Raw genomic sequence first — 144,179 nt, forward strand, 5'->3', positions numbered from 1 at the left:
CTCCCAAACTCTATATTGTGCAGACTCCCAAACTCTGTATTGCGCAGACTCCTATAATTTTTATTGTGCAGACTCCCATACTTTATATTGTGCAGACTCCTATACTCTATATTGTCCAGACTTCTATACTTTATATTGTGCAGACTCCCATACTCTATATTGTGCAGACTCCCAAACATTATGTTATGCAGACTCCCAAACTCTATATTGTGCAGACTCCCATACTCTATATTGTGCAGATTCCCATACTTTATAGTTATACAATGTTAATATATATTTATACATGCAAGGCTCATTGTCTTTTTTATTTATATGTGTATTTTTTTTCTCACATACTTTTTGTCATAAAATTTTCAACTATTTCATAATCAGAGCACTGAGGAATTCTGGTGGGTACAATAGTGAGGTGGTACAGTGAGTTACAATAAAGAGATGGTACAGTGAGGTACTATAGTGAGGTGGTATAGTGTGGTACTATTGTCAATCTCTACTGTACTGGTGGAAGAGACTCAGTCAGTGCTAATGGGTTAGAGGACGCAATACTTGCCTTGCCCTGGGTGCTGACAACCCACGCTATGCCACTGCTTCCAACTTGCAGTACAGTTTTAGAATGACCAGAAAGTATTGCCTACAAATAAGGGGTAAATCTTCTCATCAAGTTAAAATAGTGTTATACTTACCATTCATTTTTTTATTGGTAAGACAATTTAAATAATTTTTAATAGAGTATACCCAAAATAAAAGACGATGAAGTACTGTTATTAGACAAGCCAGGAAGGTGTCATAGGCAGTTTAAAGGACCAGTAAACATAGTAGATTTGCATAAACACCACATGCATGATAATCCAAGGAACTTTATAGTTCCATAAGGCTAGATTACGAGTTGTGCGTTAGGGTAAAAAAGCAGCGTTAAGAGGTCCTAACGCTGCTTTTTTACGCCCACTGGTATTACGAGTCTTGCAGGTTTAGGGGCACCACACACTTCTTTGGCCTTACCGCAAAACGACTTACGTAAACTTTGTAAACCCTTTTTTCTATGGGACTTCCATAGCGCCGGTATTACGAGTCTGTCCTGGGAGGCCAAAAACTGAGCGGTACACCCTCTACCTCCAAGACTCCTAACGCATTTAAAAGTCAGTAGTTATGAGTTTTATGGTACAACGCCGTAGCATAAAACTCATAACTAAAGTGTTAAAAAGTACACTAACACCCATAAACTACCTATTAACCCCTAAACAGAGGCCCTCCCGCATCACAAACACTATAATAACATTTTTAACCCCTAATCTGCCGCTCTGGACACCGCCGCCAACTACATTATATTTATTAACCCCTAATCTGCTGCCCCCAACATCGTCAACACCTACATTATATTTATTAACCTCTAATCTGCCGCCCCCAATGTCGCCACAACCTACCTACACTTATTGACCCCTAATCTGCCACCCCCAACGTTGCCGCCACTATAATAAACATATTAACCCCTAAACCGCCGCACTCCCACCTCGCAAACATTAGTTAAATATTATTAACCCCTAATCTGCCACCGCCACTCTACTAAATGTATTAATCCCTAAACCTAAGTCTAACCCTAACACCCCGTAACTTAAATATAATTAAAATAAATCTAAATAAAATTACTATAATTAACTACATTATTCCTATTTAAAACTAAATACTTACCTATAAAATAAACCCTAAGATAGCTACAATATAACTAATAGTTACATTGTATCTATCTTAGGGTTTATTTTTATTTTACAGGCAAGTTTGTATTTATTTTAACTAGGTAGAATAGTTATTAAATAGTTATTAACTATTTAATAACTACCTAGCTAAAATAAATACAAAAGTACCTGTAAAATAAAACCGAACCTAAGTTACACTAACACCTAACACTACACTATAATTAAATAAATTAACTACATTAAATACAATTACCTAAATTAAATTAAATTAGCGAAAGTATAACCCCCCCACTAAATTATAGAAAATAATAAACAAATTACAAAATATTTAAACTAATTACACCTAATCTAATAGCCCTATAAAAATAAAAATAGCCCCCCCAAAAATAAAAAACCCTAGCCTAAACTAAACTACCAATAGCCCTTAAAAGGGCCTTTTGCGGGGCATTGCCCCAAAGTAATCAACTCTTTTACCTGAAAAACAAAACAAACAACCCCCCCAACAGTAAAACCTACCACCCACACAACCAACCCCCCCAAATAAAATACTATCTAAAAAAACCTAAGCTCCCCATTGCCCTGAAAAGGGCATTAGGATGGGCATTGCCCTTAAAAGGGCAATTAGCTCTTTTGCAAGCCCAGCCGGGCCGAAGTCCTCAATGAAGCCGGGAGAAGTCTTCATCCAAGCCGGGCGAAGTGGTCCTCCAGACGGGCAGAAGTCTTCATCCAGACAGCATCTTCTATCTTCATCCATCTGGCACGGAGCAGGTCCATCTTCAAGACATCCGACACAGAGCATCCTCTTCATCCGACGACTAAAGATGAATGAAGGTATCTTTAAGTGACGTCATCCAAGATGGCGTCCCTTAGATTCTGATTGGCTGAATTCTATCAGGTAATCTGAATTAAGGTAGAAAAAATCCTAATGGCTGATCCAATCAGCCAATAGGATTGAGCTCGCATTCTATTGGCTGTTCCATCAGAATTCTATCAGCCAAATGGAATCTAAGGGACGCCGTCTTGGATGACGTCACTTAAAGGTACCTTCATTCATCTTAGTCGTTGGATGAAGAGGATGCTCCGCGTCGGATGTCTTGAAGATGGACCCGCTCCGCGCCGGATGGATGAAGATAGAAGATGCCGTCTGGATGAAGATTTCTGCCCGTCTGGAGGACCACTTCTCCCGGCTTTGTTGAGGACCACTTCTCCCGGCTTTGTTGAGGACTTCTGCCTGGCTTGGATGAAGACTTCTCCCAGTAAGTCGATCTTCAGGGGATTTTTTTAAGGGTGTATTGGGTGGGTTTTATTTTTAGGTTAGGGACTTTGGGCCTGCAAAATAGCTAACTGTCCTTTTAAGGGAAATGCCCATCCAAATGCCCTTTTTAGGGCAATGTGGAGCTTAGGTTTTTTTAGATAGTATTTTATTTGGGAGGTTGGTTGTGTAGGTGGTGAGTTTTACTGTTGGGGGGTTGTTTGTATTTTTATTTTACAGGTAAAAGAGCTGATTACTTTGGGGCAATGCCCCGCAAAAGGCACTTTTGAGGGCTATTGGTAGTTTAGTTTAGGCTAGGGTTTTTTATTTATTTTGGGGGCTTTTTTATTTTGATAGGGCTATTAGATTAGGTGTAATTAGTTTAAATATCTTGTAATTTGTTTATTATTTTCTGTAATTTAGTGGGGGGGGTTTGTACTTTAGCTAATTTAATTTAATTTAGGTAATTGTATATAATGTAGTTAATTTATTTAATTATAGTGTAGTGTTAGGTGTTAGTGTAACTTAGGTTCGGTTTTATTTTGCAGGTACTTTTGTATTTATTTTAGCTAGGTAGTTATTAAATAGTTAAAAACTATTTAATAACTATTCTACCTAGTTAAAATAAATACAAACTTGCCTGTAAAATAAAAATAAATCTTAAGATAGACACAATGTAACTATTAAATAATAATAAATATTGTAGCTATCTTAGGGTTTATTTTATAGGTAAGTATTTAGTTTTAAATAGGAATAATGTAGTTAATTATAGTAATTTTATTTAGATTTATTTTAATTATATTTGTTAGGGGGTGTTAGGGTTAAGGTTAGACTTAGATTTAGGTTTTAATACATTAATATAGTGGCGGCGACGATGGGGGCGGCAGATTAGGGGTTAATAAATGTAGGTAGGTGGCGTCGATGTTAGGGACGGCAGATTAGTGGTTAATAAATATAATGCAGGTGTCGGTGATGTTGGGGGCAGCAGATTAGGGGTTCATAAGTATAATATAGGTGGTGGCGGTGTCCGGAGCGGTAGATTAGGTGTTAATAAATATAATGTAGGTTTCGGCGATGTTGGGGGCAGCAGATTAGGGGTTCATAAGTATAATGTAGGTGGCGGCGGTGTCCGGAGCGGCAGATTAGGGGTTAATAAATATAATGTAGGTGTCGGCGATGTCGGAGGCGGCAGATTAGGGGTTAATAAGTGTAAGAATAGGGGAGTTTAGACTCGGGTTCATGTTAGGGTGTTAGGTGTAGACATAAATTTTATTTCCCCATAGGAATCAATGGGGCTGCGTTAAGGAGTTTTACACTGCTTTTTTGCAGGTGTTAGACTTTTTCTCAGCCAGCTCTCCCCGTTGATTCCTATGGGGAAATCGTGCACGAGCATGTATAACCAGCTCACCGTTGATTTAAGCAGCGCTGGTATTGGAGTGCGGTAATGAGCAAAATTTTGCTCAACGCTCACTTCTTGTCTTTTAACGACGGGTTTCTGAAAACTCATAATACCAGCGCTGTAGGTAATTGAGCCGGGAGGCAAAACTGCTCGTTAGCACCGCACAGCCTTTAACGCAAAACTCGTAATCTGGGCCATAGTAAGGAGAATTTTTTATTGCTTTTAGAATTACCCCCCAGTAACTTTAATTAATTTAGAGTTGGAGGAGGCACCATTATTGTATCAGCTGAACGGTATCATTTGTAAGCCATATGACCTTTTTTTCTTTTAACTGGTTTTGAATATACCAATTACACAATTATTGATTTTTTTTTTACCAGCACTGGTTTTAGCGTTTTAGAATATTTTTGAAAAGAGATTCCTGTCATGATCGCTTCCGTTCATCGCCGTGTCGCCGCGGCTCCCGGAACTTCTCTGTGTCTCTGACGTCATGTTGCTTAGCAACATGACGCTTCCTCTCACACCCCTCTGATGACGGTTACGCTCCTGCCCTTTAAATCTCGGCGGGAGATCTGAATCTGGGCCCGTTTGTTTGTTTCCCTGGATTGTGAGTACCATATCAGTTTTGTTCTTCTGTGTACCGACTTCTGCCTGCCTGACCAAGCCTCTTGTCTAATCCCTACTTGCTGATATTTGGACTTTGACTTCTGCCTGCCTGACCTTGCCTGTAGCTTTTACCCTTTTGCTGATACTTGGATGCCGACTTCTGCTTGCCTGACCTTGCTTTGCCTTTACCTTTAAAACTATTCTTTGATAAACAAGACCTGCTTAAAGGGACATTTTACTTTTACAAGCTGCAAAAGAGAACTTTGCCTTTCTGTTTGTTATACACCTGCTTAAAAGGGACATTTACTTTTACAAGCTGCAAAAGAGAACCTTGCCTTTCTGTTTGTTATACACCTGCTTAAAAGGGACATTTACTTTTACAAGCTGCAAAAGAGAACTTTGCCTTTCTGTTTGTTATACACCTGCTTAAAAGGGACATTTACTTTTACTAACTGCAAAAGAGAACTTTGCCTTTCTGTTTGTTATACACCTGCTTAAAAGGGACATTTACTTTTACAAGCTGCAAAAGAGAACTTTGCCTTTCTGTTTGTTATAAACCTGCTTAAAGGGACATTATACTTTTACAAGCTGCAAAAGAGAACTTTTCCTTTGTTTTACAAGCCTGCTAAAGAGGACCTTTTTCAGAAGCTTCAAGTAAGAGCATTTCCTTTTTGTTCTTTGTACTACTTAAAGGGACGTTTTATCCTTTGTGGCTTTCCTGCATTCTGGAACAATATTCATTTTTGTTATCTTCTAATCTGCTTCCTGAGTGGGTCACGTCCTGGATATTTCTCAGTGTGCTAGCGTGTGCTTTCAATTCACGCTAGCAGTTGGGTTACATCCCGGATTGATTCCAGAGCGGCTGACATTACAAACGGGCCATAAAAATGGACCCCACTGAATTATCTATGGCCGTGGCTCACCAGGGACAGCTCTTGGGTTCTCATGCCACTCACTTGCAGTCTCTGGACACTAAACTTGATCAAATTACTGCTCTATTACAAAATTTGGTTGCTACCGCACCTCCCAATCCTAATCCCAATCCAAATCCGATTGAGGCATTACCTTCTCCGATTCCTAACAATCAGTCTCAGGTACAACTAAGTCCCAGGATTCCTCTTCCGGATAAATATGATGGGAATCCTGAAGAATGTAGAGGCTTTTTGAATCAATGCCGTCTTCATTTCCGAAATAGCCCTACTCTCTTTGCTACTGCCTCTTCTAGAATCACGTTTCTTATTTCCTTAATGAAAGGAAAAGCCTTGGCTTGGGTGTCACCTTTGCTAGAAAAGAATGATCCTATACTGTTGGATGTTGATACATTTCTATCTACATTCTCAAACGTATTCGATAAACCTGGAAGGTCTTCCGCTGCTGAAGCTACTCTCCTGGATTTACGTCAAGGAAATCAACCAGTCTCTCAATATGCAATTGAGTTCCGCACCCTTGCCTCTGAAACCACTTGGAATCAGGGAGCACTCAGAGCCGCTTTCCGTAAAGGACTTTCTGAGCGTCTCAAGGATGAATTGGTGTATCGTGAACTTCCAGAGTCCTTAGAAGCCTTAATAAATCTCTGTATCAGTCTCGACGCCAGGTTTCGTGAACGCCAACAAGAAAAGGATAGAACACAGAGGACTTCCACTCGAACTCCTTTTCGTTTAGCTCCTCGTTTTTCTAATCCAGTCACTCCAGCCTCTCCTACTACTGATCAGGCTGAACCCATGGAAGTAGGAAGTATAAAATTAACTGAGACTGAACGCTTGAGAAGACGGACTCTTGGCTTATGTCTGTACTGTGGCCTTAAAGGACATTTATTAAGGGATTGTCCTACTAGGCCAGTAAAAGCCAGGGCTTAACTCTAGTCCAGGGAACTGAGTTAAGCCAAAATAGTGGTCATTCCCTATACAAGAAACTCTTTGTTCCAGTAACTCTTCTAATTGGACATAAGAAGATCTATACCCAAGCTCTAATCGATTCTGGTGCTGGAGGTGTGTTCATTGACTCTACATTTGTTTCTACTCATTCTATACCCTTACTAAAGAAGGAGTATTCCATTTCAGTCTCTACGGTCAGTGGAGATCCTTTGGGTTCTGGATACATTCAGTTTTCTACTCAACCCTTAATCCTCACCGTAGGAATACTTCATTCTGAGACAATTTGTTTCGATGTCATTCCCACTCCGCAATTTCCCATTATCTTGGGATTACCCTGGCTCCAGATTCACAATCCCATTTTTTCTTGGACTTTCGGTGAACTCACTTCCTGGGGATCTACATGCCAGACTAAATGTCTTCAAAAGATTACTAAGTTACCACTCACTCTTGCTCTCACAGTTGAAACTCCAGAATCCTTACCTATGCATTACCATGACTTTGTGGATGTCTTCTCCAAAAAAGAAGCTGAACGTCTTCCTCCTCATCGCCCTTTTGATTGTCCCATTGACCTCCTTCCTGGGGCTGCCTATCCTCGAGGCAAGACATATCCACTTTCTAAACCAGAAAACATGGCTCTGGAAGAATATATAAAAGACAATCTGGCTAGAGGATTTATTCGACCCTCCTCTTCCCCTGTAGGGGCTGGTTTCTTTTTTGTGGGAAAAAAGGATGGCGGATTAAGACCCTGTATTGATTATCGTGGATTGAATCAGATTACCATCAAGAACAGTTATCCTCTGCCCCTTATTCCTGAACTTTTTACTTATCTTCAGGGAGCCACCATTTTCACCAAACTCGACCTACGTGGTGCATACAACTTGATCCGTATACGCAAAGGAGATGAGTGGAAGACTGCCTTTAACACTCGATTTGGGCATTATGAATATTTGGTCATGCCCTTTGGGCTATGCAATGCTCCGGCGGTTTTCCAGCATTTTGTAAATGAGATCTTTCGTGATTTTTTGAATATTTTTGTTATCATATACCTGGACGACATCTTAATTTTTTCTCAGAACCACCAAGATCATGTACACCACGTCAAGAAAGTACTTCAACGTCTAAGAGAATTCCATCTGTTTGCTAAACTGGAGAAATGTTCTTTCCATCAAAAATCCATACCCTTTCTGGGTTATGTAATATCGGCAGCTGGATTCGAAATGGACCCTACTAAACTTTCTGCCATTTTGGATTGGCCTAGACCTGATTCTTTGAAGGCTTTACAACGTTTCCTAGGCTTCGCCAATTATTACAGAAAGTTCATCAAGAATTTTGCTACTATTACTTCTCCTCTTACTTCTCTCACAAGAAAAGGACAAAACTGTAAAGTATGGCCGTCTGAGGCTATAGAAGCTTTTGAATCTCTCAAAGAAGCTTTTTCCTCAGCTCCTATCCTTCGTCATCCAAATCCTGAGTTTCAATTTATTCTGGAGGTGGATGCTTCCTCTGTTGCTGCTGGAGCTGTTCTGTCTCAACGAATACCAGAGACTGGAAGGATTCATCCTGTTGCTTTTTTCTCTAAAAAATTCACTCCTTCCGAATTTAACTATGACGTAGGGAATAAAGAGTTGCTTGCCATCAAGATGGCATTGGATGAATGGAGACATTGGCTGGAGGGTACTTCTTTACCATTTACTATACTTACTGATCATAAGAACCTTCTGTATCTCCAAACAGCCAAACGACTAAATTCCAGGCAAGCACGCTGGTCATTATTCTTCTCTCGGTTTCACTATAATTTGTCTTACATACCTGGTTCAAAAAATATTAAAGCAGACGCACTTTCCAGACAATTTCAAGATACCCCAGTTCCTGAGTCTGGTACCATTCTCCAACCTCATGAAGTCATTGCCCAGTTAACAACTTCTTGGTTACAAGAATTACAGTCCGCTCAAGAGCATCTTCCTTTGTCCTGTAAACCTCCCGATGGTTTACTCTTTGTTCCTGAACGCCTTCGTTCCAAGATTTTATTTTGGGCTCATGATAGTCCCCTTTCTGGACATCCTGGCATCAGTATTACCACTCGAAACCTCAAACAACATGTCTGGTGGCCTACACTCTCTCAAGATGTGAAGGATTACGTCTCAGTATGCACACAATGTGCCATGAACAAAACTCCACGCCAACTTCCTTCAGGATTACTCCAACCATTGCCTATACCTCACCAGCCTTGGACTCATGTATCCATGGACTTTATTACCGATCTTCCTTTGTCCACTGGGAACAATACTATCTGGGTGGTGGTCGACAGGTTCACTAAGACGGCTCATTTTGTACCCTTGCCAGGATTACCATCTGCCAAAAGACTCTCTGAACTTTTTATTCTTCATATTGTAAGAATCCATGGATTTCCTCTAGATATTGTTTCAGATAGAGGGGTACAATTCGTTTCTCGATTTTGGAGGTCACTTTGTAAACATTTTGGTACTACTATATCTCTCTCTACTTCTCACCACCCACAATCGAATGGTCAGACTGAAAGAGTAAACCAGTGTCTTGAAACATATCTTAGACATTATGTGGATCATTATCATTCTAACTGGACTTCTTACCTTCCTTTGGCTGAATTGGCCCATAATGCCCGGTACAATTCCTCCCTTCAGACTTCTCCTTTTCATGCAGCTTACGGATATCAGCCTAGGACATTCCCTTTGCATACTTCCTCCACAGTGAATCCTGCTTCTGATCTTACAGCCCGAAGATTAACTCGACATTGGCAGAAGATACATCGTATTCTTTCTGTCACTTCTAGACGTTACAAGTTCTTTTCGGATCTTCGACGGAAGAAGGCTCCCAAATATCGCCCTGGTGATAAAGTTTGGATTTCCTCTCGATTTCTTCGCCTGAAACAACCTTCTAACAAATTGGGACCACGATATGTGGGTCCTTTCCGAATACTGGGTCAGGTATGTTCCACTGCTTATCGGGTAGCTTTACCCAAGTCTCTCAAAGTCCATCCGGTATTCCATGTTTCTCTTTTAAAACCTGTGATGAATAACAGGTATTCTAAGCCTTTTTCTAAACCTCCACCGTTATTGGTGCATGGACATCCTGAGTTTGAGATCAGCCATATTCTAGATTCCAAATTGCGGGGCAAGAAATTGTATTATCTCATTCATTGGAAGGGTTATCCAGTCACGGAACGTTCTTGGGAACCTGCTCATCAAGTAAATGCTCCTATATTGGTCAAGACCTTCCACAAGACTCATCCTGATAGACCTGGTCCTGTCCCCCGGAGGGGTCCTTGAGGAGGGGGTGCTGTCATGATCGCTTCCGTTCATCGCCGTGTCGCCGCGGCTCCCGGAACTTCTCTGTGTCTCTGACGTCATGTTGCTTAGCAACATGACGCTTCCTCTCACACCCCTCTGATGACGGTTACGCTCCTGCCCTTTAAATCTCGGCGGGAGATCTGAATCTGGGCCCGTTTGTTTGTTTCCCTGGATTGTGAGTACCATATCAGTTTTGTTCTTCTGTGTACCGACTTCTGCCTGCCTGACCAAGCCTCTTGTCTAATCCCTACTTGCTGATATTTGGACTTTGACTTCTGCCTGCCTGACCTTGCCTGTAGCTTTTACCCTTTTGCTGATACTTGGATGCCGACTTCTGCTTGCCTGACCTTGCTTTGCCTTTACCTTTAAAACTATTCTTTGATAAACAAGACCTGCTTAAAGGGACATTTTACTTTTACAAGCTGCAAAAGAGAACTTTGCCTTTCTGTTTGTTATACACCTGCTTAAAAGGGACATTTACTTTTACAAGCTGCAAAAGAGAACCTTGCCTTTCTGTTTGTTATACACCTGCTTAAAAGGGACATTTACTTTTACAAGCTGCAAAAGAGAACTTTGCCTTTCTGTTTGTTATACACCTGCTTAAAAGGGACATTTACTTTTACAAGCTGCAAAAGAGAACTTTGCCTTTCTGTTTGTTATACACCTGCTTAAAAGGGACATTTACTTTTACAAGCTGCAAAAGAGAACTTTGCCTTTCTGTTTGTTATAAACCTGCTTAAAGGGACATTATACTTTTACAAGCTGCAAAAGAGAACTTTTCCTTTGTTTTACAAGCCTGCTAAAGAGGACCTTTTTCAGAAGCTTCAAGTAAGAGCATTTCCTTTTTGTTCTTTGTACTACTTAAAGGGACGTTTTATCCTTTGTGGCTTTCCTGCATTCTGGAACAATATTCATTTTTGTTATCTTCTAATCTGCTTCCTGAGTGGGTCACGTCCTGGATATTTCTCAGTGTGCTAGCGTGTGCTTTCAATTCACGCTAGCAGTTGGGTTACATCCCGGATTGATTCCAGAGCGGCTAACAATTCCCTTCATCATTTTAATCATTTTGAATAGAGATTCACTTAATCATTTCATTATTTCATGTGTAACTAAATTTATATATTTTTCTATCATAGTTGGTTAGTGCCATTATTGCTTTTTAGTGCTACTTCTGATATGTTACATTGTCTGTTTTCACCCTTGGGAGAAAGGGTTTTGAGAAGTTTTAGCCTCATTTAAGGCCTCAAATTATATTAATATAACTTTTATTTTTTATTTTTATATATTCAAATGAAAGTTTAATTTTGATTTGAGTCTCCCTTTAATGAAAATCTATAGATTCACCTGAGGAAACATTGATTTGTACACAGAGAAACAAGTTGTGAATTTTTATACATATTTTATTATATCCTGCTTCTGATTTTGAGCGACTTTGTTTTAAAGTTATTCGAACCACCCAGGAGGCTTTTTGGTTTCTCTCTATGTAGTACAGAGGTGTACTAGCCACAGAGACAAGCACGGATGCGTGACCGGCTGTGTCATTACCGGAGGCTGAGCTAACTGAACGGTACCAAAGGTTTCAGGAGGTAGTGCATTTTTAATCTATAAGTATACGGTGTTTATGGTGGATTTTGGATGTATGTTGTGAAGATATTTTACCATTTGGGTGCCTTCCTCTTTATATTTATATAGATTGTGGACACAGAATACAAGAAGCGGTTGCTACCCCTCCATAGATTGGAACTATCTAGTGGTGGGCTCTCATGACCAATGAGATTTAAAAATGACCCATATAGGGGTCTGTTAGCTAAATAGAGAGTGTAAAGTTGTGCTATTAAAGGGACATGAAACCCAATTTTTTTCTTTTGTGATTTAGAAAGAGCATGTCATTTTAAACAACTTTCTAATTTACTTCTATTATCAAATTTGCTTCATTCTCTTGATATCACTTGCTGAAAATCATATCTAGATATGCTCAGTAGCTGCTGATTGGTTGCTGCACATAGAGGCCTTGTGTGATTGGCTCACACATGTGCATTGCTATTTCTTCAACAAAGAATATCTAAAGAATTGAGCGAATTAGATAATAGAAGTAAATTGGAAAGTGGTTTAAAATTGCATGCCCTATCTGAATCATGAAAGTTTAATTTTGACTAGACTGTCCCTTTAATAGTGCGGCATCCCGGTTGGAGCTTTGGCTCTTTTAATAAGTTTAATAAAAACGTATTCCTGTCAATAATTATATGAAAAGTAGAACATTGTGCTCAAACATTTCATTTAATTAATCTAAAATAGAGTTTATTAATAAATCTTACACTGTTTTTCTTTTTTTTAAATGGATGTTCTTGTGCTAGAAAATAAAAAGATTCTGCTAGAGTTGTCTAAGCCTATCAGAGAGCAGCAAATATATAGGGCTAGATTATGAGTGGAGCGCTAACTGTTTCACACAAGTGAAAAAAGGGCTTATCACGGCTCTTTGAGCGTGTCGGAAGTAGCGTGTGTATTACATGTTGAAAGTAAACGCGTTTGTCTGAACGCAATTTAATTTAACGCGTGTTGTGATCACATGACTTCAGAGCTCTGGTTAACTGTTTTACGAGACAAAGAAGTTGCACAAAACACATAAAAAAACATTTAATAACACTGTCTAATGAAAATGATTTATAAAAAAATGCATAAAAAGTTTTACGTTCTCAAAGATATAAAGGTCTCAGGGGGGTTTGGGTTAGAGTAGGGGTATGTGGGTGGTGGGTTTTAATGTTGGGGGGGTTGTATTTTTATTTTACAGGCAAAACAGCTGTTTTCTTTGGGGCATGCCCCGCAAAAGGCCCTTTTAAGGGCTGGTAAGGTAATAGAGCTGGTAACTTTTTAATGTAGAATAGGGTAGGGCATTTTTTTATTTTGGGGGGCTTTGTTATTTTATTAGGGGGCTTAGATTAGGTGTAAGTAGCTTAAAATTGTTGTAATATTTTTTAAATGTTTGTAACTTATTCTGTTTTATTTTTTGTAACAGCTTTTTTTATTTTTTTGTACTTTAGTTAGTTTATTTAATTGAATTTAATTGTAGTTATTTTTAGCTAATTTGTTTAATTAATTTAATGATAGTGTAGTGTTAGGTTTAATTGTAACTTAGGTTAGGATTTATTTTACAGGTAATTTTGTATTTCTTTTAGCTAGGTAGTTCTTAAATAGTTAATAACTATTTAATAACTGTTCTAACTAGCTAAAATAAATACAAAGTTACCTGTAAAATAAATATAAATCCTAAAATAGCTACAATGTAATTATTAATTACATTGTATCTATCTTAGGGTTTATTTTTACAGGTAAGTATTTAGTTCATAAAGATCCTAACTACTATGCTCTAAAGTACACTAACACCCATAAACTACCTATGTACCCCTAAACCGAGGCCCCCCACATCGCCACCACTCTATTACATTTTTTTAACCCCTAATCTGCCGACCGCACACCGCCGCAACCTACATTATCCCTATGTACCCCTAATCTGCTGCCCCTAACATCGCTGACCCCTACATAATATTTATTACCCCCTAATCTGCCCCCCCCAACGTTGCCGCTACCTACCTACACTTATTAACCCCTAATCTGCCGACCGGACCTCACCGCTACTATAATAAATGTATTAACCCCTAATCCGCCTCACTCCCGACTCAAAAACCCTATAATAAATAGTATTAACCCCTAATCTGCCCTCCCTAACATCGCCGACACCTAACTTCAAGTATTAACCCTTAATCTGCCGACCGGACCTCGCCGCTACTCTAATAAATGTATTAACCCCTAAAGCTAAGTCTAACCCTAACACTAACACCCCCCTAAGTTAAATATAATTTAAATCTAACGAAATAAATTAACTCTTATTAAATAAATTATTCCTATTTAAAGCTAAATACTTACCTGTAAAATAAATCCTAATATAGCTACAATATAAATTATAATTATATTGTAGCTATTTTAGGATTAATATTTATTTTAAAGTGAAGGTAAAGTTTTGCGTTTTTGAAAGCAGTATTATGTTACCCATGCACTACAATGTAAGATCGCTTATTTTTTTCACATATTGGTATATAAATAAATGTATAACCCACTGGTTTTATCAACGTTCTTGACCAGTCTTTGCTCCTCCCTCCATGTATTTCCTGGTTTCTGACTGTATCGCGTATAGAGCAGTCCCACCCGCTCTATACGTATTTGAAAAGGGCGTTCACGATTGACATCGCATGCGCACATCTCGTCCTACATTCCAATTGCCTGCGTGACTCAAATAATTTTTGACTGCAAGCGCAGGCGTCAATGTTCATTGCAAAATAGTATTGAATGAATACCTAATCATTCATTACTATTTTGTTACAGCAATGTAAACGCTGGAAGCTTTTTTTCTCCACTGTTTGCTTTATAAAGCAGAGTATTACGCTATTTCCCCTTGTCTTCTCTAATAATAAATCTCGGTAAGTGTGATGAATTGCGCATGCTCTAAACAGGAACGAGCAGGACTTGGAAGGGACAGGAAGTATAGCCGACGTATGCAAAGACCGTCCAGAAATGTAGTGACGTCAAATGACGGCCGCCTAACGGTCAGACCTGTTATTGGCTACTAGAAGAACGTGACCGGACTGACAAAAAAAAAAAAAACGGGCTGTTTATACAACGAATAGAATTAGAGAGAAAAACGGCGATAACTAGGTAAATATTTTACAATACAAAAACTGATGACTTAAAGTACCATTAATTTGCTATGTATTTGCATGTAACATTATCGAACCTTGCTAAGTTTACCTTCACTTTGACTAGGTACAATAGCTATTAAATAGTTAATAACTATTTAATAGCTACCTAGTTAAAATAAGTACAAATATACCTGTAAAATAAATCCTAACCTAAGTTACAATTAAACCTAACACTACACTATCAATAAATTAATTAAATAAACGACCTACAATTACCTACAATTAAATCAACTAAACTAAATTACAAAAAAAAACACTAAATTACAAAAACAAACAAACACTAAATTACAAAAAATAAAAAAAGATTACAAGAATTTTAAACTAATTACACCTACTCTAAGCCCCCTAAAAAAATAACAAAGCCCCCCAAAATAAAAAAATGCCCCCCTATTCTAAAATAAAAATTAAACAGCTCTTTTACCTTACCATCCCTTAAAAGGGCCTTTTTTTGCATTTAAATAAACATACAATACCCCCCCAACATTAAAACCCACCACCCACATACCCCTAATCTAACCAAACCCCCTTAAAAACCTAACACTAAGCCCCTGAAGATCTTCCTACCTTGTCTTCACCACTCCGGGTATCACCGATCCGTCCAGAAGAGGGTCCGAAGTCTTCATCCTATCGGGCAAGAAGAGGTCCAGAAGAGGGTCCGAAGTCTTCATCCTATCCAGCAAGAAGAGGAGATCCGGACCGGCAAACATCTTCATCCAAGCGGCATCTTCTATCTTCTTCCATCCGGCGCAGAGCGGGACCGTCTTGAAGCAGCCGACGCAGATCCATCCTCTTCTAATGACGTCCTAAATCCGAATGAAGGTTCCTTTAAATGACGTCATCCAAGATGGCGTCCCTCGAATTCCGATTGGCTGATAGGATTCAATCAGCCAATCGGAATTAAGGTAGGAAAAATCTGATTGGCTGATTGAATCAGCCTATCAGATTCAAGTTGAATCGGATTGGCTGATCGGAATAGCCAATAGAATGCAAGCTCAATCTGATATTCCTTTTTTGTGCTCCATTGAAGTCTATGGGGGAATATATTAATAATGTCGCAATATTCCAAGTTCATCATTTTGTGCGTGTCAGTTTAGCGCAAGAATGAAAACTTTTTACGTTCTACTTGTAATATGCACTCTACCCGACGCACAAAAACCTTACTTCTAGCGTATTTAACACGTGAGCAGCAGTGCTAAATAGCGCTCCACTCGCTATCTAGACCATTGTTATCAACTGCTCTTACTGTTAATTTTATATTTTTTTACAGCTTTTAAAAAACATTGTCCAATGGAAACATATACTAAACAGAGCTCTTTTACATCTATATCTGTCTATCTATCTATCTATCTATCTATCTATCTACTTCCTGCTTCATTCACTCCCTCACTTGAATATCTCCTCTTTGGCCCAGGTGTCTTCTCTAGTAATATTCATATATTCAAATGTAGAATGAAGGGCACTGTTTAGGAATGGCGGTCTGAAACGCCAAAAGATATATAAGATTGTCTTGAGCAAGGCTCACTGTATGAGCCGAAACGTCGACTAAGATTTGTGTGATACCACTTTTTTAATAAAAATATCACTTCAATACAACAAAGTCCTATGAGTGCCCCCCATTCTACATTTGAATATATATATATATATATATATATATATATATATATATATATATATATATATATATATATGTAGGATTAAGTAAAATGTGTCTCCTTAGAGACCTGAGTTGACACAAGTGTTACTCTGAAGTGGGCGCTGGTCAGAAAGGTTATAGGAGATAATGGCTGCTATATAAGACAAATACTGGGAGGATTGTAAAGCCCTAGACAGTAAGAGTAAATATATATTCAAAAGGTGGATACAGCGCCTATATGTCCAGTATACTGTAGGGGTATGTGAGGAGTATATGTTATAACAAAAAGAAGAAAAGTAAAAAGTACAATAATGTATGAAGTACAATTTTAAAAGAAAGTAAAAAAAAATAAAAAAATATTATAATAAAAAATATATTGACATAAAACAATAAATAATGAATGAAAGTCCAGCTAAAGATGGCATATAAAATATATGAACTTAGAAATAGTGTTCATAGAAGTCCTGGAGATGATATAATTCGTAATAAGTCTCCAGATGTAGTAGTTATATAGATTATAGTTGGTATATACTACCCTTACCAGATATTACCTCAATCGAATGAGGTAAGTGTGCCGCACTGGGGGTATATATAGATGATTGGATTTCCTCCTTGTATTCTGCTGTGGTGCCTCTTGTGATGTTCGTTAACCTCTTGGAGTATGCAGGGATATGTTTCTGAAGGTGAGTTGATCCCTTGCACTTCCTATGGGTTAGTGGTTGGCCTCTTGGAGTGCTCTTTCTGTTCTGGTAATGACTTTCTCCAGCATAGAGATACCAGTTCTGCGACCAACACGCTCATATCCAACGGGAAGATATATATATATATATATATATCTTTTGCAACAAATATTCGGGGGAAATGTGTTTCCCCAAAAATTAATTGGCTGCATTATTCTGTATTTGTTTAATTTTAAACAAAACAAATACTGAAACATAGAAACATAGGTTATGACGGTTGATAAGACTTAGGGGTCAATTTATTTAAGACCAGGCGGACATGATTCGCTGTAGTGAATCATGTTCGCCTGGCATAGCTAACGAAATGCTTGTGCAATGCCGCCTCCTGCACATTTGCAGCCAGGGGTGTTAATCCACCTAAAAGGTGGATGGACAAGTTAAAGAGCAGCGTTCTTATGACCGCTGCTTCTTAACTTAGGTTTCAGGCAGACCTGAAACCTCGGGCGGAGCAAGCAGCATTGGCTGCTTGATAAATCTCCCCCAAAGTCCGAACACGTCTGCCCAATATTTCATAAAAGTATAAACGTATCTAGTTCGTAGGATAGCTTTATTCCCAGGCATTCCTAAAGTTCCCCACAGTGATAATTGCCATTACCACCTCTTGTGAAAGTTTATTCCATGGATCAACCACCCTTTCTGTAAACAAGTGCTTCCACAAATTACTCCTGAATCTACTACCCTTCAGCTTGAGATCATGAACCCTTGTTATTGATGTTTTTCTTCTTATGAAAAATACTCACAGCCTCATCTTTACTAAGCCCCTTAATATACTTGAAAGTTACTATTATATCACCTCTTTCCGTTCTCTCCTCTAAGCTTTAAATATTTATGTCATTGAGCCTTTCCTGGGGAGTTTTATTTTTTAGACCATGTACCATTTTAGTAGCCCTCCTTTGAAAAGATTCCAGATTGTTTATATCTTTCTGGCAGTATGGCCTCCAGAACTGCACACAATACTCAAGATGAGGCTTAACTATTGATTGTAAAGTGGCATAAGAACCTTACTATTTCTGCTGTAAATACCTCTTCCAATACAACCAAGCATTCTACTGAACTTACTTGCTGAATTTCTACATTGTTTGCTAAATTTTAAATCCTCTAAAATAATAATTCCCTAGTCCAGTTCCTCATTTGTAACAGTCAGTACAGTTTAATTGAGTATGTAATTAACATTTGGATTTTCCTTTCCTAAATGCATAATTTTGCACTTTACAGTGTTAAACTTATGATCCACCCTCCCCCCAGAACATTTACTCTATTACAATTTTTTATATAATCTGCAAACAGTCACACTTTCCCCTGTCGCCCTTTGCTGATATCGCTGATAAATACGCTAAACAAAACAGGCTCTAGGACTGACCCCTGAGGAACACCACTAGTAACTGCTCCTTCTGCTGAATGTGTTTAATTTACTAAGACACTCTATTTTCTATCCTTAAAGGGCCATGATACCCAAATGTTGGAGCACCTGAAAGTGATTATGCATAGTTCTAGAAAATATCACCTGAACATCTCCTATATAAAAAAGGAAGATATTTTACCTCATAATGTCCTAAGTATTCACACCCCACTGTAAAGGACTTTAAGCAGCAAATTAGTATGCCTGTCCCAGGACAAGTAAGGGAGTGAGCCTCATGCACACTCATGTTATTTCCCTATTCAGTTTAAGGAAGTTTACTATGAAATCTCATGTGGCTTAAGTGAAATCTCATGAGATCACAGTAAAAGAGTTCATGACCTCAGCACTGATGATGCTGATTGGCTGCTGTCCATTTCTTCCTTCTTTTTTTTACCTGCAGCTGGACAGCAGCTTAAGTATAATTTTTTACACAGCACTTACTCTGCTGAGCTGAGGAGATTGTGAGGTAAAATATCTTCCTTTTTTACATAGCTTTTTACAATTATGCTTCATCACTTTCAAGTGATTTAGCATATGAATATTATGTCCCTTTAAGCCAGCATTCTACCCAGTTTACAATGTTTGAGTCTAGGGCTAGGCCAAGGAGTTAATTTGTTTGTTGTGTGGGGCGGTGTCAAATGCTTTGCTGAAATCTAGATATGCTACATCAACTGCTCCACCCTGGTCTAATTATTGTGTTACATAATCAAATATGTCAATTAGATTAGTCTGACATGATCTCCCTGAAGTAAAACCATGCTGATTTTGGCCTCTAAATTGTTTGTCTTTATGTAAGTCATAATTCTTTCTTTTAAGAGACTTTCCATTAGTGTCCCTTCTATTGAAGTCAAACTAACTGGCCTGATACTTCCCTACTGCCCTTTTTATGAAGAGGTACTACATTCGCTATTCTTCAATAATCTGAAATAGCTCCTGATCGAAGTTCTTGTAAAACCCTTGGATGAATATTATCAGGACCCACTGCCTTTTTTTACATTTGTTTTTGATAATGCAACAAAACCTCATACCTCATAACAAAACCTCTTACTCTGTAAAAAGATTAGTGTTAAAGGGACACTGAACCCAAAAAAAAAATATCTCATGATTCAGATAGATCATGCAATTTTAAACAACTTTCTAATTTACTCCTATTATCAATTTTTCTTCGTTCTTTTGCTATCTTTATTTGAAAAAAGTCATCTAAGCATTTTTTTGGTTCAAGACAATGGATCGCACTTGTTTATTGGTGGGTGAATTTATCCACCAATCAGTAAGAACAACCCAGGTGGTTCACCAAAAATGGGCCGGCATCTAAACTTACATTCTTGCTTTTCAAATAAAGATAGCAAGAGAATGAAGAAAATGTGATAATAGGAGTAAATTAGAAAGTTGCTTAAAATTGCCTGCTCTATCTGAATCACGAAAGAAAACATTTGGGTTCAGTGTCCCTTTAAGCTCATTTCCATTTTTTCTAGCATCCCTTAATGTAGACATTCTATCTTCACAGAACAGAAGTAATCATTGAGACAGTCGGTAATTTGCTTATCTCCTTCTACTATTCTACCCTCAACTGTTTTCAATGTTACTATTCCAACCTTAGTTTTTCTCCTTTTGCTGATATATCTAAAAAAGGTTTTGTCCCAACGTTTTAATGAATGTACTATCTTCGATTCCACATGAGCTTTAGCCTTCCTAATTAACTGCATAGTGTGAGATCACAAGTCGCGTGGCAAATCTAAATTTATCGCTAGCGAATACACAGCTAGCGAAATGCTTTTTGCTTTTCTCGGGATCCGCTCATATTACAAGTTACAAAAAAATATGTTTTTCCTCTCGCTGTAGCCCGAGAAGCTCAAACATCGATATCTGAGTTTTCTCGTGCTCATGCATGCGTTCTCCCATAGAAAGCAAAGGAGAAAAAAAAGTGGAAAAAACCCTACTCGCTAAAACCACAATTAAAAAAAAAAAAAACTAACACCCTAACATAAGCCTCTAGACTAATAACCCCTAATCCGCCATCCCCCCCCATCGCAAACACTAAATAAAAATATTAATCCCTAGACTGCCATCCCCCACATCACAAACTATCTAATGAAACTATTAACGCCTAAACTGCCATCCCCCCACATTGCAAACTATCTAAATAAACTATTAACCCCTAAACTACCATCTCCCACATCACAAACTATCTTAATAAACTATTAACCCTTAAACCGCCACCCCCCCCACAATGCAGTTATAAACTAATAATTAAACCCTCTAACCAAACACCCCCTAACTTAGCCCCAATTAAAATACCCATAAATTAAATAAAAACTATACTTACCACCTTAAAAAAAAAAAAATTACCTGTAAAATTAAATTAAAACCTAAGTTTACCCCAAAAAAACCTAACATTACTTAAAAAAAACTTACATTACCAAAAAAAAAACCTTCATTACAAAAAATTAAAAAAAATAACATTTAACAAACATAAAAAAATCTAACATTTACAAAAAAACACCTAACATTACAAAAAACAGCAAAACATACCCTTACAAAAAATAAATTAAATTACCAAAAAATTAATATAATTCATATTCTAATACTCATCATAAATTAAAAAAAAAACACCCCAAAATTAAAAAATTAAAAAATCTAAAAAATAAACTACCAAAAGCCCTTAAAAGCCCATTAGTATTTGTATGGCATTGCCCTAATGCAAACAGCTCTTTTGCATAAAAAAATTAAATTACAGCATAACATTACAACCCCACCCCCCCAAAAAAAAACACCACATAAAATTAAAAAAAAACTCCCTGAGCTCCCTTTCAAATTAATTAAAAGTAGAGGGTGAACTATTTAAAAAAGTTTGCTGGGCTAAAGGGAAATAAAAACACAAGATATTTATTTCATGATTCAGATAGAACATGCAGCTTTAAAAATAAAAATCTAGTGTACTTCTATTATCAAATTTGCTTTATTCTATGTGTATCCTTTGTTTGAGGAGATGCTACTGGGAACTCGCTGAACAAATTTGGTGACCGAATGAAATGAAACATATTTTTGCAGTCACCAATCAGCAGTTAGCTTCAAATAGTACATTGCTGCTCCTTCAACAAAGGATATCAAGAAAATGAAGCAAATCTAATGATAGAAGTAAATTGGAAAGTTGATTAAAATGACTGCTCTATCTGAATTATGAAAGTTTAATTTTGACTTTACTGTCTCTTTAAAGGACTAGTCAACACAGTAGATTTGCATAATCTAACAAATGCAAGATAACAAGACAATGCAATAGCACTTAGTCTGAACTTCAAATAATTAGTAGATTTTTTTTTCTAACAATTTTAAAAGTTATGTCTTTTTCCACTCCCCCTGTACCATGTGACAGCCATCAGCCAATCACAAATGCATACACGTACCATGTGACAGCCATCAGCCATTTACAAATGCATACACACTTACTCTTGCACATGCTCAGTAGGAGCTGGTGACTGAAAAAGTTTAAATATAAAAAGACTGTGCACAGTTAGTTAATGGAAGTAAATTGGAAAGTTGTTTAAAATGGCATGCTCTATCTGAATAATGAAAGATTAATTTTGATTGAGCGTCCCTTTAAGATTCTCTGTTAAATCTTCTTTTTTTTTACAGTCAAAATCCTTTTTCTGTGGCTTTGCTGGGTTTAGCCTGCGATGCACCTTTAAATTCTGCCATTCAATCTCAACATGTTTTAACATTCCCTAAATTAGCTACTAAATGGAAATATAACTATGCAAGAAAAAAAAAAAAAAAAAACCTGGCAGCTAATGATATCTCATACAAACAACAGATCCTAAATTGTAATGTGTCTGAACTCTCCAGAAAGGAAATTCATCAATCAGGGGAAGCAGCATTTTATCTCTACTGTCAATAGGAGATTATGTTGAAAACGAACAGATTGTTGTTTTTAGCAATATCCTGAGTTCTCCATAGATATTGTTGTATTTTGTTTGATTGTTCACTTATGTGTCTATACTTGGCTTTCAAGTGATAGATAATTAACCAATTGGCTTCCAGTAAGGGCTGCTCAAGTTAAATCAATATTGCTCCTATTATTACTCTCAAATTACAAGTTGAGAGTAATAAGTTCTCTCTCAACCACAAGCCACAGGCACGATAACATCTGATGGTCAGAGCCCCTCTTCCCGTACACTTTTATGGAGAGCGCTACAAAACCCTGTTCTGACTCTTGCTGGAGCGCTAACCCCAAGGCGCTTAAAATGAAGGTGCATTAAGAAATAGTTTAAATAGCACTGTTCTTCACTCAAAAGAAAATATATATTTGTACTGTTTTTAACATTTCAGTGACATGTTTATTTCAGTGATATTTCGGGGATACAGCTCAAATTCCTCTGACAATGTAAAAGTGCTCAAACAAACATTTTATATTCATACAAACCCCTCCCCATGTACAATATGCCACAGTAGTTGCTCAGGCAACCAAACAGTGTTTACATACTCATGACAACAATCAGAGTGAGTACATTCATATGAAATAAGTTAAAGGGACACTGAACCCAAATTTTTTCTTTTGTGATTCAGATAGAGCATGACAATTTAAGCAACTTTCTAATTTACTCCTATTACCACATTTTCTTCATTCTCTTGGTATCTTTATTTAAATTGCAAGAATGTAAGTTTAGATGCCGGCCCATTTTTGGTGAACAACCTGGGTTGTCCTTGCTGATTGGTGGATAAATTCATCCACCAATAAAAAACTGCTGTCCAGAGTACTGAATAAAAAAAAGCTTAGATGCCTTCTTTTTCAAATAAAGATAGCAAGAGAACGAAGAAAAATTGATAATAGGAGTAAATTAGAAAGTTGCATAAAATTGCATGCTCTAGGTGGTTCTGGTGGAGGAGGAGTCGACAGGTGTTGCTGCGCTCACACCTCCAGTCCTGCAATTCTTGGCGGTGATCATTCCCGCACCTTGCCCCAGATTTTGGGGCTGCTTTATGGCGCAGTTAGTAAAATCGCCTCTGGAACCTTTCCGGTGGACCACCAACCCACTGGCAATTGCACTGAGCCTACTATTTAGACTAACAGTTTTATCTGGTCTCTGATAAGGGTTTGCTATACCATATATGCCCTAGCCCTGTGTTATCCTTCCTTTTTTTCCCCTCTCCCAGAGGAACTTTGTTGTCTGCACGAGTAGTGACCCCCCTCCCAGCCTGCCCACCCCCCCCCCCCTGCTGGGCTAACTCCGGGGACTAAGTATATACCCCACTCCCTTAAACCTCACCAGCTGTGCTGCCGAGGTCGCTTTTTCGTTGCTGGACTGCCGCTCCCGCTGCCGGTTAACTTAGAGGTCTATTAAAAAAGGGGCACTTACATACCAGAAAGCAAACATCTTTTATCTATCCAAAGGAGGATTTTTGAAGCACGGGAGAGAGGTGAAGGGGAAAGAGGAAGGGGATTATACACTATCTCTAATGGACTGACAGTCTCATCTGGGTCTAAGAGTCTATAAAAAATCATTGGCTCTGGAACAAAGGGCGAGGGGAGAGGAGTTAAGAAGGAAGGAAAAAAAAAGTCAATATACAGCCTTTTGGTTGCCATATCTCCCCCTAGAGACTCTGAATTTTGCTGCTGTTCTAGCAAAGAACTCTATATTGTTAAATCAGATACAATGTTGTAATTTTTCAACTAGTTTGATTGCTCTCTTTGAAACCTGTACATTTTTGATAGAACAAATGTAAACTTGATACTGTTATTTACTCTAACTCTTTTTAACTCTATATAGTGTTACTTATAAGTTAAAAGGTGATATTTAACTGGGGTTTAGGCAATAATTTATTTGCCCTTTATTTAACTCTAAAAGTTACACCTGCAAAAAGGGCAAGAATTGAATGTGACAAAGATAGAGAGGAAGGAAAAAAAGAGTATTTTGGGAAAAAAGTGGCAAAAGCTGGTTTTGTTACATCTAAGTATATAACTTGACATCCTCTGTAGTTTTTTTTTTTCTTTTTCTCGCTTGTTTAAAATAGCTTAAAGCAAGGGGTTTCCCCCCCCCCCTTTTCTGAGAATTTAAAATCAACTGCGTAATTGCTTGGGTTCAGCTTTGTATGATCCAATGCCCAATGTTATTTAACAACTGTTACAAAGGTTGTAAGTCCTAGTCCATGGTTAGTTTAGGACAAAAATCGCCTCTCTTAGCTCATTTTGCAATCCTAGGGTATATTATTTTTGTATGTGCTGGATATGAGACCATAAAACCTGCAATACGTTTGTAGGGAACTCGTGTTCCCTGCATTTAGGAGAAGCTTTATTGGACTAGAGTTCTCATTATCTTTCCAATCATTTCAGCTCAGTGAGTGAAAATAGTACGGCCATTTAAAGTTAAACTGACAACTGAACAATTGAATAATCTATAAGGCTGATTTAAGCATAAAAACCCCTCTTAATCTTTCTGGAACTGCTCTCAAAATCAGTCACTTGTCTATATGCATAGTGCCGAAATCACTTTGGGAATTTCATTTGATGGTCACTTCACCCACCCAAGTATTATAGGGCACCACAACACTCAGCACATCACAACCAGAATTGGTGCAGCTCCAGCACCCATCCATTGTAAATACACTTAGGGGCCACTAACTTCCCCCTTTTTTCTCTCTTTCCTTTTCAATGTGTGTTTTTTTTTTTTCACTTCACAATCCTTCACTTGTTCGTGTAATTCATTAATCCACCTAGGCACTATAATATTATCACTCTAGATTTGGAGCCGCACTAGCATTAACACATCACAAGCACACTCACTGGGGTCATCCATCTTCCCCTCCTCTCTCCTTTTTTCCCTTTTTTTTTTTTTCCCCCTGTAATCACTAGTATATGGACAAGTTTCTTGGTACCTCTGCCAAAACATCCTCACCAGTAATGGCAGGCAGACAAAGGGACAAAAACTTAAGAGTACACAAGATCCTGTACCTGATGTTCAATCAGTTTTTTCAAATACAACCATACCTGAAGTATTAAATATCCAAAGTCTAGTTGCCAGAATTTCTGAGGCCCTCTCTCCTAAATTTGATGCTCTAAGGCTTGAAATTAAACAGGATATTTCCTCCCTTTCGCAAAAAATCAGACAATTCTCCTCCAGAATGCAGGAGGTTGAGCAGAGAGTATCTGATTTAGAAGATCTGACTTTGTCACAAAGCTCTAAGCTTGATAACTTTAGCAGCAGTACTCAAAAAATCCTCTCGAGGCTAGAAGACCTAGAAAATCGAAGCAGGAGAAATAACATCAGAATAATAGGCCTCCCAGAGGAGAAGCAATACGAAGATCTAGCCTTATTTATCTCTGACACTCTAAAGACAGCTCTTAAATTTCCATCCTCATATAACAGTATTTTGGTAGAGAGGGAGCACAGACTGGGCCCACCGCACACAGTTAATAAAAATGTCAGTAGGCCGAGACCAGTCATTGCAAAATTACTCAATTACCAAGATAAAGTTTTACTCTTACAACATTTCCGCAAAACTCAACCTCTTATTATTAACGGGGCTAAGATTCTTATTTTCCAGGATTTCTCGGCTGACACAGCCTCCAGGAGGAGGGTCCTGGCACCTATATGTACTAAATTTATAAACTCTGGATTTAGCACGACAATAATCTATCCAGCTAAACTTAAAGTAACAGTGAATGATGCAGTACATCTCTTTTTGGAGGCACATGCAGCCGAGGAATTCTTTTCATCTTTAGATCCACCAGCACTAGATAGATCAGCCCTTAGTTAGTCAGAGTAGGCTCAATAGTTGGGACGACCCCTTAGGTAGGGATAGATGGGGCAATCAGGGAAAATGTTATGGTTCCCCCCTCCCCCCTTTTTTTTTTTTTTTTTTCTCTCTCTCTCTCTCCAGCTCTCTCTCTCTCACTCCCCCAGATAAGTTCTAAAGTCACAGTAAAATAGATAAACTTAGGATAATATCCTGGAATGTGGGAGGGATCTCCACTCCTATTAAACGGAAAACCATATTGACACAATTAAGGAAATATCAGACGGATATAGGGCTAATTCAGGAAACACACCTTAACTCAGATGAATCTCTTAAACTTAGAGCCTCGTGGGTCAGAGAAGTGTTCTATGCGCCAAGTGTCGGTAAGAAAAGGGGAGTGGCTATTTTAATTCGGAAAAAAATTCAGCTCGAGGTTGTGCACTGTGAGCCCGATCCGGAGGGAAGGTTTGTTCTGTTAAAAGTAAGAATCGCTCAGGAAATATACACGATATGTAATATCTATGGTCCTAACGTATTTGATCCTGAATTTTGGAATAGAATACAATCTAAACTTCTTTTGTATAGTCAGGGGCACCTAATTATCGGAGGGGATTTTAATATGGCGCCGCAATGCCCGCTTGATAGGTTTCGAGAATCTACGAAACAGAAAAAACACAAAAAAGATAACCTAGAATTTAAAATGTTTAAGAAAATAGAGCAAAATTTAGCATTACAGGATATCTGGCGAATTCAGAACCCGGATACTCAGGAATTCACTTGTCTTTCAAAAGCATACAAGACACTTTCACGTATAGATTTATTTCTTATAGATGAGCGCCTAGGATCTTTAATGGTGCAATCAAGAATCACTCCTATATTATTATCAGATCATGCCCCAAATACTTTGAATATCCAGCTTAAACACCCACGACCCAAATCTCTGCGTTTTTTCTTTCCATACTATCTAGCGACAGATATGAAATTTAAAACCCGTCTTAGGTCTAAGTTCGAGGAATTTTTACGGTTTAACTCTGAGTATGTTGAACGCCCAGAACTACTCTGGGATACTGCTAAAAATCTTAGCCTATAATATAGCTCTAACCAAGAAACTGAAGTTAAGAGAAAAATAAATAAATAAGGCATTATCCAATTCATATAACAAATTTCTGCTGCATAAAAACGCCCTAAACTGGGCTAAGTATGTCCAAGCTAAAGAAGCCAGAGATACATTTGTTTTGTCCCAGCAAGCCCAAAAAGAATTAAAAATTCAGGCTAAGCTTTACAGATTTGGGACTAAATCTGGAAAGATGATGTCTAGATTGGTCAATAATGAAAAAAAACAATCCTATATTGAAGAACTTCTAGATAAGGATGAGCTAATCTCAAATCCCGATAAAATCGTATCTGCATTGGTGGAATATTATCAAGGTATATACTCTTGTTAAGGTTATGATCAGGATAATTCTGCAGAGTTTTGGAGCAAGATTGTTAGTCCCTCACTAACTGAGGACTGTATTAGTACTCTCAATTCTTCTATATCTCTACAAGAAGTAATTGAGGCAATTTCTAAACTACCTATCAATTAAGCAGCTGGGCCGGATGGACTACCTAGTGAATTTATTAAATATTATCTGCAGAGATCTCTCTGTATCTAACAAATTTATATAATGACTTCTATATTAATGGTAAACCAGTCTCTGCTTCATTTTCTTCTTCCCATACGACCTTAATTCTTAAGGTAGGGAAGGACCCAAGGCTTAAAGAATCATATAGACCAATAGCCTTACTTAATTCAGATTATAAGATTCTAACGTCTATCTTAGCATCCAGATTACAATTAATTCTACCAAAAGTAATCCATCCGGACCAAGATGGCTTCCTAAACAGACGAAACTCCTCTGCCAAAATTAGAGAGGTATTAGCCACATTGGAATATTTTGAAAAAATTCCTCTGAACGGAGGGGGGAGAGAGGAGGAACCTGGGGTGCCGGACATGGCGATTCTTTCCATTGACGCAGAAAAAGCATTAGATTCTGTTACATTTAAACATCTTAACACATCTTTGTTGAAGTTTGGAATTAAGGGCAAATTCCCTAATTTTGTAGAGAGTCTTTATAAAAGCTCAGCCACAAGCTTGATAATCAATGGAACTGTGTCTCTGCCAATAACTCTGGAAAGAGGAACACGCCAGGGTTGCCCTCTCTCCCCTCTTCTGTTTGATGTTGCTATCAAGCCTTTGGCAATTATGATAAGACAAAGCTTGGAGGGAACAAAGATCTCAAATCATGAGATGAAAATAGGTCTATATGCAGACGATGTTTTATTATATTTATCAAATACTAAAATTAATATCCCAAAACTGATACAGATAATCAATCAGTTTGGTACCTTTTCAGGTTATAAAATAAACGCAGCCAAATCAGAAATTTTCTGGATTCGTAGGAAAAGTGACTCATGTTTAGAAAATCCATTCAAAAGAGTAACAGACTCATTTAAATATCTAGGGATAATTATCCCAGCGAATTCGGACAATCTATATGAATTTAATATCCCCCCAATAGTTAGACAATTTAAGGAAAAGCTTAGAACATGGCAAAGCTTACCACTTTCAATTTCGGGATGAGTAGCGTTGGTTAAAATGATTCTCCTTCCGAAAACTGCTATACATACTTCAGAATATTCCAGTAATTCTTTTTGAAAAAGATGTACGGATGATTAATGGTTTAATCAGACAATTTCTCTGGCAGGGGAAAAGAGCATGAATATCTTTTAATAAACTCTCCCTCCCACAAGAGTTTGGAGGCCTAGCACTCCCAGACATTAGAGCATACAACCTCAGTTTCCTGGCACGAATAGCGGCTGGTTGGATTGTGTTGAAAGATTATATCCTAAATAACCATCTTGAGACCAACATATGTAGTCCCTACCTCCCCTTAGCACTTTTACACTCCCCCCCTAAAGAATTACCTCCAGAAATTAAAAGATTAAAAGTAATTTACAAAAGTAATTTACAATCCTATCAGGGCATGGTTAAAATAATTACAAAATTACCTGTAAAATAAATACTAACCTAAGTTACAATTAAACCTAACACTACACTATCAATAAATTAATTAAATAAACTACCTACAATTATCTACAATTAACCTAACACTACACTATCAATAAATTAATTAAATACAATTCCTACAAATAAATACAATTAAATAAACTAGCTAAAGTACAAAAAATAAAAAAGAACTAAGTTACAAAAAGTAAAAAAATATTTACAAACATAAGAAAAATATTACAACAATTTTAAACTAATTACACCTACTCTAAGCCCCCTAATAAAATAACAAAGCCCCCCAAAATAAAAAAATGCCCTACCCTATTCTAAATTATTAAAGTTCAAAGCTCTTTAACCTTACCAGCCCTGAACAGGGCCCTTTGCGGGGCATGCCCCAAGAAGTTCAGCTCTTTTGCCTGTAAAAAAAAACATACAATACCCCCCCCCCAACATTACAACCCACCACCCACATACCCCTAATCTAACCCAAACCCCCCTTAAATAAACCTAACACTAAGCCCCTGAAGATCTTCCTACCTTATCTTCACCCTGCCAGGTTCACCGATCCGTCCTGAAGAGCTGAAGAGGTCCATGATCTGGCTGAAGTCTTCATCCAAGCGGGAGCTGAAGAGGTCCATGATCCGGCTGAAGTCGTCATCCAAGCGGGAGCTGAAGAGGTCCATGATCCGGATGAAGTCTTCTATCAACTGCATCTTCAATCTTCTTTCTTCCGGATCCATCTTGCAGACCTCCAACGCGGAACATCCTCTTCTCCCGATGCCTACTAGCTGAATGACGGTTCCTTTAAGGGACGTCATCCAAGATGGCGTCCCTCAAATTCCGATTGGCTGATAGGATTCTATCAGCCAATCGGAATTAAGGTAGGAATATTCTGATTGGCTGATGGAATCAGCCAATCAGAATCAAGTTCAATCCGATTGGCTGATCCAATCAGCCAATCAGATTGAGCTCGCATTCTATTGGCTGTTCCGATCAGCCAATAGAATGCAAGCTCAATTTGATTGGCTGATTGGATCAGCCAATCGGATTGAACTTGATTCTGATTAGCTGATTCCATCAGCCAATCAGAATATTCCTACCTTAATTCCGATTGGCTGATAGAATCCTATCAGCCAATCAGAATTCGAGGGACGCCATCTTGGATGATGTCCCTTAAAGGAACCGTCATTCGGCTAGTAGGCGTCGGGAGAAGAGGATGTTCCGCGTCGGAGGTCTGCAAGATGGATCCGGAAGAAAGAAGATTGAAGATGCAGTTGATAGAAGACTTCATCCGGATCATGGACCTCTTCAGCTCCCGCTTGGATGAAGACTTCAGCCGGATCATGGACCTCTTCAGCTCCCGCTTGGATGAAGACTTCAGCCGGATCATGGACCTCTTCAGCCCCCCTGCTTGGGCTTGGATCAGGACATCAGAGGAGCTCTTCAGGATGGATCGGTGAACCTGGCAGGGTGAAGATAAGGTAGGAAGATCTTCAGGGGCTTAGTGTTAGGTTTATTTAAGGGAGGTTTGGGTTAGATTAGGGGTATGTGGGTGGTGGGTTGTAATGTTGGGGGGGGGTATTGTATGTTTTTTTTTACAGGCAAAAGAGCTGAACTTCTTGGGGCATGCCCCGCAAAGGGCCCTGTTCAGGGCTGGTAAGGTTAAAGAGCTTTGAACTTTAATAATTTAGAATAGGGTAGGGATTTTTTTTTATTTTGGGGGGTTTTGTTATTTTATTAGGGGGCTTAGAGTAGGTGTAATTAGTTTAAAATTGTTGTAATATTTTTCTTATGTTTGTAAATATTTTTTTATTTTTTGTAACTTAGTTCTTTTTTATTTTTTGTACTTTAGCTAGTTTATTTAATTGTATTTATTTGTAGGAATTGTATTTAATTAATTTATTGATAGTGTAGTGTTAGGTTAATTGTAGATAATTATAGGTAGTTTATTTAATTAATTTATTGATAGTGTAGTGTTAGGTTTAATTGTAACTTAGGTTAGTATTTATTTTACAGGTAATTTTGTAATTATTTTAACTATTTTAGCTATTAAATAGTTCTTAACTATTTAATAGCTATTGTACCTGGTTAAAATAAATACAAAGTTACCTGTAAAATAAATATTAATCCTAAAATAGCTATAATATAATTATAATTTATATTGTAGCTATATTAGGATTTATTTTACAGGTAAGTATTTATCTTTAAATAGGAATAATTTATTTAATAAGAGTTAATTAATTTTGTTAGATGTAAATTATATTTAACTTAGGGGGGTGTTAGTGTTAGGGTTAGACTTAGCTTTAGGGGTTAATACATTTATTAGAGTAGCGGTGAGCTCCAGTCGGCAGATTAGAGGTTAATAATTGAAGTTAGGTGTCGGCGATGTTAGGGAGGGCAGATTAGGGGTTAATAAATATAATATAGGGGTCGGCGGTGTTAGGGGCAGCAGATTAAGGGTACATAAGGATAACGTAGGTGGCGGCGCTTTGCGGTCGGCAGATTAGGGGTTAATAAGTGTAGGCAGATGGAGGCGACATTGAGGGGGGCAGATTAGGGGTTAATAAATATAATATAGGGGTCGGCGGTTTTAGGGGGAGCAGATTAGGGGTACATAAGGATAACGTAGGTGGCGGTCGGCAGATTAGGGGTTAAAAAAAATTATTCGAGTGTCGGCGATGTGGGGGGACCTCGGTTTAGGGGTACATAGGTAGTTTATGGGTGTTAGTGTACTTTAGAGTACAGTAGTTAAGAGCTTTAGAAACCGGCGTTAGCCCAGAAAGCTCTTAACTACTGACTTTTTTCCTGCGGCTGGAGTTTTGTCGTTAGATGTCTAACGCTCACTTCAGAAACGACTCTAAATACCGGAGTTAGAAAAATCCCATTGAAAAGATAGGATACGCAATTGACGTAAGGGGATCTGCGGTATGGAAAAGTTGCGGCTGAAAAGTGAGCGTTAGACCCTATTTTGAGTGACTCCAAATACCGGCGGTAGCCTAAAACCAGCGTTAGGAGCCTCTAACGCTGGTTTTCACGGCTAACGCCAAACTCCAAATCTAGGTCTTTGTGTTGCTAATTACTGCAGTTGAGATAAACTACATATTTAGTAGTGCAGGTAAGGTCTGGTGGTAAATTTCTTTTTCCTATGTATGTGACTGAAGGTTGGACCTTGAATCATTACAATAAATGTTGCGCAGCCTGCATATCTGAATGACCCTGTTTTCAGGATTTCTTGTGGTAGCAATCACCTGGGTCAGGTAGCATAAGCATATGTCTAAGACTGCTGTTTCTCTTAAAACCCCTTTGGGTTGCTTGCCAGTCTGTAACCCTTGTGGTAGATTTTATGTAAGGCGCGTTATTGAAATATTATATGCCAAATATTACAAGAAATACTACAAATTAAAAAGAGTAAACATACTGTAAAATATTCTAAATAATCCATAGAATATATCTATTTACAGTGTTTTCAATAATTTATATTTATTTTAACAAATATTTTATATGTAATATTTCAATAATGCACCTTAAAGTGATGGTAAACTCTCCCCTTTATAAAATCAAATTTGGAATGTTAGTGATGTTTTAGATGGTGTTTAAGTCATCAGGTGTAATGAAGTTTCACTATAAATTACTTTTTAACATAAAGATGAAATTCAAATTCTCCGTGCTCCACCACCCACTCAAAAGTAAATTTTTCTATGAGCTTAAGGTCTGAACTGTTCTCCAATCAGCGCTCTCCCCATATGGCACTTTTGTTGCAGCTAGAGCGCTGATTGGAGAACAATTTTAAAATCTAATTTTAAAAAGGGGAGAGTTTACCATCACATTAAGAATACAACGTTTTCATGTATCGTAATCATCTATAAATATAGGTATAAATATATTTTTTACCTAAAAACCATAATATTTTTATAAGTATTTAAGAATAAATAGAAAATATTCTGCGATGCAAACAACATTAGAATGTGGAGCACACTTGAAAAAAAACAATGAGTTTGCCAGCTAGTAAGGATGTTAGTTTTTTTGCCATTTTTTTCACTTTATTGAAGTTTTTTACTTTTAAAACATGCAGTAACCATTGCATGCAAAAATGCAAAGTCGAGCGCAGTTATTGCACGAGTGTGAGCGATAATTAGCGCCCCACTGGTAAGCTAGCCCTTAGATGGAGAGGAATAGAAATAAAAGACTATTACAGTTGGAAGCTAGGTGGATTCACCGATTACTGGCATTGATTCTCGTAAGTAGACATAAGCCTTTTGGATACAAGTATTGAGTGCAAGCAACTATTAAATCTATGCTATATTTTACATGTAGTATATAAAATGAGTTAAGAACATCATTATAGTCCAATCTTAAAAACATTGGTATATAGTTGCTTATATCCATAGAGCTGCATGATTTTAATTATACAAACCTAGCTACTCATATGTTCAATTGTAGGTCAAGTCACAATCAGTTAAACTTTAATAGTTGCTATGGTCCCATGCTGAGTCACCATTAACAAGCCATTATCAGTAAGGTTTACCATTACAATTCTAAATACACACATGTCATTCACATATTCATGTGTGGAGTTAGCTAGTCAATATTAGTTAAAGCCTATATCCGTTAAAACCACTATTAGGATTAGCAAGTTCTGGCCATTATGGTCATGAAACTTTGTTTAATATCTAGATAGATCTATATTGCATATTCTTTTATATAATCTATAGCACCTAATATACCTACAGCAATCCACAGGATCCCATATAACTGTAAAAATCTACAAAGTAAACTGTTACTTGATATTGTGCAACAGTTGATATAATGAGGTAGATTTATGAAGCAGCGTATGCTGCTGTTTCTGCGCGAGCCACCTCTGAGGTGCCGGAATGCAATCACACTAATCAGATACAATCGGGATGATTGACACCCCTGCAAGCGTACGATTAGCTGCAAATGTGCAGCATTGCACAAGCATTTCACCACAAATGCATGTGCAATGTTAAATGCCGACAGCATATGCTGTCAGCATTTAGTGATGTCGGGCGACATGATCCACTACAGCGGATCATGTCCGCCCTACATTTGATAAATCTACCCCATGATGTCAATACATTATTGGTATGTACAGAGAATCATCATGCACATGCTTTGCATATGACATATTTTGTTTACATTCCTAAGGTCACATGTCCAGCGTCCCTCACAAGGTTCATGAGAGGCGCACACCCAGGAAGTTACCTTCGGCATTGGGAGTAGTTAGCAACACACAGTTTGTAATGTTTGAAGAAAAGAGGTACATGAATAATGTTATTTAGTATTTTTTATGGTCTGGGTCTACATTAAAGGGACAGTTCACCCAAAAACTTTCTCCCCTTTAAATTATTCCCAATGATCCTTTTTACCTGCTAGAGTGTATTAAATTGGTTGCAAGTAGCTCCTTTGCTCATATTTCAGCATTTGAAATAGCTGATTTAGCTTGTGGTTTCCCAACCTATACTGAAAGTTTTGATACTGGCGTATACGCTATTGACAAGCCTAAGTAAACACAGCCAGCAGAAGAGATTACACCCTCAGTGGGGGGCATGATAGTTAAGTAATAAAATTATAATTTTCCATTGTTCTCTATATGTATTGAGCTTTGGTGTTCCAGACAAATATAAGATAAGGAAGCAAGTCTGTGTACATAAAAGTGATAACATAATGAGATCTGATATTACCTGAAGCTCAACCCATTGTAATAGGCTGTGGTTTCAAAGCACAACACCAGCTACTTCCTATACACAAATAAACCCGAAAATGCAATTTCTCAAATATTTTATACTCTGCAGTTGGTATAACAAGTCATTTAAAATACATTTATGGAAAAACAATTTTACAGTGTACTGTCCCTTTAAGGTGATTCTAATAGATTTACAGTATAAGTATAGATTAGAATTAGAAGTAGGATATTGGCCATACTAACCATGGCTGGCTTTATATTGAGGGAGAAACATTTGATCTGGGTTGTTGCATTGGAGCAGTGAATATTATGAGGTTTACTCAGTAAAGCTACATTGGTTAGAGATGATATATAATTTGTGTTTACTTATTAGAAAATGTTTTCTTTAGATTGTAAATCAAGGTATGTGTGCCCACATTTATACACCAGTTCTTTGATCAGCGCAACTGATACACATTTACTTAACTTATTTCATATGAATATATAGCACACATGGATTATGCACTACTACATAGTCTGAAGAAGGGGAACTGTATTTTCGAAATGTCATCGAAATAAACACACCTGTGATTACAAAAGACCAGAGAGTGTTGCTGTACAATGATGTTTTCTCACACCCTGGCAATTTTTGCAATAGGTAAGAGTACACTTTATTTGAGATTTTGATATTTATATATATATATAGTGCTCAAAATTTCAGGTCCTAAGCTGCTAGCCAGGGCAAAATGTCACTCGCCACTTCTGATCCTACCCACTACCTGCCCACACCACACCCACTACTCCACCTCTCTTTGCATATGTTCAGCCATTGTGAAAAACCTTATTGTGCAGGAATTTTTAATATTGTTTTTTTGTTCTATCATAACATATTAAATAATGTTATGTACAGTAATAAATTAACAAAAATAAGTGCATAGTAGTTAGCAACATCAACTAGGGGTTTTGGGGAATACAACAACTGCATGGATAAATTTGTTTTTGTTGACAAATAAGAGTCATCACTGTTGCGCATATCCTTATGTATCGAATGATCTATCCTGAATGTTCATCAAATGAAGAAAGTTTTGCCTTCTTCTTTCAACTTTATTTATACCATTCCATTCCTGTCCATGTACAAGCACATTATTCTAAAGATAATCTTTTATTTTATATCTATTAATGTTCTTGAAATAGCTATATTAATACCTTAAGAAACAATAAATCTCATAGAAATGTACCTGTGTATATATATTTGTTTGCAAAAAGCTTCTATATTACTTTTTATACTCAATTTCATATGATTCTTAATGCTCAAATATTTACCTATCTCTTTGCACATACTTTTGCATATATATATATATATATATATATATATATATATATATATATATATATATATATATACAGTGAGGCCTCGGTTTACAAATTTAATTCGTTCTCCGAGTCGTTTCGTATTGCGAAAAATTCGTAAACCGAAACACGATTTCCCATAGGAATGCATTGAAAATCAATTAATGCGTTCCGGAGGTCCGAAAAAATTCAAATAAAGTGTCCAAAAATGCTCCAAAAGGCTCCAATAGGGTTAACAACTTGCTGCAAATGGCTCCAATGTCTCCAAAAGGCTCCACAACTTGCTGCAAATGGCTCCAAAAGGCTTAACAACTTGCTGCAAATGGCTCCAAAAGGCTCAACAACTTGCTGCAAAATGGCTCCAAAACCTCTCCAACACCTCCACACTGGTACCCAAACTTCAGTAATTCAATCATACTTGAGTATGCAGGGGGCACAGGGGCCACTGGTTTCGTATTGCGAAAAATATTCGTAAACCGAGGGGGGCAAACCGGCATTTTGTTTCGTATTGCGAAAAAAATTCGTAAACCGAGTCAAATTTTCTTCAAATTTCGATTTCGTAAACCGAAATTTCGTATACCGAGTCGTGCGTAAACCGGGGCCTCACTGTATATATATATATATATATATATATATATATTATTTCTGATATTTTTTGCAAACATATTTACATGTCTTATTCATCTTTTAATTTATTTTTATTCACAAATGATGCAATTTCAAGTGCTGGCCCCGTTTTTGTGCTACACCTGTGTGTATTGTTTCCTGATTGGAGCCTCTATTTCAAGACCAATACTACACAGGTTTTAAAATCATGGGCTGGCCTTCTAGCTCAAACCTTTATATTCTAAAACAGTTTAAGAGAAGGAATCAATGATAATCAGAAAACATTATAGAGGTGATTATAATTGCTGCTTTATCTGAATCATGCCAGTTTAATGTTATGTAGACTATGCCGTACTGCTTTAGATTATATTGAATCAAACATCATTTGCATATTTCTTGTGATTATACTCTTACAAATGTTGACTAATTATGCATTTTCTGATTATTAAATGGTTCTTGTTATTTTCATGTGACAACCAATTGTTGATGATGTGAAAGCGACAGCAATTGTATGTCCTAGCAATCATACACAATCTAAAAAATGTCACTTACAATTTTCGACAATTGATTTGATATCCTTATAACAATCTTTGTTGCATCGTAGACGGTCACTATATCACTCACCTTATACATATTCCCTGCGTCTTATTTATCCCTTATATGCAGTACGTGCATCACACCATCTCATGAATGTTGTAATCCTTTTTTGTCATCTCTAACAGTAACTACTACTGCAACACCAATTCCACCAGTATTGGCCAATTTGATTTGTTATAGAGAGTAGAAAATGTATATTAACTTTTGATTAGTTTATTTAATTAATTACGTGATTATGCATTTCCCAATAAAACATGGTTGATAATTGACTAATTTGTTGGTTATTAGAAGTTGGAGTATTGCGTGGTAGAAGGAGCACAAATGTTATTAGAATTCTTTCAATTATGGAGTAGTTGTTCCATGCGTTAAACATGACGCAAAACAATGTATTAACAAATGAACTTATAGGCCTCGATTTATAAAAGCTTCAACAGATAATACGATTGAATTCCACGTAGAATATGATGCGAGATTGATTCGCTGTAGTTAACAAAGCATCAAGATTGTCAAATGTTGAAATTTGTGGCGTAAAATACGATCCTGCAATCTCGATCCGATGCAGATTGATGCTTGCGTCATTACAGATGTTTCGAATTCACATTCAACTCTATTTGACCCTTTTCTCAATTTATCAAAACATTTAACAGGTACGCACGCGTCTATTCCGATGCAGCGTACCTAGTTTTCAATCCGCCACCCTTGAGGTCGCGTATGCCATAGAACTCAATGGGAGTCTGAAAACACAGAAAGCTTATATTCGATGCTGCAAGAAAATGAAGTATATTACATAATAAAAGTAAACTAGAAACTCTATTAAAATTGTTTAACCTTTCTAAATCAAACAATATTATTGATACACATTTGGTGCATTAGTAGATATGGGGATACAAATGAAAAATACATTACTACTTATGGATTATGCTACAAATTTGTCTCTCATTACAAAGCAAGGGGACAATATTATTTCTACAAATTTGTTGAAAAGTTTTGCACTAAACTTGTCGTACTAATAGATATAGAGATACAAATGAAATACACAACATAATATAGCTAACTTCCTTTTTATTTTTTGTGAAAAATCTATGTGCACTATGTTTAAGCCATGTAATACAAGTCCCACTCTCCACCTTGCACCAAATTTGGCACAACACTTTTCGCACCAATTATGACGCAAACTCCTAAACAACCACTTTCGATTGGACTATGCATAATCACATGATTTATGAAATTAGCCAATCTGATTCAAATATACATTTTAAACTATAACTAATTAATCAAATTGCTCGATACTTCTGTCTTTGATCACTCATCAGAACTTGTAAGTGCCATTTGTTACATTGTGTATTATTTGTTGTTTTTTTTTCACAGATAAGTTTTTATTTATTTTAAGATAGTTATATTGTAACTTTTAATTTTAAAGTTAGGGGTGGTATTAGGTTTAGGGGTTAATAGTTTAATTTAGTGTTTTGCAATGTGGGGGGCCGGCGTTTTAGGGGTAAATTTTGTGTTGGCAATGTCGGGGGTGGCAGATTAGGGGTTAATCATTTTATTTAGTGTTGGCGATGTCGGGGAGTGGCGGATTAGGGGTTACTAGATTTATTTAGTGTTGGCAATGTGGGTGGGTGGTGGATTAGGGGTTAATAGGATTAATATAGTATTTGAGATGCGGGAGGGTGGTGGTTTAGTGGTTTAGGGTTTAATAGGTAGTTTATGGGTGTTAGTGTACTTCGTAACATTTTAGTTATGAGTTTTGTGAAACATTTTTGTTTCGCAAAATCCATAACTACTGGTCTAAGATAGCGGAATGGATTGTGTCGGTATAGGCAGTAATGCAAGCATTTTAGTCGGACCGCACAACCTGTAATACGGTTCTATGGAAAATCCCACACTCAAACGTCATTTTTTGAGTGTGCAATGGACGTTGTGTTACAGGCTAAAATGCTAAAATGCTTGCGGTATAGCTATACCACCACTACTTATAATATGCGTTACCAGCCATTCCACGGGCAATTGGCAATTTTTCAGTGGCATAGCGGAACCGCTCCATAAAGCAAAACTTGGCCTTTGTTACTTACAACACCCCACAGTGAGTGAATGTTGATTTAACTTCACTCACTAACTTTCACTCGCCACAGTTAAATTTCCACTCGCCAATGGCTAGTAGGCGAGTGGAAATTTTAAGCCCTGCATAGAGTTAAGAACAATGCTATTTAAAATATTTGTATTTAAAAAATTGCTGTAATTGTTTTAAACCTTTAACTGCTGAGCCATTTTCATCCCTGTGCTGAGCTGTTTTGCAGTTTTTCCATGCTGCTTACATTTAGGCCCTACCGTAGGTAATTTTTTCAGTGAGAAACCCACCCATAATATATATCCATTTTTCAGGAGACCCAGCAGATTCAAACAATACCATTATTTTATGTATATATCATGATGTGTAAAAAAACTTGCAACAAAAAGTGTGAAACAATGCTTTTTTGAAATTAAAATTTTAATAAATAAAGTTATAAACAATAGTCTGTGTGATTCCCCCCCCCTAAACTTTATAGTAAAAAGAAGGGGTTATCCAATTATAAAAAAGGGCTTTTTAGTATCTACTCCCATGATCCAAATAAATGCACATTTATTCATGCAAGCTAATCACTATTAACACAGTAATCACCTAGCTACTAAAACTTACAAAAGGACTTTACTTTTAAGAGGGGCTTTAATCTTAAGGGGTTAAACTCTGGCAGTTTACCACTAACTTTTGTAACATTTGAGGCTATTCACTGGACTTCAACTGCTTACATTTCAACAAAAATTGGAACAGTTGAGGTGTTTTAAAACTTTTGACCTCTAGTGTGTGCTCTTTAACAAAGTATACCAGCAGAACAAAGTATAATTGATCATAGATATAAATTGGAATTTTTATTTATTTATATTTATTTATCAAAATCATGAAATAAAAACATTCGCCTAGATATAGAGTTCTGCGTTAGCTGTCAAAAGCAGCGTTAAGGGGTCCTAACGCTGCTTTTGGCCGCCCGCTGGTATTTAGAGTCAGGCAGGAAAGGGTCTAACGCTCACTTTCAAGCCGCAACTTTTCCATACCGCAGATCCCCTTACGCCAATTGCGTATCCTATCTTTTCAATGGGATCTTCCTAACGCTGGTATTTAGAGTCTTGGCTGAAGTGAGCGGTAGACCCTCTACCGACAAGACTCCTAACACCAAAAAAAGTCAGTAGTTAAGAGCTTTCTGGGCTAACGCCGGTTTATAAAGCTCTTAACTACTGTGCTATAATGTACACTAACACCCATAAACTACCTATGTACCCCTAAACCGAGGTCCCCCCACATCGCCGCCACTATAATAAATATTATTAACCCCTAATCTGCCCCCCCCATGTCGCCACCACCTAACTACAAGTATTAACCCCTAATCTGCCGACCGGACCTCGCCACCACTATAAGAAATCTAGGAGGATAGAAAAACAAGGGGCGCCAACATAGTGTGAATCAGTTTGGAAAACTGGAAAACAGTAGTTATAATAAAATCTACTCACAAGTGGAGTGGCACCTAGAACCAACTAGGTGCATAAAGGCAGGCTGACATTCAGGACCAGCAGTCAGTACGCTGGGGGTCTCACCCGGGAGACCTGTGGGTAGGTCAGATGAGGTAGATGGAGTCGGCTGTGTATCGTCTAGTGAGCCGGATCGCCACTGTGGAAGTCCAAAGGGCTGTGTTGTTTATCCCAAAAGGGTGGTTTGAGGTGACAACATGTTTATCTATAAGATAGGATACATACACAGGTTTAGCCTTTTTTTTTTTTTTTTTTTCTTTTTCAGAAACACTATCACAGGTGTTACTCATCAATGCAAATACATGCTGTTTTTATGTTTGTTCTTTTTGTTTTTTGTTTTTTCATGATATGAATATATTATCTGATTGCTGCTCAAACACAATTTTGATACATGTTCCATTTTTTATTGTATTTTTGTTTTTTAACATTTTATTGTCAATTCTTTGGAGATGACCTGCACATTTTGATTCCGGGTCACTGTCAGGTATAAATGGTAGCCTGTTGAACACCTTTGTATATGCCTGAGGAAACGGTCCTTTACGGACTGAGAAACGCATAGCAATTAAATACTTGTTTTTAGACAGACCCGGTTTTCTGTGCCTTTTTAATATTACCACAGTTTGCAGTGGTTATACCCAGTTTGGTTTTTATCCCTTTGTTCCATACACTGACATTGGAAACTCGTTTGGAAACAAGGCTAATCATGTGAGCAGCTACCCTTTTGGGATAAACAACACAGCCCTTTGGACTTCCACAGTGGCGATCCGGCTCACTAGACGATACACAGCCGACTCCATCTACCTCATCTGACCTACCCACAGGTCTCCCGGGTGAGACCCCCAGCGTACTGACTGCTGGTCCTGAATGTCAGCCTGCCTTTATGCACCCAGTTGGTTCTAGGTGCCACTCCACTTGTGAGTAGATTTTATTATAACTACTGTTTTCCAGTTTTCCAAACTGATTCACACTATGTTGGCGCCCCTTGTTTTTCTATCCTCCTAGATTTCCTGATTCATCACACCTTGGATTCAAGCGGAGCAAGCCATTTGTTTTGATCCTTTGAACTTTTGTTCTTTATATATCCTTTACATTGAATTTGGACTTTTTATCTCTGAACACTTATCACATATTGGACTTTTCAGTTTTTTGAGTTTAATCAAATTCAACTGTTCACATATTTTGTTGCAAGTCTTTAGTTCTTTGCAATATTCCAACTGATTTTTTGTTTAGGTATCACAATTGTTTCATGATTTTTTTGCTTATGTATCACAATTGCTTCAAGTCTTACAGTTTGTAACAAGTCACACATTCTCCTTTGATTAATAAGATTTCACTCAATCATATACACATATACACCTCTACTTTCACATACTTATCTGTCACGGTTCAACTCACACGATACCAGAGGAATTTCATTCACATCAACACAATTTCTATCAACACTACAGCGCGTCCCCTTAGTTTTTTTTTATAGAAAATACTTCTACACTATAAGAAATGTATTAACCCCTAAACCGCCGCACTCCTGCCTCGCAATCCCTATAATAAATAGTATTAACCCCTAATCTGCCTTCCCAACGTCGCTGCCACCTAACTTCAAGTATTAACCCCTAATCTGCCGACCGGACCTCGCCGCTACTCTAATAAATGTATTAACCCCTAAAGCTAAGTCTAACCCTAACACCCCCCTAAGTTAAATATAATTGTAATCTAACGAAATAAATTAAATCTTATTAACTAAAGTATTCCTATTTAAAACTAAATACTTACCTGTAAAATAAACCCGAATATAGCTACAATATAACGAATAATTATATTGTAGCTATTTTAGGATTTATATTTATTTTACAGGCAACTTTGTATTTATTTGAACTAGGTACAATAGCTATTAAATAGTTATTTACTATTTAATAGCTACCTAGTTAAAATAATTACAAAATTACCTGTAAAATAAATCCTAACCTAAGTTACAATTAAACCTAACACTACACTATCAATAAATTAATTAAATAAATTACCTACAATTACATACAATTAAATAAACTAAACTAAATTGCAAAAAAAAAAAAAACACTAATAAAATAAAAAAAGATTACAAGAATATTAGGCTAATTACACCTACTCTAAGCCCCCTAATAAAATAATAATGATGTTAGGGAGGGCAGATTAGGGGTTAATACTATGTATTATAGTGTTTGCGAAGCGGGAGTACGGCGGTTTAGGGGTTAATACATTTATTATAGTGGCGACGAGGTCTGGTTGGCAGATTAGCGGTTAGTAAGTGTAGGTAGGTGGCGGCGACGTTGGGGGGGGGGCAGATTAGGGGATAATAAATATAATATAGGTGTCAGCGATGTTAGGGGCAGTAGATTAGGGGTTCATAGCTATAATGTAGGTTGCGGCGGTGTCCTGAGCGGCAGATTAGATGTTAATAATATAATGCAGGTGTCAGCGATAGCGGGGGCAGCAGATTAGGGGTTAATAAGTGTAAGTTTAGGGGTGTTTAGACTCGGGGTTCATGTTAGGGTGTTAGGTGCAGACTTAGAAAGTGTTTCCCCATAGGAAACAATGGGGCTGTGTTAGGAGCTGAACACTGCTTTTTTGCAGGTGTTAGTTTTTTTTTTAGCCAGCTCAGCCCCATTGTTTCCTATGGGGATATTGTGCACAAGCACGTTTTTCCAGCTTACCGCTACCATAGGCAACGCTGGTATTGAGGGTTGCTCAACGCTCCCTTTTCTGAGGCTAACGCAGCCATTCAGACAACTCTAAATACCAGCGTTGTCTTAAGGGTGCGCTGGAAAAAAAAGCATTGTTAGCACTGCGGGTCTTTACCGACAAAACTCTAAATCTAGGCCATAGATTGGGATTGATAACAAGAACCATTAGTCCAACTGAGACTGCAATTTTAAAGTCTTTAATTGTTTTTGACAGGTTGATGGTTGTTAAAATTTCCATTGAAAATTATCATGAGTTCACAAATGTGCCAAATTTTTGTTGGTGAATTACGGTAGCTAAGGGTCACTTTTTGCTACACTTAATTCAACAGGAGACATGAAATGATCATTTTTGTTCAAAGCACAACGAAGCTACTAACAACACAAAATACATATTTTGTATGAAAGCAAACCCATATCTTTACAAGTATAGAATGCAGGACACAAATGTATGATGACAATATCTGATAGAAAATGCCCAATGTAGCTAATTTGCTTAATCACAAATACAGATTTGATTTAGTTATATGAAGATGCTGGTTATTTCAGTAAGCAGAGTCTGTTGAGTGTACACGGGAATAGGGCCCTCAGAAGTGCTACCCTCCTTAAACTCACATGGACTATTTTGCCCAGCGACAGAGAATCAGGATTATTAAAAAGAAACAGACAATTCTTAAAAAAAATGCAATTGTTTTTACTTTACCCTGTGTTCCAGTTTTTGCCTTATAAAAACCCCGGTCCTGGACTTATAACGGTTAGTCTGTACACTCTTCCTATACAGATTTTTTACACCAATTTAACAGAACAAGATGTATGTGTTTTTGTTATAGCCTATAAGACATATTTCCCTTTTCTTCACTTAAATTTAGGCAGATGTTTTAGTAATATATTCTCAATGCTCTCTGCATTCTGCTTGCTACACAGAAAAATTATTTTTGTTCTTGATAATAGAGAATACAATTTTCAGCAAAATGAACGCAATTGATCTAAGTTACCACACATAACCAAACTGTTTTCATGTCAAATCCCAATGTCACAACTAAGATATTAAAAATAAAATTCACATGATGAAAATATAATCTTGCTTCCTTATAAATCATTGGTAAGACCTAACCTTGAACATGTAATGAAATATTTGTTGCCGGTTTTCAAGAAGCACTGGCGAAAGCTCAGAGGGTGACAAAAAAAAGGGTAACGAAGTTAGGCTGAAAAGGTTGCTATTATTTATACAGGAAAATAGGCATCTGAAAAGATATACAGGGCACGTATAAGCTGTCATAAGCTGACCTGTTCATATTATATATAATATATATTATATAAGGATTAGATACGTTTGGCAAAGCAGCATATACAGTAATGTAGAGTGTTGATCCAAGGACAAATCTGACTGCGACCTTGGAGTCAAGAATATTTGCATTCTTTTAAATCAACATTACTAATTAATGGAACTTGATGGAATCTTTTTTTTTTTTCATTTCAAACTATATTATATTAAGTAACCTATGAGCACAGTAATGTAAATGGAGACAATGGAGATTGAAAGCTCTGGAAGTGAGGCTAAACTACTCAGAAAAACTGTAATCAGTGTTAAGGTAGTTTGGGGTGGAGTCTGGTTTTAAGCGCAAGATTTTGGAGGTTCTTAGGGTATATAAAGGGGTCGATTTATCAAGGGCTTTGCAGCCCTACAACTGCAGGTTCTCACAATTGAACCTGCAGTCCGTATTCATGAAGTAGCAGTCATCATTCCCTAACCTCTTCACCAAGGTGCTGAATTTCAATCTCCCCGGTCTTGTTCGTTTGACAGCTCCTGCCCACGCGTGATTGGCTCTATATGGGCAGGGGGCAGCGTTGCATAAGAGTGAAAAATTGCATTCTTGTGCAATGCTGAATTCCGGCAGCAGAATTCAGCTCGCCAGAGGTGATCTGCGGAGGACTGGGGTGCATATGTACGTCCCTGTCCATCACAGTTTGATAAATTGACTCCATAGGATACGTAATTCATCAGTAGATAAAACCATGACAATCCCACAAAATATGGGATGGTTCTGAGATCTGCTCTCTCAGTTGAATTTGGTAATATACACTATACATCTATTATCAATAAAAGAGGAGGATACATGTTTGATGAACATATTTAAATCTTTTAAAAATACCTGAATTTTGAATAAATTACAAAGGTTTGAAGAAAATACACAAATTTACTTGTGGTATTACAGATTTGAGATAGTTTGCTGAAAAATATTACATAAAGAAGCTACTTGTACCTCCTTTAGAAGAGAGGAATGCATGCGCTCTAGCTGCACAAGCCCATTTCCTGGTTGCACACTTGAGGCCTAGCTGTATATGTGTGTGTATTTATGAATAAATAGAACATATTCTGCTATGTGAGACTACATTGTACCTTTAAGTCTCCTGTGAAAGGTAAAATAATAGACTATAATATATATATTATTTCTAGAACATGCTCAACAAACTAATCAGCGATTGGAAGCTAGAGGTTATAATATTGACCTCTTAAACAAAACAAAGGCAAAAGTAGGTCTTATAAGTAGAGAGGATTTGATACATAAAGATACTACAAAAAGACAAAGAAAACATATGAAACCTACCTTTATCACTACTTATAGCAGAGATTTTAACAAAATCTGTAACATTGTACGAGGCTGCCTACCCATTCTAGAAAGTGACCCAAAACTAAAGAAAATTGTTGCTGAAGGATGTCTTTTTTCGGCACGGAGAGCGAAAACTTTAGGAAGCATTTTGGCCCCCTCTATGTTACCTAGTAACAACAAAGAGACATGGCTTACAAAAAGATTAGGGTGTAACAAATGTAACGGCAATATTTGTAAAACCTGTTTTCATATAAAACAGGGAACAAAATTCACATCGAGTGTAACAAATAAAGAATTTGATATACGTTACAGAATTACATGCAACACTACACATGTTATTTATCTTTTAACATGTCAGGGATGCAAAAAGCAGTACGTAGGGCACACAAAACATGCCCTACGTGATAGAGTACTACAACAAATAAGAGATATAGGGAATCCAGACAGTACCACCCCCATAGCGAAGCACTTTAGACAGGAACACAATGCTGATGAATCCCTGTTAACTGTACAAGGTATAGATCATATACCAAGACATAGGAGGGGGGGTGATAGGGAGAGACGTTTAGACCAGAGGGAAGTGTTTTGGATTTTCAATCTTCAAACAAAGCACCCCTCTGGTCTAAATTCAATCATGGATGTAGATTTATTCTATTGAAATTATACATTTTAAGAAACTATTTTCTTAGATACTAATCATGATGTTTAGAATTTAATTGTTTATTGTAAATAACATCCTTAAAGACCATTAGAGTTATAGGTATTGTATTAATAAAAGCAGTAGTATTCTTCTTACTAACTTTATTACAGTTATATTTCAATGTTTAAGTATTTGCTCTTTTTTTTTAAAGAGTTAATGAGGTACAGGTGCCTGCAATTACTTTAATATTTCATTGTTAAATAGCACTAGCAGGTGTGAACACAAACTATGCCAGTGAACAAGGGCTGAGACTTGGCCCGAAACATGTTTGGCGTTTGGTTCTAAACACCTTGTTGCAGGCCTGCGACTAGCTTATGCAGCATACATGTTTTTACATGATTTTTAAACTGTTTTGACAAATAAAATTGGATTTGTTTTTAAGAAAATATTTCTACAGTCTTTTTCTCTGGAGTTGCGGGATGACAAAGTGTTTCTACTATATATATATATATATATATATATATATATATATATATATTGCATTATATATTTTAAAAATAAAAAAAAATTTCTGTGAAGAACATTGGAATGTAAAATATGTGTAACTCACTTTCGGGTTGCGTGCTGTAGGGCTAACGCGGTGTCAGGTTAGTGCACAAACACCTAGATTACGAGTTTTGCGCTAAACAGGGTGCGAAACTAACGCCAAAACAGTCGCGTTATTTCACTCTCCATAGCACTGCCATTACGAGTTACTGAAATGCCTCCTTGTGCGTGTGATATAGTGGCGTTAAGCTCCATACCGCACAAAATCCAATGGCTGCTTTGACGTGCTTGTGTACGCTTTCCCCTATCATCAATGGGGAGAGAGTGTTAGAAAAAAAACTAACACCTGAAGTGCGGAATGAAAAATCTCCGTAACGCGACCCAATTGATGTCTATGGGAAAAAAAAGTTACGTTGAAACCTAACACGCTAACATAAACCCCAAATCTAAACACCCCTAATCTGCCGCCCCCAACATCACCGACACCTAAATAAAGTTATTAACCCCTATTCCGCCCATCCCCGACATCGCTGACACTATAATAAAGTTATTAACCCCTAAACCTCCGGCCTCCCACATCGCCGCCACTAAATAAATCTATTAACCCCTAAACCTTTGCCTCCCACAACGCCGCCACTAAATAAACCTATTAACCCTTAAACCTCTGGCCTCCCACATCTCCGCAACTAAATAAACCTATTAAACCCTAAACCGCCGGCCCCCCACTTTGCAAAACACTGAATTAAACACCCCCTAACTTTAAATTAAAATTACAATATAACTATCTTTAAATAAATAAAAACTTACCTGTGAAATAAAAATAAACCTACCATTAAACTTTAAATTAACCTAACCTTACTATTCTAATAAAATAAAAAATACTACCAATTAAAAAATCTAAATAACCAATTTAAAGAAACCTAACACTACAAGAAAAATTAAAAAAATCTAAAATTTCAAAAAATAATAAACACTAAGCTTACAAAAATAATAAACGAAATTATCTAAAATAAAAACAATTACACCTAATCTAATAGCCCTATAAAAATAAAAAAGCCCCCCCCGAAAAAAAACACCCCCTAGCCTACAATAAACTACCAATATCCCTTAAATGGGCCTTTTGTAGGGCATTGCCCTAAGTTAAACAGCTCTTTTACCTGCAAAAAAATACAAAGTCCCCCAACAGTAAAACCCACCACGCAACCAACCCCCAAAATAAAAAAACTAACTCTAAAAAAAAACCTAAGCTACGCATTGCCCCTAAAGGGGCATTTGTATGTGCATTACCCTTAAAAGGGCATTCGGCTCTTTGTCATTGCCCTTAAAAAGGCATTTAGCTCTTTTTCAAATTGCCCAAACCCTAATCTGAAAAAAAAACACCCCAAAAAATAAAAAAAAATCTAACACTAACCCCAGAATATCTACTCATGGTTCCTGAAGTCCAGACATCCATCTCCATCCAGGCGACGAGAAGCCTTCATCCATCCATCGCGGGGGCGTCTTCTATCTTCATCCGAGCGGCACAGAGCAGCAAACACATCCAGCGCAGAGCGTCCTCTTCATATGGTCCCCACGGTACACTGAAGCTTTAATGCAAGGTAGCCATTTTAAAATGGTGCATCTTACATTCCAATTGGCTGATTTGATTCTTCAAATTCAAATCAGTCAATAGGATGAGAGCTACTGAAATCCTATTGGCTGTTCAAATCAGCCAATAGGATGAGAGCTACAGAAATCTTATTGGCTGTTCAAAACCTTGCATTGAAGCTTCAGTATGGATATGAAGCGCTGGATGTCATCGCCGCTTCGCGCCACCGGGATGAAGATAGAAGATGCCCCCGCGATGGATGAAGATGTCGCGCCTGGATGAAGACTTCTCGCCGCCTGGATGGAGATTAATGTCCGGACTTCAGGAACCATGAGTAAATATTCTGGGCTTAGTGTTAGTTTTTTTTTTGGGGGGGGTGTTTTTTTCAGATTAGGGTTTGGGCAATTTGAAAAAGAACTAAATGCCCTTTTAAGGGCAATAAAAAAGAGGTGAATGCCCTTACAAATGCCCCTTTAGGGGAAATGGGTAGCTTAGTTTTTTTCATAGTTAGGTTTGTTTTATTTTGGAGTTGATTAGGTGATGGGTTTTACTGAATAGAAAGAAATAAGGGGAAGCACATAAAAGAAGCTGCTGGATAAATGAGTCAATATTATATGAATGTATCATATAAAACAAAAAAAGGTTAATAGAAACACCTTGTAAAATGATGTTGTAATATTGCAATGTTTATTAAACCGACAATATAATTAGTTATAGCATCAACACATAAAAACAGGTTCAAAATCAATAAAACAATATATTACTATAGAACATATTGCTATAGAATATATTACTATAGAATTTATTAGCATAGGTGTTAGATGTAAAGTGATCGATAGTCTAATATTTAGAACAATGGGAATACTATAAACTAAAATAGTTATATACCAAAAATAAATGCACAATAAATCTAACAGATGGATGTATTATTGTAGAACGAGTTCTTAAAAATCTCAGGCTCAAACAATTCTTTCAATACTTAAAATCATAAAAATTCTTAGTGAACAAGGGTCCTTAGACTTTAGGAGACACTAATAAATAGCTGTCAGTTTAAGAAGCTGTCAGTTTAAGAATCACTCTGTATCCAAACTGTTTCACAATTGTCAAGTGCATCAGGGATTTGCATGAAGTGTCAGGTGCATCAGATGAGTCTATATATATCTGCTTCATGGGTTAAAATACATGTATACAGGGGATTATTCTGTAGGTCATATGATCCAAATACAAACGTGCAAAAAGCTGAAATATAATTCTTTATAAACAGGACTCACCGAAATATGAAAGTAATACCTTCTCTTTATAGCCTTGATCTTAGCAGGCCAGAAGTCAGCAATCTCCTTGTTGTACACCTTTAGTGTTCCGCTTGAGGTTCGCATAACTGGGGGCGAACTTGGCGCCCATCGCCGTTCCCTAAGTCTGTAAATAAAATTGGTCATTAAAAAAAAAAATAGTTATTAGTAAGAAGAAATTCGATACATTTCAAAATAAAATCAACCTGTTCAATTCTAATAATTGATGCGAACCTCACAATGGGATACCTAGAAGATAAACTGGTTCATGGCTCCATATGGGAAGAGAACGTGGTGCTCTATCGCAGTTTTATCGATGATATTTTTTTTATTTGGAAGGGAGACAGAGAATTGGTATATTATTTCATTGAAGATTTAAAAGACAACAAATTTAGTCTTGACTTCACATATGAGATTAATAAAACTAATATGAACTTTCTGGATTTAGCCATAGAAGCTAGAGAATCAATTCTAGTCACTAAAACTCATTTTAAAAAAGTAGACTCCAACAATTTAATTCATAATACAAGCTGTCACTATAAAAATTGGGTAGACAACATTCCTCACAACCAAATTCGGAGAATTAGAAAAAAACGGTTTAAATATAGAAGATTGTGATGAACAAGCTTTAAACCTCGAAAGCAAATTTGAACAGCGAAAATATGATGAGGATATAATTGTGAAAGCCAAGTCTTCAGCAAGGAGTTTAGATAGAAATACATTACTTAAAAATAAACAAAAAGAATCTGTAATCAAAAACTAAACACAAATAGATGTATCGTTCATAACAGATTTTAATATCCATCATGGAAAAGTCAACTCCATTATGAACAAACATTGGCATATACTGCAGAGAGACCCCATAATTGCAGAACATTTAAGAGAGAGACCAAAAATAGTGTTCAGGAAAGCACAACATTTTAAAACTATTTTAGCCCCCAGTGTTTTAAACACAAATATTAAGAATAGCTGGGATGTAGATCTAACAGGTAAAAAAATTGCAGGTTTTTTTTTCCATTGTATTAGCTGCTAAGCTTGTAAACACAAAACATAAAAAGTGTCTTTTCTACAACTTCAAAAAAATAATTTTTTATCAAGGACACCATAAGATGTAATGACAAAAATGTAATTTACCTCATACAATGTCCTTGTAATTTACAATATTTGGGAGAGACCGCAAGTTTACTTAGAGATAGGATACATGAACACCTTTTAAACATTGAACATGGTTTTGATGGACACCTCCTATCTAGGCATTTCAAGGAAATGCATAATCAGAACACCAAAGGGATGAAATATTGGGGTATAAAGAAAGTTACAAATAACTGGTGAGGAGGAAATATTAATAAAAGACTATTAAAAACTGAAGCAGAGCTGATTTTTAATTTTAAAACTCTAGAACCATTGGGCCTGAAAGATGCCTGCCTTGGATCTTAATTCAGTTATTTAATTTTTAAGCACAACACTTTATCTAGTACACTTGACACTTTATATGATAAGATGGTATAACATTGTACCAATTAACACTTTTATGATTAGCACTTTTAGCCAATGGAATAATATTACATTGATTAACTATCACTCGCTCATTTTTAGATTTTCATGTTTAGATGTTTTTTCACTAATTTTGTAAATTTATACTATACAAATCATATATAACGACTTTTAAAGATATATATATATGAATAGTATATTACAGTGATTATTAAACTTCCTCTATAATACAACTTTAGATTAGGTATATACATTAGATAACTCAATCGATATATTCCTGTAAAAATATGTTGGTTAGTTTCTGGTCTAAATTAGGTCCATCTAGCAGTTTATACTTTGGTATATATTTTTCATCCGTTATTTGTATCTATTATTAATTAATAATTTGATTAATGTTTTCCATTAAATGGGTCTTAGCCAACCTATTAGCTATCAAGCCCCCATCAGACCCCCCCCCACCCCTGTTATTTTACTTACTTTTATATTATAGTCACATTTTTAAGTAATTTTAAATAATGTAGTATTTTATAATAATTTGATACAGAGGGATGTTGAGATTTATTATCTTGTAAGACCTGTTAAACTGAAGACAACAGTGAACTATACGCAAGGGTTAATTACAAAAGTCTCAGATAACAGACTAACCAATCAGAATGAAGGGGAGTTGGAGACACCTGTATAAATGCCGGAGCAGACTGTAAGAACTTAATCTTGAAAAAAGCTGCATACACAATGATTTTTAACTAAGTGTTCTACAGTCTACAGTCTCCACGTAATTTGAACGTCAAGTGGAACACCACATGCGTACAATGAGGAGATTGCTGACTTCTGGCGTGCTAAGATCAAGGCAATAAAGCGGAGACGGTATTACTTTCGGATTTCGGTGAGTCCTATTTATAAATAAGTATATTTCAGATTTTTGAACGTTTATGTTTGGATCACATGACCTACGGAACAATCCCCTGTATACATGTATATTAACCCGTGAAGCGGATATATATAGACGTATCTGATGCACTTGACACTTTATGCAATTCCCTGCTAAACAGATACTATCATATGTGTTGATGCCATAACTAATTCTATTGTCGGTTTAATAAACATTGCAATATTGCAACATAATTTTACAAAGTGCTTCTATTAACCTTTTTTATTTTATATGATACATTCATATAATATTGACTCATTTATCCAGCAGCTTCTTTTATGTGCTTCTCCTTATTTCTTTCTATTCATTAACACTTTGAGAGGTTTGGATATCACCTCTTTTTTAGGAGATAGCTAGGCTGACCATAGGGTCACACACTGTATTTTCTAATATATCTGGTGGGTTTTACTGTTGGGGGGAACTTTGTTAATAGCTTTATTATAGTGTCAGCGATGTCAGGGGCGGCAGATTAGGGGTTAATACATTTCTTTAATAGTCGCGATGTGGGTGGGTGGCAGATTAGGGGTTAAAATATAGTGTTTGTGATGAGTGGTTAGTGTACTTTGTAACATTTTAGTTATGAGTTTTGTGAAAACATTTTTGTTACACAAAACTCATAACTACTGATCTCAGATTGCTGTATGTATTGTGTCAGTATAGGCTGTAATGCAAGCATTTTAGCCGGACCGCACAACCTGTAATACCGGTGCTATGGAAATCCCACACAGAAATGTAATTTTTTTGGAGTGTGGAATAGACGTTGCGTTACAGGCTAAAATGCTTGTGGTATAGCAATACCGACAGAACTTGTAATAGTGCGGTACTGCCATTACACTGAAATTGCCATTTTTTCAGCGTTAAAAGCCGTAACGCAAAACTCGTAATCTACCTGATAAAGAATTAGTTATCTTAAGGTGCGTTATGTAAATATTAAATATAAATATTAAATAAATTATTAATAATAAAAAGTAATAATTATTACAGTTACTGTAATATATATATACAATATATATATATATATATAAATATTTTAGTAGATATATAATAATTATTTACATTATTTATTAATATACATAACACACCTTAATAGAACTCATGTCAGGTTAGCGCATATGAAGAATTAGTGCACTTCTGTTGGGCTTCTGTGCACATATTTTATGCTCTTCACATAGAAAAAAAAATATTTTTATTTTTAAATGTATATATACACACATATATATATATATGTATATATATATATATATGCCGCCCCCTCCAGAATTGTGGCAGGGGTTGTCAATCAACACAATCATATAGGATCAGGTTTATTGCTGTCTGCCGCTTACAGCAGGTGGACGAGATAAGGAGCAGCGGTGAGCCTGAAGGGAGATCAAGGGCCATTAAGCCCTTGATAATTCAACCCCCTATTATCAATTTTTCTTTCTTCTCTTGAATTTTTTTTATTTTTAAATGCAGGAATGTAAGTTTAGGAGCCAGCGCATTTTAGATTCAGCACCCTGGGTAGCGCTTGTTGATTGGTGGCTACATTTAGTTGCTTAAAATTGCATGCCCTATCTGAATCATGAAATAAACAATTTGGGTTTCATTTCCCTTAAAGAACCTTTATCACAGTGTTTGATTTACATGCACTAAAATTCACTTCTTTCCCTTTGAAATTAAGAATGTTGTTAATGTTAATGCAGTCACTCTTCAACTACCTTCTTCCATGAGAATTCATCCAACATTTCATGTCTCACTCCTTAAACCCTATGCTTCAATCAGGGCTACATCTTCGATGGATACTCTAACTCATGTGACAGATGAGATGGAGTATGAGATTGATTCTATTCAAGATTCTCGATACTTTCGAAACCACCTTCAGTATTTGGTCAGTTGGAAGGGTTATGGACCTGAAGAAGATTCTTGGGAGCCTGCTACTAATGTTATGGCTCCGCGCTTGGTTTCCTTGTTCCATAGGAGGAATCCTCACCGTCCAGGTCCTTGATCCGCTGAGCGGCTCCTTGAGGGGGGTGTCCTGTCAGGGTATTCACTATTACAATCCTGTCCCTTTAATTCTGAATCCTCTCTCCCTATTTAAGGCCCCTCCTCTCTATGCTCCTCGCTTGGTAATTTGAATCAGTTACTTAATGTGACTCCTCTCTGAAGACACCTAGCCCTTTCCTCAAGCTGTGGGGATTTCATACCTGTTGCTTTGAATCTTGGCAGCCTACATTAATCCTTCATTGCTGTGTGCCGGTCTGCCTCTTTTTTTACTTGCAGTTTCTTAGGAACCAAAGGAGCTGTTTTCAATTCCCTAACTGTTACACCGGGTGGCTGTGACGTCACACCCGGCATCTCAGCGTGTCTGCAGCGCGTGTACCGCGCTGTGTCCTTTCAACAAACAAGCATTCAGGATACCGTAAGGCTTTCATCTGGCTCTGACTTAGCCTTCCAAATAACCATCAGGAATTGGTCTGTATATTTTATTTCTCTTTTTGGATATCATTATGTCTCTCAAGTAAGCAAACTATCTAAGCACTGTATTCAATGACTGTTACTATCACTAAACTGCAGGATTAACTTCAACTGCCTGTTACATTGCCTAATCTGCTTGAACCGCTGCTTGCTTAACATCATTTGCTGTGACCACCCTGAACTTGATTAAGTGACTTATCGTTTGTTACTAACTTATCCTTGCATAAACAATATCTGTTTACATAATCTGTATATCATTCTATCTACATATGATATACCCTGAAGTGCTGAATTCCTAACAAATACATTCTGGCATTATAACGATATCTCTTTGTACTACATCTGTTTGTATTACATTCCATTTCACTATCTATCTTCTTTGTATATGTGTCAGCTATATCACATTTAATCACTAGTTAATTAGTTGATTAACTTCCTATCCAATCTATAGATACTCCTCCTATCTGTTGAGATACAGACATCCTGTAACCTGGTTGCGTGACAGCTCCGTATTCACTCTGTACCCTGCAGTAGTGACCCTCAGTTCAATGAGCAAAACCGGATTCCTGTAAGTTAAATCTGTGTGAATCCAAGGTTTGGTGTGAGGCTGAGTGGTCCTGCTATAGCGGATACTAGGTACCTGAACTCATTTACCACCTGTTCTAACACATAACTTAACAGAACATAACAATCAGGGATTTGCATGAAGTGTCAGGTGCATCAGATGAGTCTATATATATCTGGTTCATGGGTTAAAATACATGTATACAGGGGATTATTCTGTAGGTCATATGATCCAAATACAAACGTGCAAAAAGCTGAAATATAATTCTTTATAAACAGGACTCACCGAAATATGAAAGTAATACCTTCTCTTTATAGCCTTGATCTTAGCAGGCCAGAAGTCAGCAATCTCCTTGTTGTACACCTTTAGTGTTCCGCTTGAGGTTCGCATAACTGGGGGCGAACTTGGCGCCCATCGCCGTTCCCTAAGTCTGTAAATAAAATTGGTCATTAAAAAAAAAAATAGTTATTAGTAAGAAGAAATTCGATACATTTCAAAATAAAATCAACCTGTTCAATTCTAAAAATTGATGCGAACCTCACAATGGGATACCTAGAAGATAAACTGGTTCATGGCTCCATATGGGAGGAGAACGTGGTGCTCTATCGCAGTTTTATCGATGATATTTTTTTTATTTGGAAGGGAGACAGAGAATTGGTATATTATTTCATTGAAGATTTAAAAGACAACAAATTTAGTCTTGACTTCACATATGAGATTAATAAAACTAATATGAACTTTCTGGATTTAGCCATAGAAGCTAGAGAATCAATTCTAGTCACTAAAACTCATTTTAAAAAAGTAGACTCCAGCAATTTAATTCATAATACAAGCTGTCACTATAGAAATTGGGTAGACATTCCTCACAACCAAATTCAGAGAATTAGAAAAAATGGTTTAAATATAGAAGATTGTGATGAACAAGCTTTAAACCTCCAAAGCAAATTTGAACAGCGAAAATATGATGAGGATATAATTGTGAAAGCCAAGTCTTCAGCAAGGAGTTTTTAATAGAAATACATTACTTAAAAATAAACAAAAAGAATCTGTAATCAAAAACTATACACAAATAGATGTATCGTTCATAACAGATTTTAATATCCATCATGGAAAAGTCAACTCCATTATGAACAAACATTGTCATATACTGCAGAGAGACCACATAATAGGAGAACATTTAAGAGAGAAACCAAAAATAGTGTTCAGGAAAGCACAACATTTTAAAACTATTTTAGCCCCCAGTGTTTTAAACACAAATATTAAGAATAGCTGGGATGTAGATCTAACAGGTAAAAAAATTGCAGGTTTTTTTTCCATTGTATTAGCTGCTAAGCTTGTAAACACAAAACATAAAAAGTGTCTTTTCTACAACTACAAAAAAATATTTTTTTATCAAGGACACCATAAGATGTAATGACAAAAATGTAATTTACCTCATACAATGTCCTTGTAATTTACAATATTTGGGAGAGACCTCACATTTAGTTAGAGATAGGATACATGAACACCTTTTAAACATTGAACATGGTTTTGATGGACACCTCCTATCTAGGCATTTCAAGGAAATGCATAATCAGAACCAAAGGGATGAAATATTGGGGTATAAAGAAAGTTACAAATAACTGGTGAGGAGGAAATATTAATAAAAGACTATTAAAAACTGAGCCAGAGCTGATTTTTAATTTTAAAACTTTAGAACCATTGGGCCTGAAAGTGGCCTGCCTTGGATCTTAATTCAATTATTTAATTTTTAAGCACATGACACTTTATCTAGTACACTTGACACTTTATATGATAAGATGGTATAACATTGTACCAATGAACACTTTTATGATTAGCACTTTTAGCCAATGGAATAATATTACATGGATTAACTATCACTCACTCATTTTTAGATTTTCATGTTTAGATGTTTTTTCACTAATTTTGTAAATTTATACTATACAAATCATATATAACGACTTTTAAAGATATATATATCTGAATAGTATATTACAGTGATTATTAAACTTCCTCTATAATACAACTTTAGATTAGGTATATACATTAGATAACTCAATCGATATATTCCTGTAAAAATATGTTGGTTTGTTCTAATCTAAATTAGGTCCATCTAGCAGTTTATACTTTGGTATGTATTTTTCATTCGTTATTTGTATCTATTATTAATTAATAATTTGATTAATGTTTTCCATTAAATGGGTCTTAGCCAACCTATTAGCTATCAAGCCCCCATCAGACCCCCCCCCCACCCCTGTTATTTTACTTACTTTTATATTATAGTCACATTTTTAAGTAATTTTAAATAATGTAGTATTTTATAATAATTTGATACAGAGGGATGTTGAGATTTATTATCTTGTAAGACCTGTTAAACTGAAGACAACAGCGAACTATACGCAAGGGTTAATTACAAAAGTCTCAGATAACAGACTAACCAATCAGAATGAAGGGGAGTTGGAGACACCTGTATAAATGCCGGAGCAGACTGTAAGAACTTAATCTTGAAAAAAGCTGCATACACGATGATTTTTAACTAAGTGTTCTACAGTCTACAGTCTCCACGTAATTTGAACGTCAAGTGGAACACCACATGTGTACAATGAGGAGATTGCTGACTTCTGGCGTGCTAAGATCAAGGCAATAAAGCGGAGACGGTATTACTTTCGGATTTCGGTGAGTCCTATTTATAAATAAGTATATTTCAGATTTTTGAACGTTTATGTTTGGATCACATGACCTACGGAACAATCCCCTGCATACATGTATATTAACCCGTGAAGCGGATATATATAGACTTATCTGATGCACTTGACACTTTATGCAATTCCCTGCTAAACAGATACTATCATATGTGTTGATGCTATAACTAATTCTATTGTCGGTTTAATAAACATTGCAATATTGCAACATAATTTTACAAAGTGTTTCTATTAACCTTTTCTATTGTATATGATACATTCACATAATATTGACTCATTTATCCAGCAGCTTCTTTTATGTGCTTCTCCTTATTTCTTTCTATTCATTAACACTTTGAGAGGTTTGGATATCACCTCTTTTTTAGGAGATAGCTAGGCTGACCATAGGGTCACACATTGTATTTTCTAATATATCTGGTGGGTTTTACTGTTGGGGGGAACTTTGTTAATAGCTTTATTATAGTGTCAGCGATGTCAGGGGCGGCAGATTAGGGGTTAATACATTTCTTTAATAGTCGCAATGTGGGTGGGTGGCAGATTAGGGGTTAAAATATAGTGTTTGTGATGAGTGGTTAGTGTACTTTGTAACATTTTAGTTATGAGTTTTGTGAAAACATTTTTGTTACACAAAACTCATAACTACTGATCACAGATTGCGGTATGTATCGTGTCGGTATCGGTTGTAATGCAAGCATTTTAGCCCGACCGCACAACCTGTAATACCGGTGCTATGGAAATCCCACACAGAAATGTAATTTTTTTGGAGTGTGGAATAGATGTTGCGTTACAGGCTAAAATGCTTGTGGTATAGCAATACCGACAGAACTTGTAATAGTGCGGTACTGCCATTAGACTGAAATTGCCATTTTTTCAGCGTTAAAAGCCGTAACGCAAAACTCGTAATCTACCTGATAAAGAATTAGTTATCTTAAGGTATGTTATGTAAATATTAAATATAAATATAAAATAAATTATTAATAATAAAAAGTAATAATTATTACAGTTACTGTAATATATATATACAATATATATATATATATATATATTTTAGTAGATATATAATAATTATTTACATTATTTATTAATATATTTTATATTTAATAAATACATAACACACCTTAATAGAACTCATGTCAGGTTAGCACATATGAAGAATTAGTGCACTTCTGTTGGGCTTATGTGCACATATTTTATGCTCTTCACATAGAAAAAAAAATATTTTTATTTTTAAATGTAAATATACACACACACATATATATATATATATATATATATATATATATATATATATATATATATATATATATATATATATATATATATATATATATATATATATATATATATATATATATATATATAGGGAGTGCAGAATTATTAGCCAAGTTGTATTTTTGAGGATTAATTTTTTTATTGAACAACAACCATGTTCTCAATGAACCCAAAAAACTCATTAATATCAAAGCTGAATAGTTTTGGAAGTAGTTTTTAGTTTGTTTTTAGTTATAGCTATTTTAGGGGGATATCTGTGTGTGCAGGTGACTATTACTGTGCATAATTATTAGGCAACTTAACAAAAAACAAATATATACCCATTTCAATTATTTATTTTTACCAGTGAAACCAATATAACATCTCAACATTCACAAATATACATTTCTGACATTCAAAAACAAAACAAAAACAAATCAGTGACCAATATAGCCACCTTTCTTTGCAAGGACACTCAAAAGCCTGCCATCCATGGATTCTGTCAGTGTTTTGATCTGTTCACCATCAACATTGCGTGCAGCAGCAACCACAGCCTCCCAGACACTGTTCAGAGAGGTGTACTGTTTTCCCTCCTTGTAAATCTCACATTTGATGATGGACCACAGGTTCTCAATGGGGTTCAGATCAGGTGAACAAGGAGGCCATGTCATTAGATTTTCTTCTTTTATACCCTTTCTTGCCAGCCACGCTGTGGAGTACTTGGACGCGTGTGATGGAGCATTGTCCTGCATGAAAATCATGTTTTTCTTGAAGGATGCAGACTTCTTCCTGTACCACTGCTTGAAGAAGGTGTCTTCCAGAAACTGGCAGTAGGACTGGGAGTTGAGCTTGACTCCATCCTCAACCCGAAAAGGCCCCACAAGCTCATCTTTGATGATACCAGCCAAAACCAGTACTCCACCTCCACCTTGCTGGCGTCTGAGTCGGACTGGAGCTCTCTGCCCTTTACCAATCCAGCCACGGGCCCATCCATCTGGCCCATCAAGACTCACTCTCATTTCATCAGTCCATAAAACCTTAGAAAAATCAGTCTTGAGATATTTCTTGGCCCAGTCTTGACGTTTCAGCTTGTGTGTCTTGTTCAGTGGTGGTCGTCTTTCAGCCTTTCTTACCTTGGCCATGTCTCTGAGTATTGCACACCTTGTGCTTTTGGGCACTCCAGTGATGTTGCAGCTCTGAAATATGGTCAAACTGGTGGCAAGTGGCATCTTGGCAGCTGCACGCTTGACTTTTCTCAGTTCATGGGCAGTTATTTTGCGCCTTGGTTTTTCCACACGCTTCTTGCGACCCTGTTGACTATTTTGAATGAAACGCTTGATTGTTCGATGATCACGCTTCAGAAGCTTTGCAATTTTAAGAGTGCTGCATCCCTCTGCAAGATATCTCACTATTTTTGACTTTTCTGAGCCTGTCAAGTCCTTCTTTTGACCCATTTTGCCAAAGGAAAGGAAGTTGCCTAATAATTATGCACACCTGATATAGGGTGTTGATGTCATTAGACCACACCCCTTCTCATTACAGAGATGCACATCACCTAATATGCTTAATTGGTAGTAGGCTTTCGAGCCTATACAGCTTGGAGTAAGACAACATGCATAAAGAGGATGATGTGGTCAAAATACTCATTTGCCTAATAATTCTGCACTCCCTGTATATATATATATATATATATATATATAATGTTAATGTAAAATAGATACCTCTGTCTCTCTATCAATATATATATATATATATATATATATATATATATATATATATATATATATATATATATATATATATATATATATATATATATAATCCCATAGATGAGCACTCTCACTTCCAGGTCAGCCTGCCAGGGTGCTAGTGAATAATGCATAAAAGTAACAAGAACTTGCACTCACTGGTCTTTCCTTCAGAAACACACATTTATTGTAACGTTTCGGAGACAGAGTATCTGAGGTCTGAGGAAGGGGATACTCTGTCTCCGAAACATTATATATATATATATATATATATATATATATATATACACAAGTTATATATATACACAAGTATAGATATATACATATATACATTAATATAAACTAGTTGGTCCTAGGTTGACTTACACACAATTTAGGAGTATGTCCTGTTAGGTACATACAAAAATATGCCATTCATAAATATCTGGTGCAGACCCATAAATGAATATATATTTTTTACGTTAAAAAAGATACCTAGTGAGTCATTATATGCTCACTTCAAAAGACAGGGAACTCAGCATAAATATGGCACAAAAAAAGTGGAAATGCAAAATGTATCATTTATTCCAAAAATATGTTAATAGAGTACACTCTATAAGAATCCCGGCATATGAATGCCTCCAATAAGGAAAAGGTTCATACAAAAGAAAATCAAGAAAAAAAGAATAAAGAAAGAAAAAGAAAATAAAGTGCAATGATAAAACATAGGGGGAAAAGAACTGGTCACATATGGGTAGTTTAAATCTGCAGTATGGTTATTAAGCATATATCAAATTCCAAACATGAGTAGTCAAAATCTCTTGACCAACTACACCCCTACTGTACACAGAACCCCCCAGCATAAGCAGGAAGGTATAGCCTGGACAGTATATACATGGGGATCCAAGTTGTCACAGATTATATGCCACACTTATACAGTTAAATACACTTTAGGTTAACCATGCATGGTGAGTTTTAACTCTTGGATATCACAGTCCTTTTGTGCTTCCTGTATATCCGAGGTAAATGGAAAGGTCCCCCTATTGCCTTAAGGGTAGGCAGTATTAACTCTTATCCGATTATGATGTACAGCATTTAGCTGTTTTCAACATGCATCCCAGCATAACAGCACATATGTGGAGAGTTACACACAGTTTCTTGTCTCCTCAAGACCCAGGAATGAGACTTTCAGTCGGCTGTAATACTCACACCTTTTTAGTCGTCAGATCCTCTATAACCTCAGTGTCCTCATACTTCAGGTACCGAGTGAATTATTGGATCTGTGGTAGCTTGCCTTTAAGCAGCCGGCTATAGACTGGAGCTTGGGACATTGGCGTCTATCACGGGACTTGTCACATACATGAGGAACCAGCTTGCTAACAGCTTGCTAATTGGTGTCTATAGAGAGGTATAAATAGACCGGGGTCAATCACAGCAGACCAGCTTGAAAAAGACCGGATTACTCGGCTGAAATGCATAGCTTATCTGCTGTTCACACTTGGAGGAGGAGATACAGAAACTTTCTGACCGCATCGAAGACCTGTAGGACCGCAGAGCCGAAAGAACGCTGTAGGAGAACTCTATTCGCATTCTAATATAGATCCATCCGCGGCATACAAGGAAAAAAGGGACTTCAGGACCGGCCTACGAGGTAAAATACTCACGGCAGAAAGTAAGTACAGACAAAGAAGATTTCTTTATAAGACAAATGGAAAATCCACGGACCGCAGATGGATTACAAAAACTAGCAAAAAGAATTTCCCCTAAACAGACTGGATACAAACTTCTTAACCAAGTCACTATTTTGAAATAGACAGGTTAACATTTGATTAGGTCAGCCGAACTCTATAGGTTTTAGGCGGTTTTCACTAAACTGTTGTTTATAATAAGTACAAGTGCACTTAATCTTTTAATACTTTTGTAATAGCACCTGCCATTTTTGTATCAAAATTTGCCATTTTATAGAAAACGCTACTTTAAGCATACTCTTTTTTTTTTTTACAGCCAAACACTTTTTTTTTTTTTTTTTAAATATATTTTTATTGAGGAAATATACATACATGAGTAACAAGTACATAAAAGGGGAAAACCAAAGTATAACAGATGTTAATGCATGCACAAGTACCGTGCAGTACTGAAGCAGTCCTCATTTTTGTCCCATATAACAGATTTCTAGGTCACTCTTGGACCTTTAAGGAATATGTTCCAAATTGAAAATGGGATTGTTTAAACTAGATACTAAACAGTTATAAAATAAGCAGAAACAGGGCTGAGCCAGGTCCGAACCTTCAAGGGCCAACTCTAGAAGATAGACCGATTGCGTCCCTCACATGTAACGTTAGCAATTGGCATGAGAGCTTGTTAGTAAATAAAAATGAAGTGTATGAAGGTATATTTTCCCGACTTATTATGTGTTTTTGGAATTGCTAGTGGGCCAGCAACATGCAGTGCTCTACATGGGAAATGTGAGGTGTAGCAATACTTTACATCCTCTAAGGGAAGTTAGACTAGGCGCTAACTCTATTGCCCTCTCTATAACCCTGGCCGAAGGTCACAGAATAAGGGCCGGCGACTTCCCATAAGGGTGATAATGATAGTGTGGGATTAACACTCTCAGGAACATTGGGCTGTAAAAGGCATAGGGCTGTGTATAAGCTATTAAGAAGCAAGGCATTCCTTTACAAGATATAGGTGGCAGCAATCTAAACAGGATCTGTGCATTGGAGTGCCGTTTATATGGTGCTAAGTGTTAATTAGTGTTAACAAACGTCTCGCCGTTAGTTACATAGTTATCTGTCTTGTGTTCTTAAGTATTGCATTAGAGCCCAGAAAATTAGCAACTGATGCAAGTTATATCTCTACTTGCAGGGTATACTATGGGAATAGACTTTTTGCTGGATTATCAGTGGTATGCCAACAGCCACCGCTTCGCTAGAAATACATACAACATAAAAACATTTTGGGAGCCCATAATATACTTAGAAAAACATAATACAACAGTTCAAAACAACAGATAATTTCTAAGGAACCTTAACGTGGGTTTCAATGAACAGGTAAATGCACAGACGCCTTTATTATAACTCTGTTTGTTATTGTCCAGCCCCCTGAGTCCACTTGCATTCTGAACAGTGTCTTTTTATTATTACACAGTTTGCATGGCCATATAATAATGCAATCTTTCCCATACGCAGCTCTTTCCTCTAAATATAAAGAGGGGCAGAAGTTCTCGTGCACAATCTCCCTGGTCTCAGAGTCAAGGGTAAGAATCCCACATATTATTATCTGGTGCATAAGACCCATTGTGTGACACATCTGATTAGGTTTAATCTTTATGTATGTCCCAGTGTCACCAAATGTCGCCACTGCCTGTGCAAGGGAGGTCTTTAGCGTCTGCATTCCCTCTCCAGTATCAGAGGCAGTTGTTTTCTGTGTACTTGGACTGATCAGAGCCAGCCCGCCGGCATCTGGAGGGGTAACAATGCTCTTACCGGACAGCCGAAGAGTGTATACTAATCCTGCAGCCGCGCCAGGGCCCTTCTGCGCGGGCTGCAAGTTGAAGGTATGCATGACTGTCTCCTTACTGCTAGAAATAAGCTTGTCGGCCTGTGCTGTTGAATAAAGTCCCTGTTGCTGTAGCTGTATCAGAGGGTTTTCTGCGGGCTGAGAAGCTCTCTCTGCTGTTATTTCTCTCCAGTCGCCATCCTTGTTTGGGTGAGGTGTAGAGGTCTGTGTTGGTTCTGCCGTAGGTTTGTTGGTTATCGGAGGTAGAGTGCTCTGAGTACGGTCTAAGGGGAATGATCGATGATAGATTCTGAGGAGTAGATTCTCCAATTTAGCAAAGTGCTGATCTAGCTCCTGCTCCCGGCTCATCTCCCATGCGGTCGCCATCTTGAAAGCAATTTTGTGTGCGGCAACTTAAGGACCCGGTCTTTTGCAAGATTATTAATTGTAAATTATTTTTTTCTGCTTAGCGATATTGTAGAGAACAGTAAGGCAGAAACCTGCTGCCAGCACTGGTAACCCGGAGGAGCCGGGGGGGTCGCTACCTATTAATAGGCCACCGCCTTAGGTCTTAGTCGTCCGGTCTGTAACTCTTGGGTCATGTAAACAGCTAGCTAAAATAGAAACATAGCCACCATATAATTGGCCACCATGTGTCATAGAGATATTTGTGTATTTTGGCTGTTAAAGTCTCTAAAATCGGTGGATTGAAGAAGTTTCACCTAGAGCCTGCAGTAGATACGTCCTATCCAGAACGTGGTTCGGACACGCCCCCAGCCAAACACTTTTTTATATGTTTTTTTATGTTTTCATAGGTCATGTATTAGGGATTTAGATTGCTATATTGCAAATATTGTTCTAGCAGATATTAAACTAGTGGTATATAGCATTTTAAAATATTCAATAAATATTTTAAACTAATAGTCAGGATCTTATTTTTAGTATCTAATCTGGGTTTCAGCTTTAGAGCGCTTGATCTCCATACTTCTTTTTCTTTTGTATGAACCTTTTCCTTATTGGAGGCAATCATATGCCGGGATTTTTACAGTTTGTACTCTATTAAAATATTTTTGATATAAATGATAAATTTGCATTTCCGCTTTTTTGTGCCATATTTATTATGAGTGCTGATTTCCCTTTCTTTTGATGTGAGCATATTGTGACTCACTAGGTATCTGTTTTTCTCTTTTTTACCTTAAAAAAATAATTAAATAAATTATTTATATATATATATATATATATATATATATAATCAAAACAGAACCATCACCCTTTGAAAAATGAACGAGCATGTTAAAACATTAGAGAAGGAGCCGAAGGAGGAGGGGGAGGAGTTTGGTGGCCATATCTTCAAGGAATAAACCTATGTATTTTCGTTGATTACTCCAATACCGTTAGAGCTCATCGCCATGCGATGCGGTGTAGCTGCATCTTCGATTCCTCATCTAAGGTATGGCCTTAAGTTACATTGGGTGTTGACTGTCCCTTTAAATGGAGTCTAAGTTCTCAAGACATCTACGATAAAAACTGGGAAACAGTAATTAAAATAAAAGAAGTACAATGTTTAAAAAGACTAGAAATTCTAACTTGAAAGAGTAATCTGTTTGAGTTCATTAGAGCGCTAGTAGATTAAACTGAGGAGTAGGAAAGGGTAGTGGTGTTTTGTTTTTTTGTGTTCAATTAAGAACCTTTATTACAGTGTTTTCTTTTTTTTGTTTGTTTTTTACACAGGTTCAATTAAAGGGATATGAAACCCAAAATTTTTCTTTTATGTTTCAGACAGAGCATGCAGTTTTAAGCAACTTTCTAATTTAATCCTAGGGGCCGATTTATTAATGTCTGCCAGACATCGCTGAATGCCATCAGCATATGCTGTCTGCATTTAGCATTGCACAAGCAGTTCTAGTGAACTGCTTGTGCAATGTCTCCCCCTCCAGAATCGTGGCAGGGGGTGTCAATCAACACGATCGTATAGGATCAGGTTGATTGCTGTCTGACGCTTACAGCAGGCGGACGAGTTAAGGAGCAGCGGTCTTAAGACCTCTGCTTCTTAACTGCTGTTTCCGGCGAGCCTGAAGGGAGATCAAGGGCCATTCAGCCCTTGATAATTCGACCCCCTATTATCAATTTTTCTTCTCTTGAAATTTTTTTATTTTTAAATGCAGGAATGTAAGCTTAGGAGCCAGCGCATTTTAGATTCAGCACCCTGGGTAGCGCTTGTTGATTGGTGGCTACATTTAGTTGCTTAAAATTGCATGCCCTATCTGAATCATGAAATAAACAATTTGGGTTTCATTTCCCTATAAGAACCTTTATCACAGTGTTTTATTTACATGCACTAAAATTCACTTCTTTCTCCTTTATTTCTTTGAACACAGGTTCAATCAAAAACCCTTATCATATGCTTTGATATATAGGCATTATGTCTTTTTTGTTTTTAACACATATTCCATTAATCACCCTTATCACAGTTTTGATGTATATCCACTATTTTTTTACTTCTAGTTTTCCTCTCTTCCCTTCCCTTATAACATGATCTCAGAAATGAGTGAGTTAAAACCTTTTATCTTTATAAATGTCAAAGTCAAATTGTTTTTGTTTCAATTGTTATTTCTATGTTGTTGTTTTTTTATTTCAAAATTTTTTATTTTGACAAAAAATAGAAGTCTGACACAAAAAGAAAATTCAACAAAGTCAGTAATGAAAGAGGCCCACATGCCTCTACAATCTAACAGATAAACTGTACAAAAAAAATGGGTAAATATCTCACATATGTCTCATATACATACAGTAACATTCGATATTCTTAATTAGTGAGTGAAGATAAGGAAGGGGAGGGGGAAGGAGGTGGGGGAAAAAAGGAGGGGGAGGAAGGGGTAGATGAAATACTTGTGTACTAGTAGTCCAATTTTAGGAGTTGGCTACAACATTGGGTACCCAGTTGGTGTCATAGCATGCTCCCCAGTCCGCCCAAATAAGTTCGAATAGGTCTGACCTGTCTAGCGCTTGGAATATACTTTTCTCCTGTTAAGTGTAGTCAGTCCACGGGTCATCATTACTTATGGGATATTAACTCCTCCCCAACAGGAAGTGCAAGAGGATCACCCAAGCAGAGCTGCTATATAGCTCCTCCCCTCTACGTCACACCCAGTCATTCTCTTGCACCCAACTAATAGATAGGATGTGTGAGAGGACTGTGGTGATTAAACTTAGTTTTTTATATCTTCAATCAAAAGTTTGTTATTTTAAAACGACACCGGAGTGTGTTGTTTCCTTCTCAGGCAGAATTTGAAGAAGAATCTACCTGAGTTTTTTGCATATGATCTTAGCGGACGTAACTAAGATCCGTTTGCTGTTCTCGGCCATTCTGAGGAGTAAGGTAACTTCAGATCAGGGGACAGCGGGCAGGTTCACCTGCAAAGAGGTATGTTGCAGTATATTATTTTCTAAGGAATGGAATTGACTTTGAAAATACTGCTAATACCGATATAATGTAAGTACAGCCTTAAATGCAGTAGTAGCAACTGGTATCAGGCTGACATGTATATATGTTAACACTTAAGTATTTCTGGGGAATGGCACTTCACTGGGAAAATACTGTATACATATAACTTTTAGCCTAACTTGCAGTGGGGGCGACTAGCAGCAGGCTTTTTAATGACATTTCATATATTAGATTTTAAACGTTTACTGGCATGTTAAATCGTTTAATTATCTGAGGTACTTGGTGAAAATTGTTTTGGGCTTTATTTTCCACATGGCTGTCGTTGTTTTAAATTAAAACAGTTTACTGAGCTTCCCTCACTGTTGTAGTGTGAGTGGGAGGGGCCTATTTTGGTGCTTTTACTACGCATCAGAAATTCAGTCACAGTCTGTCTTTTTCTCCCTGCATGATCCAGGACGTCTCCACAGAGCTCAGGGGTCTTCAAAACTAGTTTTGAGGGAGGTAATCACTCCCAAGACCAGTGAGACTGTGCTTGACTGTGATAAAAACGCTTATATTGTCAATTGCTATACGTTTTTTTCTGATATTAAGGGTTAATCATCCATTGCTAATGTGTGCAATCCTTTGCTAAATTTGGGTTATATAACTAATCCGGTTCATTGTTATTCAACTGTGACAGTTTTTGTGTGCTTCTTAAAGGCACAGTAACGTTTTTACATATTGCTTGTAAATTTAGTTGAAAAGTATTTCCAAACTTGCTAGTCTAATTGCTAGTTTGTTTAAACATGTCTGACACAGAGGAAACTCTTTGTGCAATATGTTCAAAAGCCGAGGTGGAGCCCAATAGAAATTTATGTACTAATTGCATTGATGCTACTTTAAATAAATGTCAATCTGTACATGTTAAGCAACATTCACCAGACAACGAGAGGGAAGTTATGCCGACTAACTTGCCTCACGTGTCAGTACCTGCATCTCCCGCTCAGGAGGTGCGTGATATTGTAACGCCAAGTACATCAGGGCGGCCATTACAAATCACTTTACAAGACATGGCTAATGTTATGACTGAAGTTTTGTCTAAATTGCCAGAACTTAGAGGTAAACGAGATCACTCTGGGATGAGAACAGAGTATACTGATAATGCTAGGGCCATGTCTGATAGCTTCATTCTGCGGGTGACGGATCTGATCCAAATAAATTGGATTCAGACATTTCAAATTTTAAGTTTAAGCTGGAAAACCTCCGTGTATTGCTAGGGGAGGTGTTAGCGGCTCTGAATGATTGTAACACAGTTGCAATCCCAGAGAAAAATGTGTAGGTTGGATAAATATTTTGCGGTACCGACGAGTATTGACGTTTTTCCTATACCTAAGAGACTTACTGAAATTATTACTAAGGAGTGGGACAGACCCGGTGTGTCTTTCTCACCCCCTCCTATATTCAGAAAGATGTTTCCAATAGATGCCACCACACGGGACTTATGGCAAACGGTCCCTAAGGTGGAGGGAGCAGTTTCTACTTTAGCTAAGCGTACCACTATCCCGGTGGAGGATAGCTGTGCTTTTTCAGATCCAATGGATAAAAAGTTAGAGGGTTACCTTAAGAAAATGTTTGTTCAACAAGGTTTTATATTACAACCCCTTGCATGCATTGCGCCTGTCACGGCTGCGGCAGCATTTTGGTTTGAGTCTCTGGAAGACACCCTTGACTCAGCGACATTAGATGAGATTTCACTTAAGCTTAAAACCCTTAAGCTAGCTAATTCATTTATTTCTGATGCCGTAGTACATTTAACTAAACTTACGGCTAAGAATTACGGATTCGCCATTCAGGCACGCAGAGCGCTGTGGCTAAAATCCTGGTCAGCTGATGTAACTTCTAAATCGAAACTACTTAACATACCTTTCAAGGGGCAGAATTTATTCGGGCCCGGTTTGAAAGAAATTATCGCTGATATTACGGGAGGTAAAGGCCATGCCCTGCCTCAAGACAGAGCCAAACCCAGGGCTAGACAGTCTAATTTTCGTGCCTTTCGTAATTTCAAGGCAGGAGCAGCTTCAACTTCCTCTGCTCCAAAACAGGAAGGAGCTGTTGCTCGCTACAGACAAGGCTGGAAACCTAACCAGGCCTGGAACAAGGGCAAGCAGACCAGAAAGCCTGCTGCTGCCCCTAAGACAGCATGAAGTGAGGGCCCCCGATCCGGTAACGGATCTAGTGGGGGGCAGACTCTCTCTCTTCGCCCAGGCTTGGGCAAGAGATGTCCAGGATCCCTGGGCGTTGGAGATCATATCTCAGGGATATCTTCTGGATTTCAAAGCTTCTCCTCCACAAGGGAGATTTCACCTTTCAAGGTTGTCAACAAACCAGATAAAGAAAGAGGCGTTTCTACGCTGTGTACAAGACCTTTTACTAATGGGAGTGATCCATCCAGTTCCGCGGTCGGAACACGGACAAGGGTTTTACTCAAACCTGTTTGTGGTTCCCAAAAAAGAGGGAACCTTCAGACCAATATTGGATTTAAAGATCCTAAACAAATTCCTAAGAGTTCCATCATTCAAGATGGAAACTATTCGGACAATTTTACCCATGATCCAAAGAGGTCAGTACATGACCACAGTGGATTTAAAGGATGCTTACCTTCACATACCGATTCACAGAGAACATTACCGGTATCTAAGGTTTGCCTTCCTAGACAAACATTACCAGTTTGTAGCTCTTTCCTTCGGGTTGGCTACGGCTCCAAGAATCTTTACAAAGGCTCTGGGCTCTCTTCTGGCGGTACTAAGACCGCGAGGAATTTCGGTAGCTCCGTACCTAGACGACATTCTGATACAAGCGCCAAGCTTTCAAACTGCCAAGTCTCATACAGAGTTAGTACTGGCATTTCTGAGATCACATGGGTGGAAAGTAAACGAGGAGAAGAGTTCTCTCTTACCACTCACAAGAGTTCCCTTCTTGGGGACTCTTATAGATTCCGTAGAAATGAAAATTTACCTGACAGAGGACAGGTTAACAAAGCTTCTAAATGCTTGCCGTGCCCTTCATTCCATTCAACACCCGTCAGTGGCTCAATGTATGGAGGTAATCGGCTTAATGGTAGCGGCAATGGACATAGTTCCTTTTGCACGCCTGCACCTCAGACCGCTGCAATTGTGCATGCTAAGTCAGTGGAATGGGGATTACTCAGATTTGTCCCCTACGCTGAATCTGGATCAGGAGACCAGAGATTCTCTTCTATGGTGGCTTTCTCGGCCACATCTGTCCAGGGGGATGCCCTTCAGCAGGCCAGACTGGACAATTGTAACTACAGACGCCAGCCTTCTAGGTTGGGGCGCTGTCTGGAATTCTCTGAAGGCTCAGGGATCATGGACTCAAGAGGAGAGTCTCCTTCCAATAAACATTCTGGAATTGAGAGCAGTTCTCAATGCCCTACTGGCTTGGCCTCAGTTAGCAACTCTGAGGTTTATCAGGTTTCAGTCGGACAACATCACGACTGTGGTTTACATCAACCATCAGGGAGGGACAAGAAGTTCCCTAGCGATGATGGAAGTATCAAAGATAATTCGCTGGGCAGAGTCTCACTCTTGCCACCTGTCAGCGATCCACATCCCAGGAGTGGACAACTGGGAGGCGGATTTCCTAAGTCGCCAGACTTTTCATCCGGGGTAGTGGGAACTTCATCTGGAGGTCTTTGCCCAAATACTGCGACGTTGGGGCAAACCAGATATGGATCTCATGGCGTCTCGCCGGAACGCCAAGCTTCCTCGTTACGGGTCCAGGTCCAGGGACCCGGGAGCGGTCCTGATAGATGCCTTGACAGCACCTTGGACCTTCAGGATGGCTTATGTGTTTCCACCCTTCCCGATGCTTCCTCGTTTGATTGCAAGGATCAAACAGGAGAAAGCATCAGTGATTCTAATAGCGCCTGCGTGGCCACGCAGGACCTGGTATGCAGATCTAGTGGACATGTCATCCTGTCCACCTTGGTCTCTGCCTCTGAGATAGGACCTTCTAATTCAGGGTCCTTTCAAACATCAAAACCTAATTTCTCTGAAGCTGACTGCATGGAAATTGAACGCTTAATTTTATCAAAGCGTGGATTTTCAGAGCCAGTAATTTATACCTTAATACAGGCTAGGAAACCTGTTACCAGGAAAATTTACCATAAGATATGGCGTAAATACTTACACTGGTGCGAATCCAAGGGTTACTCATGGAGTAAGGTTAGGATTCCTAGGATATTGTCTTTTCTACAAGAAGGTTTAGAAAAGGGTTTATCTGCTAGTTCGTTAAAGGGAAAGATCTCAGCTCTGTCCATCCTTTTACACAAGCGTCTGTCAGAAGTTCCAGACGTTCAGGCTTTTTGTCAGGCTTTGGCCAGGATTAAGCCTGTGTTTAAATCTGTTGCTCCGCCGTGGAGCTTAAACTTAGTTCTTAACGTTTTACAGGGTGTTCCGTTTGAACCCCTTCACTCCATTGATATCAAGCTGTTATCTTGGAAAGTTCTGTTTTTAATGGCTATTTCCTTGGCTCGTAGAGTCTCTGAATTATCAGCCTTACATTGTGATTCTCCGTATCTGATTTTTCATTCAGATAAGGTAGTTCTGCGTACTAAACCTGGGTTCTTACCTAAGGTAGTCACTAACAAGAATATCAATCAAGAGATTGTTGTTCCATCATTGTGTCCTAACCCTTCTTCAAAGAAGGAACGACTTCTGCACAATCTAGATGTAGTCCGTGCCCTGAAATTTTATTTACAGGCAACTAAAGATTTTCGACAAACTTCTTCCCTGTTTGTCGTTTATTCTGGACAGAGGAGAGGTCAGAAAGCATCTGCTACCTCTCTATCCTTTTGGCTTCGTAGCATAATACGTTTAGCCTATGAGACTGCTGGACAGCAACCTCCTGAAAGGATTACAGCTCATTCTACTAGAGCTGTGGCTTCCACTTGGGCCTTTAAGAACGAGGCCTCTGTTGAACAGATTTGCAAGGCTGCAACTTGGTCTTCTCTTCATACTTTTTCCAAATTTTACAAATTTGACACTTTTGCTTCTTCGGAGGCTGTTTTTGGGAGAAAGGTTCTTCAGGCAGTGGTTCCTTCCGTATAGAGATCCTGCCTGTCCCTCCCGTCATCCGTGTACTTAGCTTTGGTATTGGTATCCCATAAGTAATGATGACCCGTGGACTGACTACACTTAACAGGAGAAAACATAATTTATGCTTACCTGATAAATTCCTTTCTCCTGTAGTGTAGTCAGTCCACGGCCCGCCCTGTTTTTTAAGGCAGGTCTAAATTTTTTAATTATACTCCAGTCACCACTGCACCCTATAGTTTCTCCTTTCTCGTTTGGTTCTTGGTCGAATGACTGGGTGTGACGTAGAGGGGAGGAGCTATATAGCAGCTCTGCTTGGGTGATCCTCTTGCACTTCCTGTTGGGGAGGAGTTAATATCCCATAAGTAATGATGACCCGTGGACTGACTACACTACAGGAGAAAGGAATTTATCAGGTAAGCATAAATTATGTTTTCTCCATTGTATAAATATATGCCATTGAATTTAATATTGTAGGCCAGCTAGGAGCGGACGCAGTTTTCCACGCCTTGGCAATTGCCACTTTAGTCGCAGTTAATAGGTATATGCATAAATAATCCTGGTGTTTAGGGAGAGAGTGAGTCCCAATGTGGAGAAGGGCATTAGCAGGAGTCTTGGAAAGGGTTATACCCAACCAAGTAAGACATGGAAACAGGAGTTCCTTAAAGGTGCAATTTTAGGGCATTCCCACCAGATATGTAGAGCGTCCCCTATCTGTCCACAGTCACACCAGCACAAAGGCGAGGCAGATCCATACATTTTGGCCAGTCTTGTGGGGATATAATACCAATGCGTCAGTAGCATGTAGTAGGTCTTAAATAATGTGACACAATGTAGGGCCTTTTTCATAAGGGTTAAATTAAATTGCCAGAATTTGCCATTGGAAGATAGTTATCCTTGATGATCTGAGGTATGTTATGTGATATCTTGACTCCAAGATGCGTGATTAAATTATTAACACAATTGACCATGTGTTGTGTTTTGAGGCATTGGACAACTGTTTGGGGTATGCCCCATGTAAAGATTTTGGTTTTATCTAACTTCAATTTATAAAAGGACAGATGTCCAAAAGAATCAAGGCTATATTTGAGCCTGGGAAGTGAAGACAGTGGGTCTGATGAGAAAATGGTGACATCATAAGCAAAAAGGGCTATTTTATGATTTGTACCATGTAAGGTGATGCCATCTATAAGTTTATCTGATCTGATTTTTTCTGCAAGGGGCTCAATTGCCAAGGCAAATAACAGGGGCGAGAGGGGCATCCCTGTCTAGTTCCGCTGGAGATTGGGAAAGAGGGTGAGTGATATCCTAACCCTTTCACCATCCCTGTGGTAGTAGAGTATAATGCTTGAATGGCTGTCCGGACAGTTTCTGGGAAACCAAAGGTTTTGATAACCTCCCATAAATAATTCCACCTGACTCGATCAAAAGCCTTCTCTGCATCCAGTGAGATGACAGAGAAAGGCCTATGCAATTTGGTAGATTCTGTGAAGATATTGAGTAGCCGCCTAGTATTGTCGGGACCTTATTGGTTGGGTATAACCCTACCTGGTCTAGGTCTATAAGGTGGGGGAGCAGAAGAGAGATACGGTTAGCTAGCAATTTAGAGTAGATTTTTACATTTAAATTAATTAGGGAAATTGGCCTATAGCTAGAGCAGAGAGATGGGTCTTTTAAGGGTTTTGGGATGGTAATAATTGTGGCTTCTAAAAACTCACTAGAGAATTTGCCTTCCTCTTTAGCTAAGTTAAAAAACCTAAGGAGTAAAGGTGAGAGTTCGTTAATATACGTTTTATAAAAAGATGCCGGGAACCCATCCGGGCCTGGGGTTTTGAAAGCTTTCATATTTTTAATGACACCTTTAATTTCCCTAAGTGTAAAGGGAGCTGTGAGGGATTCGCTGTGTTCATCTAGGAGAGTTGGAAGCTTTAATTTTTCCAGAAACATTCTGATATCTGAAGGGGTGGCTTACGTGTGGCCTACTGACTCTTCTATATTATACAGTCCCGAATAAAATTTAGCAAAACACGTGCCTATTTGCGTCGGTAGTTGTAAGTCTGGTTCCCAGATTGTATGTGGTGGATTCTAGTGGTGCTTGTCCTATGTCTTAACTTATTGGCTAGGAGGGTGTCAGCTTTATTGCTCTTATAATAGAAGAGTTGTTTCAGTTTTAAGAGATTGGATTGGGTACGTTTTAATTCGAGTAAGCATATGTGTTTTCTAAGTTTTGCTCTGTGGTGAAGACCGAAGGTGAGGCCCGAATGGAAAGTTCTAGGCGGTGTAGTTCAATGTGGAGCTCCCCAGAGAGTTTAATCTCTAACCAGCTTGTTATCATTTATTTGAGAATAGAACCTGATATCTTTTCTAAGTTCCTCTCTAAAGGGAACTTTTGAGAGAACCTGATGAGGAAGGCGCCAGGAGAATTTAGACCCAGACTTTTCCGTCACATAAAGAACAAAATCATGGTCTGACCATGGATACAGAGATATTTTGGGGTTTGTGACTGAATCTAACGTTTCCGCAGAGCAGAAAATATAATCCAATCTAATGTATGTTTTATGTGGGTGGGAAAAGTGGGTGTAGACCCTATCTCTGGAGTGTAGGGATCTCCATATATCATAGTAATTGGATTGGGTGATGACCTGTCTGATGTTGGACGAGAGATGTGTGGAGTGGGAAGTCTGTTGTTTAGATTTGCTGGTCTTACTGTCGATGGTGGGGTCCCAAATCATGTGGAAGTCACCTGATAGTATAACTCTGCCCATTTTCACTCTATCTACTGCTAGAAGTGTTCGTTTTAAATATTTGTGTTGGTGGGAGTTGGGAAGGTAGATAGATACTAGTATTTATATGTTTTTTTATTGTCTTGTGAAAAAATATATATTTTATATGAACAAACCACACAAAACCTTGCATAAGCAAAGTAAAAGAATCCTTTAAGGGTAATTGGAAAATATAGTTATACATATCCAGATTATATCAATTAATGTTAAGGGGTTAAATATGAATGAAAGAGGCTATTGTCTTAATACAAGAAACCCATTTTAAAAAAAGTTTAGAACCTCAACTCTCTAACAATAAATATAATAGCTATTTTCCATCAAATAGAACAATTGTGTGCGTGTGTCTTGTTCATGTAATAATAATTTAAATATATAGGTATAGATAATATAATTTACCAATAAACCATCATATAAATAGTATTATTTAAATAAATTTAAGAATAAGTATAACATATTCTGCAATCTGAAGAACCACTGGAATGTGAAATATTAATATTTCATGTTGGGTTAGCGCACTTGAGAAAACTATCACCTAGATTACGAGTTTTGCGTTAGAAGCTGTGCGGTGCTAACGAACAGTTTATGCTCACCGCTCACTTACAGACAGCGCTGGTATTACGGGTTTTTACAAACCCGGTAATAACCGCAAAAAAGTGATCGCAGAGCAAATCTTGCTCCACATCTCACCTCAATACCAGCGCTGCTTATGTTAGCGGTGAGCTGGCTAACCGTGCTTGTGCACAACCGTGCTTGTGCAGCCCCATTGATTCCTATGGGGAAATTACATTTATGTCTACACCTAACACCCTAACATGAACCCCGAGTCTAAACACCCCTAATCTTACACTTATTAACCCCCGCCCCCGACATCGCCGACACCTAAATTATATTATTAACCCCTAATATGCTGCTCCGGACACCGCCGCCACCTACATTATACTTATGAACCCCTAATCTGCTGCCCCCAACATCGCTGACACCCACATTATATTTATTGACCCCTAATCTGCCGCCCCCAATGTCGCCGCAACCTAACTACATTTATTAACCCCTAATCTGCCGCCTCCAACGTCGCCACCACTATAATAAAGTTATTAACCCCTAAACCTAAGTCTAACCCTAATTCTAAACCCCCTAGCTTAAATATAATTTAAATAAATAGGGTTTATTTTTATTTTACAGGCAACTTTGTACTAGGTACAATAGTTATTAAATAGTTATTAACTATTTAATAACTACCTAGTTAAAATAAAGACAAATTTACCTGTAAAATTAAACCTAACCTAAGTTACAATTACACCTAACACTACACTACAACTAAATTATTTACCTAAATTAAATACACTTAATTACAATTAAATAAAATTATCTAAAGTACAAAAAAAACAAACACTAAATTACAGAAAATAATAAAGAAATTACAAGATTTTTAAACTAATTACACCTAATCTAATCCCCCTAAAAAAATAAAAAAAGCCCCCCTAAAATAAAAAAAGCACTACCCTACACTAAATTACAAATAGCCCTTAAAAGGTCCTTTTGCGGGGCATTGCCCCAAAGTAATCAGCTCTTTTACCGAAAAAAAATTACAATCCCCCCACAACATTAAAACCCACCACCCACACAACCAACCCTACTCTAAAACCCACCCAATCCCCCCTTAAAAAACCTTACACTAACCCCCTGAAGATCACCTTACCGGGAGACGTCTTCACCCAACCGGGCCGAAGTCCTCAACGAAGTCCCTTTTATCAGCCAATCGGAATTAAGGTAGAAAAATCCTATTGGCTGATGCAATCAGCCAATAGGATTGAACTGGCATTATATTGGCTGATTGGAACAGCCAATAGAATGTCAGCTCAATCCTATTGGCTGATTGGATCAGCCAATAGGATTGAACTTCAATCCTATTGGCTGATTGCATCAGCCAATAGGATTTTTTCTACCATAATTCCGATTGGCTGATAGAATTCTAGAATTGAAGGGACGCTATCTTGGATGACATAATTTAAAGGAACCTTCATTCTGTGTTTAGCCGTCGGAAGAAGAGGATGCTCCGCGTTGGATATCTTGAAGATGGACCCGCTCCGCGCCGGATGGATGAAGATAGAAGATGCCGTCTGGATGAAGACTTCTGTCCGTCTGGAGGACCACTTCGCCCGGCTTGGATGAAGACTTCTCCCGGCTTCGTTGAGGACTTTTGCCCGGCTGGGTGAATATGTCTCCCGCTAAGGTGATCTTCAAGGGGTTAATGTTAGGTTTTTTTAAGGGGGTATTGGGTGGGTTTTAGAGTAGGGTTGGTTGTGTGGGTGGAGGGATTTAATGTTGGAGGGGGGGAATTGTAATTTTTTTTCACATAAAAGAGCTGATTACTTTGGGGCAATGCCCCGCAAAAGGTCCTTTTAGGGCTATTTGTAATTTATTGTAGGGTAGGGCTTTTTTTATTTTTTTTTTATTTTTTTTTATTTTGTTAGGGGGATTAGATTAGGTGTAATTAGTTTAAAAATCTTGTAATTTCTTTATTATTTTCTGTAATTTAGTGGGGGGGTTTTGTACTTTAGATAATTTTATTTAATTGTAATTAATTGTATTTAATTTAGGTATTTAAGTTAATTGTAGTGTAGTGTTAGGTGTAATTGTAACTTAGGTTAGGTTTTATTTTACAGGTAAATTTGTCTTTATTTTAACTAGGTAGTTATTAAATAGTTAATAACTATTTAATAACTATTGTACCTAGTTAAAATAAATACAAAGTTGCCTGTAAAATAAAAATATACCCTAAGCTAGCTACAATGTAACTATTAGTTATATTGTAGCTAGCTTAGGTTTTATTTTATAGGTAAGTATTTAGTTTTAAATAGGAATTATTTAGTTAATTGTAGTTATTTTATTTAGATTTATTTAAATTATATTTAGATTAAGTGGGGTTAGGGTTAGGGTTAGACTTAGGTTTAGGGGTTAATAACTTGAATTATAGTGGCAGATTAGGGGTTAATAAATGTAGGTAGGTGTCGGCAATATTAGGACCAGCAGATTAGGGGTTAATAATATTTAAATAGTGTTTGCGATGCGGAAGTGCGGCAGTTTAGGGGTTAATATATTTATTATAGTGGCCCGGCAGATTAGGGGTTAAAAATTTATTTTAGTGTTTGCGATGTGGGAGGGCCTCGGTTTAGGGGTTAATAGGTAGTTTATGGGTGTTACTCTCACTTTTGTCAGACTCGTAATACCGGCGCTATGCAAGTCCCATTGAAAATATAGGATATGCAATTGATGTAAGTGGATTTGCGGTATTTCCGAGTCTGGCCAATAAAATGAGCGGTACACATGTACCTGCAAGGCTCGTAACGCCAGCGGGCGTTAAAAAGCAGCTTTGGGACCGGACAACGCTCCTTTTTAAGCCTAACGCAAGACTCGTAATCTAGCCGTATGTTTGCGCAATTTGTTTGGTGTTAGGTTATTACTTTCAACTTGTAATACGCGTGCTACCCGACGCAAGCAAAAATCTTACTTCTAGCAGAGTTAACGCGCAAGCGGCAGTGATAAATAGCATGTAACTAACAAACAGGGAAACGGTCTCCACAACTCCAACGCAACTTACATCCACCCGGAAGTAAACCCGGAACAAGTCATCCAGATCTGCAATACCAGCCTGGAGTGCCGTAGCAGCGGCAGAATCAAACAGCATGCATATAGAAACAAGAGGGGGAGAACAGCAGGCACTGCACAGAGGGGTTAAAGGGAAAAACAACTTTATTCCAAAAAACGAAAACCTTAAAAAAGACATAAAAGTTTAAAAATAGGCACAGACAATGGACAGAGTGACAACAGACAGACGTCTGACATGTTTTGCTCCCCCTACAGGCACTTACTCATAGACATGCTATGAGTAAGCACCTGTAGGGGGTGCAAAATGCGTCTGATGTCTGTTGTCATTCTGTCCATTGTCTGTGCCTATTTTCGGACTTTTATATCTTTTTAGTGATAAATAGCACTCCACTTGCAATCAAGCCCCTCTTTAGGTGTGTTATTTTGCACTTTGCCTCATGCAATAAGTTGTGCTTGATTTGATTTTACCAAGTTATTGGTTTAAAAAATGAACTCAAAGACTTGTTTTGTGCAGGTGCTAAAGTTAGCACATAACTAGGAGAGCTGTGTGTGCTGGCCACATGTACCTTGATATTACAAGTTGAGCGTTGTTTGCCCAATGCACGCAATAATCAACCTCAAACACCAAAGAGGCTTGTATTTTGAAACACAATATTTTGAGGGGGTTCGGTTTTAGGATAGGAGTTTTTTAGTGGAATTTTTTTAAATGTGCTTTAATTTTATGATAGGGTTATTTTTAGGAAACTGTTTTTTGGGGAAGGGCTTTAGTTTCAGGATAGAGTTTTTTTTCGAGGACTTTAGTTTTTTGTTTTTTTTTGGTGTGGGGACTATAGTTTTAGGACAGGTAATTTTCCTTTTTATGGGAGCTTTAGGTATAGGATAGATATTTAAGGGGGTTGGTTAGAAAATATGTATTTAGGGGGTTTAGTTTAAGGATAGAGGTTTTCAGGGGGTATTTATTTTTTAGGGGGCTTTTTAGTTTCAGCATAGGATATTTTAGGGGGGCTTTACTTTTTAGGGGCCATGTATTTTTAGAACTGTTAATTTAGGTTGTTCTGTGATATTTTCAGTATTAAAATATTAATAATAATAATCACACCCAACTCAGCTGGTATACTAGATGACTTCATAGTATTAGTTTATTACATCGCTCATAATAGTTTGCTGACCCATAAATTGGACTTTTATAATGCAATGCATGAATGCTAATCACAACTGTTCAATTTAAGTCCTTAACTGCTGAACAATTTCCATACCTGTGCTGTGCTGTTTTGCAGTATTAAGATGCTGTTTACATTAAGGCCAAATTTAGGTAATTTTTCAGTGTGAAACCCCACTTTATATATCTTTTTTTTCCAGGAAACCCAGCAGACTTAACTATACAATTATTTTATGTATATCATGTCATGTAAGAAACAAGTAACAAAAAAGTGTGAAAAAAATGTTTTTTTTAATTAAAATTTCAATAAACAAGATTTTAATCAATAGTTTGTTTTTTTCTCTAAACATTATCGTTAAAAGAATGGGTTATCGGGGGGCGGAGTCGACCGTTGAAGCGACTAGACATGTTTTGCAGGAGCTCCTCTAACATTTAAGGCCTAAAGAGGTTTAATTCCAATTTTTTAATTAACTAAATCTACTTTTGAGACTTCTTAGGTCACACACGTTCAAGTACTCTTTCAACATGAATACGAGATCCTGCGGTGTCTTTATTCCTAGACTAAGCACATCAGGGTGACCGCGAGGAGGCTGATATAATATATATATATATCTTTCTGAACATCGAACACCCCTCTCATATTACTGGGATAAGCTACAACAAGCTTTGCCATCATGGAGAGTATCTCTATAATTATATACAACCTTTTTGAAGATGTTGAGACATCCCTGATACGAAAGTGTGACGCTCTATTACAGGAAGTCCCACTGGATTATGATAATATGCTTAAGATGCCAAGGGCTCCCTCTAACTTGGAGATCTCCTACTTTTCCTCACACTCCAGGGAGGTGCAGCTGAATCTCAAGAGCAAGGTGCTGGATCATTCTGCAAGAGATCCTGATGGACCGCAACAAATTGAAACTATTGATGCGGGACATCAATTCACTTTGAATCAAGTTACTTCTTAACCCAGTCTGAAATTTCTACCCTCTGATACGGGAAACACAAAAGCTGGAGTGGGATAGACATAGTTGATTTTCAAGGGTCTACTTTTTTCCAACAGCACAATACTTCAGGACTCACTGTCACATAATCTCTATAGCTGAATATACAATTTCGAATATAATGTGCTTAAACCCTATTAAGCTCTTTTGTTAATATATTAACACTTTCTTATTACAGTACCATCCCCCAGATTATTGATGCCTTGTTTGGCTGATGGACTCTGTGGTAATATAAAGCAGCACCATTTAATTTTGTTAATTTACCTAGTTACTTTTTTTCTTTTCTATAGTAAACCATATTTGCTTGTGTTGCCAAGTGTTATAGGTAATCTGTTTTCAGTTTGTGTGTCAGATGTTACTATGATTTCCTAGCTTAAATATTTTTTGCTATTATTAGCACACTCATTTCCACTTTAATCTAATTGACAGATAACATACCAACTACAATTTAATTGCTAGTTATATATCAGTTGACCCTGTTAAGCCAGATATGGTACTTTAGAATGTACAGTATATTACACATAGTAGTAATTGAGTTACTACACTCAAATGCCAGGCTTACATGAAATACTCTCAAAGCTATTAAGCAGAAGTAAATAGCATTATAAAATGTAGCTCTTACCTCTGTTTAGCATCTAATATATCTAGCATTACTACGTCTTAGAGCAGCATCTAAATCTCCCTAGATACAGAATGCTCCAGTTATGTGACCCAACTCTAGTACGACAGGGTAGCTGAGCTGTCTGCAGCCGGGACAGCAACGCATATATAAAATACCCAACAAGCATTCCCAATCTATGGTAGCTTGAGAGTAGGATCAATGTACTATTGGATTCATTGGATGTCTGCTAGCTTTTAATTACTTCCTACCAATATATAACAGGTCTATAGGACAGGTACCAATAGTTATAGCCAATGAGCTATGTCTTTGTTTATTGACCTGTTTTTAGCCTATTTTGATAAACTTTATATTTACTGGATCAGGAAAACTTGTGTGTAGACATTTCGCTAGATAAGTTCTAGTTGCCTCATATTCTTAATAGTATTAGATCTTATACCTCAGGTTTTTGTATAAGTGCTTATCCTTATCCTATATATAGTCTTACAGATAAACCCTCAGATCTATTATGATCCTGTATTGAAATTTGATTGTTCTTCTTTCTACTATGAAGACAAAGAGATCTTTTTAGAATTGTACATAGGGGTTCCTATACTGTTTTTGCCATATATTCCTGATAGTTTGCCTTCTAGATGTAACATCTGTTTCACACACTCTCAACTATAACGAGAATTGGTGTTACCGCACACTTAGTAAATAATCTATGATTGTAGACGATAACTTAATATTAGTGTATATTACATATGCCATGTGCCATTGGTACCCCCTTTTGTGTATATTACATCTCCCCTTCTTATTTTTACCCAAACAAAAATCATACTTCCTTACTACTAGCTCTGCCTCCCCAACTACAGTTTACTTAGTAAACAATGAAAAATATATCTTAAAACCTACAATCCCAAACCATTATTTTCTATGCCTTATTACCGAAGCAACTGATTGAATTAAGCTTTACCAGGTGATTAGATATACTATGGTAGATATGTATAGTTACACATCCACTCAATACTTTACCCTGGGTACAGAGGATATATGTAAATAAGAAGTAATTTATGTCTAGTTATTGTAATACCCTCATGTGACATAGAAAAGGCTATAATATAGTAGCTTACAGGGCATACACTACTTGGTTTTTATCTACCTGTCTATATAACCTGATACTGTTAAAATGATATTATAGTGTGCTTCTTTATCGTCAATTTTATCCCTTACACCACTAATTATGATTTTCAGTATATGTCTATTTACGCACCTATAGTAATCAAAAAATAAAGTGTTGAATTTTGTGTTACATTTCTCTGATGCATGTAAAACATTAAAACACAAGCTCTAGTTTTACTTTGTCCTAATTATTATCTGTTATTTATGGAGCGCCAATGGGTTCTTTGAGCCTTCCAAGAAATGTGTAAAAACTTATGTACTGAACATACTTTCTTGTATGTATATACTGTATGTAATGTTCACTTATACACCATAATAAAAATTGTTATAAAAAAGTGGGGTTATCTACATATAATTAAGGGCCTTTCGGTATAGTTATGTAACTTTGATCTGCACATTGGGGGTTACCATGAACCTCTGTGCAAATAAATGCACAGTCATTCATGCTAAGTGATCACTATTACCACTGTGGTCACTGCACTATTAAAACTTATATAGGTGCTTTATTTTTAAGAGGGGTTATGGGCTTTAAAACAAGGGGTCTTGGGGGTCCCTAGATGTTTTTGATGGCCTGTTAGAAGGAGATTTATATGTTGTGCTTAAATACATGTGTGCACTTTTATTTTATTTTAAAAAGTGTTTATACTTAAACCCACAAGACACACACCATTTGAAAGAGCTTTAAATTACCTTTCAAATGATAGGTATTGGAATCCACCTCTCTTAAGTCTTCTTCACCTTACTGTCACTTCCGGGTTTCCAGGACTTGCTGACGTCACTGGCATTCCCAAATTCCCAGGCAATGCTGAGCCCTAGACCACCAGGGATTGGTTAAGAGTGTGAGGGGGGCCACTATGAACTCTTAAAGTGCCCATGATGCTGTGTGGTTATCTGCAGTAAATTCACTGTGCGGATGATGACCACGTGTCCTTGTGCCCACTTAAATGGTTAAAGGACAACAAAAGTCAAAATTAAACTCTCATAATTCAGATAGAGCACACAATTTTAAACAACTTTCCACTTCACATACATTATCTAGGTATTTTAATATGCACACTTTCTGAGGCATCAACTCCTACTGAGCATGTGCAAGATACCCAAAATACATGTATATGCATTATGTGATTGGCTGATGGCTGTCACATGATGTAGGGAGAAGAAAAATAAAACTAACTGAAATTTGTCAGAAAGAAATCTACTGCTCATAAAATTCAAGTGCTTTTGTGTTGTCTATTTATTATGCATTTATTGTTTATGCTGTTCTACTGTCCTTTAAAGTCATTTTTATATTACAAAGCATATTGCTACAATAGAAGTTATTTTAAGCATTTTGTTTTTGTACACTAATCAGCTGAGAAAGGCTAAGCAGCATGACTTTATGTACAATTAATATTGGTGAATAACATTAAACTTGTCCATTACGCTAGGCATTGCAGCAGTACCAATTATCTTTACAAGCAGTAACTGACCTTTTATAAAACTTCATTTGTTTGTAGTGTTCAATTAATCTGTGTGATTTGTTTTGCACAGTAATGCTTTTTAAGGCAAGATTATGAGTGGAGAGCTAACTGTTGTGCGCAAGCGATAAGGAGTTTATTGCACGTGTTTGCCGGAGCTAGCATGCGTATTACAGGATTAAAGTAAACGTGTTCGAACAAACGCAATTGCATTTAACTGTTACTCTTGAATAAAAAGTGACACAAAACAAATCTGAAATACATTTGACAGTGCAGTTACACTCATAATTTAACTCTAATAAAAATTATTTAAAAACAAAATTGAGATCATAAGATATAAGGGTTCAAAGATATGAGATCTCAGGTGCTAGGGGAAAAAAAGGCCTGCAAAGGGCTTTAAAATAGAGATGCATATACATGTAAATATTCCAAATAATCTATAGAATATATCTATATATTTTACAGTATGTTTAATAATTTTTAATAATTTGTATACATTTTTTTTAAATGTAATATTTAATATTTCAATAAAGTGCCTTAAGAATGCTACGTTTTCACATGCTCTAACCCGACTGCGTTAAGATCTAAATCTTGAAACACGGGAATCAAAACGCATATTTTTACATTCCTATGTTCTTCACCTAGAAAATAATGTACTTTTTATTATGAAATATACATGTTGAAAAATGTAGTGATAAAATATCCTGCCATGTAAACAAGCCTGTTTATTAATGTTATTAAATTGTCAGACAAAGATAAATAATTACCATATGTAACATATAATGATTTATAATCATATGGCTAGTCTGAAAGGTGTTTACATGAAATCAATTGTGAATAACTACAGCATAAAGATGAGTTACATATTTGCAAACAAACCTTATAAACATTTTGTCAAAAATGTATTTATTATGTCTTTATGTAAGAATGATAAATTAAGTAGTAAAGCAATAGGTTATTTGTTACTATTTCACCCCAGCGTAAACTAACAATGGCTTCAATAAGAGAAGAGTTTTCCTTCAGTTTTTCCCTATAAAGTTAGTGTTAACAATTACACATAAATGATAGTGAATGGAGCCGGAAGAAGCCCCAGATCCGTAGGGGTGAAACGCGCGTAGTTGGCGTTTAAAGAGACAGTCAAGCATACAAAAGTTATTTGGGCCTGAAGAGGAGGTGTCAGGAGGTCTGCAACTACAACAGATACAGAATTATTGCATACCGCTGGAGGAGGAACCAATTGGGGAGAGTGACAAACCAGGTGGAAAGGGCCAAGCTGCCCGTAAACAGATCAGTGTACCTGGGATTTGTGGAACCGCTACAGTGGGATCCCCGAAAGTCCTGAACTCTGACCACTATGGTGGTGAAATTTGATGTAGCAGCGGTGAAGGATTGCCTTCACGGGGGTATGAGTGAGTACCTAACCTGCACAAGTATTACATACAGTTTGATTGCCCGGAGCTCCTTGGTGAGCGTTTTTGCAACAGTAAAGGGCCTATGCTGCATTCATACAGTCTGCTCCCTAACACACTCCACAGCCAATCCTCTTACTACTACTTCATATTTTCTGCCTCACCGGACATATACAACTCTTTTTACTACACTGTTTCTGTTTTCACAGAATGTTGTCTCCTGTGCAGTAACAGGATTTTGAGACTTTATTTATTTTTATAAGAGCTCTCTTTTCCCATCAGTGCACTATGGTTTAATGTGGGGTATAAATACTATAGGTACAGCCGCTTTCTTGGCTGTTATCCAATAAATGCAATTTGTTTCACATGTTTCTATTTGCTGTGATTGATAATATTATTGGTATCTATTGCTGTGTCATTTGCTTTTTCTCTAGGAGGTTTAATCCATTTATTACTTACTGGGATTAGTGAGTGCTGGATTGGAAGTCTCTTTTTTCTTTTTGCTATCATTCATTTTGTAACTTTCCCCTTGCACCGATTGCCTGGAAGTAATTTAAAATACAGGTAATTGAACTAGCCCTCTTATAAGTGAATACTGGTGTTTGCTAACAACCCCCTCTTTTCTTAAAGGGACATGATACTCATATGCTAAATCACTTGAAACTGATGCAGTATAACTGTATAAAGCTGACAGGAAAATATCACCTGAGCATCTCTATGTAAAAAAGGAAGATATTTTACCTCACAATTTCCTCAGCTCAGCAGAGTAAGTCCTGTGTAAAAAGTTATACTCAGCTGCTCCCAGCTGCAGGTAAACAAATTTAAAAAAATGAAGAAATGAACAGCAACCAATCAGCATCAGCAGTGCTGAGGTCATGAACTCTTGCTGTGATCTCATGAGATTTGACTTAACTCTCATGAGATTTTATAGTAAGCTTCCTTTACCTGATTGGTGAAATAATATGAGAGTGCACGATGCTAGTCCCTTCAGATGTCCCAGGACAAACACACTAAAATGCTGCTTAGAAATCCTTTACAATGGGAGGTGGCTACTGAGGAACTTTTGAAGTAAAATATCTTTCTTTTTTACATAGAGATGTTCAGGTGATATTTTCTAATCAGCTTTTTACAGCTATGCTGCATCACTTTCAAGTGTTTAAACATTTGGGTATTATGGCCCTTTAACCTCTTAAGGACATATGACGGAATTTTTCCGTCATAAAACAATTGAGCAAACTAAAAGCTGTGTCCTTAAAGGGTTAATAAATATAGAGTTATAAATAAATAGAACATATTCTGCTATGTAAAGAACATTGGAATGTGAAATATTATTACTTTCATGTCAGGTTAGCACACTTGGAAAAATGTGATTGGTTTTGCGAGCGTGTAGGGTGTTATTTTTCTTTATCTACTTTTTGCGCTACATTTACTTCTATGGGGGAATACATTAATGCGATCGCAATATTCTAACTTCCGCTTTCTGTGCGCACCGGGTTAGTGTGGTAGCGAAAAGTTATTACTTTCAACTTTTAATACTTAAAAGCAAAAACAAGAGGGCGACCCCTAGTGCAGATCAATGATGAACCAGTAGTGGAAATCTGTTAGTGCTTACGAATGGATACTCACAGAAAGAATTGCACCCTGTAGTGCAAATGTAGCAAACTAGGAATATTATAGTGTCCTAGTGCACAAATCCACCCCAAAAGGCACTGTCGTGATGTCAAATGAACTTCAAATGTATAGGATGGACGTCAGGATGATAAAAAAGAGAAAGAGAACTCCAGTATCGATATAAAAATATTTAATTAAAAGGATAAAAATGAACATACACAGATCTACAATGACATCTGTTGTAAAATTGCTACGCGTTTCTAAGCGTTAACCACGCTTTTTCCTCAGGCAAATGATACTGAATGTACTGGAGTCTCTTACATATATACCCCTGTATAGGCTTGATGAGATCAGCTGTAGCTTATTAAAACAGGTGCTGCATAAATTAACTCCCTTGATATTCTAACCGGATGTTTAAAGAAAATACCAGTATTACAATACAATGTGTATAACCAAATATCTAATACAATATGACCCAATAGTCCTTCCAAACATATATAAACTAAAATAAAAGACACATGCAAATATCTCGAGCTTTGGGCTCTGTGAGTTGTCCGAAATGTTTGAAAACCGTATTATTCCCAATACGGTTTTCAAACTTTTCAAACATTTCGGACAACTCACAGAGCCCAAAGCTCGAGATATTTGCATGTGTCTTTTATTTTAGTTTATATATGTTTGGATTGACTATTGGGTCATATTGTATACTCATTAACAAAATATTGTATAAGCATAGTGCACAGTCAGCTGGGACACTGTGAAGTTCCCAGACCGCTCATCTAGGCATTACCTTTGCCTTCCCACATTGTGAGTATGCTTACTTTTGCATTATCTCCTATATAAAAATTGGCTACACTAGGAGGCGCCCTTCTCTTTCCTTTCTGTTTTCCAACTTTTAATACTTGCTGTGTCCAAATCTTATTTCTAGCAGAGTCAACGCTCAAGCGGGTGCGATAAATAGCGTTCCACTCATAATCTAGCTCTAAATGTGGCTAGAAACTGGAAACGTAAAGGGTGTATTTATAGTTTTGTTTATAAATCATTATGTATACCCTATGTATATATATATATATATATATATATATATATATATATATATATATATATATATATATATATATGGCCCTTAGAGACAGTTGGCATTGACAATTTATTCCTAAAAATAATTGTTACAAAAATTAACAAAAGGTAAAAGGTTTAATCTTCTGCAAAAAAAAAAAAAATTTTTATTTTTTACTGTAAAAAAAATCACACTTCCCCGAGGAGTTACTGACTGCAGCACTCTAGATAAACTTAAAAAGACCTTAGATATATTTTTGTTCAAAATCAAAACCCAAGGTCATAACAACCTCTTATGTTAAATGAATAGAGCTTTTACTGTCAGTTCACTTGGCAGAGTCTTTGTTATAAAAACAGGGATCATCTATTATTTTACTATGTAAGATAAGGCTGAGCAGATCAGGGGTCAAGTCCTACAAAAAAAAAGTGTGGGGACTCACCAAGACTTCCACCACCCTCACCATTAATATTGTTTTAGACACACAAACACACACACACTTACACACACGCACACACACTTACACACATGCACACACACTTACACACATACACACACACTACATTTTCCTTTATCCTATATATAAATGGGAAGGATAAAAACCCCACTTTCCATTAAGACTTTAAAACTGGCACTTCAAATTTCAGTTATCACTGATAAAAAGCTTAATATGACCACATAACATTTTACCTGTTTACAGGGACATCTTGTGTTTAAAAAAATATGTTTATGAGGACACAACAGTTTTATCAGGACATGTGTAAATTACACACAAACAAAGCAATTTCCTACATTGTAGGGTCACACATATATTACTGGTACCTACCTACACACTACACACAAACAAAGCAATTTCCTGCATTGTAAGGTCACACAAGTATTACTGGTACACACCTAGGGGGATATCTATCAAGCCGTCAACCACAAATAGGCCAGAATTCCGCAGCGTAATTGATTCGAGCTTGATCCGACCTAGTTATCAAAGCCTACAGACTGGCAAAAGTTGACATTTGTGACGTAACATACGATCTGCTGGTCTCAATCTGACTGAGATCGATGCTTACATCATTAAAGATGTTCCGAATATACATTCGTCTCTATCTGAAACTTTTTGCCAGTTATCAAATTTCTAACAGGTACGTTTGCGGCTATTCCGACTCAGCATACCTGGTTTTCAATCCGCCACCCTGGAGGCCACGGATGCCATAGGAATCAATGGGAGTCTGAAAGCAGAGAAAGCTTATGTTCAATGCTGCCAGATATCCCATTGATTTCTATGGTTGAAAACAAGTAACGTTTACACCTAAAATACTAACATAAGCCCCGAGTCTAAACACCCCTAATCTGCCACCCCTGACATCGCCGCCACCTACATAATGTTATTAACCCCTAACCCACCACTCCTGAACCCCGCTGCCACCTAAATAAAGTTATTAACCCCTACATGTATCACTTTAAGGTGATGGTACCTTTAACCACACCCTGAAGAAAAAAGGCACATCAATCTTGTTTTAGGTAAACTTTCAGAACAGAACTTCTTTAGCATTTACAGTTGTATTCTGTGATGGACCGCCTGGTACCTAGAATGAGTACCTCCATCAGAATACATCCCTTGTCCTGGACATCCCTTTATCCAGAGCAATAGCTCCTTGTATCTCCTTTTGACCGCAGTCTAAAGTTATAGAGTTGAACAGAACTGAGGGGTATGAACACAAAATGAACACTTTATTTAAAAGCAGCACACATTTTTATATACCCTGGCATTCCAGAGTCACAGAGCTTCAGGTTACAGAGGGAATTGGTTAAACAGTAAAGCAAACATATTAACAATACATCAAACCTCTAACAATTGTCTATTCACAGGTTAAAAAGATTAACATATCAAGTTAATTAACTAAGGAAGAAAGTTTACTAGTTAACATTATCACACAGGAACACAATCAGTTTACCCAGACAGACTCCTGAGACACAATCAGATCTGAAACGTAAATAAAATAAATCTTATTACAAAACATTTATTAACTATTAAGTCCTTTATGCCCACTTGGTTTATAGAGTCACAATTGCTCCCACAATGGCACTCACAACCTGAACCCATCCTTTATTTATGGATACAGGGTGACGTGGACATAAGACAGATTTATTAAAGTACATGGGGTGTCTAGCATATAAAATTCCACATTTCCCTGCAGTCTTTGGGTATCCTTAAGCCCATGTACCCCCTGGCCAAAGAATGTTCCATAACAGACCCTCAGATCTTGGTGACTCACGTCACATATCTCCCCCTTCGGAAGGAGACTAACAAAGGAGGAGACCCCAGATGGTTGGCTTCGAAGTTAATGCGTAGATCCCCCAATGCCCGTATACACACTGTACCCCCCAAAAAATTGTCCCAAACAGAGCATCACTCATCCAGCTGACCTTTGTCTCTCTCATAGAACATACCTGCTGCTGGGGAGAAGTGCCATCTGTCTCTTCTCCCTGGAGTCCTTTCAGTCGCTGGAGAGAAGACATGGTTGCTGGGCTCGCTCCAACATGCTGTTGTGGATCTGGGCCTACTGCCCAGCATCCCTGGAGAATACAGGTGGAGACTGTAGTCCCATCCACTAGTACTGGATAGGAATCTCCCATTGCTTGCTCCTCCACTGGGATTGCTGCATGCTCCCCCGGTCCCCCTGCCAGCATGAGGCTGTCTTTCCTGTTTTCTGGGGCGTTGGTTGGGGTGAGCAGAGGCCAACAACACTCTGCCCTGTTGCCTGCTCTTCTGCTGGGTAATCTGCATCTGTTACCTCAGAGGAAAAGTCAATAAAATCCACAATCTCAAGGTCCTGCTGGGGAGATAACAGGGTGACTAGGGTACTCATGCCAGGGGTTTGGGGATTTTGGCCGACTTCCCCTTATCCCTGCAATCCACGTGTGTGAGGCGACTGCCTCATCCACACCTCCTGGACCAACATCCATGGATATTAAGTCCACTAGATCGGCTGCCGCTGAAGTAAGTAAAGGACCACTTTCCAGCAGTTCTCGGTAATTCACTTCATGGTACCATTCCTGATAGATAAGCCATGTCAGGTCAGGCTTTAAGGCAATTGCTTCCAATGGCTGTAATAGATCCTGCCTCTTGCTTTGAATGTCCCAGAATCAATATCCCTTGGGACTGCCAAAGTCTACTTTCTCCTCAAATGCTTCCCATAATAACCCGGGGCTGCCAAAGTCATTACCTTCCAGGGAATTGTACATAGCTCAGCAGCCAGACAGATAGCTCAGCATGCTAATGCAAGGTGGCTGAGCTCTGTAGCAACCAAAGGATTGCAGGTTCAATCCCTGGCAAGGTCCACTCAGCCTTTCATCCTTCCGAGGTTGATAAAATGAGCAGTGCCTTGAGACCCTTATGGGTGATTAGCCGTGCTTTACAAGTACCCAATACATACATACATACATACATTTCGTCCCTCGACTGCCACCTGTCTGAAAACCAATATAATGCTCTGTACCGATCCTCAAGCTCAAACTCTCTTTGCACCATACTTCAGTTCAGCTATCCCCTCACCTGTGGGTTGTCCTCTCAGTAAGCAGAGCCGCAAGTTTAACTGGTCCCCAAACCGCTGTTCTGGGGAGGGCAGATCTTTGCCTCTGCAGCCATACCAATTCTCCAGTGCATCTTTCCACATCTCTAGCCAAATCAGGGCTTTCCAATCCATGCACATTTCCTCTGGAACTGGCCCTCCTAGCACAGCAAGGGCAACTTTGACTTGCCGCTCGAAGTCCCATATCGGAACTTTCCATTTAGAGGTATATGATCCCAGTATCTCAGCCGTCTGAATATTCTGATATCTGGTGATCTGCTTCACCACCTTGGTGTTCATTACCAAGACTGTTGATTCAGATGGGTTGACTCTGTAGATTGACAACCTTCTCCACACTCTGCTGTGTAATTTTTACTCCACATCATCCATAATTGTCTAGCTGTGATCCTTCACTTGCTGCCATTGACGCATCTTTGTAGTGCTGCTTAGGGACTGATAGATAGGCTGCACATCCCTCAAACCCAGTTTGTCCTGTGCAGAAACAGGTTCATCAAGGTGGGTCAGCACTTGCTGCATTTGCCATAGGAGCTCCACTTCCATAACTGCGGGTGACGGTACTGCTCCTTCTTAGTCAGCAGGACAAGAAATCAATCCCACCGCTGCCACAAAATGTGACAAACCGCCTGGTACCCTGAATGAGTACCTACGTCAGAACGCTTCCCTTGTCCTGGACATCCCTTTATCCAGAGCAATAGCTCCTGCTATCTCCCTTTGACCGCAGTCTAAAGTTATAGAGGTGAACAGAACTGAGGCAACACTCAGGGATCTGAACACAAAATGAACACTTTATTTAAAAGCAGCACACATATTTATACACCCTGCCATTAAAGAGTCACAGAGCTTCAGGTTACAGAGGGAATTGGTTAACATATGAACAATACATCGAACCTCTAACAATTGTCTATTCACAGGTAAAACAGATTAACATATCAAATTAATTAACTGGGAAAGGAAGTTTACTCAGACAATCTGTCTTTGGGCAGTCTAGTTAACATCATCACACAGGAACACAATCAGTTTACCCAGACAGACTCCTGAGAGACAATCAGATCTGAAACGTAAATAAAATACATATTATAAAATATAAAACAGCTCTTATTAACTATTAAGTCCTTTATGCCCACTTGATTTATAGAGTCACAATTGCTCCCACAAGGGGCACTCACACCCTGTACCCATCCTGTATTTATGGATACAGGGTGACGAGGACATAAGACAGAGTTATGAAAGTACATGGGGTGTCCAGCATATACAATTCCAGATTTCCATGCAGTCTCTGGTTATCCTTAAGCCCATGTACCCCCTGCCCAAAGGATGTTCCATAACAGGCCCTCAGATCTTGGTGACTCTTTTAGTCTTTTAGGATATCAGTCTATACTAAGGAGTAGATTTATAAAGCAGTGGATGCTGCAATCTACGCCCAAAGTTTCATGTCCGTCTGAAACTTAAGTTAAGAAGCAGCTGTCATAAGACCATTGCTCCTTAACTCATCCACCACCTCTGAAGTGGCGGACATCAATCATCCTGATCAGATACGATCGGGATGACTGACACCCCCTGCTAGCGGCCGATTAGCCGCGAATGAGCAGGGTACGGCATTGCACAAGAAATGCTTGTACAAAGATAAATGCAGACAACGTATGCTCTCTGCATATATAGATGTCAGGTGGACATGATCCGCTACAGTGGATCATGTACATCTAACATTTGATAAATCTACCCCTAAGTGTTTCAGTTTTGGTGTGTGTGAAACATGATATGTTCATATGTATATAAAAAAGAAGTATTTATAAATATGAAAAAGTATCTTTTACAGCAAGAATTAGAAAAAACATGCCTAAAGGTGGCAATTCAGCTTTCATGTAATTACACAAAATGGACATCTTTCCCTACAAAAGGTGAAGAAAGAAACTATTTTTTTCCCCTAATGTTGGTGCTTTGCCAAGTAAGTATATCAGAGGAAGTAGGTGAAGGAGCTTGTGGGCCTGTGTTTCTGGCGAGGCGGACAGGAAGAGCTGGAATTCAACCAGATCGAGTATGATCGGGTTGATTGACACCTCCCTGCTGGCGGCCGATTGGCCCCGAGTCAGCAGGGGGCAGCGTTGCACCAGCAGCTCACAAGACCTGCTGGTGCAATGTTAAATGCAGAGAGCGTATTGCTCTCTGCATTCAGCGAGGTCTTGCGGACCTGATCCGCACTGTCGGATCAGGTCTGCAAGACCTTTGATAAATAGGCCCCATTGAATCTTGGTGATTTAATATTCAGGGGTTATGACTAGATTATTCTACTAGTATCATATGTGTTTTGGGGAGGAACATTGTGAGTGTGACTATGGAAGCCCTTAGTAGGTGTGGCCTGTACTTCCATATACTGCTTACTGTCAGGGTTTTTTCCCTGTTTTGTTTGCCATGTGCTTCTGGCAGCCATTTTACTCAACTCTCTTGCTGACTATGGTGCATTGTGGGGAATGCTGCTCATTTCCTGCACTTCCTTTTATGGTCAGACTGGTTTGCATCATCTGTGTGAGACAGGATGCAGTCTCAGAATTGTGATGTCATCATTTATTATTTAAATGCCCTCTGTTCAGTATGCTTTGCCTTTGCGTTGTCTCAGACCTGTTTGTGAGAGTTCCTCTGTATTACCTGGCTGTCTGACGTCCTTCCTGGTTCCTGATCCCTGGCTTGTTCCTGACTCTGCTGTTTTCCTTGTTCCTGATTCCGGCTCCTCTGACTATTCGCTTTGGCTCCTGACTCGACTCGTCTGACTACCAGCTCTGGTTTTGACTCCTGGCTTGTTATTTGACTTGTGGACTTTTTATTATTTTTTTGTTATTAATAAAGGTGTGATTATTTTTGCACGTCTTGTCTCAGTGTGATTCCTGGCACCCTGACACTTACTTAATTGTTCTGCTACAAACTAATATTGGATTTATTTCTATTTTTTAAATATTCTCAATTATCTTTGAAAAATATCAGAAGACAAAAGCTCACTTTTCTTATTATCCATCTGAGGATAATATTATAAATTTATACATCCATCTAAATAACCACCCTTTAATTAACAAGCAAATATGTTGACAAGGGACATATGTTGGAATTTTACCATAAGTCCATCAAAGGTTTTATTTACTTTAACCTTTAAACACTGTTCTCTAGGGACAGCTTTATGGTACAGAATGCCAAATCTCTATAACAAGGAATGCAAGTAAGATACAAGAAACAAAATCAAACCTTTCACTGCAGTGACAGCATCTGAGCGTAAGACATGTTTCAAATAAGCTTGACATTCCTATTAGGACAGGAGAAAACTTTCAATCCATTTTATCTGTCTAATGATAAAAAATTAAGAAGTATTTTCATCACAGTGTGACAAGCAGGTAATTTAACTGCCTCTTTTCTCTCAGTTAAATCTATATATTTAGTGAACATCAGCTTTTTGTTTTTAAGAATACTTTTTCAATGTATTTTCTTTAAGTGATATGTAGATATTTTATTATAAATATTTTAGTCTGTCTAAATGTAAAAATAAAAAATATGATTAGTTTAATAATGACAAGCAACTCATAAAGGGCCAGATTACAAGTTGAGCGTAAAATATTGCTTCTGCTAAAGCGATCTTTGCACTTAACTTCGTAATAACAGTGCATGCAAATGTGTGCTGGTATTGTAAGTGAGATACAATGCAAATGCGACCTCGTATTCACATTGCATGGTGCGCTGAGTCAAAAAAGATGCAAGCGTAAATGTGGAACTTTTAATAACTTAGTGAGAGGTTTAAATAGTGTCGATTAGGAGGGCAAATGAACAGAATTCTGCTCGAATACCACTGTTTTCAACTCGCATCGATCTGGGTCGGATTGAAATCACGGGATCATATATTACGTCACAAATTTCAACATTTGCCGATTTTGATGCTTTGATCAATCTCGCAACAAATACGACACGGAATTTAAGCGTATTTTCAGTTGATGCTTTGATAAATATGCCCCTAAATCTGGCCCATAATGAGCATCAAAATGGGCTATTGCAACATTATTTTTTTGATAAATATTACAACAAAAGAAGATTAAAGCTTAAAAGATAACAATTCCATAAAACCTTAATCTTATTTAGAAGTTTTGAATGAGTTATAAAACACTTTTGGGTTTTCTATCCCTTTAAAGCATATTCACTTAGATTACAAGTTGTGCGGTATGGCTATACTGTTGAAAAATTGGCTTTTGTGAGTGGAATATTTAGCTCAACCGTATTACAAGTTGCGGTGGTAGGGCTATACCGTTTGCAATTTAGCCTATACCACAACGATCCCTTCCGCACTCAAAAAATGGCTTTTGAGTGTTGAATATTCAGCTCACCCATATTACAGGTTGTGCGGTTTGGCTATAATGCTAGAGTTATAGCTTATACCACCACAATCCATTCCCCTATCAAAGACCAGTAGTTATGAATTTTGTGAAACAAAAATGTTTTACTAAACTCATAACAAAAATGTTACAAAGTACACTGACTATTATTATTATTATTATTATTATTATTATTATTATCACATTTGTAAAACCCATAAACTACCTATTAACCACTAAACTGCCTTCCCCCCTCATCGTAAATACTAAAATAAACCTATTAACCCATAATCCGATGCCCACCTACATCGCCAACACTAAATAAACCTACTAACCCCTAATCCACAGCCCACCCACATTGCCAACACTAAATAAACTTATTAACCCTGAAACCGTCCCCCCACATTGCTACTACTAAAATAAACCTATTAACCCCTAAACTGCTGCCCCCCGCATCACAGTAAACTTAATTGAACTATTAACTCCTAAACCTTACAACACCTATATTTTAAAGTTACAATATAACTACTTTAAAATAAATAAAAACTTACCTGTGAAATAAAAAAACCTAAGCTTTACCTATAAATACACCTAACATTACTGCTTTTTAAAAAAATAAATTAAACAAACAATAAAAAACCTAAATTACTAAATTAAAACGTCCTAACACTACGGAAAAAAAAACCCCTAACATTAGTCTAAAACACAAGTCTAAAATTACGAAAAATAAAAAAAATCTAAGATTACAAAAATAATAAACAAAATTATCCAAAATAAAAAAATTAAATCTAATCTAATACCCCTATAAAAACAAAAAAGCCACCCCAAAATAAAAACTGCCTAGTCTAACAATAAACTTCCAAAATCCCTTAAAGTGGCCTTTTGTAGGGCATTGCCCTGAATAAATCAGCTCTTTTACACTAAAAAAAATACAAATTAACCCATAACAGTAAAACCCCCCACCCACCTAACCCCCTAAAATAAAAAAGACCTAACTCTGAAAAACCTAAACATTAATCCCAAAAAAATTACTTACAGTTCCTAAAGTCTGAACATCCATCTTCTTCCAGGTGGAGAAAAGTCTTCATCCAGGCGGATCCATCTTCATCCTTCGCGGGACCATCTTCTATCTTCTTCCCGGAGGTGCGGATCAGGCTTCTGAGGCATGGATCGGTCTTCGGCAGCATCAGTTTTCGGCGATGTGGAGGTTCTCTTCATGCGATTGTCTGCCGTACACTGAAGATTTAATGCAAGGTACCCCTTTTATATTGGAGTACCTTGCATTCCTATTGGCTGAAATTTGTATATCAGCCAATAGGATGATAGTTATAGGTACCTTGCATTCAATCTCCAGTGTGCGGCGGATGATCACATGAAGAGGACCTCCACGTCACCCAAGACTGCTGCTTCCCCCATCCCCCAGTCATTCTGCTGAGGGAACAAGGAACAGTAGGAGAAATATCAGGGTATAAATGGTGCAAGAAGAAAAATATAATTTAGAGGGCTGCCCATCAGAGAACATGGGCAGGGGCTGTGGACTCTCCTTATACAAAAGGAAATTAAATTATTTGGTAAGCATAATTTATGTTTTCCTTCTTAATTTAAGGAGAGTCCACAGCATCATTCTTTACTGTTAGGAAAACAATATCCAGGACACTGAATGATAACGGGAGGGACAAAAAGAGAGACGGGCCCTAATCTGAGGGCACCACAACCTGCAAAACCTTTCTCCCGAAAGCTGCTTCAGCCGAAGCTAAAACAAAAAACTTGTAAAATTTAGAAAAAGTATGTAAGGGGGACCAGGTAGCCGCCTTACAAATCTGATCCAAAGAGGCCTCGTTCTTAAAGGCCCAAGAGGAAGCCACTGCTCTAGTAAAATGAGCCGTAATGCTCTGAGGAGGTTTATGTCCCACTGTCTTATAAGCTAAGCGGATAACACTCCTTAAACAAAGAGATGAGGAAGTCGAAGAGACCTTCTGACCCTTACGCTTCCCGGAATAAACAACAAACAAGGAAGAAGTTTGTCTAAAATCCTTAGTAGCCTGAAGATGGAACTTCAAGGCGTGAACCACGTCCAAATTATGAAGCAAATGTTCTTTCGAAGAAGAAGGATTGGGACAGAAGGAAGGAACAACAATCATTGAATTGATGTTGCGGTCTGACACGACCTTAGGAAGAAAACCTAACTTAGTATGTAGGACATCCTTATCAGAATGGAACACCAGATAAGGAGGCTCGCATTGCAAGGCAGCAATCTCAGATACTCTGCATGCAGAAGCAATAGCCAGTAGAAAAAGAACCTTCCAGGACAACAATTTAATGTCAACTTCATGCATAGGCTCAAACAGAGCCTGTTGCAAAACCATAAGAACAAGATTCAGAATCCAAGGAGGAGCATTAGATCTAAACACAGGTCTGATCCTAGTCAGAGCCTTAACAAAGGACTGTATATCTGGAAGCTCTGTGGGCCTCTTGTGCAGTAAAACAGACAGGGCTGAAACATTTCCCTTCAGGGAACTAGCAGAAAGGCCCTTCTCCAGTCCATCCTGGAGAAACGATAGGATCCTGGCAACCTCAACTTTAAGCCAGGAAAATCCACGCTCTTCACACCAGAATAAGTAGGTTCTCTATAACTTATGATAGATGCGACGAGTAACCGGTTTACGAGCTTGAATGAGAGTATCAATAACTTTCTCAGAAAAACCTCTCTTGGCTAGGACTAAGCGTTCAATCCCCATGCAGTCAGCCTCAGAGAATCTAGATTTTGATGAAGAAAAGGACCCTGTTCCAGCAGATCCCTGTGACAAGGTAACTTCCACGGAGGAGATGATGACATCTCCACCAGATCCACGAACCACATCCTTCACGGCCATGATGGAGCAATCAGTATCACTGATGCCTGCTCTTGCTTGATGCAGGCCACTATACAAGGAAGGAGTGGTAACGGCGGGAAAATGTAAATTAGACATAACCTCCAAGGCACTGCTAATGCATCTATTAGCTCCGCCTGAGGATCCCTGGACCTCGACCCATATCTGGGTAGCTTGGTATTGAGACGGGACGCCATGAGATCTATCTCCGGCATTCCCCACCTGTTGTATATCTCCGAAAACACTTAGGGATGGATAAACTATTCCCCCGGATGAAGAGTTTGCCTGCTGAGAAAATCCGCTTTCCAGTTGTGCACACCTGGAATGTAGATTGCTGACAGCGAACAGCTGTGGGCCTCCGCCCACTCCAGAATCCTAGATACTTCCCTCATTGCTAGGGAGCTTCTTGTTCCACCCTGATGGTTGATGTAAGCCACCGAGGTTATATTGTCTGAATGGAATCTGATAAACTGGGATGAACCTAGAAGGGGCCAAGCCTTCAGAGCATTGAAGATTGCCTGAAGTTCCAGAATGCTGATCGGGAGGGAGCATTCCTCCTGAGTCCACAGGCCCTGCACCTTCTTGGCACCCCAAACAGCTCCCCATCCTGATAGACTTGCGTCCGTAGTTACAATCTCCCAGAATTGTCTTAAGAAGGATGTCCCTCAGGGCAGATGATCTGGACAGAGCCACCAAGAGAGCAATTCTCTCAACTGGTTGTCCAGAGAAATCTGTTGAGACAGATCAAAATGATCGCCATTCCACTGCCTCAGAGTCCACAGTTGCAACAGTCTGAGACGGAATCTGGCAAAGGGAATGATTTCCATGCTGGACACCATGAGACCAATCACCTCCATACAATGAGCCACAGAGGGCCTTAATGAGGTCCGGAGGGCAAGACATGCTGAAGTTAGCTTGCAACATCTCTGGTCTGTTAGAAATATTGTCATGTATATGGAGTCTATTATAGTACCCAGGAATTCCACCCTGGTGCTTGGTATAAGAGAATTATTTTCTAGGTTTATCTTCCATCCATGAGACTGAAGAAGAGAGAGGAGAGATTCCAAATGGTCTTCCATCAGACGAAAAGATGGTGCTTGTACCAGAATATCATCCAAATAGGGAGCTACTGCTATACCCGGGTTCTGGCAACGGCTAGAAGAGCCCCTAGAGCCTTCGTAAAAAATATTGGAGCAGTAGCTAGACCAAACAGAAGTGCAATGAACTGGAAGTGCTGGTCCAGGGAAGCAAACCTTAGGAACTGAAAGTGGTCCTTGTGGATTGGAACGTGAAGGTAAGCATCCTTCAGATCTATAGTGGTCATGAACTGTCCTTCCTGAACTAAGGGATGGATGGACCTTATCGTCTCCATCTTGAACGAGGAGACATTTAGAAATTTGTTTAGGCATTTTAGGTCCAGAATCGTGCAGAAAATTCCCTCCTTCTTTGGGACCACACAAAGGTTTGAATAGTATCCCAAACCTCTTTCTGTGATAGGCCCCAGGACAATAACTCCTAAGGAGGACAGATCCTACACGCACCCCAGAAAGTCCCTCTTTTCTGATCTGGAAGACAGGATTGAGAGGAGAAATCTGCCCTTGGGTGGATGAGACTTCAAACCTATTTTTTATCCCTGAGCTATGACCTCTAAGACCCATGGACCCTGCACATCCCTGAACCAAGCGTCTGAAAAGAGCAATAGTCTGGCCCCTACATGATCCAGAGCCAGATTGGGGGCCACCCCTTCATGCCAATTTAGTTTCAGCAGGCTTCTTGCTCTGCTTGGACTTATTCCAGGACTGAGCTGGCTTCCAAATACTCTTATTTTGCTCGGGCAAAGAAGTCTGGACTTAGAAGTCATATTCGCAGACCAGGACTTTAGCCAGAGCGCCTGACGGGCCTGAACCGAAAAGCCAGAAGCCTTAGCATTTAGGCGAATAATCTGCATGTTTGCATCACAGATAAAAGAATTATCAATTCTCAAGCCCTTAATTCTTTCCTGGATAACGTTGAGGGGCCCTCTACCGATAAGGAGTCACCCCAGTAGGTAGCTGCCCCAGAAACCACGGCAACCATCACTGCCGGTTGAAACAAATATTCCATATGTTGAAACATCTTTCTTAGAAGAGTTTCCATCTTTTTATCCATCGGCTCTCTGAAAGACGAGCTATCCTCAAGCGGGATAGTAGTGCGTTTTGCAAGTGTGGAGATAGGGCCATCCACCTTAGGAACTTAACTCCACAACTCCAAGTCCAGGACAAAGGTGAAAAGGAAGATCCAATTCTATCCCATTCGTTCTTAATAATGTTTGCCATCTTTACAGGAACAGGAAAAATTAAAGGCACTACCCTGTCCTCATAAACTCTGTCTAATTTAGAAATCAAAGGTTCATCAGGCAGCTTGGCCTCTGGAACCTCTAATGTAGACAGGACTTCCTTTAGAAGAAAATGTAAGTGTTCAATCTTAAATTTAAAGGCTGGTCCCTCCGCAGCAGGAGGCTTAGAGGCAGCAGACTCCGTCCCAGAAAGTTCATCCTCTGAAGCCTCAGAGTGCAACTCATCCTCGGATAACTGAGACAGAGCAGTGAAATCCAATAAATTACATGATGATTCCGGGGCAGGAGAGCTATGTTTAACCTTTTGATTGCGTTTAGCAGGGCAAGGTAAAGCACTAAGGGCTACAGACACCGTCGTTTGTAACTGCGCGGTAAAATCTGGCGGTAAAAGGCCCCCTCCAGGTGGAGAATTACGCGTGCTACGGGAAGCTGCGTGTGTAGAAGGAGATAAATGTAGGGTATCCACCTCACAGGATGGTGCATTCTCAGAGGTGGATGGCTCAGTGGTACTAAAAGGGTTAAACTTCTTTGACCGAACAACTTTGTTAAGGCATGTGGAACATAACTAAGAGGGCGTGCATACCAAAGCCTCCTCACAATATAAACAGGTATTACTATTTGGTATAGAGGGAGTACCCTCTAATATATCAGAATCCTCCATAGCTTAAGCTAATAACAGCAGGATATAGAAAATAAACAAACTTTATTTCTCAAAAACGGCACCTTTATACTCCCAATGGCTGGGGCACTCACCACCTCCTAGACCCAGACAATACAGAGAAATAGCATCTTCTCTGACAGCCAGCTTGGTCAGAAAGAGGAAATGAAAGCGAGACCACTCCCGGTCACATGGTGCGCAAGGCAGGGCCACCCTGCTATGAGGAAAAGCTTGCCAAGCTACAAGCGGCACAGCACACTAAGTAAAAGTAAAAACCTTTGCGTTCCAGCCACATAACAAACACCCTATGAGCCCAATAAAATCTCACACATAAAGCAGCATAAAATCAAAGCATCACATTTGATTAATCCTTACTGTTCAATAATGCCCCTCAGGAGATTTTAACCCATGATTCTATTAAGATAAAAGGAGCCACACTGTGACCCTGTCTTCTAGCGTTTTCAGCACATGTAAACAATTGAAACAATCTTACCAGAATCCATGCTGTGGAACAGAAACACAGCCTCTCAAGTGTGACAGTTATAGCATCACTCCTGATGTGGACTTAAGTGAGAAAACATATTTTGACACTTATCTGCCATCCTCTCTGACAAAAGGCAATATATATATATATATATATTAAAAAAAAAATTTAGGACCCAGTGTTTTAAGAAATTACTCCCCTGATAATAATAATACAGGCAGCCCTAGGGAAATACTGTTTTAATTCACCGGTTTTAGTTATTGTGTATTATGGGTTCCCTAGGGTGGGGTATTCCGGACAGATTTTACTGGATCCTTTTTCACTGTGTTAATTAATCACTACACACAAACTATACTGATACTACATACATACTACTATAACACTATACGAATGCTTTACATACACACACCACATGTACACTACACACAAACCATACTTATACTACATATATACTACTATGCTTTACATACAAACACTGCATGTACACTGCACACAAACTATACTGATACTACATACATACTACTATAACACTATACAAACGCTTTACATACACACACCGCATGTACACTACACACAAACTATACTGATACTACATACATACTACTATAACATTATACAAACGCTTTACATACACACACCGCATATACACTACACACAAACTATACTGATACTACATACATACTACTATAACACTATACAAATGCTTTACATGCACACACCACATATACACTACACACAAACTGTACTGAAACTACATACATACTACTATAACACTATACAAATGCTTTACATACACACACCGCATGTACACTACATACAAACTATACTGATACTACATACTGTACATACTACTATAACACTATGCAAATGCTTTACATACACACACCGCATGTACACTACACACAAACTATACTGATACTACATACTGTACATACTACTATAACACTATGCAAATGCTTTACATACACACACCACATGTACACTACACACAAACTATACTGATACTACATACTATACATACTACTATAACACTATGCAAATGCTTTACATACACACACAGCATGTACACTATACACAAACTATACTGATACTACATACTGTACATACTACTATAACAATATACAAATGCTTTACATACACACACCTCATGTACACTACACACAAACTATACTGATACTATATACATACTACTATAACACTATTCAAATGCTTTACATACATGTGATACTAGATACATACTACAATAGCACTATACAACACTTTACATATAAACACCGCATGTACACTACACACAAACTATACTTATACTACATACATACTACTATAACACTATACAAATGCTTTACATACACACACCACCCAATTCAGGGTGAACGTACACACAATATCTCCTAGACCCCCACCTGCCAAAGTTCTTAACCCTGCTCTCATTCAGACCCCTAGCAGCCGCCTCCATTGCCTCCCCAATCCTAAAAGAGTGGAACCCAAAATCCCTCAAAGATAACCCCAACCCCTCCAATGACTTAGTGAACACTGCCCAGAACTGGAACTGGGACAATGGGCGCCCATCCTGGTGCACTAACAATATCCACCTGACCTGGGGACGAATGCCCCATAAATTCACCAAACATTTCCAGGGGCAGACAGCAAAACTACTCAGAAAAGTACCACAGTCCTCCTCTTGCCCATCTGATCCGTTTTGCTTTACCTCAAAAAGGCTTACAATGCCATATCTGACAAAGCTAAACTACCCATAAACTTCATATTTCCCCTGACCAGTTCCGAAATACGAAAAGCCTCAAAAAACACCAAAACAAAAGCCAACCTAAACAAACACACTTCCAAATCTAATAATCAAATTACTGAAAGAACCTCATAAATCCTCACCAACAAAGAAAAGGTAATTTGCCCCCTTTCTTTTTTAAACCCTTCAACACCTGCCTCACACAAAATCCCTTGGTAATGTCACACAAACCAAAAAGCTTAAAATGAAAGGGTAAGGCTGCCAACCTCCTATCCATAGCGGAAGAAGACAGACCCCTGCACCTCCAATCCCACATCCATTCCAGCAACACCTCAGAAAGGTCATCTGTCCCCTCACAAAACCCACATTGAACCAACCAAGTCTCCCATTCATACCAAACTCTGGAGTATCCACCCAAGTACCTGGTGGCAGTGAAGCCTTCACCAGTCCAGCCAATCCTCCATTCCAAGCTTCCACAGGTATGTTGGCAAAAGACAACCCTCCACGTCCGCATGCGGTGCCAGTTCTCAAAACCGCTGCCACTGGAAACAAGATAATGAATCTGCTATAGAATTACACACACCAGGAACATGTCTAGCCCTAATGCACATAATTATCTTCAAACATTTAAGACCAACAGCCTCAAAAATCATAAGACAGGAGATGAGGACGCAGTCAAGGTTTTTGACGCATACACCACCCCCATGTTGTCCGAATAAATAAACACTGACTGATTGACTAAATCATCCTCCCATACAAACAGGGCCACTATAATTAAAAACAATTCTAATCAGAACAATTTTTTTACCAACCCAGATGAGGACCAAACACCTGGCCAAGTGACAGCACACCAATGACCATGAAAATAGGCCCCAAAACCAAGCCCCCCAGCAGCTTTGGTCACTAAACCCACTTCTTCATTAGAAACCTTAACCTTTTGAATCAAGGCCCAGCCATTGAAACCCAACAAGAACTTTTGCCAAACTCTAAAGTCATCCTTGACTTCCCTGGAAAGCCGCACAAAATATATAATATTTTTTATATATAAAATATAATATCCTCGCGGTAGCCAAGGACAACCTCCTGCAGAGAACTCTCACCATTGAAATAATTCTGCAGGCAATGTTTAACTTGCCCAGCAGGCATTGAAGCTCCCTGAGAGTAACCTTTTAAGCTACCAAAGCCCGCTCAATGACAGTCACTAAATCAGAAACTTTATCACAGGGAAGCCAACATTCCATATTGACAGAGTCATTTGCAATGCCCAAAAAACCTGAGGGATGTCACAGGGACCTCCGATTTTTTGAGAGCAATGGGAACTCCAAACTCCTCAGCCACCTGGTACCAAACATCCCTCAGGATCCAACACGCCCCCGACCCAGCCGGGCCAACAAACAAAGGAAATCGTCAAGGTAGTGAACCAATAAAGTGAGGCACGACCTGTCCCGCACAACTCATTCAAGGAAAGTGCTAAAGCACTCAAATAGTGAGCATACGATGGAACACCCCATTGGCAGGCAAAGGTCCACGAAGTAGGAACCCTCCACGTAACAACCTAGCAAGTGATGCAATGTTAGGTGAACTGGCAACAACCGAAAAGCTGCCTCAATGTTAATTTTTGCCAACAAAGCAGACTGAACCGCCTCATGAACCAAGTGAACAGCTTGGTCAAAAGACCCATATTTGACTAAAGACAACTCGTCCGGAATTCCATCATTTATCGATCCCCCTTTTTGGAAAGACAAATGGTGGATCATCCTATACTTTCCCGGTTCCCGTTTTGGAACCACCCCAAGTGGCAAAATCCACAAGTCCACCAGAAGAGGGTCCAAGAATGGGTCAGCCATGCACCCCAAGAATACCTCCTTTTGAAGCTTCTCCCGTAGCACCTCAGGCCATTGCCTAGGCTATTTCAGATTACCCTGAAAAAACCCACTCCCCCTTGTGAAGGAATCACAAAACCAAACTGAAAACCATGTAACAACAATGCTGCCCAAACTGAAACCATTTAACAACAACGCTGCCTTTTCCCTACAACCCTGATGTCTAGCGTAGTTGACAAGCCACGGCTACATCGCTTCTACCCTCACTGGGGTTGCCCCCTTTTGCAGCTGAGTCATCGCTTCCACCTGGCTTACCCTTTCGGAAGCATTTTGCATAGGGATGGGAACCCCCGCATCCAGAGCACTCGTGTTTAAACTTGCATGAGGCCCCACTTACAGAATTTCTTGTTGTAGGCAAAACAAAAACCTTTTTTGCATAGGAGATGGGGTGTCCCACATATCATAGTGTTACATCTGGGTTGGAACAATTTAGGGGCTATTCCTGTTCTGGAGCTGATGAAAATTATGCAGTCAGATATAGCATGGCTTAGAGCATGCATCCCAGTATAGGGTGGTCCAATGTAGTTGCACGTCTTACAGAGTATGCAAGAAGGTAAATTGTGTGGTGGGAAAATTAGTTAGTGAGTCGAATGGCTTTGTGATTCAACCTGACAATATTACGGCAGACAAGAAAAAATATTCAGACCTGACGGAGTTCATCTGAACGATGTAGGTATGGATTTGTTTTTAAACAATTTAAGGCTCGCTTTGGCGGCCCATCTTTAAGATGGTAGTGATTGAATTCAGAGGGTGGTGGCAAGAATCATTTTTGTCATGGTGCCTTTTGTGGCAAGAGTTCTTGGCCCCTGGGTTACACCTTATGACAACTAACGGGGTGGATCGATGACAACGCTGAAAGAAAGGACCTACAAACTGTGTGCCTATGATGTCCTTCTCGAGTAGGTAAGGTCATGTGAGCTCCCTGCAAGCCCCTTATTGTCATTGCAGTGGGCAGAGCTCCGAGGGCTCTGTTGCACATTCCGGTCTGGGCCTTAACCTCTTGTTTACGTTGAGTAGAACAGTGACTCAATGTGCCGCCATCCCAGTTAACAGTCACTTACCTGCTGTCATGTTGAATAAACATGACCGATTGCGGTCTTTCACCCACAATCTGTCTCTTGTGTTTATTTAAGTTATGTTAAGTTATATTAGTATTTAAGTTAAGAGTTGGCTGCACAGTTAATGACAACTTGGGCCTTTAATCCCTTAGTTAAAAGTAAGTAAATTCAGTAAAATCTTTAAACTCTCATATCCTACACAATTTAATAATATTGCATAATATATCATAAATTAACATAACAGAATATTACAATACAATCAATATACTATAACTAAACATAACATAAATATATACGGCTAGATTACGAGTGGAGTGCTAACTGTTGCGTGCAAGCGAAAATGGGTTTATACATGTCAGTTTTTTGGCGCCATTGAAGTTAACGTGCGTCGAGTTAGCGCTACCTCAGAGCTCTGGTTAACTGTTTTGCGAAACAAAGAAGTATCACAAACACACAAATAAATTCATGTAAAAGTACAGTTACACTCATAATAACACCATCTAATAAAAAATATTACGAGAAAATATTGCACAAAAAAGTTATAAGCGCTTAAAGATATGAGATCTCAGATGTTAGAAAAAGGCAGGCAGGCAGGCAAAGGACTTAAAGATGTATATGTGTGTGTGTATACAAATGTTTTTATATGTGTATATTTTACAGGTAGAGTCAGAAATCTGGGTAATCCTAGGATTACCCGGGTAAACCCAACATTACCCAAGCGGCTGTGGGTAAAGCCCAATGTAATGTAATTCCCCCATCTACACAATTTTTTTTTATGCCTCTGTCTGGGGGGGGGGGTTCAAGGAAGGTGCCCCGCCAATCCTCTGGCATCCACCCTAAGTAAATCTTGGGGAATGAGGTTTACAAGGGGGGCTTCAACCCCCTTGAACCCCCTAGATGGAGGCAAAAAAGACAGTGAAGATGGGGGAAATACAGTGCATGCTATTTATGTTTGGTGCAATGACTCGATGAACTCTGAGATGATTTATTATGTTACATCGAGCTTTACCCACGGCCGCTTGGGTAATGTCAGGTTTACACGGGTAATGCTAGGATTACCCAATTTCTTACTTTACTTGCAACATATATATGTTTTAGAGACATATATACACATATATACACATATAAATACATAAATACACACACACACACACATATATATATATATATATATATATAGTCAGTTCAAAAGGATGCACTCCATTCAACTAAAAAGCAAATGCCACAGTGCTTTACAAACAATAAGCAAATAGTAGTACAGAAGACAGCACTCATTGGTCTTTCATAATAAAACTTAGCATTTAATAGCCATAATTAAAAAACAGCAAACTTTTCGAAGTCTAACTGGCCTCTTTGTCAATGCAAATACAAAACTCTTACCAGGCCAGTTGGGCTTTGAAACGTTTGCTCTTTTTTAATATGGCTATTAAATGCTAAGTTTTATTACAAAAGACCAATGAGTGCTGACTTCTGTACAATATATATATATATATATATATATATATATATATATATATATATATATATATATATAGTATATATATATATATATATATATATATATATATATATATATATATTTATAGGTCTCAAAATGTCAAGTCCGAAGATACTAGTCAGGACAAAAACTCACCACTTCTAATCCCAACACACCCGCTAATGCTACATACAGTCATAAATTAACAAAAAATAAGTTTGCAGCAGTTAGAAACATCAACTAGGGGTTCTGGGGAAGACAACAGCTGGATAGAAAAAGGAAGTTGTTGAAGTGAGAGAATACAGAGAGTGCCAATAATTTAATAATTATCATCTCTCCCTTCTCGCTCTTAACTATCTTTCTCAACTCCCTCCTCTCTTCAATCTTATTTACTACCCTCTCCCTTCTCTCTCAAGTCATATCTTCTCTTTACATTCTCTCATATTTCTTCACTCTTTTTTTCTCCATCCTCATTTAAAAGGACAGTCTACTCCAGAATTTTTATTGTTTAAAAAGATAGATAATCCCTTTATTACCCATTCCCAAATTTTGTATAATGAACACGGTTCTATTGATACACTTTTTACCTCTGTGATTTCCTTGTATCTAAGCCTCCGCAGACTGCCCCTTGTCTCAGTTATTTTGACAGACTTGCATTTTAGCCAATCAGTGCAGACTCTTAAATAACTCCTTGGGCATAAGCACAATGTTATCTATATGACACAAATGAACTATCAGTCTCTAACTGTCAAAAACTGTCAAAATGCACTGAGATAAGAGCAGGGATAGGCAAGGTGTCCGTACATGGACACTGGTGTCCGTGACCAGCCCTTGCAGTGTCCGCCACAACCTTAGTATATATTTTCTTTCTGATTAGAAAATAGGAAAAAAAGAATATGTAGTGTGAATAAAGTTAGTGGCTTGTCAAGAGACTGTTAGTGATATTGGGTGATAAGTTATGTAAGTGAAATACTGGATTTGTATCTGCATAATAACACCCAGCTCTATACAAAGACACAGTAGTGACACTGGCACATGGGTATAGCCAGAGAAGGGCTGGTTATAGAATCAGTGGTATCTGCATCAGTATAATAACACCCAGCACTATATAATGACACAGTAGTGACACTGGCACATGGGTATAGCCAGAGAAGAGCTGGTTATAGGATCAGTGGTATCTGCATCAGTATAATAACACCCAGCACTATATAATGACACAGTAGTGACACTGGCACATGGGCATAGCCAGAGAAGAGCTGGTTATAGGATCAGTGGTATCTGCATCAGTATAATAACACCCAGCACTATATAATGACACAGTAGTGACACTGGCACATGGGTATAGCCAGAGAAGGGCTGGTTATAGAATCAGTGGTATCTGCATCAGTATAATAACACCCAGCACTATATAATGACACAGTAGTGACACTGGCACATTGGTATAGCCAGAAGAGGGCTAGTTATAGAATCAGCGGTATCTGCATCAGTATAATAACACCCAGCACTATACAAAGACACAGTAGTGACACTGGCTCATGGGTATAGCCAGAGGAGGGCTGGTTATAGGATCATTGGTATTTGCATCAGTATAATAACACCAAGCATTATAAAATAATATTTTTAATTTCAAATTTACCTTGGTGTCCTTCACTAAGGTCTATACTTTGGAAAATGTCCGCCACAGCCTTTGTCTGTGCCTATCCCTGGATAAGAGGCAGTTTAATGGCATAGAAATTAGCATATGAGCCTACCTAGGTTTAGCTTTCCACAAAGAATACCAAGAGAGCAAAGCAAATTTGATGATACAAGTAAATTGGAAAGTTGTTTAAAATTGCATGCCCTATTGGATCATGAATGTTTAATTTTGACTAGACTGTCCCTTTAACTCTACCTTCTTCTTCACTGCCACCAGACTTCAGACTCAACATTTACTAACTAACTTCACCCGCCACCATTAAATTTCCATTAGTACATCCCTCACATATTTGTAAATATTTTACTATATCTTTTCATGTGACATTTCTTCAGTGTTGTCACATGAAAAGTTATAATAAAATATTTACAGAAATGTGAGGGGTGTACTCACTTTTGTGAGATACTGTATTATATATATAGATAGCCATTTCCACTCAAACATGATAAATTATTATGTTGTAATGTGTTTCAGTGTGTATTTTATAGGAATATTTAACATTCCATTTTTCATTTATGTATATATTTCTATACCTGTATATATTCATATAGAGAAATACAGTAAGTAAAGATACATATTTTAGAAAAATCATCAGATATATATAGAAAAATAAATATTTAAAAATACAAAGAAGATTTTCTTCTATGTGAAGAACATTGGAATTTTAAATATTCATATACAAGTGCATTGGAGCCCTTTGCAGCTAAGTAGATGAAAACATAGAAAAGCATTTTTATTTAATATTCATATTTATTAAAGGTTTTAACTATGTATTTACTGTAAATATTTCACATTACAATGTTCTTTACATAGGGGAATATGTTCTAAGTATTTATAAATATATATTCATATACATATCTGTGTATGTATATATATATATATATATATATATATATATGTATATATATATATATATATATATATTTATTTATATATATACCAATATATAATAATGTGTATATATATAGCCACAAATATATATTTTAGCAAAATACCATCAGATATATGTAGAAATATGTATTTATGAATAAATAGAATATATTCTGCTATGTGAATAACATTGGAATGTGCAATATAAGCATACTTGAGAATATGCGATCGGGTTTGCACGCATTAACTTCTATGGGATAATATGTTATATAACTTATTTTGTGTGCAATATTCTAAGTTAGGCTTTTTACGTGTGGGGTTAGGGTGCGAGCGCAAAACAGTTGACTTTAAACTTGTAATACAAGCGCAACCAGACGCGTGCAAAAAGCTTACTTCTACAACAGTTAATGCTCAAGCAGAAGCAATAAATAGCGCTCCACTTGTAATCTGGCCTATATTTTTTTATCAGAGAATTTTTTTTGAATTGTCATGCTATATTGAGAACTAGAACATTGGTATTGGTAAGTGTTTTCTATTGAATATACATATATATTTCAAATCTGAAAACAGCTTCTTTCCTTGTTTAAGTGAATGTTTGCACAATGAAAATCTTAATCTGAATGCACCAGTTTTAGCTGATTGCAACATGTTTCGACTTTTTAAAATTCAGATCATCCCTGCAGTAGGGAATTACTTCTTCTTCTCTATTACAAAATAAAATGGTTGTTAGGAATACAGATCAGGTATTTTCATTTAAAGCTATCCAGATGTGTATAGCTTTCATCCTACATAGAAATAAACTAAATCGTTTTCTTATATTAAAAGGGCATTCAACACCTTTTAGATTGTAATATAAACTAATTAATTGCATGTAGTAAATAATTTCATTTTTTTTCTTTGTTTCCTTAATTTTAGTTGTAAAAATTGTAAGCTTTCCAATTTCTGTTAGAGGTGGAGATGCAGATTCCAGAATTGATACAGTTATATATTCTTTGCAGTTATTGGTTGCACATTCAACTGACCTATATATAACTGTCCCTAATTGGTCTCCACATCAGCATATTATTCTCTTTGCATGAATTTAAATACACCATTCTTGTCACGTTTGCATTGGTATCAGGTATAAGGAGCTGGGAGGTTCTAACTGGAGGAAGGTTCTAACTGTAGTTTTGTTTACTAAAAGGAGCTAATGGAAGTTGTGTGTTTTTAGGCTACTTAGCTTTTGGATTGAATTTATTAAGTACTGTTCAGTGGTTAAATCAAAGAAGGCTATGGTGTATACAGCAGACACTTAGTAATGACTTGGTACCATAGACTCTAGGTAGAAACTAGATGCAGCAGAGCCTGCACAGAAGCTGGATGCAGTGAGTAAACTTGACTGGGGCAGAAACCTTGGCTGTGGCAGAATTCAGACAGGAAACTTGCCTGTGGCAGAACACAGACAGCAATCTTTGGCTGAGGCTGGATACAGGATACCAGGCAGGTTCTTTGGTTGAGACATAATATGGATACAAGGCAGGCTCTGTGGCTGAAACAGGATCTGGATACCAGGAAGGCTCTGTGGCTGAGACATGATCTGGATACCAGGAAGGCTCTGTGGCTGAGACAGGATCTGGATACCAGGAAGGCTCTGTGGATGAGACAGGATCTGAATAATAGGAAGGCTCTGTGGCTGAGACAGGATCTGGATATCAGTAAGGCTCTGTGGCTGAGACAGGATCTGGATACCAGGAAGGCTCTGTGGATGAGACAGGATCTGAATAATAGGAAGGCTCTGTGGCTGAGACAGGATCTGGATATCAGTAAGGCTCTGTGGCTGAGACAGGATCTGGATACCAGGAAGGCTCTGTAGATGAGACAGGATCTGAATACCAGGAAGGCTCTGTAGTTGAGGCAGGATCTGGATGCCAGGAAGGCTCTGTGGCTGAGACATGATCTGGATTCCAGGCAGGTTCTGTGGCTGAGACATGATCTGGATACCAGGCAGGCTCTGTGGTTGAGAGATGATCTGGATACCAGGAAGGATCTGTGGCTGAAACAAGATATGGATACCAGGTAGGCTTTGTGGCTGAGACAGGATCTGGGTACTAGGCAGGCTCTGTGGCTGAAACAGGATCTGGATACCAGGCAGGCTCTGTGGTTGAGACATGATCTGGATACCAGGCAGGCTCTGTGGCTGAAACAGGATCTGGATACCAGGCAGGCTCTGTGGCTGAGACAGAATCTGGATACAAGTCAGGCTCTGTGGCTGACACAGGATCTGAATACAAGGCAGGCTCTGTAGCTGAAACAGGATCTAAATACAAGGCAGGCTCTGCGGCTGAACACAGGATCTGGATACAAAGCAGGCTCTGTGGTTGAGACAGGATCTGAATACAAGACCGGCTCTGTGGTTGAAACAGGATCTGGATACCAGGCAGGCTCTGTGGCTGAAAAATGATCTGGATACCAGGCAAGCTCTGTGGCTGAGACAGGATGTGGATACCAGGAAGGTTATGTGGTTAAGACAGGATCTGGATACTAGGAAGGCTCTGTGGCTGAGACAGGATCTGGATACCAGGAAGGCTCTGTGGCTGAGACATGATCTGGATACCAGTAAGGCTCTGTGGCTGAGACAGGATCTGGATACCAGGAAGGCTCTATGGATGAGAAACGATTTGGATACCAGGAAGGCTCTGTGTCTGAGACAGGATCTGGATATCAGGAAGGCTCTGTTGCTGAGACAGGATCTGGATACTAGGAAGGCTCTGTGGCTGAGACAGGATCTGGATACCAGGAAGGCTCTGTGGCTGAGACAGGATATGGATACCCGGAAGGCTCTGTGGCTGAGACATGATCTGGATACCAGGAAGGCTCTGTGGCTGAGACAGGATCTGGATACCAGGAAGGTTATGTGGATGAAACAGGATCTGGATACCAGGCAGGCTCTGTGGCTGAGACAGAATCTGGATACCAGGCAGGCTGTGTGGTTGAGACATGATCTGAATACCAGACAGGCTCTGTGGCTGACACAGGATCTGAATACCAGGCAGGCTCTATGGCTGAGACAGGATCTGAATACAAGGCAGGCTCTGTGGCTGAAACAGGATCTGGATACAAGGCAGGCTCTGTGGCTGAGACAGGATCTGAATACAAGACCGACTCTGTGATTTAAACAGGATCTGGATACCAGGCAGGCTCTGTGGCTGAAAAAGGATCTGGATACCAGACAAGCTCTGTGGCTGAGACAGGATGTGGATACCAGGAAGGTTATGTGGTTAAGACAGGATCTGGATACTAGGAAGGCTATGTGGCTGAGACAGGATCTGGGTACCAGGAAGGCTCTGTGGCTGAGACAGGATCTGGGTACCAGGAAGGCTCTGTGGTTGAGACAGGATCTGGATGCCAGGAAGCTCTGTGGCTGAGACATGATCTGGATACCAGGAAGGCTCTGTGGCTGAGACAGGATCTGGATACCAGGAAGGCTCTGTGGATTAGACAGTATCTGGATACCAGGAATGCTCTGTGTCTGAGACAGGATCTGGATATCAGGAAGGCTCTGTGGCTGAGACAGGATCTGGATACTAGGAAGGCTCTGTGGCTGATACAGGATCTGGATACCAGGCAGGCTCTGTGGCTGAAAAAAGGATCTGGAAACCAGGCAAGCTCTGTGGCTGAGACAGGATGTGGATACCAGGAAGGTTATGTGGTTAAGACAGGATCTGGATACTTGGAAGGCTCTATGGCTGAGACAGGATCTGGGTACCAGGAAGGCTCTGTGGCTGAGACAGGATCTGGATACCAGGAAGGCTCTGTGGCTGAGACATGATCTGGATACCAGTAAGGTTCTGTAGATGAGACAGGATCTGGATACCAGGAAGGCTCTATGGATGAGACAGGATTTGGATACCAGGAAGGCTCTGTGTCTGAGACAGGATCTGGATATCAGGAAGGCTCTGTTGCTGAGACAGGATCTGGATACTAGGAAAGCTCTGTGGCTGAGACAGGATCTGGATACCAGGAAGGCTCTGTGGCTGAGACAGGATCTGGATACCGGGAAGGCTCTGTGGCTGAGACATGATCTAGATATCAGGAAGGCTCTGTGGCTGAGACAGGATCTAGATACCAGGCAGGCTCTGTGGCTGAAACAGGATCTGGATACCAGGCAGGCTCTGTGGCTGAGACAGAATCTGGATACCAGGCAGGCTGTGTGGTTGAGACATGATCTGAATACCAGACAGGCTCTGTGGCTGACACAGGATCTGAATACCAGGCAGGCTCTATGGCTGAGACAGGATCTGAATACAAGGCAGGTTCTGTGGTTGAAACAGGATCTGTATACAAGGCAGGCTCTGTGGCTGAGTCAGGATCTGAATACAAGACCGACTCTGTGATTGAAACAGGATGTGGATACCAGGAAGGTTATGTGGTTAAGACAGGATCTGGATACTAGGAAGACTCTGTGGCTGAGACAGGATCTGGGTACCAGGATGGCTCTGTGGCTGAGACAGGATCTGGATACCAGGAAGCTCTGTGGCTGAGACAGGATCTGGATATCAGGAAGGCTCTGTGGCTGAGACAGGATCTGGATACTAGGAAGGCTCTGTGGCTGAGACAGGATCTGGATACCAGGCAGGCTCTGTGGCTGAAAAAGGATCTGGATACCAGGCAAGCTCTGTGGCTGAGACAGGATGTGGATACCAGGAAGGTTATGTGGTTAAGACAGGATCTGGATACTAGGAAGGCTCTATGGCTGAGACAGGATCTGGGTACCAGGAAGGCTCTGTGGCTGAGACAGGATCTGGATACCAGGAAGGCTCTGTGGCTGAGACATGATCTGGATACCAGTAAGGTTCTGTAGATGAGACAGGATCTGGATACCAGGAAGGCTCTATGGATGAGACAGGATTTGGATACCAGGAAGGCTCTGTGTCTGAGACAGGATCTGGATATCAGGAAGGCTCTGTTGCTGAGACAGGATCTGGATACTAGGAAAGCTCTGTGGCTGAGACAGGATCTGGATACCAGGAAGGCTCTGTGGCTGAGACAGGATCTGGATACCGGGAAGGCTCTGTGGCTGAGACATGATCTAGATACCAGGACGGCTCTGTGGCTGAGACAGGATCTAGATACCAGGCATTCTCTGTGGCTGAAACAGGATCTGGATACCAGGCAGGCTCTGTGGCTGAGACAGAATCTGGATACCAGGCAGGCTGTGTGGTTGAGACATGATCTGAATACCAGACAGGCTCTGTGGCTGACACAGGATCTGAATACCAGGCAGGTTCTATGGCTGAGACAGGATCTGAATACAAGGCAGGCTCTGTGGTTGAAACAGGATCTGTATACAAGGCAGGCTCTGTGGCTGAGTCAGGATCTGAATACAAGACCGACTCTGTGATTGAAACAGGATCTGGATACCAGGCAGGCTCTGTGGCTGAAAAAGGATCTGGATAACAGGCAAGCTCTGTGGCTGAGACAGGATGTGGATACCAGGAAGGTTATGTGGTTAAGACAGGATCTGGATACTAGGAAGACTCTGTGGCTGAGACAGGATCTGGGTACCAGGATGGCTCTGTGGCTGAGACAGGATCTGGATACCAGGAAGCTCTGTGGCTGAGACAGGATCTGGATTATAGGAAGGCTCTGTGGCTGAGACATGACCTGGATACCAGGAAGGCTCTGTGGCTGAGACAGGATCTGGATACCAGGAAGGCTCTGTGGATGAGACAGGATCTGGATACCAGGAAGGCTCTGTGGCTGAGACAAGATCTGGATATCAGGAAGGCTCTTTGGCTGAGACAAGATCTGGATACCAGGCAGGCTCTGTGGCTGAGACAGGATCTGGGTGCTAGGCAGGCTCTGTGGCTGAAACAGGATCTGGATACCAGACAGGCTCTGTGGTTGAGACATGATCTGGATATCAGGCAGGCTCTGTGGCTGCAAAAGGATCTGGATACCAGGCAGGCTCTGTGGCTGAGACAGAATCTGGATACCAGGCAGGCTGTGTGGTTGAGACATGATCTGACTATCAGGCAGGCTCTGTGGCTGACACAGGATCTGAATACAAGGCAGGCTCTGTGGCTGAAACAGGATCTGAATACAAGGCAGGCTCTGTGGCTGAAACATGATCTGGATACCAGGCAGGCTCTGTGGCTGAGACAGGATCTGAATACAAGGCCGGCTCTGTGGTTGAAACAGGATCTGGATACCAGGCAGGCTCTGTGGCTGAAAAAGGATCTGGATACCAGGCAAGCTCTGTGGCTGAGACAGGATGTGGATACCAGGAAGGTTATGTGGTTAAGACAGGATCTGGATACTAGGAAGGCTCTGTGGCTGAGACAGGATCTGGATAACAGGAAGGCTCTGTGGCTGAGACAGGATCTGGATGCCAGGAAGGCTCTTTTGCTGAAACAGGATCTGGATACTAGGAAGGCTCTGTGGCTGAGACAGGATCTGGATACCAGGAAGGCTCTTTGGCTGAGACAGGATCTGGATACCAGGAAGGCTCTGTGTCTGAGACAGGATCTGGATACCAGGAAGGCTCTGTGGCTGAGACAGGATCTGGATACCAGGCAAGCTCTGTGGCTGAAACAGGATCTGGATACCAGGCAGGCTCTGTGGCTGAGACAGAATCTGGATACCAGGCAGGCTGTATGGTTGAGACATGATCTGAATACCAGGCAGGCTCTGTGGCGGACTCAGGATCTGAATACCAGGCAGGCTCTGTGGCTGAGACAGGATCTGAATGCAAGGCAAACTGTGTGGCTGAAACAGGATCTGGATACAAGGCAGGCTCTGTGGCTGAGACAGGATCTGAATACAAGACCGGCTCTGTAATTGAAACAGGATCATGTAGGCTCTGTGGCTGGAAAAGGATCTGGATACCAGGCAAGCTCTGTGGCTGAGACAGGATGTGGATACCAGGAAGGTTATGTGGTTAAGACAGGATCTGGATACTAGGAAGGCTCTGTGGCTGAGACAGGATCGGGATGCCAGGAAGGCTCTGTGGCTGAGACAGGATCTGGATACCAGGAAGGCTCTGTGGCTGAGACAGGATCTGGATACCAGGAAGGCTCTGTGGCTGAGACAGGATCTGGATATCAGGAAGGCTATGTGGATGAGACAGGATCTGGATACCAGGAAGGCTCTGTGGCTGAGACAGGATCTGGATATAAGGAAGGCTCTGTGGCTGAGACAGGATCTGGATGCTAGGAAGGCTCTGTGGCTGAGACAGGATCTGGATACCAGGAAGGCTCTGTGGCTGAGACAGGATCTGCTTACCAGGAAGGCTCTGTGGCTGAGACAGGATCTTGATACCAGGAAGTCTCTGTGGATGAGACAGGATCTGGAAACCAGGACGGCTCTGTGGCTGAGACAGGTTCTTGATATCAGGAAGGCTCTGTGGCTGAGACAGGATCTGGATACCAGGAAGGCTCTGTGGATGAGACAGGATCTGGATACCAGGAAGGCTCTGTGGCTGAGACAGGATCTGGATGCCAGGAAGGCTCTATGGCTGAGACATGATCTGGATACCAGACAGGCTCTGTGGCTGAGACAGGATCTTGGTACCAGGCAGGTTCTGTGATTGAGACATGATTTGGATACCAGAAAGGCTCTGTGGCTGAAACAGGATATGAATACCAGGCAGGCTTTGTGGCTGAGACAGGATCTGGATACCAGGCAGGCTCTTTGGCTGAGACAGGATCTGGATACTAGGCAGGCTCTGTGGCTGAAACAGTATCTGGATTCCAGGCAGGCTCTGGAGATGAGACATGATCTGGATACCATGCAGATTCTGTGGCTGAAACAGGATCTGGATACCAGGCAGGCTCTGTGGCTGAGACAGTATATGGATACCATGCAGGCTCTGTGGTTGAGAGATGATCTGAATACAAGGCAGGCTCTATGGCTGAAACAGGATCTGGATACCAAGCAGGCTTTGTGGCTGAAAATAGGATCTGGATACCAGGCAAGGTCTGTGGCTAAGAAGGAATTGCACCCTACAGTCTGTTAACTCCAACAGGGTTGGACAAAAAGCCCTGGCTGCGATAGAGGAAGTCCCAGCTTGGGTTAAACTGTGGCCAATGCCAGGGCTAAAAAGAGGTGCACGGCAGAGAGGTCAGACAGGCTGAGGTCAAAAGCTTCCAGGTAATATCAGTACAGAATTGACAAAAAAATAAACAGAGTAAAATCCAAGCAGGATGTTAAAATACCAGTTTATCAAAAGGCCAGGGAACACGACAAAAGGGGAAACCCAAAGACAAAGTCTGAAAAGCAGATTAGGTCCAAAGCCAGCTGAATGGACAGCAGATTTCAGCAGAAGTTGACCTACTCAACAGAGGGCCCTGGTGCAAAATTGTTTTTGGACACCACCAATAGATAGAACATGCCTCAATGTATTGGCACAGAGTGGTTTTGAAGGCAGCCTTAAATAGTCTGTAGTTTATTACCAAACAGGTGGAGCTAGAGAGTAAGTCAGTGTAGGCAACTGGACTCTGAAGATAACAAATTGACCCTAAACCTTCCAGTGGTGTAGGGAAAAACTGCAAGCCCAAAGAACACCCTAACACTCTAAAACCCTACTTGTGCCAAACCCGATCGTTTATTTTCAAGAGTGCAAACCCAACATGAAAATATGACTATTTCACATTCCAATGTTCTTCACACAGCAGAATATGTTCTATTTATTCATAACTACATATTTCTACAAATATTTAATGTTTTTTAGTACAATATATCTATCTATCTATCTATCTATCTATCTATCTATCTATCTATCTATATATATATATATATATATATATATATATAACTATATATATATATATATATATATATAGGTATAGATATATACAGATACATATATATATATATATATATATATATATATATATATATAGGGCTATTGATTTCAAAATACATAGAACATATTCTGCTGTGTGCAGAACATTGGAATGTGAAATATTTACTGTAAATACACAGTATAAAACCTTATTAAAAATGAATAATTCATAAATATGATTTTACATGTTTTACTTCTACTTGACTGCAAAGAGCTCCAATTAAATATATGTCTATATATGTCTATATAAGTCCATGTATGATTTTATGTGTTTATATGTCTATGTATGTAAATATATAAATACAAATATAAATACATAAAGACTTATGTACACACATATAAAAATATACAGTTATATAGTATATGGCTCAAGACCAGAGAGTGCTTATTGATTGAATATATATATATATATATATATATATACGTTGATTGGGGTATATATATATATATATATATATATATATATATATATATATACATACTGTACATATACATATTTAGACATGCCTGCCTTTTTTTCTAACATCTGAGGCCTCATATCTTTGAGCCCTTATAACTTATTTGTGCACTATTTTTTTAAAATAATCTTTATTATATGATGTAACTGTACATTTTAATGTATTTTTAATGTGTTTTGAGACACTTTTTTGTTTTGCGAAACAGTTAACCAGATTATATAACCTATATTCTGACGCTTGTTAACTTCAATCGCGCTCAAGCGACCACATTTGTTTTCAACTTGTAATAGGAGGCACTATATCCAACGCACACAAACAGACACAATAAACCCCTTTTTGCTTGAGTGTAACTGTTGGTGCGCCACTCATTATCTGGCCCTTAGTCTTTTATGTTCCTTTAAACAAAATATTACAATTCAATGTAAAGAAGATATTGCCTTTAATTTCTCCAGCACTATGAACACATAACACATAGCAATATTTCCAGTAAGTGTAAAACCCTTTTTAATAGACAATGTTTAAACTTCCAGCTTCAGAAGTTCACTGTTGACACATTTCCAATAGCTGTCTGCTGCATTGTAAGATTACTATAAAAAAGGAACATCATCTTCTATGAGTTATATTTGCTCATTAAACTGTACAATACGAAAGAAGCAGATATCTTTCAAATGAATTGTTCCATTACGAATGTTCAAGATTATTATACTGCACATGGCATTTATCCTTTGTGTTTATCAGAATAACTATCTGTTTTTCTTTTGGCACCTGAATGTTGTTACAGAAAACTAACCTAATTTGGAGGTGTTCTTTTGTTCTTCAGTCAATAGATATTATTCCCTTTGCTTTACTTTGTGTTATGTCCTTTTTAAGTAACAGTTCACACTGTTATGGTAAAATGGAAGTTTACCATTTAAATATTTTGCGCAGTACGTGCAGTTGTTCATTTCGTGTATGTGTAAGATAACGTGTGAACGCCTCCATCCAATATCGAATTTCTCAAAAATCACACCTTAACATGTTTGTTGCTATGGTAACCCGACCTAACACTAGAAAATAATTACGTTTAACACCTGTGCTCCTAACCTGTCATTGCCTTTAGAGAAAAAGGCACAGAATTTATGTACAAAACAGAGATACGAGATATGAAGGGAAAAAAAAGTTTTATTTAAGGAAAAACATTTTTTTTTTGGTTTTATGAAATTTTTAAATGCATTGATATATGTACATTTATTGCTGCCCCAGGCATAGGTCTAGTTGGAATTATGGAGATATGTGCTTGATTACATTTTTATATGTAAATATATATTGATATTTATATAGAAACATAACTCCAACTAGTCCTATAAATATTACATATAACAATACATTTATAAAGTGAAACACTTGCATTGTTTAATATCTCAGTGGGAACTAGGTCTCAAGGTTAACTGCCTGTGACTCTGGGGACAGCACAGCTTCCTGCGAGTGCCATTGAGCACCCAGGGCTGAGCATGTTGCAGGGTCATGGGATGTGTACCCGGTTCAGTCTGAGAGTGCAGTCCCCTTCCGTGTTTTGTATATGTCTAGGGTGATTACATAAGCCTTTGCACCCTTCACTTGTTCCCAGTTTGTTTGGTTAAGAGCTTGCATTGTTTGGCTAGTTTAGAGACCCAGGTTTTGGAAGGGACCTTGACATGGTACCTGGGCTTGTCCCATTTGGACAGATGCTGTAACTAACCCTTCCATTTTTTGCTTTTAATCTTAGCTGAGAGCTTGTAAGTGAGTTCTGGACTTTCTCTTTGTGTTGTATTAATTTGTTTATAATTTTCCCTATGGGCTTTTCATCCAGACCTGTCTGGGGTTAACTGCCTGTGACTCTGGGGACAGCACAGCTTCCTGTGAGTGCCATTGAGCACCCAAGGCTGAGCATGTTGCAGGGTCATGAGATGTGTATACCCGGTCCAGTCTGAGAGTGCAGTCCCCTTCCATGTTTTGTATATGTTTAGTGTTTTTACATAAGCCTGTGCACCCTTCACTTGTTCCCAGTTTATTTGGTTGACAGCTTGCATTGTTTTGCTGGTTTAGGGACCCAGGTTTTGGAAGGGTCCTTGATGTGATACCTGGGCTTGTCCCATTTGGCCAGATGTGGTAACTAACTCTTCCATTTTTGCTTTTAATCTTAGCTGAGAGCTTGTGAGTGCTGGACTGTGTACACATCCTATGACCCTGCAACATGCTCAGCCCTGGGTGCCACTGGCACTCACAGGAAGCTGTGCTGTCCCCAGAGCCACAAGTAGCTAACCCCAGACAGGTCTGGGTGCAAGAACCATAGGGAAAATTACAAAACAAATTAATACAACACACAGAGAAAACCCAGCACTCCCTATGGTTCTTGCACCCAGACCTGTCTGGGGTTAGCTGCTTGTGGTGCCTGTGCACCCTTCCCTTGTTCCCAGTTTGTTTGGATTTGAAAGCTTGCCTTGTGTGGCTGTTAATTTGTTTTGTAATTTTCCCTATGGTTCTTGCACCCAGACCTGTCTGGGGTTAGCTGCTTGTGGCTCTGGGGACAGCACAGCTTCCTGTGAGTGCCAGTGGCACCCAGGGCTGAGCATGTTGCAGGGTCATGGGATGTGTACCCGGTCCGGTATGAGAGTGCAGTTCCCTTCCGTGTTTTGTTTATGTCTAGGGTGGTTACATATTCCTGTGCACCCTTCCCTTGTTTTCAGTTTGTTTGGATTTGAAAGCTTGCATTGTGTGGCTGTTTTAGGGTCTCAGGTATTGGAAAGGACCTTGACGTGGTACCTGAGCTTTTCCCATTTGGCCAGATGCTGTGACTAACCTTTCCATTTTTGCTTTTAAATCTTAGCTGAGAGCTTGTAAGTGAGTGCTGGGTTTTCTCTGTGTGTTATATATATATATATATATATATATATATATAATTAACAAATTTAACTCATATATACACGTATTAAATACAAGATACATGTTTAAACAGTGATTTAAATGGGTATGACAAGGTGTTGAACTGGGAAGGGTTCACAGGTGTATATATATCTGTGTGTATATACATTTGTATCATTCTATCTGTTTCTTTTGCCTGCTGATTTTAAACTTCTTCTGCTTGACTGTTGCCTACTTGGACAGTCTGACTTCAAGATTGAGGAGTTTACATTTCTTTCATGTAATTAGCAAGAGTCCATGAGCTAGTGACGTATGGGATATACATTCCTACCAGGAGGGGCAAAGTTTCCCAAACCTCAAAATGCCTATAAATACACCCCTCACCACACCCACAAATCAGTTTTACAAACTTTGCCTCCCGTGGTGGTGGTGAAGTAAGTTTGTGCTAGATTCTACGTTGATATGCGCTTCGCAGCAGGCTGGAGCCTGGTTTTCCTCTCAGTGTGCAGTGAATGTCAGAGGTATGTGAAGAGAGTATTGCCTATTTGAATTCAATGGTCTCCTTCTACGGGATCTATTTCATAGGTTCTCTGTTATCGGTCGTAGAGATTCATCTCTTACCTCCCTTTTCAGATCGACAATATACTCTTATATACCATTACCTCTACTGATTCTCGTTTCAGTACTGGTTTGGCTTTCTACTACATGTAGATGAGTGTCCTGGGGTAAGTAAGTCTTATTTTTTGTGACACTCTAAGCTATGGTTGGGCACTTTTATATAAAGTTCTAAATATATGTGTTTAAACATTTATTTGCTTTGATTCAGGATGATCAATATTCCTTATTTCAGACAGTCAGTTTCATTATTTGGGATAATGCATATGAATAAAACATTTTTTCTTACCTTAAAATTGACTTTTTTCCCTGTGGGCTTTTAGGCTCGCGGGGGTTGAAAATGCTTCATTTTATTGCGTCATTCTTGGCGCGGACTTTTTTGGCGCAAAAAATTTCTTTGTCATTTCCGGCGTCATACTTGTCGCCGGAAGTTGTTCGTGTTTGCATCATTTTTTTGACGTTTTGCGCCAAAAATGTCGGTGTCACCGGATGTGGCGTCATTCTTGGTGCCAAAAGCATTTAGGCGCCAATAATGTGGGCGTCTTTTTTGGCGCTAAAAAATGTGGGCGTCATTATTGTCTACACCTTTTCTCACATTATTTAAGTCTCATTTTTCATTTGCTTCTGGTTGCTAGAGGCTTGTTCATTGGTATTTTTTCCCATTCCTGAAACTGTCTTTTAAGGAATTTGATAGATTTTGCTTTATATGTTGTTTTTTCTCTTACATATTGCAAGATGTCTCAGATTGACCCTGGATCAGAAGCTACTTCTGGAAAAACGCTGCCTGATGCTGGTTCTACCAAAGTTAAGTGTATTTGCTGTAAACTTGTGGTAACTGTTCCTCCGGCTGTAGTTTGTGATGAATGTCATGATAAGCTTGCTAATGCAGATAGTATTTCCATTAGTAATATTCCATTACCTGTTGCTGTTCCATCAACATCTAATACTCAGGATGTTCCTGTTAATATAAGAGATTTTGTTTCTAAATCTATTAGGAAGGCTATGTCTGTTATTCCTCCTTCCAGTAAACGTAAAAGGTCTTTTAAAACTTCACATTTTTCAGATGAATTTTTAAATGAACATCATCATTCTGATTTGTCTGTTTCTGATGATGATTTTTCTGGTTCAGAGGATTCTGTCTCAGATATTGACACTGATAAATCTTCATATTTATTTAAAATGGAATTTATTCGTTCTTTACTTAAAGAAGTTTTAATCGCATTAGAGATGGAGGAATCTAGTCCTCTTGATACTAAATCCACTAAGCGTTTAAATTCGTTTTTTAAACCTCCTACAGTTATTCCGGAAGTTTTTCCTGTCCCTGATGCTATTTCTGAAGTAATTTCTAGGGAATGGAATAATCTGGGTAATTCATTTACTCCTTCTAAAAGGTTTAAGAAATTGTATCCTGTGCCATCTGACAGAGTTTAGAGTTAGAGTTTTGGGACAAAATCCCTAAAGTTGATGGGGCTATCTCTACTCTCGCTAAACGTACTACTATTCCTACGGCAGATAGCACTTCCATTAAGGCTCCTTTAGATAGGAAGATTGAATCCTTTCTAAGGAAAGCTTATTTATGTTCAGGTAATCTTCTTAGGCCTGCTATTTCTTTGGCTGATGTTGTGGCAGCTTCCACTTTTTGGTTGGAGGCTTTGGCACAACAAGTGTCAGATCATAATACTCATAGCATTGTTAAACTTCTTCAACATGCTAATAACTTTATTTGTGATGCCATCTTTGATATCATTAGAGTTGATGTCAGGTATATGTCTTAAGCTATTTTAGCTAGAAGAGCTTTATGGCTTAAAACTTGGAATGCAGATATGTCTTCTAAGTCAACTTTGCTTTCCCTTTCTTTCCAAGGTAATAAATTGTTTGGTTCCCAGTTGGATTCTATTATTTCAACTGTTACTGGGGGGAAAGGAACTTTTTTACCTCAGGATAAAAAATCTATAGGTAAATATAGGGCTGCTAATCGTTTTCGTTCCTTTCGTCAGAATAAGGAACAGAAGCCTGATCCTTCCCCTAAAGGAACGGTTTCTGTTTGGAAACCATCTCCAGTCTGGAATAAATCCAAGCCTTTCAGAAAGCCAAAGCCAGCTCCCAAGTCCACATGAAGGTGCGGCCCTCATTCCAGCACAGCTGGTAGGGGGCAGATTACGATTTTTCAAAGAAATTTGGATCAATTCGACTCACAGCCTTTGGATTCAGAACATTGTTTCACAAGGGTACAGAATAGGTTTCAAGGTAAGGCCTCCTGCAAGAAGATTTTTTCTTTCTCGCATTCCAATAAACCCAGTGAAGGCTCAAGCATTTCTGAAATGTGTTTCAGATCTAGAGTTGGCTGGAGTAATTGTGCCAGTTCCAGTTCTGGAACAGGGTCTGGGGTTTTACTCCAATCTATTCATTGTACCAAAGAAGGAGAATTCCTTCAGACCAGTTCTGGATTTAAAAATATTGAATCGTTATGTAAGGATACCAACATTCAAAATGTTAACTATAAGGACTATTCTGCCTTTTGTTCAGCAAGGGCATTATATGTCCACAATAGATTTACAGGATGCATATCTGCATATTCCGATTCATCCAGATCACTTTCATTTTCTGAGATTCTCTTTTCTAGACAAGCATTACCACTTTGTGGCTCTGCCGTTCGGCCTAGCAACAGCTCCAAGGATTTTTTCAAAGGTGCTCGGTGCCCTTCTATCTGTAATCAGAGAGCAGGGTATTGTGGTATTTCCTTATTTGGACGATATCTTGGTACTTGCTCAGTCTTCACATTTAGCAGAATTTCATACGAATCGACTTGTGTCATTTCTTCAAGAACATGGTTGGAGGATCAATTTACCAAAGAGTTCATTGATTCCTCAGACAAGGGTAAACTTTTTAGGTTTCCAAATAGATTCAGTGTCCATGACTTTGTCTCTGACGGACAAGAGACGTCTGAAATTGGTTTCAGCTTGACGAAACCTTCAGTCTTAATCATTCCCTTCGGTAGCCTTATGCATGGAAATTCTAGGTCTAATGACTGCTGCATCAGACGCGATCCCCTTTGCTCGTTTTCACATGCAACCTCTTCAGCTTTGTATGCTGAACCAGTGGTGCAGGGATTATACAAAGATATCACAGTTAATATCTTTAAATCCGATTGTACGACACTCTCTGACGTGGTGGACAGATCACCATTGTTTAGTTCAAGGGGCTTCTTTTGTTCTTCCAACCTGGACTGTGATCTCAACAGATGCGAGTCTGACAGGTTGGGGAGCTGTATGGGGGTCTCTGACAGCGCAGGGGGTTTGGGAATCTCAGGAGGTGAGATTACCAATCAACATTTTGGAACTCCGTGCGATTTACAGAGCTCTTCAGTCGTGGCCTCTTCGGAAGAGAGAATCGTTCATTTGTTTTCAGACGGACAATGTCACAACCGTGGCATATGTCAATCATCAAGGGGGATCTCACAGTCCTCTGGCTATGAAAGAAGTATCTTGGATACTTGTATGGGCAGAATCCAGCTCCTGTCTAATTTCTGCGGTTCACATCCCAGGTATAGACAATTGGGAAGCGGATTATCTCAGTCGCCAGACGTAACATCCGGGGCGAATGGTCTCTTCACCCAGAGGTATTTCTTCAGATTATTCAAATCTGGGGTCTTCCAGAAATAGATCTGATGGCCTCTCATCTAAACAAGAAACTTCCCAGGTATCTGTCCAGATCCAGGGATCCTCAGGCGGAGGCAGTGGATGCATTGTCACTTCCTTGGAAGTATCATCCTGCCTATATCTTTCCTCCTCTAGCTCTTCTTCCAAGAGTGATCTCCAAGATTCTAAAAGAGCGTTCATTTGTTCTGCTGGTGGTTCCAGCATGGCCTCACAGGTTTTGGTATGCGGATCTTGTTCGAATGGCTACTTGCCAACCTTGGACTCTTCCTTTAAGACCAGACCTTCTATCTCAAGGTCCTTTTTTCCATCAGGATCTCAAATCATTAAATTTGAAGGTATGGAGATTGAACGCTTGATTCTCAGTCATAGAGGTTTCTCTGACTCCGTAATTAATACTATGTTACAGGCTCGTAAATCTGTGTCTAGGAAGATATATTATCAAGTCTGGAAGACTTACATTTCTTGGTGATCTTCTCATCAATTTTCCTGGCATTCTTTTAGAATTCCTAGAATTTTACAATTTCTTCAGAATGGTCTGGATAAAGGTTTTTCTGCAAGTTCTTTGAAAGGACAAATTTCTGCTCTTTCTGTGCTGTTTCACAGAAAGATTGCTAATCTTCCTGATATTCATTGTTTTGTACAGGCTTTGTCATTAAGTCAATCTCTCCTCCTTGGAGTTTGAATTTGGTTCTGGGGGCTTTACAAGCTCCTCCGTTTGAACCTATGCATTCTCTGGATATTAAATTACTTTCTTGGAAAGTGTTGTTCCTTTTGGCCATCTCTTCTGCTAGAAGAGTTTCTGAGTTATCTGCTCTTTCTTGTGAATCTCCTTTTCTGAATTTTCATCATTTTTTCATTGAGGCTCATCATCTATCTTGTCTAGTTGATTGCCAGTGAATATTCTTACCATTAAAGGGACGGTAAACACCCTGACATTTATGTAAACAATGTTTTAGTTATGGATAATGAAACAAATTTGCAAAATATTTCAATATTTATTTTGCCACCCTTTCATGTAATTTAGCTCTGGAAAATTAGCCATTTCTATTTTTCATGTTGACTTCTCAAGGGTCTTATCAAGGGTAACTCTGCTACATATCTGTCCCTAAGTGACTTTATCAGAAGATTACTGCAAAACAATATATTATATTAGATTTGTGCAGCAGCACTGAATATTTTTAACCATTTCTAATTAACATTCTGAATAAGTCATTTTTCAGAATATTTGTGTGCAGCACTATTCGGTATTTGGCTTGTTTGAATATTTATTAAAATTTATGTTCATTTTCAATTAAATGAATGTGAATATTCTCTACTCCTGTCACCTTTGATACTTGACTGTAGCGCACTGGGGAGCCGCGCTAATTATCTTCTTATTTATAGAATCCATTGCTGTGCTAATGCTCCTATTAGCGCAGGTCCCCAGCATGCTACAGATACATTAGCATGGCGGATAACTTCTTCAGTGCATACGAGGGGTACGCAAATCCGACCCTTCTTCACAGAGTCTCCGAATTAGCATGGCCCTAGACTCTGAAAAGAAGGTTGGATAAGCGCCCCCCCATCTGTGCTAACGGAAAAGGGATCTGGCGCGCTAACATACCAGCGTGCTACAGGTAATACACCTAATTTAAAGAATAACAAATATACTCATGAACAATATTAATTAATTTTTAAATTAGTATATTCATTCAGATATATATTTAGTTGAAACAAAACAAATATCTGCATTTTCATTACGAATTGACGTAACTAAACAAATGCAAATCCCTACATTATATAATTACTTTATGACAGTAACTAGCCTTGTTGTCTGCAAACTAAAGGCCAGATTGGCTCCTCCAAATAAAGCAAATGACGGTGGTGTTTGGTAGTAAAAAGGATATTAATTTGTTTTAAAATTTTTAAGATTTGGCCAATATGTTATTTTATAGCAACACAACTGAAATTTCTTAAAATTACTAAATATTTACTGTCCCATCAACGTATCGTTTTTAGTGTGCTCCAATACAAAATACTCACACAACAAGCGTGAAATGCAGAGAAAACAAAAATTATTACCAAAATGTGTCTCGCTGGATAGAAAGCTATTGTATTTCTGTGTGTATTAGAGGGTTAAACATGAATACTGGTATCAAGTTGCTAATGTTAACAAAACTTCAAAATTGCTTTTACTGGGTGAGTTTAATAAACTAACTAAAACTCCTGGAAACCAGTTTGCACTTGGAACAGCATTACAAAGCACTACCTTTTCCAATATTCTTCTTCTGGGTATCCTTGATTTACATTGCTATGTAGCTGTTTCATGCATTGTTTTCATGTCTATGGCTTTTAATTCTATTTCTACCTCTTAAAGGGATACTAAACCAAATTTAATTATTTCCTGATTCAGCTAGAGCATGCAATTTTAAGCAACTTTCTAATTTACTCCTAAATGTAGCCAGGAATCAGAAAGCTCTACCCAGGTGCTGAGCCAAAAATGGGATGGCTCTTAACCTTACATTCTTGCTTTTTCAAATAAAAATAGCAAGAGAAGGAAGAAAATTGATAATATGATTAAATTAGAAGTTTACTTAAGATGGCATGCTCTGTCTGAATCATGAAAACAAATTTGGGTTTAGTATCCCTTTAACTGATGTTGGTTTATTATTACTTGGTAAGAGAATGTGGATTTATTACATAATTGCTTGAATGACCATCAAAAGCTAATGCTTAATTAGGGATGATAGAGTCTCACTTAGCATATTATAGTACAAAAACCTTCTATGGGGTATATTTATCAATATGCGAGCGGACATTATACAAAGTAGCGTATCATCTCCGCTGCAAATCGATAAATACCGACAGCATATGCTGTCGGCATTCATCATTGCACCAATAGTTCTTGTGAACTGTTTGTGCAATGCCGCCCACTGCAGATTCACAGCCAATCGGACGCTAGCAGGGGGTGTCAATCAACCCGATCATATTCGATCGGGTTGATTTCTGTCCGCTGCCTCCGAGCAGGCGGACAAGTTATGGACCAGCGGTCTTTAGACTGCTGCTTCATAACCTCTGTTTCCGGTGAGCCGGAAACAGGGGGCATTAAACTCCACACGGAGCTTGATAAATTGACCCCTATCTTCAGTATATTACTATCTCTTCTTCTGGTAACACACCAGTATTTTTACTATGGAAATATAGGTGTCTTCATAACAATACCTGTGTACTAAACCATAAAAAAACTTTGTATTGGTTATTTATACTTCTGATTTATCAATACTTTTGCTTTTTATCATTGTTATTATATTATATTGTACAGATATGGCTCTTGGTTGCACTGTGACTCATGCTACATCCATTTAGCCAATGTATAGGCAAAATCATAAGACCATGATAAATAGGAATGGTGCAAAAACCTTTTACACCAATATTTATTTTACACCAACTGTTACTTTATAATTCATAATATTTGATGGATGCCAGCCATAGGTTTCCAGTTAAATTCGCGACTGTGTTATTATGGAGACATTTTGTAGCCATGATTGTTATCTTGGCAGTGTCCCCCTTGCTATAGAATTATGGACAACAAAAACTCCAAACATAGCTGCACCAACCTATAGAAACATAAATGGTGCGCGATCCGATAAACTGCGTAGTTTGCGGCGCAAGCGAGGGAACCCGCGTCGCCCGCAGTTTCAGCTCGCAACTCAAGCTATCCCATATACGGCGCCGTCAGTTGCTAACGTGCCGTAAGTTGGATAAACCAGCGATGTTCAGAAACCTGCGCAAGTACAAATTTCTGGCATCACCAGTGACTTACGGCACGTTAGAAACTGCCGGCGCCTACAAAACCTGACTAAAGTCTAAATCACCCGCACTGTCTAACACGCCTCCCTAACATAGCCCGACACGTCTAACCCTCTATCCGCTATCCCCCCTCACTATCCTAACAATTAAATATGTATTAACCCCTAAACCGCCGCTCCCGGAGCCCGCCGCTACCTAATAAAGTTATTAACCCCTAAACTGCCGCCAGCTATATTAAATCTATAACCCCCTAAAGTGAGCCCCTACCCCGCCGCTATCTATTTTAAAATTATTAACCCCTAATCTAATCCCCCTACCCCTCCGCCATCTATATTAAATTATTTAACCCCTAAAATACTAAACTATCCCTACCACTAAACCTAAGTCTAACCCTACAAATAGCCCTGAAAAGGGCTTTTTGCGTGGCATTGCCCCAAAGTAACAGTTCTTTTGCCAGCCCTTAAAAGGGCTTTTTGCGGGGCATGCCCCAAAGAATTCAGCTCTTTTGCCAGCCCTTAAAAGGGCTTTTGGCGGGGCTTTGTCACAAAGTAAACTGCTCTTTTGCCTACAATCTACATCCCCCTACACCGCGGCCACCTATAATAAATGTATTAAACCCTAATCTAATCCCCCTACACCGCAGCCAGCAATATAAACTATATTAACCCTAATTATATTAGGGTTAATATAGTTAATATAGTTATTATATTATATATATTAACTATATTAACCCTAATTATATTAGGGTTAATATAGTTAATATCGTTATTATATTATATATATATATTAAGTATAATAACGCTATCTAACTCTAACATCCTAACTAAACTCTTATTAAGATTAATATTAATATTATTAATTAAAATATTCCTATTTAAATCTAAATACTTACCTATAAAATAAACCCTAAGATAGCCAATCGGAATTAAGGTAGAAAAATCTGATTGGCTGATTGAATCAGCCAATCAGATTCAAGTTCAATCCGATTGGCTGAACCAATCAGCCAATCAGATTGAGCTCGCATTTTATTGGCTGATCGGAACAGCCAATATAACACAAGCTCAATCTGATTGGCTGATTGGTTCAGCCAATCGGATTGAACTTGAATCTGATTGGCTGATTCAATCAGCCAATCAGATTTTTCTACCTTAATTCCGATTGGCTGATAGAATCCTATCAGCCAATCAGAATTCGACGGACGCCATCTTGGATGACGTCATTTAAAGGTACCTCATTCGTCATTCAGTCGTCGGCCGGGATGGATGCTCCGCGTCGGTGGAGAGAAGATTCAAGATGCCGCTTGATGGAAGATGCTGCCCGATGGAAGAAGACTTTGCTGCCGCTTGGATAAAGACATCGCTGGGATGAAGACCTCTTCTTTGCCGCTTGGATAGACATCGCCCGGATCGGATGAGGAGTTCGGCCTGGCGTGGTGAAGATAAGGTAGGGAGATCTTCAGGGGGGTAGTGTTAGGTTTATTTAAGGGGGGTTTGGGTTAGATTAGGGGTATGTGGGTGGTGGGTTGTAATGTTGGGGGGTGGTATTGTGTTTTTTTTTTTCAGGCAAAAGAGCAGTTTTCTTTGGGGCATGCCCCCACAAAAGGCCCTTTTAAGGGCTAGTAAGGTAAAAGAGCTTTGAATTTTTTTTTAATTTAGAATAGGGTAGGGAATTTTTTTTATTTTGGGGGGCTTTATTATTTTATTAGGGGGCTTAGAATAGGTGTAATTAGCTTAAAAATCTTGTAATCTTTTTTTATTTTTTGTAATTTAGTGTTTGATTTTTGTAATTTAGTTTAGTTTATTTAATTCTATTTTTAGATAGATATTTGTAGTTTATTTAATTTATTGATAGTGTAGGTGTATTTGTAACTTAGGTTAGGATTTATTTTACAGGTAATTGGGTAATTATTTTAACTAGGTAGCTATTATAGCTAGTATACCTAAAGTAATTAACAATTTACCTGTAAAATAAATATAAACCCTAACATAGCTACAATGTAATTATTAATTATATTGTAGCTATCTTAGGGTTTATTTTATAGGTAAGTATTTAGATTTAAATAGGAATATTTTAGTTTATAATATGAATTAGATTTATTTAATAAGAATTTAGTTAGGGGTGTTAGGGTTAGATAGAGTTAATATAGTTAATATAAATACTATAGTAACTATATTAACTATATTAACCCTAATATAATTAGGGTTAATATAGTTAATATATATAATGTAATAACTATATTAACTATAATATACTTAGGGTTAATATAGATAATATAGCTGGCGGTGGGGTAGGTAGATTAAATTAGGGGTTAATAATTTTAATATAGCTGGCGGCGGTATAGGGGGATTAGATTATGGGGTTAATAATTTTTATATAGGTTGCGGCGGTGTAAGGGGTCAGATTAGGGGATAGATCAGTTAGATGGTGGCGGTTTTAGGGGTTCACAGTAGGGGATAGATCAGTTAGATGGTGGCGGTTTTAGGGGCTCACAGTAGGGGGTTAGTTTATGTAGATGGCGGCGGTTTAGGGGTTAAATACTTTATTAGGGATTGCGGCGGGGGATTGTGGTTGACAGGGAGATAGACATTGCGCATGCGTTAGGTGTTAGGTTTTATTTAGCAGATTGCGGTTGACAGGTAGATAGACATTGCGCATGCGTTAGGTGTTAGGTTTATTTAGCAGCCAGTTTAGGGAGTTACGGGGCTCCAATAGTCAGCGTAAGGCTTCTTACGGCTGCTTTTTGTGGCGAGGTGAAAATGGAGTAAGATTTCTCCATTTTCGCCACGTAAGTCCTTACGCTGTATATTGGATACCAAACTGCGCAGGTTAGGTATACCTGCCTATGGCCCAAAAAACTACGGGAGACGGCAGAAATATACGCGCGTAACTTCTAGGTTACGCCGTATATAGGATGCCAAACCCGCGCAAATATTGGCGTCGCCAGCTTTTGCGGCGATGATTTTTATCGGATCGTCCCCATGATCTGTATGATGCAGAACACTAAATTAAAAACAACCTTCTCTAATACAGACTGAAATTCTAATTATTTTCTATGATAAATAAAAAAAAAAAAAAGCTTTCATGTTTTAATGAATTGTATAAAACAAAAAAATAATAACAAACACAATCGATTTTGAACCAATAAGAGACATAAATATGCTGGTAGCTGAATAACTAGCACAATCTATAAGAAAAAAAAAACAACAACTATTTTTATAATAGCTATTTTTCAACAAAGTTAATTTTGTGCAGAAGAATCAGGAATTACAATAATTGGGTATGTTAGCAAACAAGTACATGGTGATATAAATAATGCCAGAGACTAAAGCAGAGAAAGCAAATAATCCATCACTCTAATTGCAAAGACAGTTGAATGAAAGTCTGCCAGCTGCAGAACTAGATAGATTCGAATAGCATATTGTTTTGTCATGAAGATTCCAAATTAGCAAACTAATGCACGATGAATCAAGGATGTTTAACAATACAAACTACTGTGGTTTACTCTCTAGTAAATAAATAATATTTAAAGGATAATAAAATTTAATTTCCTCAAAAATGTTTAATTATCTAATAGTTATTTGTTTTTTCTTACAGTCAGGGCTGGCCTGAGGCATTGTTCTAGATTCTATAAAACTATAGAATTTTGAAAAAGTAATATCTCAATGCTTGAAAATTGTGGAAGTCAAAGAGTGCTGAGATTAGTTCACTGGAAATCAATGGAGTTGCTTCTGTCTCGCAACTGTCGGGCTCCAATCACAAAGAGATGAATAGCAGGTGAATTGTAGGTGATTTGAAATCTTTCATGAACTATGCAATATCAAGGGGCAAAGCCAGTGGGTATCTCCTGCAAGAAGAGTTTAGTTAGCACTGCACAATGCATAGTTAATGCTGCATACTGTTCACCTGTATTTCTCCTATTTTAGGTGAATTGTACACAACATTAACTATGCATTGTTCAGGACTAATTTAGCCCTTCTTGCAGGAAATACTCATTGGCGTTTGTTGGCGCTTCATAATACATAGTTAATGGTAGGAACTGAAATGTTTCAATTCGCCTGCCATTCACCTCTTAATGAATCGACCCCTGTTGATTTCCTCATTGCATAGGACGTCTTCTACTATCAAGGATACCTGCATAACGATAATGTTTTAAAACTTAAGAAAACAAAGAAATAAAAAAACATTATACAACAGCCCACTCACAAAAGAAAAGATAAAAAAATAGAAACGAGACAACCTTGTCAGTTTTGACACAGTAAAAACATGACCACAAAACAAGATACTTCACGTGAGTAATTCATTTTTTAGAATTTTGGATGCTGAGCAGTTGTTTAGGTGAAAATCCCTTCCACTCATCAAGAACTCCATCAAACGATCATGATCAGCTCCTCGTTCATATGTTAAAGATTTCTGAGGCAAATTCTGTGCTATCTAGCACCATTACTTCAAAATGAGACAGCAGAGATTTAAATATCTGACACAAATACATTAATACAAATGCCTTTTTCAAATTTGTTGCCAGAGTTTTGCAGTTGTAGTAGTTCTCTGCTGGGCCCAACATCATGTACTGGGCCATTTAATAAAACTATATACTCCCCCTCCTGTTCAGTTTAACCCCACTCATAGTGAGGAAACCTAAGTTCAGCAACCACATTATGGACCCCATATGAGTGAAACTTCTATGATAAAAGCATGTTGGTGTCTCCTTTGTTGCCGGTGCCTGGTATACTACAAGCCATATTTGGGCACCAATACCTTATACACAGATCCGCGTTCATTATTAACAGACATTGTAAAGCAATGTGATGACAATGTATAGGACTGAGATATAATCCCTGAGCTTACACTATTACTCTTACACCATTGAGTTTTTATGAAACTTTCTCCTAGATTACGAGTCTTGCGTTAGCCTTAAAAAGCAGCGTTTAGAGGTCCCAACGCTGCTTTTTAACGCCCACTGGTATTACAAGTCTGTCAGGTACAGGTGTACCGCTCACTTTTTTTCCGCGACACGAGCATACAGCAAATCCCCTTACGTCAATTGCGTATCCTATCTTTTTTAATGGGATTTGCCTAACGCTGGTATTACGAGCGGTACAGCCTCTCCTGTCAAGACTGGTACCGCATTTAAAAGTCAGTAGTTAAGAGTTTTATGGGCTAACGCTGTAACATAAAACTCTTAACTAAACTGCTAAAAAGCACACTAACACCCATAAACTACCTATTAACTCCTAAACCGAGCCCCCCCCCCGCACATCGCAAACACTTAAATACATTTTTAACCCCTAATCTGCCGACAGGACATTTCCGCCACTGTAATAAATATATTAACCTCTAAACCGCCGCACTCCCGCCTCGCAAACACTAGTTACATTTTATTAACCCCTAATCTGGCATCCCTAACATCGCTGACACCTACCTACATTTATTAACCCTAATCTGCCGCCCACAACGACGCCACCACTATATTAAATGTATTAACCCCTAAATTTAAGTCTAACCCTAAACCTAACCCCCCTAACTTAAATATAATTTAAATAAATCAAAATAAAATAACTACAATTAACTAAATTAGTCCTATTTAAAACTAAATACTTACCTATAAAATAAACCCTAAGATAGCTACAATATAACTAATAGTTACATTATAGCTAGCTTAGGGTTTATTTTTATTTTACAAGCAAGTTTGTATTTATTTTAACTAGGTAGAATAGTTATTAAATTGGGGGGATTGGGTGGGTTTTAGAGTAGGGTTGGGTGTGTGGGTGGTAGGTAGTGGGTTGTAATGTTGGGGGTATCGTAATTTTTTTACAGGTAATAGAGCTGATTACTTTGGGGCCATGCCCCGCAAAAGGCCCTTTAAGGGCTATTTGTAATTGAGCATAGGGTAGGGCTTTTTTTTATTTTGGGGGCTTTTTTATTTTATTAGGGGGATTAGATTAGGTGTAATTAGTTTAAAAAAATTGTAATTATTTAATTGTAATTAGTTTAATTTAATTTAGGTAATTAAAGGGACACTGTCCCCATTTTTATTTTTTTCGTAATTCAGATCGAGCATGACATTTTATACAACTTTCTAATTTACTCCTTTTATCAAATTTTCTTCATTCTCTTGGTATCTTTATTTGAAATGCAAAAATGTAAGTTTAGATGCAGGCCCATTTTTGGTGAACAACCTGGGTTGTCCTTGCGGATTGGTGGATAAATTCATTCACCAATAAAAAAGTGCTGTCCAGAGTACTAAACCCAAAACAAGCTTAGATGCCTTCTTTTTCAAATAAAGATAGCTAGAGAACAAAGAAAAATTGATAATAGGAGTAAATTAGAAAGTTGCTTAAAATTGCATGATCTTTCTGAATTACAAAAGAAAAATTTTGGGTACAGTGTCCCTTTAATTTATTTATAGTGTAGTGTTAGGTGTAATTGTTACTTAGGTTAGGGTTTATTTTACAGGTAAAATTGTACTTATTTTAGCTAGGTAGTTATTAAATAGTTAATAACTATTTAATAGCTATTCTACCTAGTTAATATAAATACAAACTTGCCTGTAAAATAAAAATAAATCCTAAAATAGCTACAATGTAATTATTAGTTATATTGTAGCTATCTTAGGGTTTATTTTATAGGTAAGTATTTAGTTTTAAAAAGGACTAATTTAGTTAATTGTAGTTATTTTATTTCGATTTATTTAAAGGGACAGTAAACCTTAAAAATAATGTTATATAATTCTGCACTATGTGCAGAATTATATAACATTATATTAGCGCAAATGTTTTAAAACAAAATTTCCCCTTTGAATTTAAAAAAACCTGCTGTTTTACAGACCCGCTCTCTGTGATCTGCTGAGAGGGTCTGTTTTTTCTAAGTCTAAGTCTAACCCTAACCACCCCTAATTTAAATATAATGTAAAGTGTCAGTAAACCTTTAAAATAATGTTATATAATTCTGCACATAGTGCAGAATTATATAACATTATATTAGCGCAAACGTTTTAAAACAAAATTTCCCCTTTGAATTTAAAAAAAACCCTGCTGTTTTACAGACCCGCTCTCTGTGATCTGCTGAGAGGGTCTGTTTTTTTCAAACAGCGCATCGGGCCAGCTGTATAGTCACAGCCCGGCCCGCCCATGCCATAACACTAAGTGCAGCTCACTCCTGCTCTGTCAGACAATTTAAATTAAATTCAAAGGGGAAATTTTGTTTTAAAACGTTTGCGCTAATATAATGTTATATAATTCTGCACTATGTGCAGAATTATATAATATTATTTTAAAGGTTTACTGACACTTTACATTATATTTAAATTAGGGGTGGTTAGGATTAGACTTAGATTTAGGGGTTAATAACTTTATTATAGTGACAACGACGTTGGGGCGGCAGATTAGGGGTTAATAATTGTAGGTAGGTTGCGACGACATTGGGGACGGAAGATTAGGGGTTTATAAATATAATGTAGGGTTCGGCGATGTTGGGGGCAGCAGATTAGGGGTTCATAGGTATAATGTAGTTGGCGACGGTGTACGGAGCGGCAGATTAGGGGTTAATAATATAATGCAGGACTCAGAGATGTTGGGGGCATCAGATTAGGGTTAATAAGTGTAAGATTAGGGGTGTTTAGACTCGGGGTTCATGTTAGGGTGTAAATATAAAATGTATTTTCCCATAGGAAACAATGGGGCTGCGTTAGGAGCTGAACGTTGCTTTCTTGCAGGTGTTAGGTTTTTTTTCAGCCGGCTCAGCCCCATTGTTTCCTATGGGGAAATCGTGCACGAGCACGTTTAGCCAGCTTACTGCTATTGTAACAAGCACTGGTATTGAGGTGAGATGTGGAGCTAAATTTTGCTCAACACTCACTTTCTGCAGCTAACGCTGAGTTTCAGAAAACTCGTAATACCAGCGCTGTCTTAAGTGAGCGGTGAGAAAAAAAGGCTCGTTAACACCGCACACCATTACCGACAAAAACTCATAATCTAGCCGTTTATTTGTTAACTTTTGTATATAGAAATTGTGCTCTTGCATATAATTTTCTTCTATAGAGTATTATATGGATTGAAGGTTCTAGAGATTCCACATTACATCCTTTATTGTTATTTGATATTTTAGTCCATTTTGCTGCACAAACTCTATTAGTGGATTAACCCTTTGTGAGACATACAAGTTTTTCACAAAATAATATGGAGAATTCTCAGCTTTAATCCTTGATGCTCATATCAGAACGAAACTTACTGAATCAAGATGCGGATAAAAAAAATTCTACTGAATATAAATTAAGGGCAATATTATCAGTAGCGCGCTAACTGTTGCACACAAGCAATAAGGGGTTTATTGCAGGTGTTTGCGCTCGTTGGAAGTGGCGTGCGCATTACAAGTTGAAAGTAAAGGCTTTTGCTTGAGTGCAATTGAATTTAACATGGGTCAGGATAGCGTGACTTCAGGGCTTGGGTTATCTGTTAAACTCAAATAAAAAGTTGCATAAAACACATGAGAATTCAATTAAAAAGAACAGTTACACTCATAATAACACTGTCTAATAAAAATTATTTTTAACAAAAATGCAATAAATTATAAGGGCTCAAAGATATGAGGACTCAGGTGTTAAAAAAAAAAAGGACTACAATGCACTTTAACATACGGGATACATACATACACATATCTAAAGATGTATATATAAATATAAATATATATATGTGTGTGTGTGTGTGTACATATGTGTTTATATGTGTATATATGTATTTAAAGACAAATAAACACATAAATGCATTGGAGACCTTTGCAGACAAATAAATAAAAACATGAAAAATCATATTTATTCAATATTCATTTTTAATAAAGTGTTTAATAAAGTGTTTAACTGTGTATGTATTGTAAATATTTCACATTCCAATGTTCTTCACATAGGGGAATATGATCTAAATATTTATTTATTAATAAATAGATATTCCTATATACAGTATATCTGTATACCTATATATAATCATATATATATTATATATATATATACAGTACATTCATATATATATATACATAGAGAGAGAGAGAGAGAGAGAGAGAGAGAGAGAGAGAGAGAGAGAGAGAGAGAGATTGAGACTTCAAAGACAGGCAGGCACTCTTCGGTTTTCATTTAGCACAAAAGTTTTGTTTAATACAGGTAACATTTCGCTGAATGAAAATCGGAGAGTGCCTGTCTGTCTTTGAAGTCTGTATTCAATTTGCAGTGCACCATGGATGCTGGGATATTTTATGGGAATATTCATATTTCATATCGAGTCAGCACATTTGAGAAATGTGCGGGTTTGTGCTACTTGCTGGGTTCTTTTTTTCCACTTTTCACACTCCATTGAAGTCTATGGGGGAATACTTTAACGTGGTCACGATATTCTAACTTTGACTTTTTGCATGTTTCAGGTTGGCGGGTGAGTGAAAACTTTTTACTTTCAAATTGTAATATGCGCAGTACCCGACGTGTGCAAAAAGCCGAAGTCAAGCTCAGTTAACACACATAAGGCAATAAATAGAGCTCCACTCGCAGTCTAGTCCTAAGTGCATTGTTTGAAGGACTGGAAACTTTGTTAACTAAGGAGGTTATACTGCAGTGTGATGTACGACACTTGAACATTATCTCAAGCTGCAGATAATCCCAAGGGGACTAAGTTTAAATAAATTTCCTACCTTTGAAGTGTCAGACACATTTTCGGAATGTTCAGTTTGATTGATGTTGTTACTTATTGGCTATAAAAAAGATGTTGAAAAATCTTAGAGAAAATATTGACACTGTAAAAAATGAACTAACCAATCATACAGTAAAGGTGAATCAGATGATCTGAATTTTGATGAAATCACAAAATTAAAGGGATACTTCTAATGAGCGTACTGGCATTTTAAAGCCAGCTACAAATGCCAATACTAAATATAGCCAACAAACAATAACAGATTACAGTTCAGATGTGGTTAGACCAAAACAAACTATTAAACAAGTCTCTATGCAAAACAAGAAGGATACTGTTTAAGTTTGATTTACAGATCAGGGGCGTGATCCGATATAAATCGTAGTTTGCGGCGCAAGCGAGGGAACCCGCGTCGCCCACAGTTTCAGCTCGCAACTCGAGCTATCCCATATACAGCGCCGTCAGATGCTGACTAAAGTCTAAATCACCCGCACTGTCTAACACGCCTCCCTAACATAGCCCGATAAGTCTAACACGCCTCCCTAACATAGCCCGACACGTTTAAACCTCTATCCGCTATCCCCCCTCACTAGCCTAACAATAAAATATGTATTAACCCCTTAACCGCCGCTACCTAATAAAGTTATTAACCCCTAAACCGGCGCCAGCTATATTAAATCTATAACCCCCGAAAAGTGAGCCCCTAACACCGCCGCCATCTACCTTACCTACCCCCTAAAGTTAGCCCCTACCCCGCCGCTATCTATTTTAAAATTATTAACCCCTAATCTAATCCCCCTACCCCGCCGCCATCTATATTAAATTATTCAACCCCTAAAATACTAAACTATCCCTACCACTAAACCTAAGTCTAACCCTACAAATAGCCCTGAAAAGGGCTTTTTGCGTGGCATTGCCCCAAAGTAACAGCTCTTTTGCCAGCCCTTAAAAGGGCTTTTGGCGGGGCTTTGTCACAAAGTAAACTGCTCTTTTGCCTACAATCTACATCCCCCTACACCGCGGCCACCTATAATAAATGTATTAACCCCTAATCTAATCCCCCTACACCGCCGCCAGCTATATTAACTATATTAACCCTAATTATATTAGGGTTAATATAGTTAATAAAGTTATTATATTATATATATTAACTATATTAACCCTAATTATATTAGGGTTAATATAGTTAATATAGTTACTATAGTATTTATATAAACTATATTAACTCTATCTAACCCTAACACCCCTAACTAAATTCTTATTAAATAAATCTAATTCATATTATAAACTAAAATATTCCTATTTAAATCTAAATACTTACCTATAAAATAAACCCTAAGATAGCTACAATATAATTAATAATTACATTATAGCTATGTTAGGGTTTATATTTATTTTACAGGTAAATTGTATATTATTTTAACTAGGTATAATAGCTATTAAATAGTTATTAACTATTTAATAGCTACCTAGTTAAAATAATTACCCAATTACCTGTAAAATAAATTCTAACCTAAGTTACAAATACACCTACACTATCAATAAATTAAATAAACTACAAATATCTATCTAAAAATACAATTAAATAAACTAAACTAAATTACAAAAAAAAACCAAACAC

The sequence above is a fragment of the Bombina bombina genome, chromosome 5 (assembly GCF_027579735.1).
Source record: "Bombina bombina isolate aBomBom1 chromosome 5, aBomBom1.pri, whole genome shotgun sequence".
NCBI lineage: Eukaryota > Metazoa > Chordata > Amphibia > Anura > Bombinatoridae > Bombina > Bombina bombina.